Source organism: Canis aureus, chromosome 17, assembly GCF_053574225.1.
Source record: "Canis aureus isolate CA01 chromosome 17, VMU_Caureus_v.1.0, whole genome shotgun sequence".
In the NCBI taxonomy this organism is placed as follows: Eukaryota; Metazoa; Chordata; class Mammalia; order Carnivora; family Canidae; genus Canis; species Canis aureus.
In genome coordinates, this window is record NC_135627.1 from 29968826 (window position 1) to 30113004 (window position 144179).

General features: G+C 37.4%; 1 protein-coding gene and 1 long non-coding RNA gene across 4 annotated transcripts; one reads left to right on the forward strand and one right to left on the reverse strand.

Moving 5' to 3' along the window:
* Positions 1–6823: 6823 nt before the first annotated feature.
* LOC144287874 (uncharacterized) lies at positions 6824–58135 on the reverse strand. Its single transcript, XR_013355681.1, has 4 exons — positions 56676–58135; positions 46512–46661; positions 30512–30664; positions 6824–8727 (listed from the first exon to the last, which is right to left on the reverse strand). It is a non-coding gene; the product is annotated as an uncharacterized LOC144287874 (long non-coding RNA).
* Positions 56748–80197, forward strand: EDNRB (endothelin receptor type B). 3 transcript variants are annotated; one of them, XM_077855278.1, is made up of 8 exons: positions 56748–57105; positions 57920–58455; positions 73134–73246; positions 73382–73586; positions 75186–75335; positions 75734–75867; positions 76432–76540; positions 77505–77641. In XM_077855278.1, the coding sequence occupies exons 2-8, from the start codon at positions 57970–57972 to the stop codon at positions 77547–77549; spliced, it is 1242 nt and encodes a 413-aa protein (XP_077711404.1). In that variant the 5' UTR covers positions 56748–57105; positions 57920–57969; the 3' UTR covers positions 77550–77641. The 3 variants fall into 3 exon arrangements, with proteins under 3 accessions (XP_077711404.1, XP_077711402.1, XP_077711403.1); XM_077855276.1 differs by lacking the exon at positions 77505–77641 and adding an exon at positions 77642–80197 and having other exon boundaries at positions 56759–57105; XM_077855277.1 differs by lacking the exons at positions 56748–57105; positions 77505–77641 and adding an exon at positions 77642–80197 and having other exon boundaries at positions 57826–58455.
* Positions 80198–144179: the final 63982 nt, after the last annotated feature.

Below are 144179 nucleotides of genomic sequence, written 5' to 3' on the forward strand. Positions count from 1 at the left end.
TGTGGGGGCATTGGTCCTCAGGGAAGAAGTTTTGAAGAAGAGAACAGCAAATGTAAAGGCCTGAAGGACCCAAGATGGCACTAGTAGGCCTCTAAACTTTTGGGACTTGGAACCTAATCCCTAACAGGTATACTTCAGAATATTCAATTATATGCTGAGACTGAGACAGCAACGACACATCCTGAAAGAGTCCTAAACATCCTACTCATGAGTGCATGTCCTTCAGCTTTTGTATCCTACAAGTATAACTTTTTTTCATCAGCTTGTCCTCCACTTCCTACTGAAGAGTCTCTAGAATTCCATAAAGTCCACCTTGTAGTTATGTTTGAAGGTCTCCAAGGAGGAATTAAAACTGTTCTTCTAGACTAGTGTTTCTCAATATGGGATAACTTTGTTCCCCAGGAGACATTTGGCTATGTAGATAAAAGACATTTTCGGGCAGCCCCGGTGGCGCAGCAGTTTAGCGCTGCCTGCAGCCTGGGGTGTGATCCTGGAGACCTGGGATCGAGTCCCACATCGGGCTCCCTGCATGGAGCCTGCTTCTCCCTCTGCCTGTGTCTCTGCCTCTCTCTTCACTCTCTCTGAATGAATAAATAAATAAATCTTTAAAAAAAAAAACATTTTCAGTTTTCACACCTAGGAGAGGGATGCTACTTGCTTCTGTTGGGTAGAAGGCAGGGATGCTGCTAAATATTCTTCAAGGCACAGGACATCCTTACCACAAAGAATTATCCAGGATGAAATGTCAATGGATGACTTCTGTCAGCCATCAACAGTATTTCTGGAGTGATCAGACAGTTCTAAACAGGGAACCTCTTCTTACCTGATACTCCATCTATGTGATTGTTTGGAGTTATTCCTAGGACTCCAGGGCTATGGGCTTTCCTCATCCACTCCTGGGTACACTTTAACGGAAAGTTTTAGAAACATGTATCACTGATAGCTTCTGCCATTGAGGTCTTCTGGCTTCTGACTTCCTCCAGTAGAGTCCACAGCCTTTGCCTCCAGAAGAGTTGCTTGACCTCAGTACCTGCCATTCTCATAGGCAGTGTCTCCTAAATATACTTTGTCAAGATATACAATAACCCTCTGAGGACATATATTCTTTAGCAGATTCTAAGTGTTTTATACATATTATTTTATTTATTCCTAGATCAAAATGGTGAGTTGGCCTATTCTACAAAGAAAGCTATTAATACTGAGAGAAGTCAAGTAGATTTCCCAAATTGTACTGCTAAAACCACAACCAAAAACCCAAAACAACAACAACTGGAGCTTAAGGTTAGAATCAGTTCTATCTGACTCCCAAACTGTGCACTCAGTACACTAGGCTGCCTGAACCTCAGACAAGTGAGCAGCCTCCATGGCTGAATGTGGCTTCATCTCATGTCCACAAGACTCTTCTACTGTTCCCTAAACTCTCACGCTAAAAGAGATCCACCTTAACAAAGCAAGAGCAAATAATGTATATCTATAAAAAAAAACAGGGAGAAGTTTTTACTGTAATATTTTAAAAATTTCATTTGAATCATATTTGTTCTTTCCTCCAGGTCCCTTTTTATCCAATTTTCCTTCCACATCCTCAGCTCTATATTTACCTGTATCACAATCTTTATGATTTCTTCTGTTGCTGAGGAATTCAGCTTTCACTCTCAGTTTGCATACTCCAACAAGAAAAAATAGAAAGGAAAAGGGGGGAAAATCAGGAGTTAGTTATTCTTTCCATCTTAAAAAGGATGTCATCTATTGTTTCTTAAGATTGCCTCAGGAGTTTTGTCTCGGAACTTTGATTGAAGTCTTCATTCAAAAATGAATGAAAACTCCTTAATAAGATTGAGGGAATGGGGGAGGTTCTACAGCTAAGAAAATAAAAATTCTCTTTCATTGATAAATATACAATTTAACCAGTCTCTGGATTAGCTTTTAAGATTTGCTCTACCTGAGTGCCAAGAGGCTTAAGTAATAATGGTAGTCATATAACCTACTATCATTATGTGCTAGTCACCAAGTTAATGCATTCATTTAGTAAAAGGGTCAGCAAATTACAGTCCACAGGCCAAATGTGGGTTCATTGCCTGTTTACGTATTATCTACAAGTCATACATAAGAATAGCTTTAAATTCTGTAGATAGTTACTTTTAAATGGTTATGCAGGTGCTTACATAATATCCTCAATTCTCTCTTGGCCTATCCCTGATTTAAATCAATAATTATGTAAAATAGAAACTGTCATTATCCCAATTTTATAGATGAGGATACTGAGGCTTTGGGTGGTTAAGTGATTTCTATAAGGTCACACAGGTGAAAAGTGGCAGACCCAGGATTCCAACTGCATTTTCAATACTCCAAAGCCTTGACTACTAACCACCATACTCCACAGTGTCCCTACTCCAATGGCTAGGAGCCAACAACATATATATTTTTAATAGAATAAAATATAATTTGAAGCAAGAGTTGGTTCTTTCTCCCACCTAACTGGGTATCCTGCAGTGATCCTTGGGCAGTTGCCAAGGAAGTGCTTGTCTGGAGTTGGCCGCAGGACATGCTTGCTGCCTGACTCACTTTGTGTGGCAGGTCACATGCAGCTCTGCACATAGTGGAGATAGGATGCCTTTCTCAGAAAGTGAGGAGAATCAGAGCAGTGCTCCTCATGCCCTGAAATCTTACAAAGTTCTTACTGAAACAGCCCCACTGTCCTCAAAAGATGCAGACATGATTCCATGAGGAGGTGAATAAAGGCAAATCTCATGCTGCATTTCAAATGATTTCTCTCTACCAACTGCTAAAGCATTTGTTTGTTTGTTTGTTTGTTTGTTTGTTTGTTTGTTTGTTTGTTTTAAAACTGGGTATCCTCTCTGCCCTGTGTGGGGGGTAGAGGGCCCTTTCTCCATTCTGTTAAGCAACTGGTCTTCTTCTCACCTCTCACTAGATCCAGGTACAACTAGGTTCCAGGGCTGGGCTGAAATAGCTAAGCTTGGACTGCTTACAACATGCACGTATGTATGTAATCTAGACAAAAATCAGGAGAATGTGATAAATGTACATATAGATTAGAGTACAGAAAGATAGACTCCAATCCTTTTTTGTTCTTGCTTTTCTCCTCTCCCTACAGAGTTGAACAGAACAGTACATACCTATTCACTTTAGAGGAGGCTCATTATGAAATAAGAATTATCTTCAAAGAGTTGTTTGTCCATGGTCACCAGTCTGTTGCCAAGAAGTGATGTAAAGCCCTGCTTTCATTCATGGCTCCAGACTGCCTATGTTCAAACCCCAGCTCTGTGAGCCTTGATGAATAATTCAACCCTCTGTTTCCCTGCATGTAAATTGGGGATAGTAATCCTGCCTGCCTTACTGGTCATTGTGATGATTGTAAATGTAAAGGACTCAGAATCATATATGGCACTAACTATGGCATGAAATGTATGCATGCCCTCAAATGCTTCACAGCTTTGACATTTCAGTACAATGTAAGGCTTTCCCACAGTTTTTGTTTAGTGTTTAATTTCCATTTAGCATTACATCAATTTTATTTTTCTGAGACAGAAAAGTATTCCAGGTTGCTATGAAATATATAATAATGTTCAATACAAGTTCTAAAAGAACATTGCTCCAAAGCAAAAGTGTTTAAAAAGAAGTAAATGTTTAGAAAGCATATTCTGAAAGGGTCAGCTATTATAATGATATAAAGATATGTGTGATGTACTGTAATTTTCCATTTTTGGAAATTTCAAAGCAAATTATAACTTGAAGTGAGCTTGGCAAAGATCCCTCTCCTTTCCTCATACTTTTTTTCAAGTAATTATGGATTCCAAGTTCTTTTCTATTAGTATTAGATGTCTATTAGTATGAGTTCTTTTCTATTAGAAATTTAAAATACCAAGCCATAAAACATAAACAATAAGATCGAGTTTCTTTGTATTCTCTGGACTTTTGCTTTCAAGATGGAGAATAAAAGAAGAGTTATGAGGATAGAAATTCTCTTGCTACTACATGGCTGAGAAAAGCCTAAATGTACTAGACAGATTGGGTGGTCCTGGGAGACACTTACTCTCTGAGTAAGTGTGTTGCTCCTAAAGGGAGCAAGAAAGGAAAGAACAGATGGAAAGAGTTTCTTTTGCCCTTCTGAGCCCCTGTTATTTGCATGTTCTCTCTATAGCCCTTCTCAATTGAATGTTATCAGAATCTTTTTTTTTCTTGTGTACTTCAGCTCTATCTCTTAGCTCCGTCTCATAAGTTACGACCTCAAGGGCTTATACTCTGACATTTAAACTTTTTAAAATATAATTTTTATAGGTCACTCTTACAGATACAATACCTTTCCCAAAGGAACTAATCTCTAATGGTAGAAATCTGGTATGTTGCAGGTGGTGGGAAGGGGCACCCCTTATATCACTGTGATGGCCTCCTGGTCATCTGTGTTGGTGAAGATTGGGCTATTGGCAGGAGGACAAGTAGGAGACCAAAGAAAATAAGAGAAAAATAGAACTCTGTTTTTTGTGTATCATACGTAAAATTTGTTTCTTTCTCCTCAATGGGAGATAGGAAAAGTGGGTGTGCTTCATGCATCCAGTAATTGGGGAGGGGCTAGAGTAGAGAGGGTCTAATTATTATCCAACATGTCTTTAGGTTTATTTTATTGTGAATAACTTTGCCTATATTGTATTTTAAAAAGAAAGAGAAATACCTTTTCTCTCCTTGTTTTTTCTAGATAATGGTCATATAAATTTTAACTTACAATCTATTAAGATTTCATATTTGTTTTTTTATTTAATACAGTCAGATTTTTAAAAACCAAATCTATAACCCATCACTTGCCCTTTCAAGGATTCTGCTTAAGGAAGAATATAAGCCTTAATGTATTTTTAAAACTCTATTATACATTAAAATACAGATTGGGGGGGGAGAATATAAAGCTGAAAGTTTGCCTATAACTAATAGTGTTCAGGGGAAAATAACTTATTTTAAAGCCATTATATTTTGTATACTCTATCCTTATAAATTCTTTACTCACTCAACTTTTCCTTTTAAAAGGAGTTGTGTGAAATAAGAACAGACATACATCTTTTAAAAATATTGTGACATTATGAACCATGGCATCAAATAGCCCTAGCTAAATAGCTTACAACTTGACTCTTTTGAGCAAAATATAGCTTTCAAAACATTTTATTTAGAATCATATTAATTTCATTTCCCTAAAACACAAAAATGTATGTGGTGCTATAAAATATATCACAAGCCTTAATATGAGCTCTGAAAAGATACTACTTTAAGTCAATGTAGCAATCCAGAGCACAGCTGTGGGACTAGCAACAGCTGGCCACAGCTGAAGGATCCAATCCTCCAGGCTCATCCCTGGAAAACTAGGGGAGCAGTCATCAGTCATAGAGAGGTCTCTCAGAACAAGAAAATGCAGACTATGGGGTAACATTCGAGGATGAGGCTTCAGGACCTTTTCAGGTGGGATTGACTTTGGCAAGAGCAAGGAGTGATTCTATAGGTAGAGAGTGATAAAAGGACCTAAGTAACAAAATTGGATTCTAGTTCCCATAAATGGATACTATGTTTCCCAGAATTAGCCCCAAACCTAGTTCCCAGCCCTGAGTTAAAGAGTAGTATTAGGTGACAAGAATGGCCATATGGATCAGACCCTCTGAAATTCTTCCCCAACAAGGTTAAGGTAAGTCAGGAAAAGCTGAATGGAGTTGAGACTGTAACAGGTAGGTGGCCCCAGCTAAGGGGAGATGCAGGTGTAAGCTGCAAAGTTGTGAAGGTCTGACAGCCCAGAAGGGGCTGAAACTGTAATTAGTTTCAATTATCATTAATACTCACTGAGAAATGAGAAAGATGGTGTTGGGTGGAAGTTTTTCAGAATGATAATTGAGAGGGGCACCTGGGCCTTTGGCTCAGGTCTTGATCCCTGCATCCTGGGATGGAGTCCCACATCAGGCTCCCCCAGGGAGCTTGCTTCTCCCTCTGCCTATGTCTCTACCTCTTTCTCTCCATCTCTGTCTCTCACGAATAAATAAAAACTTAAAAAAAAAAAAGAATGAGAATTGAGATAACAATGGAAAAGTGGGGAAAAAAAAGAATGGAAGAGTGGAAAAGGAGATTCTAGGTGGAATTCATGGAAGCAGAATTGGTCCAAATAATGACATGGTTTGGGTGCCATCTCGAGGAATTTAAACTTTGTTCTGTAGGCACTTGCTGGCATTGAGTATTCAAAAAAGGACGAATTTGGCTTAATTTATTTACCTTTTGGAAGGTAAATTACCTTTCTTGCTTTTGGAAGATAACTTTGGAGACAGTGAGATGAGTTTGCCTTGTATGGGAAAAAAAATTATAAGCCTTCAAAACAGGACAGGAGTAGGAAAAATCATTTAAAGAAATGCAGCATGAGGAAAATGTGCACCATCTGGTAAAAGTTTAAATGAGATAAATAAAAAACAGTTAAACATCAGAGAGAAAAATACCTGTCCCCAAATTCTGCTGCTTCGTAGGCTGCCTCAAAATTTCCTGGGTGCTGGGAGGCACAAGCAAGATTCAGATTAGTAGCTCCTAAGAAGATTCTGGGTAAAGATACAGATGTAGTGCAATGATGGGACACCTGCATCCCAATATTTATAGCAGCAATGTCCACAACAGCCAAACTGTGGAAGGAGCCATGATGTCCTTCGACAGATGAATGGATAAAGAAGAATGTATAAAGATTATATACAATGGAATATTACTGAGCCATCAGAAAGGATGAATACCTACCATCCGCTTCGACATGGATGGAACTGGAAAAGTCTTATGCTGAGTGAAATAAATCATATGATGGTTGTCTTTTTCCTATGGATTTATTTTTGAGTGAGAAACAGAATTCATGATTTTAGGGTTTTTCCTAAGAAATACAGAATATTTGTGAGATAAGCATATGGCAAACAATTTGTATCTAGAATATATACAGAAATTTTTAACTCATTAACGGGAAGACACAATATATCAATAAAAAGTGGACAAAAATTGGAAAGAGGTTTTACCAAAGAAGATATACAAGTAACAGGCGAGCATGTGAAAAGATTTTCAGTATCACTTGAGAAGTGCAGAGTAAAACCACAGCGGAATGACATTGCATACCTACTCCAATGGCAAAAATTGAACAGATTGCCAATAACACGTTTTGGTGAGGTTGTGAAGCAACAGGAACCTTCACACACTGCTGGTGGGAATGCAAAATGGTATAACCACTGTGGAAAACAGTTTGGCAATTCCTTCTAAAGATATACTTGTAAGACCCAGGAAACACACTTCTCAGTATTTACACAAGAGAAATGTAAACATGTGCCACTTAAAGACTTGTACATGAACATTCACAGCCCATTTATTCATAATAGAAGACCTCCTTCAAATGCTGACTAGATAGACAAATGATGGGATATCCAGTCAACACCACAGATACATTTCCCAAACAACATGCTATGTGAGAAAAAGCCAGACACAAAAAGATTGTGTGGAGCATGATTCCATTTATCTGAAATTCTGAATGAGGCAAAGCTCTAGTAACAGCATGCAGTTAAGTGATTGCCCAGGGCAGCGCTGACAGAAACTAATGGACTGCAGGGGCCACAGGGGAACTTTTTTGGGGTGAAAGAGTGCTTCTTATTGAAATAAGCCTCCTAGCGATGGTAGGGCAAAGAAAAACTTCTAGGCAGTTTTGTTTTGGTTTGGTTTGGTTCTTGTTGTTTTTTGAAGGCCTCTAAAAACAACATTTATTGTCTTATTAGGGACTAAATGAAGAGACATGTTCCCAAGCTGACCCTTCAGCTTTCCAAAGGCCATATGGTCTCAGCTCATGGTTCAAAAGTACCATGTATCTGGGGCGGGGTAGCGGAGGACAGCATCATTCTGGAAGCCCCCACCACCATAGATCTTCATCCCCGGGGGTGTGTCCAGAGCTGGATGGATCTGGTTAAGAGCCATGGCAGGTAGCTGTCCCAGTGTTCTGTTAGTGCCCTGTTCTCCTGGGACTAACTGACTCTTTCTGGCTCATGGGTGATGGCTCCTAGACAGGCAGGTCTAAGTCTGGTTCCAAAGTGTTCTGGGCTCTAGATGAGGATCTGTGTCGAGGGCAGGTCCGGCTCAGTAGCCCAACAGACTAGAAAGCAGTTCCCGGAGCTTCCCCAGCTTAGGGTAGAAAGGGAGCTGTGAAAGAAACCTGAATAGGAGATGGGAAGGTGACCAAACCAAACCAAACCAAATCAAAACAATCTCTCCACTCTGTCAAGGAGAGGATGTACATGCTCTGAAGTATATCAAATAATCTTATCAGAATTTCCATTATAACCACTACTCTATTTTAGTTAATACTCAGTTCTGCGCAGAACATCAACTCTATCTTTAAAAAGGAATAACTTCTTTTGCTACTCAAAACGTACAGAGGATTTGAAATCTTTCATTCGGAGGGTCGATAGTGGGTCCAGCTTTGTTCACCGCTTGTAAAGAAGAGTTTGGCAGTTTCCAGCTGACAGATGTTTACCTCTTTGTATACCTTGTACATGTTGCCATGACTCGTCAATACCCATCGCACACAAGTGGGAACCACGTTCATTTGCAGAAGCCAAGCTCTGATTGCACAACTGGTAGTGGTAGTTAAGACAAATCTGTCGGATTCCAAAGCCCCTGGAATACTTCCTCAAGGGTGTAGGCATTTTTATTTTTGAAATTTTATTTTTGAAATCCCAGCTATGCAGAGAAAGGGAGAAAAATGAGAGATTACAGTGAATTCTTTAACCTTCCAGCATCTGCTTTCCAGCCTAGCACATCATCGGTGGCTATTTGCTGAAATTGAAAAGGTCAACTTCTGGCAAAACTTCAGCCTTTCTCTACTCTATTGAGATAATATCAGATCCCCAAAAATGGTTTTGTTAATTAAATCTTTAGTAAAACTCTCATTTGAACAAAATTCACATACTTATCAGTCTGTAACCTCTTGTGAAGGGATTTATAAGAAAATCTTGCCCTATAGGTTACCTGGCAAGGGAGAGGGCCCACCCGTGCTCTGCGAACTTTAAAGGTATGGTTATTATTCTTATTTTTTATATGTAGAGTTTAGAAAAGATGCATATATTTAGCAAGAACAAAATATTTGCTCTTTGCTCTAAACAGTTACAGCTTAAACCAGAAAACAAAGTCTATCAGGCCCAAGACATGGCACTCAGGGGAATGGGTAAATGTCAGAGGTGTTGGCCTAATTATTATTTATTTATTTTTCTGGCTTTGCTGTGGGGACTCGGGTCTTGATTCTTCTGAGTTTTGGGATCACAATATTCAGGAAGAGATTCTAGCCCTGGCTCGAATCCTAATCCCTAATTTAGCTCAGGAAACCAATAAACTACGAAAGGACACACCAGGATGTTTGTCTAACCCTCAGCAGGGACTTGAAGGTGAGAATGTTATTCATCCCTGTGTCTCTCCTTCTATCGGAGTTGGGGTTAAATACACCTGACAAGGTGTCCATGTATCTTCAGGAAAGGCCTGTTCTCATTGGGAACAAATATGTTCTCTATTTTAACATAAAAGTGGAAATTATCTGTAAGTCAAGACAAAGAAGTTCGATACTCAGAGAGGCTGGGAGGGAGCTGGAAAGGGTTTTACAAACAAAAGGAAAGAAAGACTTTAAGGAGTCCCAGCAGTTGAAAAATACTTTTCTCTCAGGTCTTTTTTCTCAAGCTGAGGAAAATAAAGTTTAATTTCTATGCCTCCCAGAATTCCAAAAAGAGCACTCAAAATCTTCCTAGCAATGATTCTAGAAGCTATAAAATAGACTTTGCATTAAAGCCCTAAGAAAAGAATAGAGTCTATATTTCAATACTCGACATTAAAAGAGACAATCTTTTTAAAATAAGGAACCACTGACATTTAAGTGTTAGAATAATGTCCTACAAATGTACTCTGAATATCTGAGAGGAGAGATGGTTGGCAAGGCTCCACCTTCCCCTTAAGGCAAAACATATGTGCTTTTAAAATAATCTTGAGTTTTAAGTTTTTTATTTACTTCTACTTTGTCTACATTTTATTTTATGAGTCATTTCACTCCTGCAATATTTTGAAACCCTTCTTTTTAAAACCAGGTGGTCAACTGTTTTGGAATAAAAAATACACAAACTGAAATTTTAAGCTTTAAACCACAAATCTATAAAATTCAGTGATTTTTTTGAAACTCAGAGGGTGTGTCCTTCTATGTTATTCGCTCTTCAAATCCCTAACTTTAGAGAAAGCCTTTATTATGTGATTCTAGGTACTATTCCACACACACAGGCATATACATCTCTAACTTCTATAGATATAAATATAGATACATAGATACATAAATATATAGACATAGACTCCAGCTACTCTTACCTATAATCCAGATTTACTGTGATAAAAGTAGTCTTAGTCAAAAAGAAATTACTCAAGATTATTTCCATTTGCATTACTGATGTGTATCTTTGGTAACTGTAAACAAGAAAGCTAATTTTGGTCAGGTGATTATCAACCCGGTATTAAATCAAAATTGCATATTTGGGAAGGGGGGAGAAATGTTACAAATCATGTTCAAGAACACATGCAATTATAATATGAGCTTTCTATATATGGGCAACCTCTTTATATTTTGACCAAGATTTTGCTTAACAATTTTTTAAAAATATTTTTTACTTATTTTTGTGTCTATTTAAAAAAGAGAATATCTTTTCTATCCAAGATCTCTGTGTATAAAGAAGTCAATAGCTAATTGTTAGTCAATTGCTTAGGAAAGGAAATAAATGCAGCAAAGTAAACACAAAATTCTAATTTTTAATCAGTCGGAGCCATCTTCAAAATGTAGACAGGAATAAACATGTAATTTAAACATACTGGTGCTACAGTGACAAATAAAAAATTTCCAGAGGGCTTGGTCTAACTTTCAGCGTGTGTAGTAATTGCTAGTGGAGGCAAAAATGTTGTTGTGTATTTGATGGAAAAAAAAAAAAAGAAAAATATGTTAATGTCATAATAACAGGAGCTTCTGATCTTTCTCCTTGTGAGAGAAATATCGTGACTTCTCCCTACTACCTTGAGTAATGAGCCAATCCTGGAATGTCGGAGGGTGAATATAGCACAACATGCTAAGGAAATGTGGATGGAGCTGATGTTCTATCAGATGTGCTAAAAATATCTCTGTGCTAGGAATTCCTGTTTTATCAGAAAACACGGGAGCCAGTTTCTTATCCTATGAACACCGGTGTGCTTTGTGGGAAACAACCTACCCTTTTTATATTTAAAGCCTATATTGTGCCTTATCTGGAAATCCCAACAAGAAGTGCTGCTAAATTAAGATATATGTGGCATCTTCTCTCCTTGAATAGAGAAATGGCTAAGATAAAAACAATCTAATATATTTTGAAGAAAACTAAACAGTCACACAGGAAGAGTTTATTTATACTCTCCTGGGGGGTGGGGAAGAGGAAATAATTTCAAAACTTACATATTTTGCAGGAGAAACTGGTCACAAATCTTATCACAGATGATCTGGTAAGGATTCTCTCTTTTTCTTGCACAGAGAAGATTATAATTATGACTTAAGTTGAAAGGAAACCTGAATTTGGGCTGATTAAATAAGATGAACTCTGATAAAAGCTGATCTTATCTGATAAAATGTCTAGGGCAGGAAACTAGTTGCTTTATCAATTCTAAATTATGAGAAAAAGGCCCTCAAACTGCAGACCACAAAATTAAGCCAAACATTTGGCATCTGAGAAGAGAATGTTTTAGACCTAGTCCCAAGGAAGATCAGTCATTACTCATAGGTTTATCAGTGATGAAATTTGATACATTGGAATCTTCCTCCCATTGGTAATATTTAGAGTCAGCATGAATGAACCTTCTGTGCAGAGTTTTCAACTCATAGTGCAATGATATACTCTTTCAAAAGATAGCACAAGGGGATCCCTGGGTGGCGCAGTGGTTTGGCGCCTGCCTTTGGCCCAGGGCGCGATCCTGGAGACCCGGGATCGAGTCCCACGTCGGGCTCCCGGTGCATGGAGCCTGCTTCTCCCTCTGCCTGTGTCTCTGCCTCTCTCTCTCTCTCTATGACTATCATAAATAAAAATTAAAAAAAAAAAAAAGATAGCACAAAACACAGAAAATATATCCTCATTTGTAGGGAAGGTTTTTTTTAATTCTGAAACACAGCTTCTAGTAATATTCTAAGAGATTTACTAAATTTGGTTTCCAAATTGAAAATGGAATTTATTATTAATTATTAATTAATTAAACTTTCAGAAGCTAGATGTAATTATTCTTCATTATAGGTCAATAATTTTGAAATACTAAAGAGCGAAGAATAGTAAAAAGTTTTACCGAATACTGGAAGTTTTAGGCTTTTATTAAAAAAGTACCTACTATTATTAACTCATCAAACCATCATTTAAAGAAAAAAATAAGAAAGTAGGTACAATGAGTATTGATTGTCATTTTGCAAATGAAGAAACTGAGGTAGCCTGCCCAAGGTTGCAGGAAGAGTTCAGTGGCAGTCAAGCTTTGAAACCAGTTTGTCTCTAACATCTATGCTCTCAACCACTGTGCTCCTTTGCTTAAGATCTTTTAAAATATCATTAATTCCACTTTTTTTTCTACTTTAATGCTGAGATCATACACTTGCCGTAAAGCCATAGTCTTCAATCTTTTTCAGAATGTTTCAGTTGACTATATATCCTGTGTTCCTCTTATTTTATGATTCAGGGTGGTTTTTTTAATCAGACATGATAAAAAAATTACATTTTTTTTTACCTTAAGGGAAAACATTATTAAGTGAACTATTGGGATCATGTTGATATTTGCATTATTTTCAATTTTGGGGAATGTGATTATGTTACTATTATAATGGGATGTTGAAGGTTGTATGCTCCAATTGTTGCTCTGAAGAATGAGAAGAAAAGCTCCATTCCTTGCCATTTCTAGTTCCCTAAAAGTTCACTTCTTTCTCTTTATGGTACTCACTCCTGGGTTAGACCAAAGTTTTAAAAAGATTTTTGATTGATTTTAAGTGATTCACAAAGAAGACCCCTCATTTTTCCTATTCCCTGAATAGCTTAAAGACTTCTGGGTGGTGACAAACAGGAAAAATACTGTCTGTGGAACCTTGCCTAGGCTTGCTGATGAGGAGAAAATAAACTCTTACAGCCAAAACTAGTAACTGTGTTTTCTCCAAAAATGGAAGAACTTTGTGCCAACAATTGCAATGGGCTAGTATCTAGCTAGACCACCATGGAAGGTAGACATGGAGTAACAATTTAAATATAGAGACTTGTCATTAAGCATTTTAGGCACTTTCTAATCATTAAATTGAGCATAAATCAGTCATCTAATTTATAGCATAATCCAATAAAAGGCATGCATGTTACTATTGTTCCTTTCTGCTGAAAATTTGAGAGGCGGGAGAGAAGAATGTGTTCGTTCTGTAATGTTATGAATGGGAGAAAGTATTGGAGATAGTTTCCACTTTTAATAGGTAAAAAATTTTTTTGGTGTTTTATTATTTGAATTCAACAGACAATAGCCCTAATAAGCATATAAATAGACAGTGGCCTTTTGAGCATAATAGATGTGACTGGTAGAGGTTTGTTCTCTCTGAAGCTCATCTCCAGCTATTGCAAGACAAGTTTTCCTGCATTCATTTCATTTCATAAATTTGAAAACATCTCGGGATGCCTGGGTGGCTTAGCAGTTAAGAGCCTGCCTTTGGCCCAGGGCGTGATCCTGGAGTCCTGGGATGGAGCCTCACATCAGGCTCCCTGCATGGAGCCTGCTTCTCCCTCTGCCTCTCTCTCTCATTCTCTGTGTGTCTCTCATGAGTAAATAAATAAAAACTTAAAAAAATATAGTCTTTTAAAAAATTTTTTAAAAACACTCTATGGATCCGTAGGCAGTTTCTGATGTTCAATAAAATGAAATTACTTGCAGTTGTTTTGTTGTTGTTGTTTTTTAACAAACATGTTTTAAAATAGGCAAACTTATGTATGTAGAGTTAAAATTCCACACACTTTCAGAAAGTACCATAACCCCAGTTTCTTTCTTTCTTTTTTTTTTTTTTTAAGATTTTATTTATTCATTCATGAGAGACACAGAGAGAGAGAGAGAGAGGCAGAGACACAGGCAGAGGGAGAAGCAGGCTCCACGCGGGGAGCCCGACGTGGGACTCGATCCCGGGTCTCCAGGATCAGGCCGTGGGGGGGGGGGAAGGCAGGCGCTCCACAGTGAGCCACCCAGGCATCCCAATAACCCGTTTCTGAAGATGGTCAGCGTCTGGGAAGAACTCCGCTCGTTTCCCCACAGTCAGCAGGGGAGGCGGGGAGGGGAGGAGGGCAGGTGAGGAGGGCGAGGCTGCTCAGAGTCCAGGGCCACCTCCGGGGGATGCTCAGATGGCACCCGCGGCGCTCAGCCAGGGCCGCAGGCTCCCTCTGCCCGGGCCACCACTTCCCACCTGCCTGGAAGGCCCCCTGGAAGCGGGTCGGTGGGGCGGGGGCGGCCAAGCGGCAGGTGTCCCCGGGGGCTCGGTTCGTGTGGGTTCCCAGGGCTGTGGACCTGTCCCCACGCCCACGGTGTCCTCGTCCCACGGGGCTGTGGCTGCGAACCCCCCAGGGCGTCGCCGGGTGCTCTCCGAGTGGCCGCTGGCGCGGGTGGCCCACACCTGCGGGGCCGGCGAAGGTCCCCCTGCAGAACCGGTGTCAGATCTCCGCCTCCGTCCCTCCGCACGCTGCTCCAGGCAGCGAGGACAGCCAGCTGGGTCCCTCTCCTAACGGTTTCCGTTCCCACCAGATGTTACATTTGTTTCCTATTTTGCCTGTAACATTTAAATTGCTCAGCGGCCTGTGAGCGGGTCCTTGACTCCCAGGTGGAGTCAGAGGCAGGAGGAGAATGCAGGGAGCCACCTGCACTGGGAACTCAGGCCTCGGATGTATGCCCCACTGCCCCACAAAGGCAGCTCTGGAGGGCCTCTGAGAACACAGACAGACGACTGCAGTGCGGTAGCACTTCGCGCTCCCCTAGCCTTTATCTTTGTGCTAAATCAAAAACAATAATAACAATAGTAAATATTGACCTAGGATGGATAATGTGCCAGGCTCATTCTAAAAGTTCTCATTTAATCCATCAGTAACAGGATGAGGTATGCTTTCTTGTGGTACGCATTTTACAGGTAAGAAACTGAGGCACAAAGAGGTCTGTTATTTGCCCCCATCTACTATCAGGAGAGATACTCTTAATCATAGGATTTAGGGATTCTTACTTATATTATAATTCTTTTTTTTAAGATTTATTTATTTATTTATGACAGACATAGAGAGAGAGAGAGAGAGAGAGAGAGGCAGAGACACAGGAGGAGGGAGAAGCAGGCTCCATGCTGGGAGCCCGATGTGGGACTCGATCCCGGGACTCCAGAATCGCGCCCTGGGCCAAAGGCAGGTGCTAAATCGCTGAGCCACCCAGGGATTCCCCTATATTATAATTCTTGATGTGTTTGCTTATCTCCTCCAAGTTAGGAACTCAGAGTCTTGCACACCTGGATAAATACAGTGGATTAGAAAACTTGGTTTTGAAAATGTTATATTTGGAGAAAACAGCACTTATGCAATGTGCATGCTGATATTGGGCAATTGTCTCTTATACTGTCAAAGCAAATGCAGCCTCTTAAGTTTTTTAATAGAGCTTTATTTACTGGGCAAGATACAACACATCCTCTCGTGTAGCACTCCAAATGTCAAGACCTTTTACCAAAAGTCTCCCTTTCCATGTCACAGCTGTCATCATTGTCTCTAGGGCATTTTATCAGAGTAGCATCTTTGAGAAGGCCATACTCTGCTTCACTCCCAAAATCCCATAGGAAAAGTCCATCGTTTTAGTTAGGATGGCGTACAAAAATGCACCTCTCTGAAGTATCCTCAGGCTCCCTCTTTCTCCATTCTTCCCAGTTAAGTTTAAACTCTTTATTGTCTCAACCTCTATGACATTTTATTTAAAGTTCTATTATAGTTTTTTAGTGTAGCATCATAATCTTATGACTTAAATCTTTCTTAAGGATTCACTCTGAGCCAGGCAGTTAGATATACAATGAATGTGAACCAGACAGGTAAACATTCCTGCACTCACCAAGTTTTTTGATATGGGGATCAGACAAGTAATGGACCATATAACACAGTGAGAAATGTGCCGTAATAGAATAAGCACAGAGAGTGACAGCAGTCATTGGGAGGGCCTAGGGAAGAAAGCAACTAGGAAATTCTTATTTGATGAGATTCTTTCTAAATTGAAATTTATCAATGACTAGGATACCATCACATGAAGGGGTTAAGATGTGGAAGCTGGCCCTAAGTGCTGGGTGGAAGGTCAGGGGAACACCATGCTCAATGTCATAGGAGTAGAACATAACATATAGTGAGGAGAGCTGCCCAGTCTGGCAGAAGGTAGAGTATGAAGTGGCATTGCTGGGGGGGGGGGGCAGGGGGAAGAGAGAGAGAGGCTGGAAAGGAAAGCAGGAATCAATCAGATCATGGAGATATTAAACCATCACAGGGAGTTCAGATTTTATCCTCAGGGCAATGAGGAATCAATGAAGGGTTTTAGGTAGTAACAGGATTAAAGCTATATTTTAGAAAAATCATAGTGTAGACTGAAGGTTTGTATCCTCCCAAAATTCATATGCTGAAATCTAACTCCTAATGTGATGGTATTTGGAGGTGGGCCTTTGGGAGGTAGAGCCCTCACGCAGGGGATTAGTGTCCTTATAAAAGAGGTCTCAGAGAGCTCCCTCCCCTTTCTACCATGTGAGGACATAGCAAGAAGACACTGTCTATGAACCAGGAATTGGGCCCTTGTCAGACATCATATCTGTTGATGCCTTGATCTTGGACTTTTCCCGGCTCCAGAACCGTGAGAAATAAATTTCTACTGTTTATAAGTCACTCATTCTCTGGTAATTTGTTTTAGCAGTGCAAGCAGATTAACATGACACTTTCTCTACGATAGTGCAATCAAATTAAAGAGATACTCTGAAGTCAGAGAAATCTGTCATCGAGGGAGTCACTTTGATGGTAACCTGAACTAGGACAATGGGAATATTAATAGAGAGAAAGGGATGCTTCCTAGAAGTATTTAAAAGAATACTTGAGGAAATGGTGATCAATTGTATGTTGGACAACTGGGCTTGTCATTAGATGCCATTAACTAAAGTGGCAGCACAGAGGAGAAGCAAGTTTGTGGGGAGTTCAGAATAGTTGTCTGGCTTAGTGTGAAATATTGGAGATGTCTAGTAACAAGTAAAAGAAAGGGGGAAGGAGGAGAAGGAGAAGTGAAAGAGGAACCTGTTGAATATGCATATCTAGAAGTAAAAAAATAAAGATCTGGGATGTATTTACGGTTTGGGAGTCAACAGCAGAAAAAAATTGGAAGCACAGGAGAAGTCAAGTTGTTTAAGGAAAATGCATAGCATAAGAAAACTAAGATGGCCCAAGAGTCATCACGTCCTACACATCCATTTATTTATGTCACATTTATTGGGCACGGTTACTTGAGTTGCTATGGGAGGAAAAATAATATATTCTATGAAGACCTCCTTTTTACACTCAAGTTTGAAATAAATTATCAATAATGAAACAACAATATAATCAAAAGAAGAAATACAAATATCATTTAGCATTAATAATAAGTGTCAAAGACTGACCAAAGTATGATGCTTAGAGCAGAGATATTAGATATGAGAAACATTTTTGTTCTCCCCAACTCAGAGAGCAAGTACCTTCCCCATTCATTGTTTTCTCCCTTGAAGCTCAGGAGCAGGAGAGGCTTTACCCCATATACAGCACCCTGCTTGCTTACACAGACTTGAAGTTTCCCATGCTGAGTCATCCTGGGAATGTTGCAATGCTCATGGCTTTAGAAGTTCTCAGAAACTAACTTCCGGTTCCTGAAATACACGCAGTTTCTAGCATACAGCCAGATGGAGTGTATGGATTTTCTCTTATTACACCCAGCTCATAACTTCCCTTTTAAATCTTCCAAGTATTTACCCTTTCATCTAACAATTTTTCTTTTCATCTAACCAATTTTATCCCCATGATAAAATCATCTGAGTCATGTTTCTCAAATGTGGCACACACCACAGAAAGCCCCCATGTCCACAGCTTGTCTATTTAAACCCTAAAAGTGTTCAAATCAGTCTTTAATCTGTTTTCATTGATTATCAGCTTTTCTAATTTCTAAATGCACATCACCTTAAGATTAAAAATAGTAAATACCTTATCATTAAGGGTATATAACTAATAAAAAGAAATATAACAAACGCTCTTGTAAATAAAATCATATGTTTGTGCCTTTCCCCCTTATCTTTTGTCATATTGTCTCCACTTTACCAGTTCTGTGTTGGAAAGAAGAAAAATATCAATGCTCAAAATTTGCTGAGTCAGTTTTTCTGCTTCTTTACCACTTTCCTACTGGTGTTTGATTATCACTAGTCACTTGCCTCTCTCTCACTTTCTCAGAAAAGAGTTCCTCCCCACCCATCTTCCCTCAGCTCTCAGCATTCTGTTGCTATCATGACTCTGCTGTTGGAAGTCATCCTGATCCTGTGATCAAAGAAGGAGAGTGAACTCTATCTCTCTCTCAGTCCCTTTCCTTCCTCCTCCTCTCCTCTTCTCCTCCTCCTTTTCTCCTCACCCACTTGGAAAAACAATTGAATAGGAAATTAGAAATACCCAAACAGACAATATTTTCCAAATTTAATGCAAATTACAAAAGATATCTTCCTTTGTTTGCCTTGGGATGCATGGAAGAAATGGATTTTCATGTGAGAAAAGCAAGGGCAGTACAATGGTTTAAGAAAAAAAAATCAAAATGTAGCTGGACTAGGCACTATGCATGCCTTAGTAGGGCTGTAATCTATGGGTCTTGCATTCTTAGTACATTCTAGAACATATTTTAACTTATTCATTATTCCAGAATTTAGTTTCTTGAACTATTCTTCCTGTTTGGCTCCTCATTCCTCATGCCATTTCTCATGAGTCTCCTTACTACAAATGTCATGGCCCAAATTGCCACATGGCTTTCCTATATCTTTTACATCAGCAGATATCCATTCCTTCAGTGAATCGACAAATATTTATCAAGAAGTTATCGTGTTCCAGGCACCGTTTTAAGTCTTAGGCCTACAGATTTGAACAAGACAACTAAGAAACAGTCATATTGATAAACATATAGCATAATAGAAAGTATAAAACTAAAAATAGGGCACCTGGGTGGCCCGGTAGTTGAGCATCTGCATTTTGCTCAGGTCATGATGCCGGGGTCCTGGCATCAAGTGCCACATTGGGCTCCCCCGAGGAGCCTATTTCTCCCTCTGCCTATTACTCTGCCTCTCTGTGGGTTCTAATGAATAAATAAATAAAATCTTAAAAAAAAAAACCCTGAAAATAAATTAATTGGTATAAGGAAACAGAGGACTAAAAGTGTGGAAAGACTATTTTAGAGAGTGTCATAGGGAAGCCCTTCCTAAAGAAAAGACTTGAGAAGGAAGACTCTAGGGGAGAAGGGGGTGGTTCAGCAAGAAGAAGGGCCCATGGAAGGATTAAGTCTGGCACGTTCAAGGATCAGCAAGGAAATCAGTGTGGTTGGAGAGGAGTGGGGAAAGGGTAGGAAAGGAGATTGGAAAGTTCACCGGGACATATCATTTACATCCATTTAGGTAGTGGCAAGGAGCTAGAGATTTCTCTGCAGTTAATATTTGGAAATATATTTAGACTTTATCAGTTACAAGAAGGCATTGAAAAGTCTTAAGCAGGGAAATGACTTGAGCTGACTTAATATTTATTTGGTCTCTCGCTGTGGTATGGAGAATTGACTGCAGGAGCAGCAAGAGTGGAGGAAGACCCTCAGAGCATCCCTGAGTCTCCTGGTCACACAGCCTTGGATGTTTCTCAGATGTGGCTCCAACATTCTCTCTTAACAGCTCACTCTCTGGTCTCTTTAAATGACATCCTCCTGCCTCTCCTCACTTGCCTCCTTAAGCCCAGACCCTGCCATCCTCCTTCACCCTCACCAGGGCACTCCTCAGCTGTTCCCTATTACTGGGGAGCAGTCCACACACCCACTGCCAATTTACACTTATGAGGATACACTCTCTAGCCTCCCTTTTACCCAGAAAATACCACCAGGCCACTAGAATATTCTAGAACCTGTTTATTCCTTATTTTTTAGCAGGCCTAGAATTTCAAGCTCTCTAAGTTTCAAACACTCAAGCTCAACAAGCATGCATAGAAACACAGTTTTGTTTTAGTATGGATTTCAGAAAGTTTTAAATAAAGCAAATATTCTTTCCTAAACTTTTATATCAAATAATCTTAATGAATTGCACAAACTCACTGAAAAACAAAGACATCAGTTCTTGAAAAGTCTTGGAATTTTGCCTTAATCCATAGCTCGGAAAGGCAAGCCGGAATGCTACAGAAACATTCCAAACGATGTTGCACAGGTCAGGGAAAACCACGTTTTTTCAAACATCTTCAAACATCATGTCCCTTATTTATTTACAACGCCAGATATGTGCAGGCTTCTGGTGTTGGTGGAATGCAGCTGACCCCGTAGAAATATTTCTGGCTGCTCAGTTACACTTTGAAGTCGTTAAAATTTTCCAGAGCCAATGCCCCCAAATTTCTGATAACATGAGGTACGTAATGTACAGCAAATACACCAGGTTAAAACAGAGTCAAGTTCTTAGAAACAAGATGGTAGTTTTCAGTTACAAAAGCTACTACTATTATCCTTACTGAATAAAATGAGAGTGGCAGAGGCAGAGGAGGCTTTGAAAGCAGGATAAGATTCCTCATGACTTCCCTTGTGAACGGGGGCCTCAGATCAGCCTGCAGTGGACATCAGAGAGATTCACGTTACCCCAGTGTGATAAATAATGAAACACAATGCATAATTGTCAGCAAATTCTTAGAACCTTCTCAGACCCAAGCTACCATGCAGAATGCATTACCTCAGGCTCTGCAGGGTCACGAGGGAGGTAACCAAGTGTTGAGAGGAGTAAATAGACATTATTGTACCAAACTCCTGTCGTTATAACAACCCTCTAAAAAACTGGAATTCCATTTTGCTCAGCTGCTTTCCCGACTCTGTCGGGAAAGAATAAATGGTCTTTGCAATCCTGAGCATGTAAATTTAGCTTCTAATCTTACTTAGACCATAGACCTGGCTGCTTAACTTGTGAAATAAAGACTTGGTCTCTTATTCTCACTTAACCTGGAAATATTTTCATAATATGGAAAATGCAGGATGAAACGTAATACTTACAAAAGAGAGGCTAATGACACAGGAGGCCCAATTATGTTGTAGTTGTTTAACCAGGAGGGACTCCGGTACCCAGATCAGAAACAGAATTGAGTGCTTCTATTGAGACAGGTGTCAAATTCTCCTACTTCAGAGACCAGGGAGATATCATAACTCTAAAGGTGTCCCAAATTATGGGCAGAAGAGGGAAGTCTGCTTCCTGTTCCTCTTGTCTGTTCAACTTCAAGGGCAGTAAGGGACCTGAAAAAATTAATATCATTTCCCAAAGTGCCCAACTCGTTTTTAGGAGCAGTTCACAATTTTGCCCATCTAGCAGTAGAAAGCAGTTTACATAGCACCAGCTCAGGAGGCAGAAAACGTGAGGAAGGCCTTGATTCACCAATGACCAGCTGACAATGACCAAAAGCCATGGCTAACTGTCCGCTTAAGATCATTCTCTACTTCCCCCATATCTCCCAAAATGAGTTCTCTTTATTTCTTTTATAACAAAGGAACTTACAATTATTTTTATTTCCTTATTTATTTGTCTCTACCTCCAATACATAACTTACACAAAGGCAGAAAGCTGTCTGTCTTGTCCAACTTTCTGTTTCCTAGGCCCTAGCACTTTTATGGTACAAAATAAAAATTTAGTGAATATCTGTTGAATGAATGAGTGAATGAATCTTTGAACTCATTTTTCTCACTTGTGAATCGGGGGAAGTGGAGATACAGTCTACTTCACAGGGTATTTAAAATATCAAATGAAATCATACATCTAAAGCATTTTATGAAGTAAAGGTATAATTATTTTTTTTTAATTTTTTTATTGGAGTTCAATTTCCCAACATATAGCATAACACCCAGTGCTCATCCCGCCAAGTGCCCCCCTCATTGCCCATCACCGTAAAGGTATAATTAAAATGAGCTTCTGTTATTATTAACTTCACATGAACATCTTCTAACTCTGGAGAGAATAGCATTCCTTTCTCTATAACCAATAAACAAATATATTCTTAATGTTGCTTACTGTAACAGAGTTGTCAAACAGAGGTTTCAGGTAAACTAACCTTTAAATTAAAAAAAAAAAGACAATTTTAACAGTGGGCCAATAGTTGGGAGAAAATTGTGTATTATATATTTTATGACTTCATTTGATACAGTATTTGACTTAATAGAGTGCAATACCATTATCAGGCAATCTTTTATCCGAGTTCAGACACAATTCTTGATGAATTGAGGGAATGGACTTGAACTATTTATGGCATATTGACTTTTGTCTCACATTTATATGTAAATTCACTTGGACGCCTTTTTGGTTGGAAAGCAGATGTTAAATTTTAATTCATTATCTCTTTGGAAAGGAGAGACATTTAAAATACAAACCAGTGTTTTTAAGCCACATTTGCTAGTGGATGGACTATTTAAAGACTTCCTAAGAGTCTTGAATAATAAGACATGTCATCTAAAAAAATCTTGTTGTCCCTTTGGGAATTCAAACTATTTAGGGTTACATAATATTACTTCAATACATATGTAGCTGACTGCTAATAAACTGCAAAATGTCACCATTTCAACTAGACATTCTCAGAAGAAAACATAAATATCAGAGATAGAAAAATAATTTTATTGCTGCAACAACCCAGGCCAGATCTACGCTTATCTATGTTGAAAGACCAGTTGCGTAAAGAAGTTCCAAATTTTATTTTTAGGAGACTATGAGAAAAGCATTCAAAAGAACATCCATGGGACATGTCTCCCACGTTTTCATTTAAAATCGGCATTTCACTGCTTAAGAGTTTAGTTATTTTGTGCATTCCGAATAATATTTTGAGAAATACTTGTTAGAACTAGTTGTATTTTGTCATTAAAATTTGGTTTGGGTCAATTCCATTCCATTCAACAGAAACATTTATTCAGCACTTGCTACGTGTTAAGCACTGTTTGAGACACAGGGTAGAGAATAGCACAAGGAAGCTTGCGCTATAGTGGAGAGAAAGATATGCACCTGATATCGGGACACCATAGTTTGTGCAACATTAGAAGGACAGAACACTTTGGGGAAGTGCAGGGAGGAGCACCACTTTAATGCCCTCAAACAGAGCAGATGGAGAAATACTGCCTGGAGCAAATGCACCATCCCTGTGTCCTGGAGGGTGGATTCTTACTGAGCCCTAGATGGTCATTATGATCAAGCAATCCCATTATTTTCCTTAGTAAAGCCTTGCTTTTCTTCTTTCTTTTAAAGATTTTATTTATTTATTTGACAGAGAGTGAGAGAGCACAAGCAGGGGAAGAAGCAGAGGGAGAGGGAGAAGCAAGCTCCCCGCTGAGCAGGGAACCCCAACATGAGGCTTAATCTGAGGACCGTGGGTGGAATCATGACCTGAGCTGAAGGCAGATGCTTAACCAACTAAGCCACCCAGGCAACCTAGCCAAAGCCTTCCTTGATTACATTTTAAAAGCCCACTTTCAATATTAGATATTTGCATTTCCCCTTCTCATGTTTTCCCTGCCTGTGTAATGATTTCAGGCACAACATTCCCAACACACACAAATCAATAATCTATTTCCTCACTGCTCCTATTTTTTACTAAAGGAGTTAAAAGAACAGATGTTTGGTTTGCCCTTGCCTTGCTCTTCTGATTGTTACTTGGGTTGCTGGAACCTCCAAGGACACATTTAAAGGATGCTGGAGTTCTGGACAATAACAGAATTATATTTACTAAACCTCCACCCAGGTCTCTGGTTATTGTTATCTCTGCCTTCTTTCCTCACTTGACTGTTTTCTCCTCCTGTTCTAAGCTTTGATCACTCTGCCTACACACAACTGGAGGATTCTTGGGCATTCTCACCTTCCTCAGCAAGAGTGAGAAACATGAAACATGAAAAAGTCTTTTGAACTCGTTATCATACCTATCTCTAGTGCTTACCTTTCACAAAAACTAAGATCAAAATATTTTTGACTCCTGACACTTTGCACAGCAACAGCTAATAGTGGAATGAGGCTGAGGAATAGTAGCCAGTGAAGTTGTGAAAACTGGCAGTCTAGTGATGACTCCAGGAGGATGGGAAAGAAAATGATAAGCAAACCTTTTTGTGCCTGAGGACATGTGCATTTTTTCCTGAGGGAAAACCCACAGCTCTCATCAGATTCTCAGAGTGGTCTGGGACATGGGAAAATGGCTAAGAATTAGTAGATCAGAAGTCATGATGCTCACATAATTCAGGGCATTTAATCATTTGTATGGTGACGATGAGAACCCATCTTTCATCAAGTCCTCCTTTCTGTCAATACTTCTTTATTTTCTCTTTTGGGTGTTAGTTTTTGCCTCCTCTACTATTCATGAAAGCATCCCAGGAGCCAAAAAGCTAGGAGATCACCAGGCATCTACCTAGGAGCTAGCAAATGTGTATGACTCTCAGGTAATGATGGAGGATGACAGAAAAGAGACTTGACTAGAGAAGGACCTGTGTTATTCATGCTCTTCTTCTTGTCCCTTCATCAGTAATTAGGAGCACCTGCAGAGGATCATGGAGTTCCTCCTCCTCCCCTGAACAAGCTTTGCCTCCACAAATATTGCCTTTTAGCAATAGGCAATGCAGGATGTCTTATAAGTACATATCCTATACTGTATCCCACTCAAAGCACTCAGCTAAGATGGGAACAAAGTAGGAAGATTTTGGAAAATACTCTTGAGCATAAAGCTTCACATGTACATGAAGTTCTTTCATCACAGCACTCATCTCAGGATGGCTTGTTGCTCAAAAGCCTTGCAGAACATCTTCAGATCTTGTTTAGCCTTATAAGTACAAAGCAAAGGTTCTCAATGTTGGTTGTACTTCGGAATCACCTAGGGAGATTTAAAAATTGCTGACCCCAATATTCCAACATGATGATTCTGATTTAATTGGATGAAAGCAATGGTTCTTACTCTAGGTCATACATCAGAATCACTTGTGGCCATTTTTAACTGACCTGTTCCCTAACTCCAGAAATCTGAGTATGAATCTTTGGGAATGAGAGCTACACAACTGTAATTTCCAAAACTTCTCAAGTGATTCTAATATGCAAGAAAGTATTGAGATTCACTACTCTGCATTCACACCTCGCCATTGATTCAAAATACTAATAGCTTGCTCTATTCAAAAAAATGACCACCCATGGATCCTGGCTTTTTCCAAAAACTGAATCTATCTCTCAGAATTTTTTAAAAATTTGTCACAAAACCTAACAATATAGTAAAAACAAAAAAGTAGCCTTTGTGTGAATCCATTCATAAACCTCCTAGATGATTTCTTTTGAGAAGCCAACACTCCATTGGTTGCAAGTAGATGTTCTTGCTCATATGTCCTGTTTTGAGGCCTTTAAAATTACCCAAATGCATGGATTCTGCCAAAATACATAAAAAATTCCATAAAATCTATAATAGAATATGAGTGAACCACCATAGAGCCACATAATAGAATATTTATAGGCTAGTCCATTCAGGATTTCTCACTAATCAATAAAAATAATAGCTAATATTTATTGGACAATTACTATGTGTCCAAGGTTCTCTTAGAACTTTACATCCATTATAACATTTATTTTCACTACTGCCTTCTGGCATAAATAATATTATTATCCCCAAATTACAGGCTTAGAGATTTAAGTAGTACTTTTTCTTGTCAGTTTCATAGAAATTTGATGCCTAAATAAAATTATAAATTACTACTTGGAATTGACTTTAAGAATAAAAAAAAAAAGCCAGAATCATCACCTTTATACCTCTAGGTGTTAAGATTTAACTGCTTACATCTAGTGAATATGTTAAAATACCTGTCGGTTAAATCTATTTTTTGTATCACATAAACCCATTGCCTTCCAAACCTCAAAGCCCATAGTAAGACCTTTCCTTCTAAAAGTATATTTCTTTCTTACTTCTCTCAGTGGGCCCAGGAGAGAACACTTAAGATGCAACTCAAAGGAAATATACGGTAACTCAAAATTTTTACAGAGCAGTAGATTCATGTTTAAAGAAAAAGCACACACATGATCCACTCTGTAGTAACAGAATTCATTGTTTAATGATTTGTCAATATTATATTATTACAATTGAATCCATATTGACTGGAAAAATGTATTCATTCAAATCACAAAGACACTGTTGTAGTAGTCTATAATGGCCCCGCAAAGATGTTCATGTCCCAATCCCAGGTGTGGATGCATATGTAATCTCACCTGGCTGAAGAGACTTTGGAGATGTGATGAAAGTTAAAAACCTCAAGATTACAAATCATCCTGAATTATCTGGGTGGGCATGAGTTCATTAGATGTAGAAGACACAGGTAAGGGGGCTAGAGACATGTGGCTTGAAAAAGATTCTACTCACCTTTGCTGATTTTGAAAATGGAGGAAGGGATAATGACCAAGGAGTGAGGGCAGCTTCTAGAAGCCAGGAAAGGCAACAAGTAATTTTCTTAGAGCCTCCAGAAGGAAACACAGCCCTGCCATCATCTTGATTTGAGTCTGATGAGATCAGTTTTGGACTTCTGATTTACTGCACAATAATAAATGTGTGCTGTGTTAAGCAACCTAAATGTGTGACATTTTGTTCTGGCAGCAGTAAAAAACTAACCCTGATACAGTCCTAGTTCTGCCATCAATTCACCGTTAACTGCTAAAGAAATCTTCAGATTACAATGCCTTCAGCTCTAAGTGGAGATTATGTTACGGTTTTAAGGAATAAATATATCCCTTTATTAGTTTTGATGATTTTTATTAATTATATGCTATTCCTTACATTCAGCTAAAACTATCATCAATCATAACCTCAGTGGTTATATTGTCATTTGCTTAAATTCAGCCACTACTTGAACTCCATTTTTACTGTTATTTCAACAGTCAATTGAATAAATGTTCACCAACGGCCTATACTTGCAAGGCATTTTCATCAGGTATAGAGGAAGATTTCTAACCTGTAATTACTATTCCATAAAATTGTGCTTGTGATTTCAAACAAATGAAACTTAAAGCATTTTCTTGAATTTTTCTAAGTCTTACCTATGTAGTTAGGACTGTTGAAATGGTTAGTAGTTTTTTCATCTCTTGTTTATTTCAAATGAGAATATGCACAATTTGAAACAGATTTTGCAACATTGATAAGTTTTAGAAAATAATATAAATGCAAAAAGATTTTGAAGTAAAAGTTTAATAAAATTTATTGTGACCACTGTTGAATATTAGTGTGGCAAATTGTATGTAAAAATAAGGGGACAGTAGGTGGGGCTATATAGGGGTAGGATTGGTTGCATGTTGATGCTGGGTGATGGATTCACTGGGGTTCATTATAATCTTCTGCTTTTGTGTAGGTGTGAAATTCTCCATAATATGAAACTTTAAAAATACTGCACATTAGGAAGCATGATCATATATTTTTTAGTTAATGCCAATTTAAAGGAAAGTTGAAAACGACTAATTTTTTTCCTATGAATTGATTCTTAAGTCTGCCCTCTCCTTTTTATTTTCCCCATCCCAGCCACAGTAGTTTACAGATTCATTACTTGATCCCTAGATTCCTGTAATCAACTCCTACCTAATAGCCCTTATTTCAACATCTCCCCAAATCATCCCTCTATAAAACCCATTCTATGCTTTATGCTATTCCAACATCCATAAACTTTTCAAGGGCATTCTATATGTAAATTCTTCTGTCTTATTTTTAAAGTTATCCCACCTTTTTGACCCAAACTTTATTTCATTTCTCTCTAACAGATTCTAGAAAGTCTGGTTTCTTTATTCTTCCAGAGATGTCATTCATTCTTGGTATATGTGAACAATCTTCTTCCTCTCTATGTATGCCAATTCTACCAGTCTTTTAAGATTGATTCATTTCCCTGAATAATTATTTTATTTTTGGACACTGAAATAAGAAAATTATGAAATAGATAGATAGATATTTAATATCTAAAAATACACGTATGCATATTTTTTATCTTAATAGGTTTATGATATTTGCTTAATTTGACCAACTTGATAGTGTCAATTACTGAGGAATTGGTCATCTAAAAATGCAAAATGAATGGACCTAATAGAATTCTTTGCTTTTTCAATATACTTTTTGGCATTAAATCTAAACCAAACTTAAAAATTCTATAATTTTGAGGTATTATGTAGAGGTAGTGTTTTACCTTTTGATTGTTTCACAGTATCTCTAAAGATAAACAAACAAATTATAAAGATGAAAAATGTAAGATAGATGTTCTTATTTCTTTCTTTTACAGTTTGGAATCCAGTGACCTTTTGAGATATATTTGCCTGCTGAGAATTAGGGCTGCCTAGAAAGTGGTGAGCTGGCTGACTCCCTAAGCATTTACTCTGGGGCCCTTGTCCCTTGTACAGTGCTTTCCATAAAGCCCTACTTGGGTTAACCTCAAAGGAATGCAGTTTGCCTGGGGCCAAGACCTCTGCAGCACATCCATGAAAATCAGCAATGTAGCTGGGTATACAATATCAATCTACAGAGTAATACAAGGGCCCCTTGATAAGATAAAAAACATCTTAGGTCCAAGGCATCATGAGATTAAGGGTAAAATTGGATTTCTACTTTAAAACGCAATCATATTCTCTAATAGTGTGTCTCTGTCCTCATTAAAGGATTTTGCTTCTTACAGAATATTTGTACTCTAAAAACACTAAATATTATAGTATTTTAATTTATATAAAGCTAAATTGGCTTTTGCATATGGGCTTTACCATTCTTTCGCTTTTCTTGAAGACTTGACTGCTCAAATAGACAGAGACCTAAGGAAATTTGTGAACAACCTTGGAATCTGTGTGTTGGTAGGCTGCTTTGAAAACCTCTATGTAGTCTGGGAATGACTCCCACACACAATTTAATAAGCACCTCCTTCCCATGCCCTTCCCTTTTGTTTGTAAACTCTTCCTTTAGCTTCCCTGACATTACTCTTCTGGTTCTCCTACCACTTTGACTTCAAAATGCTTTCTGCATTCACCCATTCATATGGATTTTTTTAAAGGATTTTATTTATTTATTCATGAGAGACAGAGACAAAGAGAGAGATACAGAGGCAGAGACACAGGCAGAGGGAGAAGCAGGCTCCACGTAGGGAGCCCAATGCGGAACTCGATCCTCAGACTCCAGGATCACACCCCAGGCCAAAGGCAGGGCCCAAACCACTGGGCCACCCAGGGATCTCATGGATTTTTCTTTTAAATCTTTTTTTTATTTTTTTAATTTATTTATGGTAGTCACACAGAGAGAGAGAGAGGCAGAGACACAGGCAGAGGGAGAAGCAGGCTCCATGCACCAGGAGCCCGACGTGGGATTCGATCCCGGGTCTCCAGGATCGCGCCCTGGGCCAAAGGCAGGCGCTAAACCGCTGCGCCACCCAGGGATCCCATGGATTTTTAAAGACTATAGGCCTTGGGGCACCTGGGTGGCTCAGTCAGTTAATCGTCTGACTTGATCTCTGGGTCCTAAGACGGAACCCCACATCAGGGTCTCTGCTCAGCAGAGAATCTGCTTCTCCCTCTCCCTCTGTGCTCTGTTTCTCCAACTCTGGTTGTAGCTCTCTCTCAAGTAAATAAATAAAATTTAAAAATAAATAAATAAAGACTATAATCCTTGACACATACCCAATAAGCTCTCCCACTTTGTTCACTTTTAATTTCTTCTCTACCTGATCCAGCTACCAAGCACCCCATTTCCTCTCAACAAGTTTTCTCCTTTGTCTTGCTACCTGCAGCTTCATACTCAGATAACCCTGAGACACTTTCTCACTTTTACTCTCAATACCAGTTCTTGCTGGTGAGGATGTGGAGCAACAGAAATTCTCATTTACTGCTAGTGAGAATGCAAAATGATACAGCCACTTGAGAAGACAGTTTGACAACTCTTATAAAACTAAACATACTCTTACCGTGTGATCCTGCAATCATCCTCTTTGGTAATTATTCAAATAAATAGAAAAGTTACATCTACACAATAACCTGCACATGCATGTTTATAGCAAATTTATTCATGATTGTCAAAACATAGAAGCAACTAAGATGTCCTTCAATAGGTGAATGGGTAAACAAACTGGTACAATGGATATATTATTCATTGATGAAAAGAAATGAACTACCAAGTTGTTTGCTAAATAAATGAGTGAACAAATGAATACAACCACTTTGTCTTACCTCCAATAGTATATTTTGCAGCTTTGTGAGAACATTTTAAATGATAAAGAAAGCACAATTCCTACTCTTCCACCTGCATTAATTTCATCTCACGAACTATTTGTGGTTTTCTTAGCAGTAAAATGTAGAGTCATGACTGCCACAAATCCTGGGCTAGAATGAAAGAAACCAGAACATCAATATTTGTATAATAAAGATACCAAGTTCTTGTAGACAGGGGAGCAATAGCTATTCAAAATCTTCATTTGAATCTTCATTACACTATACAGTCTTTTTAATTTTTTAATTTTTATTTTTTTGCTTTAAAGATTTTAATTAATTAATTTTTTTAAAGATTTTATTTATCTATTCATGAGAGACAGAGAGAGAGAGAGAGAGGCAGAGACACAGGCAGAGAGAGAAACAGGCTCCACGCAGGAAGCTTGATGTGGGACTCGATCCCAGGACTCCAGGATCACGCCCTGGGTCAAAGGCAGGTGCTTAACCACTAGCCACCCAGGCGTCCCTTAATTTACTTATTTGAGGAGAGAGAAAGAGCAGGAGTTGAGGGAGAGGGAGGGAAAGGGGCAGAGAGGAAGAGGAGTTGAAAGGGGGAGGGACAGAGAGAGGGAGGGGTGGAGAGAGAAGCAGACTCCCCTGCTAAGCAGGGAGTCCAATGCAGGGCTCAATCCTAGGACCCTGAGATCATGACCTGAGTTGAAGGCAGACCCTTAACCAATTGAGCCACCCAGGCACCCCTTTGCAGTCTTGATAAGCTCCTACTTCATTGAGAAAATAGACACCATCTGAAAGATGTGAATTCCTTCAGGTTCCCTCTTCATCTATTATCCATTTGAAAAGCCATCAGGGAAATACAAATCAAAACTACAATGAGATACCACCTCACACCAGTGAGAATGGGGAAAATTAACAAGGCAGGAAACAACAAATGTTGGAGAGGATGCGGAGAAAAGGGAACCCTCTTGCACTGTTGGTGGGAATGTGAACTGGTGCAGCCACTCTGGAAAACTGTATGGAGGTTCCTCAAACAGTTAAAAATATACCTGCCCTACGACCCAGCAATTGCACTGTTGGGGATTTACCCCAAAGATACAAATGCAATGAAACGCCGGGACACCTGCACCCCGATGTTTATAGCAGCAATGGCCACGATAGCCAAACTGTGGAAGGAGCCTCGGTGTCCAACGAAAGATGAATGGATAAAGAAGATGTGGTTTATGTATACAATGGAATATTCCTCAGCCATTAGAAACGACAAATACCCACCATTTGCTTCAACGTGGATGGAACTGGAGGGTATTATGCTGAGTGAAGTAAGTCAGTCGGAGAAGGACAAACATTATATGTTCTCATTCATTTGGGGAATATAAATAATAGTGAAAGGGAATATAAGGGAAGGGAGAAGAAATGTGTGGGAAATATCAGAAAGGGAGACAGAACGTAAAGACTGCTAACTCTGGGAAACGAACTAGGGGTGGTAGAAGGGGAGGAGGGCGGGGGGTGGGAGTGAATGGGTGACGGGCACTGGGTGTTATTCTGTATGTTAGTAAATTGAACACCAATAAAAAATAAATTAAAAAAAAAAAAAAAGAAAAGCTCCTTAAAGACCATGGGCATATGAAGACATAGAGAATTGCAGAAGCAGCAGTTACTGAGCACCTTCTCGGGTATCAAGCACTGCACCATGCAATTACTCCCAAGCTCCAAAAAGAACATGGACCTCAGTAGGGGACCTGGGTGGTTCAGTGGGTTAAGTGTCTGTCTTCAGCTCAGGTCATAATCCTAGCATCCTGGGATTGGATCAAGCCCCACATCAGTCTCCTTTTTCAGCGAGGAACTTGCTTCTCTTTCTTCCTCTGCCTTCTGCTCCCCTGCCTTATGCTCTCCTTCTCTGTCAAATAAATAAATTAAAAAAAAATTTTTTTTAAGAATATGGACCTCAGGAAGGCTACGTGAGTGTTTGACCCAAGTTAAATTCTATTTTTAGAATAGAAATATGAGCCAAATTTCTTGGACTCCCAAGCCCAAGTATGTCATTCTCTTCCCATACCACTGACTCTAGTTTAAAATTTCAGAACCCAAAAGAAATGAAATTTAGTTAAAAGCAAATCTTACTTCCACCTTCCTAGGAGATTTTTATCCAGCATATCAGAGACTTAGGAGAATTAGACTAGTTGATCACTAAGGGTAATATTGACTGTGATTTGCAAAATGCCATTGAGTAATCTAGTTAAGGCTTAGGTATTTTTAGGACAAAAGCAGTTAAATATTCTGTCATAATCAGTAACCATTCCTTTCTAATTGCCATTAAGAAAGTAAAAGGTTCACCAGATATAGGTGACAGACATATGTTTAGAAAGTTTTATAAAACTAAAAATAAATTTGGTTTATCTTAAAAATTTTGAGATGGTTTTCTCCAGATAGGAAATCCAATTAAAAAACCAACCTCTAAAAAACAAAACAAAAATAAAACAAAACAAACAAAAGCCCAACCTCTTTATTCCTAGAGTAATGTAAAGACAGTATTAAACCAATGCAATTATCATTAATGCTATCACCATACATGCGGTCATGATAAAGGGCTCAAATAAATCCCAGTTTCAATACATGTTCTTTAATCTGTCACACTTGGAATTTTTAGCAATGTTGACTTTAATAGAATATCTTTTGATTTAGAAAAGCTTAACATAATTATGTTGAGGCTTTTAAGAATGGTCTTAGATTGCTTTCTCCAACGTGTATCCCCATAGGACTTGTCTGAAATTTTTTTCAAGTAAATGCTCATTTTAAAGAACCATTTCTCACTCTTGCAAGTGTGGAAGTAAATCATTTGTATAAACTTGAAACAGCCTGGTGTGATTTTTATGGAAATAACATTGGCAGTTCAACAATGGAACCCAGGGTGGGAGTACCGGCTGTTATAAATACATTGCTAATAACGTCAGTGCATTTCCCTTGTCTTCCACACAAGTATCTCTGGGGAAATAGAAACTCTGTTACATGCTAACCTGAATTCCTGTCATTGTACTCTACACATCAGTCTCTTGAATCTCAGGCTTGTGGCCTATGGCTGAGGTTATCATCCTAGTGAGCCACACACAGACACTGACACAGAATGGAAATAAATAGAAAGGATTTTTTTTTCTTATATATGAGAGACAAATGATTCATGAGCTCAGCAATAAATCAGAGTGAACCAAAACAACTGAACAGTAGGACAAATCTTAGCTGGAAAAACTGGAAGTTTCCAGGGGAAACAATATTAAATATAAACCCTTTCCTATGTGTTGATAACTACATTGGCTTCAAGTTTCTAAACCATTGAAAGTGATGACAAATCTAGCTTTACAACATGGCAAATGCATCATTTCCTTCCCTTTCCCCTCTACACCACACCCTCCCCCACCCCAGCATTTAAGAGAAAAGGCTGAGGACAGCAAACTCAACAAGATTATGCTCTAAAACTTCAGTCTGGCTTCTCTGAGATTTTTGGCTTTTTCTTCAGAGAACAATTGCTCTGTGGGGAAGCAGGTGTGCGACTTCTCTCTAGGACTTCTGACTTTGCTTTCTGTGATGTTTCTACATGCATACAACAGCTCATCTACTTGTAGCTTTTATTTTGTAATTATCAGTGCTTTGCACATGATTCAGGACTTGTGGCACATAAGCCTCAGAGAAAGACTAGTAATGCTAAATAGTGATAAAGCATGACTATCTAGTTTGATAACTCCAACAATTGTGTCATATCTGAATCTGGTTCTGACACCTGCTTCATCTTTTTTCCTTTGGTTTTTCCATGTCTTGTAGTATTTTTTTGTAAGCTAGATATAATGTATCAGTTAATAGGAACTGAGAGAAATAGGCTTTTAGTGTGAGATTTTCTATTAATCAATTTAGAAGTTGGGCTATATTTAATACTTGCTGTTACCTTAGGTGCCAGAGGCTTCAAATTCTTCTAGTAACCTTGATTTTTCTCTTCTCTCCTGACTTGGACTCCCTTAAGTATTCTTCCTGAAAGGGAGTCTGACTTTTGCAGCTTTCAGTTATAATTCACCGTTATTATAGGGAACTCAGTTTATGTGACTTCTGTTCTAGGGAAGCAGATATTGGCTATGCTTCTCTGGATTTGCCTACCTCTCTAGATTTTGGTGTGACAGTTTGTCCTGTGATTTTAGTTCTCTGGTGGGTTCTAGAACTGTTGTTGACTTTCACTTTCTTTGCCTTTCTCTTTCTGTAAGGAAGGGAGTGATGATTTCCAAGCTCTTCAAAATATTGGAGCTGAAATCATAAGTCCACCATATAGTCCTGGAAACCAGGAAATAGTTTCATTTGTTTGTTTAATTTTGCTTTTAGCCATAGCAAGAAGGATTTATATGTTTTAAAAGCTAAAAATGAAAATCAAGTATATAAAAAAAAGAAAATCAAGTATATAAACACACACACACAAGTCAAAAGCTATGTCTCTGAGATCAAAAGTATCAAGACAGCACCACCATAGCCCCTAGTTGTGATTCAACATCCTTCTAAGACAAAAAGCAATGAGTTCACAGCACCCCTAAAGCATTCACTCAGTCATTCAACAGCTATACCTCCTCCAAAACCTCACACTTGGAAATCTCCCTACCAAACAAAAAATCTTTAAGCCCACCAACACTTCCACTTCTGTACTCCACACAGCTATAGAAAAAGTATTTTACTGCTGGCTTTTTAAATCCACTCCATGGCCAAGTAGACTACATTTGCCTTAGCTTCTGGGGTTGGCTCCCACCCACCTTGCAAACTCTAATACCTAGCTATAGTGAATGATTTGCTGTTCACTGAAATATGCCTTTGCACCTTTATTCATGCAGCTTCTACTGCCTGGAAATTTTTCCCACCCCGCCTTTTGAAATTCTATTCATCTTTCAATCAATAATAACTTTATGAATCTACTCAATTCTGTGAGTTTCTGTCTTTAAACTACACAGCCCTCTATTTATACCTCTACTATGCACTTACCTTACTCTGCCTTTTATTTAAATTTAGGTGCACCAACTTTATCACCTATAGAAAGTGAGTTCTAATTTCTCTTAAGAAGTAGTTTATACACTGTGCTTTATATGTGGTGAAACAAATCATCAGTCTAATGCATAAAGGAAAGATATTAAGTTTGTGGTGAGAACAGTGAGTTGCTAAGACTCATTGAGTTATAGAATTTCACAGTTAGGAATTGCAGCATATCCAAAGCAACATGTTAGAAAAATACACTCAAGGAATGGATTCCACTGATAACCGGTCCTTGTTTTAGATTGGTTCAATATCCAGAGCCAAGAATTCTTCAAGTGATATTTCTCTTGGAGTATTATTGCTCATGCTAAGGTTCATTGGCCATCTTTCTATTCAGTCACACAACCTGGTAAATCTTCTCAAAGTTAACTCTCATAAGATTGGCTTTCAGTATCCAAAATATCAGGGAATTTGAAACTTTTAAGATTTCACTTTGTAATCTGTTTAATTAAGTGTGAAATAAGACAGGTTACTCCCTGAGCACTGTTTAGATTCTGTTACGTGATCATGTAGCCTGAGCTTGACCATCTCCACTGAGTATCAAGGTTTCATTTTCTCAGGTTTTCTGAAATTTCCTGTGTCTCCACTAAATTTGTTTCAATGTAAAAGAAAAGTTATAGAAATTTAGCAAAGTGCTGGTAACTGTCTTTTTAGAAACTTTCTAGAAAGAAAACAAAGGAAAATCTCTAGAAACTTTATAGAAAAATCTACTTGCTTATTTAAAAACAACAAAAAAATATAAATATGTTACTGATTGTTGGAGTCAAGACATAAATAAATAAATAATGAAGCTGGAAAAGTCCATGGAAGAAAAGTTAAGATAATGAAGGGGAAGTTGAGGCTTCTGTGAAGAAAGGCCAAAAATAATTAGATATCATAAATCTGGAATGATAAGAGCTGAGAGGAGGATGAGATAAAAATGCATAAAGTCACTAAGTTATTGAATAGAGCAAACATGGCTGAGTAAATTTTAGAATAATAAACTAAGGAATATCTTTTGAAGTTTCACTGAAGTCAAGAGCAGTACTATTTAAGAAACATTTAAACTGGTAAAATTACCTCAACAGACTCATGAAAAATTAAATAGGCTAAGCAAGAGTTTTAGTAAGGCAATAGTTGAATTCCAAGGATTATAAAGAAATGAAATCCACAAGTATGTAAGAAGCATCCACTATGGAGGTTGTTCCAAATGGATATGTTTTTTTAATGCCATGGTTTTAACAACAATTGAGGCCCTACATAGGCATTTCATCTGATGAAAAATGTATACAATGGAATATTACTCAGCTATTAGAAATGACAAATACCCACCATTTGCTTCAACGTGGATGGAACTGGAGGGTATTATGCTGAGTGAAGTAAGTCAGTCGGAGAAGGACAAACATTATATGTTCTCATTCATTTGGGGAATATAAATAATAGTGAAAGGGAATATAAGGGAAGGGAGAAGAAATGTGTGGGAAATATCAGAAAGGGAGACAGAACGTAAAGACTGCTAACTCTGGGAAACGAACTAGGGGTGGTAGAAGGGGAGGAGGGCGGGGGGTGGGAGTGAATGGGTGACAGGCACTGGGGGTTATTCTGTATGTTAGTAAATTGAACACCAATAAAAAATAAATTAAAAAAAAAGAAAAATTCTAATAGGTTCAAGTCCATATACTAGAGATAATTCAGGTAAATCACTGTTCTCAATTGTCATATACACATAGCAAAATATTGCTGTACAGGACAGAGTATTATACATTTTCAGGCAAGTTAAGTCAAAGAATAGCTTTTGTAAGAGAAAGAGGAGTATTTAATTAGAATGTAATAACTACAATACATAGCAACTGCTTAAATCAGGAATCAACTTCTATTTTAGATTGATGTTGCCTTAAATGGCAAGCTAACAATTTCCATCAACAAAAGAGCTTTTATATGAGCCCTGACAACTTATATCAGGTAGATTTTGCAATGGCATAATACTCCCTCAACTAATATTATCCATTAGCTGAATCTGTTACGAAAAAGTTTGTATGATTTAGAAAACAACTAATGTTGGTTTAATCATAACGTTTCTTAAAATGCCTCCATTCTCAATTTCCTTTCTGAGGAAATTGAAAAAAACTTACTGATATTTTAAGTTTTGTCTGGTTGTTAGATTATACCTGGAACCTAGTGATTAATCAATAAGCATTTCATGAATGCATGAATAAATTAATGAATAAATAGCTGTAGTAATGGTCATTGTCAACATGGTGTACATCTCATAAGAACTTGGATATGTATGTGAGAATAGTAAGTCCAATGTGCTATCGGAATTTAAAAGAATGTCTAGAGAAGAGAGTCACATACCTTTGTCCAGTGATCACAGTGTGCAAATTCTTTTTTTTTTAATTTATTTTTTATTGGTGTTCAATTTACTAACATACAGAATAACCCCCAGTGCCCGTCACCCATTCACTCCCACCCCCCGCCCTTCTCCCCTTCCACCACCCCTAGTTCGTTTCCCAGAGTTAGCAGTCTTTATGTTCTGTCTCCCTTTCTGATATTTCCCACACATTTCTTCTCCCTTCCCTTATATTCCCTTTCACTATTATTTATATTCCCCAAGTGAATGAGAACATATAATGTTTGTCCTTGGAGGGTATTATGCTGAGTGAAGTAAGTCAGTCAGTGAAGGACAGTGTGCAAATTCTTTAGCATTATTATCTCATTTAATTTGCACCTCAATTCTTTACAAATGACATCATGGAGCATCAACAATGCACAAGACACTTTTTATTCATGACCTCATTGATCCTACCAATAAATTTGTGAGGAAGGTATTATTTTCACAAATATATAAATGATAAGACTAAAACTCAGAGAGATCAGAAAATTTGCTGCAGGTCACCCAAGTTAAATGTGCCACGTAGAGGATTCCAACCTAGTTCTCTGTGCCCCAGAATAAATATTCCAGAAGTTAAATTTTGAAGTTCAACCTTTTCATGATACCACAAGTATTTTAAAATCAGTATGTGAGTTGCTAGCATTTTGAAATTGCTACAGAAACAAATATTCCCAAAAAAGGATATTTCAGAGCCTTTAAATAGCCCTGTCATCAACATTTCTTAAATATACATAATGCAGCACAAGAGCAATTTGCATGTTTTAATACTTGGCAAAACATCAAAGTTTGCTTCTTTAATATGATGTATCCTTTAGTTGGTCATGACAGATTTATAACCACTGGATATTTTCCAAAAGTCATTATGCTTCCTGATTTATTCATTTGTTTTAATCTTATAGAGATTTGAATTGAACTCTAAATTTGTATGAACACTGAAGTTGAGATCTGTCTAAAAAAAAGGATTGAAAGAAAAACTGCTTTGGCAAATATCAATCATTGGAAAGAGTCACTTAATAATTTTGGTTTTGATTGTATTCATTGTATTTTCCAATAAGTATGTCAGTGGAAGATGGACAAGGAAGCTGTGAATAGACGTTGACATGCAGTGTCAATATGAACATGATCAAAACATTTGGTTAAGAGCATGGGATTGCAGTCAGATGGATTTGGTCTCAGGTTCTCCATCTGTCACTCACTTGCCCTATGGCCACAGGCATGGACTTACCTTCTCTGAGCATCAATATTTGCATCTTTAATGCTGGGGAAATACCTATCTCCCAGTGTTTTTGAAATAAAATTTTAATAAAGCAATACAGATACAGAAATGAAATGACTAATACATCATTGAAATGCCACTCAATAAATGGAAACTATTTCTACTGTTATTATTTTAAATAATAAACCTTGTTAAATAAGCAACAGAGATTGGTGTTTCTCGTGTCTTTTTCATACATCATACATAGGTATGTCCTGATAAATTGGATCCAGGGAGAGACATGGAAAAGAGGTCAAACTGTCTCTGATATTCACTTTGCTGCAGAGTCATCTGCATTTTTTAGCATCTTTGGTCCCCCACTTCTTGGTTTCATCCCCTCATGTTTGTACCCTCTTCAACGGAAGGTCTATCCTTTCCTGAGACAGACAACATCTAAACTTCAGCACTTCTGTCCCTGCCTTTGGTTCTATTCCTACCCTGTTCTCAACTGGCTCTCCCTTCACATTTTTCTGATAATCTAACTCACCAAGATAGTTATGTCTGTTTTTTAAAATCGGATACTGATACTGTTTTGTCTTATATTTTATAAAAGAACAATTGATTCTTTTAGGACACAGTTGTATAAAAATTAGCTTATAAACTAATACCTCTTATTAGACAGAGCTATTTTTATATGATCCAAGCTACCCTAACCATTATATTTCACTATAGATGACCAGTTTTAGATGTTGATAGGATATTTCACTCCTACTTAATAATAATGTTGAAATTACTTCATTTTATGGAGACATAACTAATAACTCTCTACTTTAAGGATACAGAAACCCCACATGGTTTCTTCCTCTCATTTTTTTTTCCTTCAAGCTCTTAAATACTGAGAAAGCAGCTCTTAGAAATGACAGAGATGATACTGAGAAAGTACTAATGATCAGATATGCAGAAGTGCAAACATATGTCAGCCATTTAAACAACTCAGTCCAAGAAGTAGTCTGAAGGGAGCTTGGTGTTGACTTGCTATAAAGACTTGGGTGGTAAATCCTAATCATGTCATAGATTTAGCACAAAGACGTATTTCAGGGTGAGTTAATAAACAAACATGCTGATGGACAGCAATGACAAGATCATGGTTAAGTCTTATTAATAAGATAGGAATTGGTGGCTAGGTCCCAAATATTTCCTACCTGCTTATTTCTTTAAATATTTGCTTTATAAAAGGATATTCTATATCATTTTGTGTTTTCTCCATTCAATGTTTATATAATTTTATTTCCAATTTTTATAAGCCAAGGACAATTCACTGTTGTATCTGGAAAAATATCTACTTGTATTGTGGATCAAGAAACGATGTGGTGTGTGAGCTGAGAATTCAAAATAAAATTCTAAAATGATAAGAGAAATTCCCATCTGAAAATGACTTACTACAAGTCTTTGTAGGAATTTTTACAAGAATTCCCTCATAGCAGAATTCTTAAAGTCTCCCTTAAAGGCCAGTATCATCCAAATATCATTTATGTCCTACAATGCTGTGGCAGGTTAGGTCACTGTTCCCTCACAACTACCTAAACATAGCCACCCACTCTTCAAGGTGAACCTTTACCAAAGACACCACATTTGTGATTGGACATGTTTTTCTACCAGAGGTAAAGTTGAAAGAGAGAATCTTTAAAATCTAAAAAAACCCCAAAATATTAAAATGTAAGATATAACAAAGATGCTCCCAAATATGAACATAATTAGCATTATGTAAATTGATTATCTCTCAGATAAATTGACTTCCTTATCAGCATATTTTAGTGAGTTATCAGAGAATACACAGAATTCAGTCCTGGAAAGAAGCATCATCTAGCTCAACATGTACCAAAAATCCCACAGCCAACAATAAGAGAGAGAAAAAGCCTTCCCAAACCTATGAAATACATAAGACCTAATGGTTGTGGAGTCTGCAAGCTTCTAACCAAGAGGGAAGTTGTCCAACATAAAATGTTAGCAGAGATATGAAGAAGACACAACCAAGAACACATTTTTTAAAAAATTTTATTTATTTATGATAGTCACAGAGAGAGAGAGAGAGAGAGGCAGAGACACAGTCAGAGGGAGAAGCAGGCTCCATGCACCAGGAGCCCGATGTGGGATTCGATCCCGGGTCTCCAGGATCACGCCCTGGGCCAAAGGCAGGCGCCAAACCGCTGCGCCACCCAGGGATCCCCCAAGAACACATTAATGAGATTGTAGTGTGATCTCCTGAGAAGCCTGGACCATGCCTCTGTCTTCATCTTATTCCTACAAGATAGTTAACAATTGGCTACTGAATACATAGTTAAAACAAGGAGATGAGAAGAAAGGATCTAAGAGAACTTCATCCATTGGCTAGCGCTAGTCAATTGTTGCCCGAGTTCAGAAAACAGAATGATATCAAAAATAAACAAAAACAAAAACTCCTATCTGTGTGTGGTTTTGGAAGCTATAGTAATTAGAGATCTTCATAACTAGGTATGTTGGCTTTATTGGTTTTTTGATTGTGTAAAGTACTTAGGAAAAACCAAACTGGGTTTTCCCGGGTAAGAAATGACTGCCCAAAATGGCAGGTCATGTACTCTAACCTAGAGTAGACAGAGAGAGAAAGATGCAAAAGGAAACAGGTAAAGAAGTAATATCCAATTACAAACAGCTATATTAGTGATTACAGGCCTGACAGACAGTCAAAATAATCTCAAAAGACACCCTAAAGAATAAATAAATGAATGAGCGAAATGAATGCATGAGCTAGACCCAATTCAACAAAAATTTTATTGGGAATTTAAGCCTCAAGGAAAAGAATTATTATATAGAGGACAAATTGCAAAGAAAAAGTGTAGTAAATCATTCCTCTCTCAGATATGAGATGTAATTTAGAAGCTGGTAACCAAGCTATATTTATATGCCATCCCTGTTCAACTGTCCGCTGATCCCCAAAATGAAAAATACATTCATTTTGTAATCCACTAATATTTCTCAGAGAAAAATACATCCTCCCAACCCCCAAAGAAGAGACATACTAATGGCTACTACCTTTAATTTAGGCAATTTATTCACTTAACCAATATTTCCTGAAAGCCAATTAATTATATGGCTGTACTATTCAAAGCACAATAAATACAGTCATGAACAAGAAAGAAAAAGTTCTTATCTGTGTAGGCTTATAGTTTAGTGAAGCGAGATAGACAAATAGAAAAGTATAACTGGACAAGTGTTAGAATAAGGTTTATTAGATAGGTAGGTAGTATAGTTCTTACTCATGGCCTTTGTATCAGTCATAACTATTTGGATTACTGTATTTGCTGAAAGATGCCATGCTGAAACTAATTTTGTAATTTTTTAGCTTTCTACAAAACTGATTTTGTAAAAATACTCCACTATGCCAAACCTAAGGAAAAGGAGGGCTATAGCTAAGTTTCACAAAAGCCAGATGGAGAAACTCAAAGTTAAAAAATCTCTTCTCCACCCCTTTTGGCTAGTTGGTTACATTATCCTAAGTGTGCACTGACTTCTGTCATTTAATGGAGGCCACCAAGATCTCCTGTGAAAAAAATATTTCCCTGATCTACTTAAAATAACCACCACCACAATAAAACAACAACAGCAAAACTATGAGAAGGCATTGGTAGGACAGCTTAAGTCTGGTGCCCCCCCCCCCCCATCAATCAGCAATGGCCACCAAGGTGGGGTCTTACAGTATAAAATGGACATTTGGGGGATCTAACTCTGTATGTTCAAGACAGGTCCCAGAGAGGAAAAAACATGTATGGATCTGAAAGTTTCTTCAAGAATTATAATTATAATACAATTATAATCAGGTTGATTAAAAGTTCTTGTCTTTTTTAAAATATGCCTTGCTATATAAAATTTAAGAACTTCCTCAACACTGTGAGGAGAGTCAGATTTGGGGTCACGACTTTAAAGTCTAATAAAACTAGCCACTTCATCAATGTCTGTATGGTACTTAAAGCTTCATTTTATTTTAGGCTCAATTATGCACGTAAGTATTTTAGATGTCATATTAAAAAAATAGAAATCTGGTTTTACATAATGGCTTTAAGAAAACAGGCCGGAATTAGCCAACAACTATCATGACATTGGGCAGCAACTATTTAGATGCAGCTTGTCAAAAACAGCATCTGGAGACAGAATTTCTGTTTCTCTTTGGCTTGCAAAAATCCTTATTTTTGCTGCTAAATATAGGCCTATGTATAATACACATTTAGAGTTTGGGTCTTTACCTTATAAGGTAAAAGTAGGTGTGGAAGTGTCATAAAATAGATAGTGCTACAAATTCCACTGGCACCAATAACAAGACCCAGCTGTGCATATTAAACTCCTCAAAGACCAAACTTTAGGCACTGCATGTACTTAGCAAAGTCTCATTATTTCTGAGAACAGCTCAGAATTGCTAAAAGCTCTATTTTTGGCACATAACAGATGAATCAATAAATGCTGGATTTTTAGAAATAGCTTTTTGTATGTATTTTTCGAAAGTTAGTAAGTTACAAACTATCAAAATTTCTGACTTCATTTTGGTCTCATATATTCCCTAATGTGGATGGTGTAGGTCCACCATCGTGGAAGTGTCTATCTGAAACCATTTCTCCATCGCAACACTATTGTCTTCCTTAGAGCAAACATCCAAAGGATGAAGAAATCGTTTATACTAATTTGTAGTGTCATGTCACAGACGTTTAATAATATTAAATATAAAATTAAAAAGAAGTTTCCTGGGCAGCCTGGTGGCTCAGCGGTTTAGCGCCACCTTCAGCCTAGGGTGTGATCCTGGAGACCTGGGATCGAGTCCCATGTCAGGCTCCCTGTATGGAGCCTGCTTCTCCCTCTGCCTGTGTCTCTGCCTCTATCTCTCTCTCTGTGTCTCTTGTGAGTAAATAAATAAAATCTTTAAACAAGAAATAAATAAAATAAAATAAAAAGAAATGTCCTGAAGTAAAAATTGGAACTGATACCATTGTGCTCCAGTTATCTGTATATTCCTCTCCAAAGGTAGCTTATTGGGAAACACACTTCGTGTATGGTAGTACATTTTAAGAACTTACTGAATTTAACAAAGCCTCTGAATCTATGTAGCTCCATAACTGAAGCAAAATATGCTATCTACATAACTAATCTTCACTGCTTTCCATTTTCTTGACTGTTTTTCAAGTGGTTATTGTTAAGTTGGTCATAAAGACCTTGGTCACATCTCTGAAGACCAGTGCAACAATCACTGACGTGGTCAGTCTCACATATTTCATGATTATCATATAGTTGTTCATCAAAAGAAGGCAACCCAGCACAACAGCCAATACCAATGATTGCACAGACTTAGCTATCAATCAATTCATAATACAATCAAGTCTATTAGAAGCAAGACCTTCCTAAAAGAGACCCCATCATGCAGTCTAACAAGTGTACCCACCTTAATATTTACCTTCCAGGAACCAGAAAATGTATTAATAAATGTATTAATAAAAATGCTTTCTGGTATTTCTTACACAGTCATTTTATTCTAGGCACCATACTGAATGTTTCACAAACGTCATAGAATTTAAACTTTTCAACGGAGGCACTAGTTGTTTTGTTTTGTTTTGTGTTTTTTTTTTTTTTTTTGAGAGAGAGAATGAGATTGAGAGAAAATGAGACTGCAGTGGTGGGGGAGGGGCAAAGAGAGGAAGAGAATCTTAACCAGGCTCCACGCATTGTGGGACACATAGCATGGAGCCTGAGGTGGGGCTTGATCTCATGAGCTAAGCTGAAGTCAAGAGTCAGACACTTAACCAACTGAGCCACCCAGGAGCTCCAACAGAGGCACTAGTCTTAGAGCATTTTCAGCTGAAAAACTCAGTTGTATTTCAACATGTAGCAGCTTTAAACTTCAGGTGCGGACACTGATGAAAGTCAAAAGGTTAGTGATTAATTTCCTGCCGTTGTCACTAGGCTGCTTATTATGACAGATTTCTGGAAGTGATAGACAATGGAAGTAATCATGCAAAGGTCTAGTTTGTGTGGCATGAGCAAATATAATGTAGGCCTAATACCATGAAGCATTTTGATTATTAGAAATTCTCATAGCATATCAGTGAGAGGACCAAAATATATAGGAAGTCTATCTTCCCCATCACAAGACTCTTATTATTCTTTTTGCCCAAGAGATATATGGAGGTTAAATGATTCACGTGAGGCTTCTCAGCTAAGTAAACAACTAGAATTGGATTCAGGATTCAGAATTGCCAAGGTTTGTGCTCTTTTCTCTTTTCCAGGCCACTTAACTTGAAAAGGGACATACCTCTCTCCAGTTTCTGATCCAGAGGTTTAAAGGAAGGTTGTTATCAGAAAGGCATCAGGAAATTGGCCTGCTGCATATAAATCAGTTTTCAGGGCCTTGACAAATACCTAGCCCACATCAGAACTAAGACAATTGATGTCTCATTGTTCCAAGATAGATAGATCTTAGTCCAAAAGCTTAATAGCCAATACTAGCCACAGAAAGGAAAGTCTATCATAATGTGTTTTTTAAAAAATAAAGGTCAAGGGGCAGCTGGGTAGCTCGGTGGTTGAGGGTCTGCCTTTGGCTCAGGTCGTGATCCTGGGGTCCTGGGATCAAGTCCTACATCAGGCTTCCTGCAGAGGACTGCCTATGTCTCTGCCTCTCTCTCTGTGTCTATCATGAATAAATAAATAAAATCTTTAAAAAAAAATAAAGTTCACTTAGGAGAACAGGAGCTATATTACAAGATCAAGCTAAAGCCAATATAATGCTAAACATCAAAGAATATTCACACATATTTATGGATGGAAAGGTACATCTTACCATGCAATGACCAAACTTTATATGTTTATTTTACCCTCTTCCCCCTACATCATATTTGTGATGGGGAAGATAGACTTCCTATATATTTTGGTCCTCTCACTGATATGCTATGAGAATTTCTAATAATCAAAATGCTTCATGGTATTAGGCCTACATTATATTTGCTCATGCCACACAAACTAGACCTTTACATGATTACTTCCATTGTCTATCACTTCCAGAAATCTGTCATAATAAGCAGCCTAGTGACAACGGCAGGAAATTAATCACTAACCTTTTGACTTTCATCAGTGTCTGCACCTGAAGTTTAAAGCTGCTACATGTTGAAATACAACTGAGTTTTTCAGCTGAAAATGCTTATTGCTGAATCAACTATTATTACTTTGGATCCTACTTTATCATTTGCTAATGGGTTAGGCTCTAAGTAAATTAATGCTTACAGAAATTAATTTAAAATTTGGGGGTAGAAAATGGTTGTTATTGTTCAATTAAGCATTAGAGATATTTTAAGAAATCTTTAGGAAATTATACTTACATAATTTGATGAAAATGTTACTAAGACAATGACATTTTTGCCTTTGCTTCTTATTCCTAGAGCAAATTCAGCTTTTCCCTGGAGTAAAGGTAAGGACAGCATTGTTCTCAGACTTGATTTTCTCTTGACTTCCCAGAAGCTGTGTTATGTCTGGAATTCCAAGGGAAAAAGGGCATTTTTGTTTTTCAGGCAAATTCATTTGCATTTATATACTTCAGATTAAATAACTTAAATATGTGTTCTTAAAGCTTATTTTAAGCCAAACACACTGCTGATGCCTCCAGTGGTAAACATTTTCAGGAAAAAACATTCCCCTTGAAAACAAAGCTCCTTAAAATATCATGTGCTCTAGCTAATTTTACACCAAAAAAAAAAAAACAAAAAAAAAACCACTGTCATGAAAAAAATATATAAAATATTTGGTAACAATACTGAAACCACCCTGTGGTAAACAAAAGGGATGAAACATTTCCTCAGAATATTTTTGTTGATGAAAATATCAACTTTGGTGGTGTTGAGGACCACCAAAGATCAGGTCACTTGGTTCTTGACATAAGATGGTGGTTAACATTATAGCTTTGAAAATATGGCACGTTACAGCAATATATAATATTAAATCCACACATATGGGTATATATTAATAAAAGTGATATCTTATTTACCCTCCAAACTTTTATGAAAGATTAATGTAATTGCTTGTTTACTTGCTTGCATATAAAAGAGTAAATATATCTAAGTAACAATATTGCTTTTTTTGAATAAATACGTGACTTTCTCACAATATATGGATTATTCATCATGAACATTTAGATGGAAGAGTGGATAAGGTGCTAGAAGGAAAGAAATTGTGATAGTCTTAGGATATTATAGCTTTTACTCGGGATGAATTTTATCCAAGGCATCCCAGTGATGATAATCATCACCTAGTTTTCCAACTACCTTAGAATTGGAAAATATCATGAAAACAGTTCCATGAAGTTCCTGATTGTCAAATTTAATAAATGTCAGGACTGGTCTCTTGTCAAATTGTCAAAAAGGGAGAATTTGTCTTAAATTTGCCTTGAACCTCCCGCCCCCTTGGTGGCCCTTGAACTAGTTCCTAGCCACAGACTTCCTCAATCCTCACTCTCTTCTTGTGCAATTTCAGGTCTGTCCAGTTCCCACATCAATCCAGAACAAGGCAGGCTGTAGTACAAGAGTCTAATCCTCAACCTGCCTCAATTTAGAAATTTCTGAACTCACTCCAGCTCCTAGATCAGGGATCTGAGGGCTCAAAGCTCCCCCAGTGATCCTTGACTCTCAGACTTCTACCACCAGGAATGAAGAACCTTTTTCTTTAGAAGATAAAAGACAGATAGATAATAGATAGATATTTATCTTACGTGTGTGAATATATTTTAATTAGCCTGAAGCCATTAAAGTATTAATAAAGCAATGAATTCCCAAGTTCTCAGAGAGGTGGGAAATCCAGAGAAATGAGCTTGTCATTTTGAGATCTCTTTTGTTGCCCCAGGCATTCAATGCTAAATAGAGACAGGCTTTTTTCCAACCTTACGGAGCCAGAAAGACAAAATTTGGAGTCCAGGACACACTATAGGGGGAGTGTTGGTAGATGGCACCATTTGAGGTTGTGACTCAGAGGTGTTCTTTCTTAAGAGTAAGAGTGGGTCAGAAGTAAATGAGCTTCCACATGGGCTCATTTCACTTCAAATCATGTGCCAGCAGCATGCACACAGAACACCAGTGTTCCCCGCCTAAGGAATGTTTTGCTGAAACCCTAGCAAATAATTCCTGCTCATCAGTCTTGGTCCAAGGCTTTTTGATCCCCAGTCCCTGCCTGTGTTTTCCCCTTTGCCAGCCTCAACCCATCCTCTCCCTAGCAGGATGCTTCCAACCTTGGCTAGTGGTTATAGACCAACAATGGCCCAGGATGACTCAGTGAACTTCTCTACCACCCAGTGGGCCACAATCACACCCTGTACCTTGGGGAGGAGCACTCCTTTCTAAATGCTTACTTATGTTTGGTGCTATCTCTCAGTCCTAAGGTATTCTTTAGAGTTCTCTTAATAGTTGCTGAAGGCAGTCTTGAAAATGGCTCTAAATTATCATTTCCTGTCCATACCCTTGTACAATTTCCTCACCTAGAGTGTGAGCTGGACCTAGTGTCTTGCTTTAATAAACAGAACATGGAATAGGTGATGAGATGTCACTCGCAATACTAGCCTACAAAAAGACAGTGAATTTCATATTGGACACTCTCTCACTCTCTTGCTTACTTGCTCTGAGGAAAACCAGGTGCCAGGCTGTGAGCTAGGCTATGGAGGAACCCACATGGCAAAAAACTGATGTCTCTGACTAGTGAGGACCTTGGCCTGACAACAGCCACATGAGTGGACTTGGAAATGGGTTAAGTGGGGCCTGTTATTGAATGAGCTGTAAGTGCCTCCTCCAGTCAAACTTTGAGATGACTATAGTCCAGGTAAAACCTCAGTGTGACCGGAGAAGACTTAGAGCCAGTAACAGACCATCCCCTGATCCCCTTCTACTGTATCCTCCCAGTCTGCTGGTATATGGTCCCTAGCTTCTTATGTATTCTTCTCCAACTCCATTCTCATATCACCTGGCCATTGTCTAGCTGTAGAGTGGAATTAATTTTCCACCCTGCCCCCTACCTAGCAATTCTCTTTACTTTTTCAATAGGAGAAAACCTGCTCTCAAGAAAGGATCCTAAGTATCTTAGTTCCTGAATGTGGAATTCCAGACATCAGGAAACCAGAAGGAAAGGTATGCATTTGGGTGAGAGTGAGGAGCAGTGGTAAATCTTCTCAGAAGTCTTGATATTATCATACCATATTATCAAGTCAATCACAGGCCACACTGCCCAAGGGTAAATCCCTTCCCATTGCAACAAACCAAAAGATTTTCTTCTCTCATGTAAGCTGTGGAAGATCATCAAGTATAGATATTGCAATTTACATTGGAAACTAACTTATTTATTTGTTCATTTGTTTGGCATCAATCCTCTCCATTGTATCAGAATAGGAAATGAGAGGGGAAAAAGAAAACAACAATATCAATCATGATACTTTTAAAGATAGATTTAGTATGTTATTTTATATTTTAACCATTCACATTTTTCTATTCAATGATATTATAAACTATTTTCTGAAAAGAAGTTTACTTTAAAATATAAATATTATAATTGTAAAATGGTACACTGCTATGGAAAACAGTATAACAGTTCCTTAAAAAATTAAAGCTACTATATTATCAAACAATCCCACTTCCAGTGTGTGTATAAGATAATTAAAAGCAGATTCTCAAAGAGATATTTATAGACTCATGTTGGAGCTGCTATAACAAAAATACCATAGATTAGGTAGCTTATAAACAGTAGACATTTATTTCTTACAGTTGTGGAGGCTGTGAAGTCTAAGATCAAAGATTGCAAATTCAATATCTGATAAGAATCCACTACCTGATTCATGAACACTGTCTTCTTGTTGTGTCCTCACTTGGTGAGGTCATTCAAAGGTCTGACCTACAAATACCATCGCATTGGGGATTTGATTTCACCAGGTAAATTTTAGAGATTTTAGATTTAGAGATTTGCTTTAGAAGAATAAACACAAACATCCAGTCTATAACACGTGGTCATTCTATGCATAAGAGCCAAGAGATGGAAGCAACCTAATTAGCCATAGATGGATGAATGGATACACAAAACGTAGCATACACATATATGGTGGAATATACCAAATATTATTCAGCCTTAAAAAAGGAGAAAGTCCTATCACATTCTACAGTATGAATGAACCTCAAGGACATGATGCTAAGTGAAATAAGCCAATGACAAAAAACAAATAGTATCTGTCTCCACTTAAAGGAGATGTGGATCCACTTACAGGAGCTATCTAAAGTAGTCAAATTCACAGAAATAAAGTAGAATGATGATTACTAGGGCCTGCAGGAAGGGGAAAAGAGGAGTTGTTATTTCTTGAGTATAGAGTTTCATCAGCTTTGCAAGATGAACAAGTTATGGTCTATTATACAACAATATGGATCTACTGAACACTACCGAACTGTATACTTACAAGTGACTAAGGTGGTAAACTTTGTGTTTTGCGTTGTTTACCACAACACAAGAAACAAGAAACACAGAAGATGAGTCACTCCCTGAGTTCCCTATTGCTATTCCTGCCTGCTTGCCTGCCTGTCACTTGGTACCCAGTACTTCTGCACTGACCCCTCAAATGCCAGCCTCACATCACCAGTCTGCCCTTGGAGGAAGTGTCTCCTGTGCATTTCATATATGCTTATGTGAACAATTTCATTTGGAAAATCCAGAGTTGATAGAGCCATTACAGAATCTCTGTCTGCATAGGTAGCAACAAATGTTCTTCTAGAAGGCCTGAAGGAGAAGAGGCACTTTCCTGTATATGCATCTCTAAGGGACTTCCTTAGAAACAGCCTGATAAAAACTGGGCACATCTTTGAAAGTCCCTGATGATCCCTTGCTTTGACAAAGAGAAGCCATAACTCTGAGCTACTTATTTTAGATGAGGCTGGAAATCAAAGTATTTGTCTAATGTGCAGTAGAGAAAATATCAGGAATATCATTGTTTCCCTTGACATTTTGGTTCAAGTAGATCTATCTTCCTACAACTAGATCTAAAAAAAATAAAATAAAATAGGAAACTTTTAAAAGATGTAAGCAGATTTTGACTAAAAAGATTCCATTAAAACCCAAAGCTTAACTATTAGCAGAAATTAAATAAAAACTGATGGGGAACCTGAGTGGCTCAGTTGGTTAAGCAGTTAAGTGTCTGCCTTTGGCTCTGGTCCCTGGGCTTCCTGCTCAGTGAGGAGTCTGCTTCTCCCTCTCCCTCTGACTTTCCTCCCTGCTTGTGCTCTCTAGCTCTCAAATAAATAAATAAAATCTTTTAAAAAAAATAACCCACTGATAAAATACAGTTAAAAAAAAAAAAAAAAGAAACCCACTGTGACAATTCTCCCTTTCTGTGCCTTTTAGCATATTCTATGTTATACTGCAAAGAACTTTTCCTTTCTTTAAAGAAGTAGCAACTCTCCTTGATTCAACTGAAGATTGTTAAATCTCCAAGTTTTTCTTCCTCCTCTATATCTAACTTCCTTTGGCTATTTCACATCCTTTTGGACACTCCATTTAAGGCATTAAAAGAGTAATAGTTAAAAAGATGAAAAGTAAAGAAAATAGTTGGAGGTAGACATACCCATAAATTCACTATAAATTATTTCCCATATGAAATCACAGCACCTGAAAGGAGTGCCTTATGATTGATAGAATCATTTTAATAAAAAGCAATCATAATGTTTGATCCATGATTGAATGGCCGGAGAGTAATTTACATAAATATCTAGTGTACGCTGACAAAGCAAGAAAACACAAGTTGGACCGCCTGCTTACATTGGAATTTCTAATACATCTTAAAAGTTGTGCCAAAGAGCTCTTGTGACAGGTTTAAGGAGTTTGCAGACCACGTTACACTAATTTTTTTTTTGCTTTGTTGATGCTAGCATTAAAAAATACATCAAAGAAGGAAATATAAAAATTACTTAAGCCGTAAGCAGGAGAGCAAATTCTTTTATTTAATCTTTAATTAAAGTAGACCATGGCATGAAGTAGCTGAACTATGCTGCTTTCCTCAGACAGAAAAAAAGGAAATGTGACTTCCTGTTTCTCATATTTTCTATAAGCAAAAAAGAACTAATTATTTCATATTTCTAATTACTATAAGTCTATCAAATTTTCATGACTCTGGGAGCATGGACTCGAACGAGGCACCCCCAAGCAATTATTGATAAAGTTTCAAGTCTTAGATTCTTTCATTTATTAAGCACATCTCTAATTTATGAATTATGTTTCAGTTCCAGAAGCTGATAATATGCATGAGACAGGTTGAGAAAGCAGAGATAATATCTTAATAAACATTTTAATAGGAATAGTCACCAAACTGAAACTATTCAAATTTTGCTGCTTTAGAAGAATAAATGTATTTTCAAAAAGCCCCATTCAGTATGGGTACCAGAGGTCTTTACATTTGTCAAAACTCTTTAAACTGTGCACTTACGGCCTATCCATTACACTACCTATAAAATATACCTTAATTTAAAAAGAATTTAAAAAGCACTCTTCACCCTAAGGCCCAAAAAGCTATAGTCAAATAATATAAGGGAAAAAATCCAAGAAATAGAAACACTCAGGCTGTTTGCCACTGATTTGTGCAGTCACTTTAAATCTTCTTTATGCCCTACTTCAACCACTATTTGATCGTTGGTTCTGTTCCTAGGGGAATGTGTGGAGAAGCAATTGAACCAACTCTTTCTGTGTTTTTCACACACCTTGTCCCTCAGCATTCATGATTTAAAGAATGCAAGGTAGATTTCGAAGGATACATTCATATCAAGGGGATTACATGAAAGTATTCGCTTTCTTGTGGCTAAAAGGGCTCTTCTTTGTTCTCTTACCAAGGGAAAAGGTTTGCTTTGGGCAAGCTCCCCATGGCAAACCTCTTTGAGGAATGAATTTTGAAGTGCAATCAACCATGTCTTCATGACCTTCTAGTTAAAACATTTAAAAGGGATATTGGGACATTGTCCTTCACCACCTTTTTTGTCTTTGATGGGCGATTTTCACCAATCTAGGATTTTGATATACTTCCTAGGACACTTGGAAAAGTGTCTTCATGAAAGCAACTTTGTAAAAGATTCCACATTTACTAAGTAAACAACAGGAATCCTTCATAAATGCTAAGTTCAAAATCGATTCAAACCCAAACATTTCCAGGAAAAGATTCTTAAAATTTGATACAGTTTTGGGCTCATATTTACAAATTAAATTTACATAGTGCTTTACTGGTAAATTTACAAATAGCTTATCAAGAAGAGATTTTAAGTCATAAGGTGATAAAACCTTGTATCTGTATAGTATAGCCCAAGGCATGAGTACAGAAAGTGAAAAGAAGTAAAAAAAAAAAAAAAAAAATGCTAGCAATCTAGCATGAGACCTCACTTTGCTGCTGATCCAGCTGCTCTCCCAGTTTCAGTTTGTCCATCAGACTGACAGAGTAGAGGAAGAAGTAACTTTAGATATCATCTAATCCTTTCCCTTCATTTTACAAAAGGGGAAACTGGACTCAATTCCTGTGATTTGATGAAGTTCCTTATGAGGATCAAATAATAAATCTTTAACATGGATACCTTTACATTTTCACTCAAGTTAAACTTCAATTGAATATTATTGATGTCTAAAACACTGCTTTCTCAAAATAAGAGAAAACTCTCTTTAGACTCAATGCAATTAAATTCATCAAAAGCACAGTCTGTGGAACCAGATAGTCTTGGGTTCAAATCCTAGCTCCACAACTAACCAGCCATGTGACAAGTGAATTTCTGAGACTTTGTTTCATGTCTCATAAAATCAGTAAAAACAGTATCTATCTCAAAGACTGCTGAGAGCAGGTAAGTGAGATCCTATGAAATGAGGTGCCTAGTACAGGTAGTAGGCCCCATAATAGGTAGCCAAAATTGTATTTTAAAATCCAGATGAGGAACGTGTATGTTTACTTTAAAAAATATTTGGCTCTGTTCCTGACACATATGACTAGAGTACTAAAATATAACTGAATAACTTACAATGTTATTATCAGACCTATAAAAATTATTTCTTGAGTTCAATGGCATGTATGGTGATGGTACAGAAAGAACCTGTCATTTTGTTCCTGTCCTAAAAAAAAAAAAATCAATTCACATAAGACCAGTAGTGACCCATAAAACCCTCAATGTAAAAAAAAAAAAAAAACCCTCAATGTGATCTAGTGCTCAGTTGTGTTTATTGGTCTTAAAAGAAAAGAGATAGATCTGAGTGAGACTTAGGATACCAGCGTATCTCCTTTGACTACCTTTCATTTTATTGCCTTTCCCAGATGCTATGTTTTTTTTTTTTTGTTTTTTTTTGTTTTGTTTTTTTTTAAGAAATTGAAGGTTTGTGGCAACCCTGCATTAAGCAAATCTATTGGCACCATTTTTCTAATGGTGTTTGCTTACTTCTTGTCTCCCTGTCAATTTTGGCCATTCTCACAATATTTCAAACTTTTTCATTATTATTACATTTGAATTGCTGCAATCTCACAATAAAATTTTATCAAGTGAAGAGTTGTTTCTTATAGACGACCAAAGAAAGTGGCTTCTTGAGAAGGAAACTACTCCTGATGAAGATGCGGTGAAGATTGTTGAAATGATAACAAAGGATTTAGAATATTCCATAAATTTAGTTGACAAAGCAGCAGTATGGCTTAAGAGAATTGACTCCAATTTTGAAGAAAGTTCTACTGTGGGTGAAATGTTATCAAACAGCATCACATGCTATTGAGAAATCATTCATGAAAGGAAGAGTCGATTGATGTGGCAAACTTTATCATTATCTTATTTTTAAAAATTGCCTCAGCCTCCCCAGCTGCTACCCTAATCAGTCTGCAGCTGTCAACATCTATACCAGCAAAAAGATTACTATTTGCTGAACGGTCCAGTGACAACTAGCATTTTTTGCAATAAGATATTTTTAAATTAAGGTATATACATAGTTTCTTTATAAAACACTATTACACACTTAATAGACTACAGTATAGTGTAAATATAATTTTTATATGCACTGGAAAAATAAAAAAATCATTTGATTTACTTTATTGGGGTATTTGCTTTATTGCAGGGGTCTGGAGTTGAACCTGCAACATCTCTGAGGTATGCCTAGGCATCCAAGACTGGGTGCACAAAATGTGGATGCAGGTGGTGGTGAAGATGGGAGAATGAAAGGGACCTCATCTGCTGGGGCTCCATGTATGATGCATGAGGAGAAGTCTTGTATAAGAATGGCAAATCCCAAACAGCAAAATAGTCACACTCCAAATTCATCCATATGATTCCTTATTCAGATAACACTATATATATTTTTACTTAGCTATGAAGCAATTGAATGCTGACCTTATTTTTACCCAGACAGGGAGGATAAGTACCACATCCAAAATGGCCAGATTTGGAATTAGCACTCACAACCCCAGACCACATTTCTCATTCCTTTAGCCTAAACGCTTTCATTATGCTCTTTAGACCATATTTCACATTTAAAGTTCACCTTTTAAAATAGAAATTGACATGCTACTTCCACTTTCCCAGGAAGCATTGCATAGAAGACAAAAATCCAAGATTCTAGTCTCATCTATGCTATTAATTGGCTGTGAAGCCAAGCATGAGCCCCCTCCTCTCCAGGTGATTTGCTATATGGAATGGTTTCTCCTGGGCTGAATGAGGATTTAGTTGAGAGGAGGACAGCAGAGTAATATCCAATGGGCACTGCACAGTCTGAATCTGACCTCTTTTATACAATCTTTGGGTAAAACTGCCAGTCGCCATTGTTTCTACCCCCTAAAATCAAGAATGGATAGGAAGAATTTATTTTATTGATCTGCCTGATAAAGAAATACCACCTTGAATGTGAGTGGCAGCTTTCTGATGTTTCCTATGTCCCCTATAGGGATCAGGTTCCTCAACAGCATAAAAGTCCCTGGGATGGCCTGAGAAAACACTTCAGGACATAGCGGGAAGAAAGGAGAATAGCAGCTACTAGAAGAAATGAAGAACTTATTTTAGTTCTTTCCTAGGGCATTGACAGGGCTTGAGAAGAAAGAATCATGCTCTTCTGGGTTGGGGGCGATGTGGACTTGAAATATGAGGCCAAATCGGAAACAGTAAAGAGCAGAGCACCGAATCAGCCAGGTCCTACACACCACCAAGGACTACTTAATGGAAAGCAAAGCGTCCGTATTTAAAATCCAGGTTAGGGCAGCTCCGCTGGCTCAGCGGTTTAGCGCCACCTGCAGCCCGGGGTGTGATCCTGGAGACCCGGGATCGAGTCCCACGTCGGGCTCCCTGCATGGAGCCTGCTTCTCACTCTGCCTGTGTCTCTGCCTCTCTCTCTCTCTCTCTCTCTAATAAATAAATAAATAAATAATAAATAATAAATAAATAAATCTTAAAAAAAATAAAGTCTAGGTTAATTGGCTAAATACAGGGTTAGTTGGCTAAATACAGGGTTAATCCCAGCGCGTCTCCCGGTGCGTGAAAACTTGCCCGTGGTTTAGGCTGGTCCTTTGAAGAACTCAGAACTCCGGCACCCAGCAGGCTCAGGGGACGCTCCCCGGCCGGGGACTGTCCTCTCCAGCGGGCAGCGACTGGTGATGCTGTCCAGGCATGAGCCCAAGGGGAAAGGTTGCAGAGCAGTCGGAAGGCGCGGGAGGAGTCTGGCGCTGATTGATGGGGAAGGGACGAATGAATAAAAGTATTTGTCTAGGAACAGCAGAGACCCCGACCGAGCAAGCTGCGGAGGCCACTCGGCCTGGCATTCCCTGGGCGTTTCGTCAGAGCCAGACCCGCCAGCCGCTGCAAGGGAGGCGTGCTCGCCCCGGGAGCCGGGGCTGGAGGCGAGCCGAGAGCTGAGCTTCCCGGGGAAGGAGGCAGGTCCCGGCTCATCGCTTTGCGCCTGGTGCTTCCCGCTCGCGAGGTAAACGCTCTGGTTTGGTGTTGAGTTAAAATCAGTGATTGAACCCCGTCCTGGAGCTTCAGCTTGGGTTAGCAGTTTGGGGATATATATTTTTAAGTCTAGTTAAAAAAAAAAAAAAAAAGACGTAGAGAATCCAATGAACTAAAATGAGGTTGGAGTAAAGAAAGAGAGCGCAGGGGAGCTGGAAGCCACTTAGAGACAGACGCTTCCGAGTCAATGCTGACGCTCCCCCCAGGTCGGACGAGTGGGGAAGTCGAGTCCGAGTCAGCCCGCGCGCTCCGGCGGCGCCCGGGCGATCCAAGGGCGCGCGGCTGGGGAGGGAGGAGCGGCTTTCACTCGCCGGGAGGAGCGGCGGCCAGACACCGGGAATCCGCCTTCCCCGCGGGGAGCAGAATGAAGGGCCTGGCACCTGCCCTTGGCCTCCAGGTGCCTTGATTCCCCAGTTCCCACGCGACCTGAGCCAGAACGTGCGTGCTCCCCGGCGGCGCACCAACACCACGGGACTCAGAGCTCTGCCTCGGACACCCATCCTACTCTCCCTTCCAGAATGCCCCGCCCACTGCGAGTCACTAATCCCCCGGGGGGGGGGGGGGGGGGACGCAAGGGAGAAAAAGCCCAGGGAAAGCCGGATCGGGAAGGACAGTGGACGGGCACAGCAGGGTCACGCGCGCCAGCCCAGCCCCGGCGCGCAGACTGAGGTCCATTCGTCCGCGGGTAGTAGCGGCGCGGCTGCGCCCTGCGCGAGCGGTTTGCAGGGGCGTGGCTGGGGGAGCTGACCTGAGCCTCCTGTCTTTCTTCCCTTGCTGGTCTCCAGACTCCAAGCCGCAGAGCGGCCACCCGACGGCCACCGGAGCAGGCGGCAGCATGAAGCCTCTGCTAAGCTGGTGCCGACGCGCGCTGGTGGCGCTGATCCTCGCCTGCAGTGGGGCGGGGGTCCAGGGAGAAGAGAGAGGATTCCCGCCGGCCAGGGCCACTGTGCCACTTTGGGGGCCCGGAGAGATCACGACGCCTCCCACTGAGGCTTCCTGGTCCAAGGGTCCCAACGCCAGCGTGCCGTGGTCTTCTGCACCTCCGCAGATGCCTAAGGGAGGGAGAACAGCCGGAGGCCCGCCACGCACCCTCACCCCTCCCCCCTGCGAAAAATCCATCGAGATCAAGGAGACTTTCAAGTATATCAACACGGTGGTGTCCTGTCTAGTGTTCGTGCTGGGCATCATCGGAAACTCCACACTGCTGAGAATCATTTACAAGAACAAGTGCATGCGAAACGGCCCTAATATCTTGATAGCCAGCCTGGCTCTGGGAGACCTGCTGCACATCATCATTGACATCCCCATCACTGTCTACAAGGTAAAGGGCTCCTATTGACGGGAGGGTGCCTAGTTAGGAGGAGGGAAGTGGGAGAGCCTTTGGGGGATCTTCTTACTCAAGAAGATCCATCGCCTCCTAAAATCAGTGAACATTGGACATAAATTCCCTACTGGTCTTCAGTAACCTTAGGCTAAACCTGGAACAAGTGTAGTCCCCAGACCAGCAGGATCAGCATCGCTTGGGAACTTGTTAGAAATGATATTTTATGGTCCCACCTCTGACCTACTGATTCAGGAACTCTAGAATGGAGTGCAGTAGCTTATATTTTAACAAGCCCATCATGGGATGGCAAAGCTTGAGAACTACTGGTCCTGAAGTATCTAGTCCCTACCATACTAGTCCCCAGCTCACTGGGTCCATTCTCTCTGCAAAAATGTGGTCCGTGAATTGGCAGGATTGGTATCATCAGAGAGCCTGTTAGAACTGCAAGTGCAGCCTGAGCTTACAGAAGCAGAATCTGCATCTTAAGATACCCAGGTGATTCACATGCACATTAACCTTGGGGAGCATTTTTGTGGAGAGTCCTGAAAGTAGAGGGGCTGGAATGGGTTTTTAGGAAACAAATGGGCTATAAGAAATAGATACAGACTAGTGAGTACCCCAACACAGTTCATCTGCTATGAATGACTCTAATGTACCTACTCTTTATTGCATGTTTACAGTTGGCCAACCTCTGAAATGGATGCATTACTTCCCTTTACTGCTTTTGACAATCCGCAAGTAGATATTTCTCCGTTTTACAGAAGATTGATAAGATGTTCAAGGTCTCACAGTTAGTAAGAGATGGAAGTGGGAATCAGGCCCAAATCTGTCAGGTGCAGGTTGCAAGTTGTACCCCCATGGATTACCTTGTGAGCAAATCAAAGATCTCTGGATTCGAAGTCTCTAAGGATTTCGGTAGCTAACATTATTTTGATTATCATGGCATCGGAGGAAACAGGCATGGAGAGTGAGGGCAGGACATAAACCCCCACGCTCTTTGACTCCAGGTTGCTTTGGAACTCTAGACACATCCCAACATCTCTGGGCCTCAGTTTCCTCAACCTTACAATGAGGTGGCTAGTGTCCGCTTAATGGGGTTTTATGTTGCTAAGAAAAATAGCCTAAGTGAAAGAGCCAGAGATTTTTAAAGGCCCGTGGAAATTATGTAAAGCTCTGCTTACCCATCATGATCAGCAATAGAAAGTCACACAGAAGAACAGAACCAAAGTGGAAAGGAATGGGAATGGGCTTTGAAAATTTGCCTAAAACTAGTCCAGGGCCCACTACAAAGGGAAAACATGTCATGGAGGGTTAGAAAAACATTGTAGGGGGTGTTTTGATCTTTGTGGCAGAAGGAGTCACCGTAACACATACCCTTAAATCTTAATCCAAATAGCCATTCTTTAGGGGAATTTTCACAATTTCTGAAGTTTGAAATAGGATTCAGATTAAGGCTCTAGAAGGAAACACTCCCACAAATGGGGAATAAAGAGAAGAAATCCTAAAATCCTGCAGGGCAACTGGTTCTTATGAAGTCTGAGTGTTTCCTGGGAGAGCCACAGTCTGCAATAGGTACTTTAAATGCAGTCACACTTCTTTTAGAGCCAGAAGTGAGGCACTAACTTCTTTAAGAGTCCCACAGACCAAGTCTTACCATTCCAATTTGGCAAAGGATTTCAATTCATCCAAACTAACTCCAGAAACTTAGAGTATAAGGTGTTGAGAAATTTTTAAATAAGTGAAATCAGAGCCTTCTGAAAAGGGAGATTACAATCTAGGTTTGCTAGACTTGCAGAGAATTTTGTGAAAGGTCTCTTTGGGGAGGTCTTAAAAAACCCAGCATGTCCAGCTCAACAAGGGACCTTCCTAAGTCAGCCAGCAGCTGAAGTGGATGGAAGGTGGGGTTGAGGGCATTACCCTTCAGATGGGTTGCCTCTAGGCCAGACGAAAGCTCTTCCAGGACCACCTTACTTTCTCTGGCCAGATGATTACACTCGATCAACCAGAGAAAATCTGGCTCTCCAGGGGGCACACAGCTTTTACTTTCATTTCAATTTTCTTTATGATATCCCTAGGAAATTACATCACTTTGCCTGAAGCCATTCAGTCTATTAAAGCTGTATTTTTACCTCTCAAGTAAACAGACTAATGAGTCATTACAAATCAGGCCATCTAGTCCTCTATGTGGATTATAAACAAATCCATCTCAAAAAGTAAGGTCCCATTGCCAGGTTTGCCAACATGGAATCCTACATGGGGGCTTTTGGTTTATTTTCATAGCGTGCATAAGCATGTGTCACTTGCAGGATAAAATAATAATAATGGACGCCATCCATTATACACAGGTCCTTGGTTTATTTCACTAAATCACTGCAAGAAACCCTATGGAGGAGATATTGTTGTCATCCTTGTGTTATGAGAAAGCTACATGTTGGAGAGGTGAAGAAGTAATTTGCCCAATGTCACACCACCGAATAGCAATGAAATTAGGGCTCGAATGCATCCACCTGGCCCTAGAACCTGCAGTACCCTCGGCCCCTCTGCACTGAGTGAGCTCACACCTAGCACGCTTTTCTGTTGCATGGAGCACTGTTAGAACATTGAGTGCACTGTCAGAACTACATGATAAACTAACACACGATAGGATATACTTGGCAAATGTTTTCAGTCCTAATTTGAGTCATCTGAAGATTTCTATCTCCTGAAATCCCCTTCAGATGTTCTACAATATATAATATGGATAATATCACTGTTTGTTATTCTAGAGGCTTTATTTACCAAAACAGCCCACTCAGACTAGTTAAGAGTCACTTATTCCCTTAAATAATTGTGATAACATACAAGTAAGTCTTTAAAAATGCATTTAGAATTTCAGCATAGTCAGATATTATATTTAATGCGAAGTAATTTAAGTGAATGATGAGTGCCATTTTTTAAAGATTTTATTTATTTATTTATGAGAGAGAGAGAGAGAGAGGCAGAGACACAGGCAGAGAGAGAAGCAGGCTCCATGCAGGGACCCCGATGCTGGGCTCCATCCTGGGTCTCCAGGATCAGGCCCTGGACTGAAGGTGGCACTAAACTGCTGAGCCACCTGGGCTGCCCTATGAGTACCATTTCAATTTATCCTAAAGTGGGAGATTTGAATCTCTAAACTAGTGATTTCTGATTTTGTTTTTGCGGGGTATTACAATTCTCTTTTAAAATCCAGTTAGTTATATTTATTACATAATATGGCACATTAATTTTCTATGTCTATAATATGGCACATTAATTTTCTATGTCTATAAATAAAACAAATTTTCATTCTTATTTATACACACCACATACATAAAACATCCACAATTTCTGGGGGGTTCATAGAACCCACCCCAGCCCATCTGTTGGCATACCCAAGGGACCAGAAACATCAACGTGAGTCTGTTACATTAATCTGGAGTTCAGTAAACCCAGTGTTCAAAAAAGTTGGAAAAGCTCAAAATGTCACAGTCCTTGATACTACCTTAGAACAGAACAGAACTTCATAGGGAGATGCTACTGTGAGATGCCGACAAACCTCAGCATAAAGATCTGTTCTACCTTAATTCCCTCAAGGAACTGGGTTTCTGGAAAGTTCCAGCTAAAGTCAATCCTCTCACCAGGTCTCTTGTGTCAGATAGGAAATCCTATGACAAAGGCCAGAGAGGTATTGTAGGACACCCAGCAATGGAAAGCTGTTGAAGTGCTTCACATATTCACCTAAATATGCTGAAAAGAAGAGTCTGGCTTACCCTTCTCAGCAGCACAGGCTAGGGCTGTAACATGCTACGTTTCATAAGGCCATCCAGATGAAAATGAAAAATGCAGTCATCCAAAGAGAATATCTTAAAGTATATATGTATATTTATATATGTGTGTGAACACATATATGTGAACATATATACATATATAAATGGACAGGTGAATAGTATTTGACACAATGCCTAGAACATAGTAAGCAAAGAATAAATGTTATTAGAATGTGTGTGTGTGTGTGTGTGTGTGTGTGTAAAGAAGAATGAAAATTTGGGGTTTGTTTTTTTTCAGTTTTTGCCATTATAAACATGGCTACAAAGAATATATTCATACTAATGGCTTTGCACATATGTGTGACTATATCTGAAGGGTACATTTCTAAACTAGAACTACTTAATCAAAGGATATATGCATTTGTGATTTTGATAGATATTTCTATATTGTGTCCCAAAGTTATTATTGTACTCTTAGTTTAAATCACTATTTTATGTAATATCTCCATACAGATACACTTGTGTTAATGTCTGTCTAATATACATAGGGCTCACCATGCCAACATTAATTCACATGATCTATATACATACCTGAACCAAAAGCCATTATTTATAAGTATCTGATGTGAGAAAGAATCTCTTCTTATTCATGAGCTAATTGTGCCCTACCTGTATAGATTGCAATGAATGGGGTAACTACCTACATGTCTATTGCCTATGAGAACCTATCTGACTACTACATATGACTGACTAATAGCACTGATATCAAAATCGTCAAAGCTGTGTGAAAAGCAAAAAAGTTGAGTCTACTTCTGGATGCAGAAAGATTTTATGTTGTTATTGGTTGGCTGGTTGGTTAGCTGGTTTGGCTTGGTTTGGTTTAGCAGTGATATCTAACAAAGCTTTGTTGCAATTTGAAATTAAAATTTACTTCTTTTAACTTCTCGAGCAATTAAAAATTCTTAGGCAAATAATAAGTTCTTAAATTATCTCTAGATTTCATTTAACAATTTCACTCTGTGCTATATTTGCATGGATAACTGAGTTAATACAGTTAATTCTCAAACATAACTTCCTTCATGTAAGCAAATTGCATTTGCAAATAAACCTGCTTATGAACCATAGGAACATTAGTTTGATAAGGATCCACGTATAATCAGATGTCCAGTGGTGGTGGAGTGTCACTGGATGACTTTGCTATTAAGATTCTGTAGGCTACTGTTAGAGGCAAAGAGCCTGTCTTCCTAGCGCTAAGAGGCAAAATTGCTGATCTTTAATGTTTAACTAGGTAAAGTAGGGTACACCTAACATTTAAATGCTGGCCCATAAAAATGTGGAATTGCTTCACTGAATCCACAAATAGGTTTTGAGTGAAGTCACCTTGTCAGGTATCAGATACTTTTTCTGCTTGTGACACACTGTATTCCTGAACAAATTTACTTTTCTCACTTCTAGTCTTAGACCACCTCTAGTAGTTAACAAGTTTGTGTGTAATTGACTAGTTTCATAGTTAGATGTCAAAGTCAATAAAACATGGTCAAATTTAACTTTTGGAATTACAATTTTCTGGCCAGTAAATGGACATTTATGCACATAGAGCAATACAAGAAGTAAAAGTATTTTTGGATGGGGAGTCTAATTTCTTCCAAGATAAAAACACTCTTCCCATCTCCAGTAAAGTAACTGAGATATTTTACTGAAATTTTAGTAATATTTAAAGATGTTCTAGTAACACAAGTTCTTTGAAACCAAAACAGAACCTAGGTACTTTAAGATTCATTTACTTAAAGCAGAAAAATTTTAAGGGGCCCCAATTAAACACATTTAAAGTATTCACTTTTAAAAATATTAATAAAGAGTTAGACTATTAGCTCTGAATGACCTAGAATCAGCTAGCAGATAAAACTAATAACCCAACATTCCACCTAACATAGTGCCTGCAAAACATAGTCCCCAACAAACAGATACTTGTTGACAAAAGATTTTATACATAAAATGTAAGGACAGTGGACTTTTCTAATTATAGTTTTTATAACTGTTCAGATGAAAAAAGGAGGAAGTTTGCTTCTCTTCTTATATGAGGACATTCATTAGTCATACTTAAATAATAGGTCAGTAGCATAATTCACATAACCCAGAAACTCAAGATTCATATTCCCAATTCATTGTTCCACACATGGATTCCTGTGACAAAATGGCTGTCATACTCTTGGCCTTGGGCAATGAAAGTTCCCTAAGTTAACTCTCTTCTTATATTTGCCTTTGATCTGCCACTTGGTCACTCAATAAATCCAAGCCTCTTAAAATATCAAGGCAATGTTTCTTTCAATATGGGAAGGCTTCTCTATCAAAGGCTTTATATCTTTTCTTTGCTCACTTTAAATGAGTCGGTCAAGATTGAAGACATTTGCATAGCTATACAAGAGGATGACAGAGCCAAAACCCTGTTGCAAGGCCCAGAAGACGTGTTCTTTATTTCTCAAAGAAAAACCTTATAAGGTTATCTCTGTGTGGCTAATATGCTATAGTTGATTATTTTTAGAGAAACATGCCAAATGCTAATAAATGATTAAGTGCTTTAAAAGGTGTTGACAGATAAAGCCTGAGATGAAATAAGATTCAAAATGTAATTTATGATGTGAAACATTCTCTTTCAAGACTTTGCAGAGTTAAGACAAGGTTGGTTATGCTTGGGAAATAGCCGAGTGTGGTGTATTGAGTATAACTTAGCCAACAACTTCTCTCATTTTAGACTTCTGTTCTTCCCAGTCATTTATTTTAGAGATTGATTATTTCTCTTTCCCTACGGACCCTCTGGTGAAAATGTAAATGGACAAGAACACAGCCGAAGTGTGGTGGTAGAAGAGAGAGAAAAAGGCTCATGCTTGAATCAGAAATTTATTAACAAAGTGGACTGACACATTTCTCAGCAGTTCTCTGTCCCGAAGACTCACAGCTACACTCCTGCCTCCTGCCTTGCATCCATCCTTTCTCTACTTCTTTCCTCATTAGTTCCATTGTAGTTTCCAGAAGGGGTGAAAACTATTCTCTGGATGTTTACATTGTACGTATATCTTCTTCCCCCTCACTCAGTATTTTCAAATTATTTTAGATTCCATAGTAATCAAATGTCTTCTCATTGTAGCTTACCAGTGTCCCCTAAGATAGTGTCTGGGTAGAATTAGATTTATATAAGACGTGAAATGATTTACTAAGGTTTGTGGACTTCACAAAGTCTCTTTTGGAGCCATGAGACCAAGTTGTAATTTTTGTTTCTTCAGGTGTCACAGTGATCTTAGAAGATACAGTTCAGAGAAGTAAATCTACTAATATGCTACGTTTGGAAAGAGTATTTCTTAATGCTCTTTGTTGAATTCTTCAGAATATGTAATGTGTCAGTGAGTTTTTAAGCACAAACTGTGTGTAGTTTTCATGTTCAGATAATAGGTGAGTAGCATCTATATATTGACCTGTTCCAGACTTGGAAATAGATTTCATTGTAACACTAATAGGAAAATATATTTAAGGTGCATTTAACTTTCTCCCAAGACATTTATTTTTTTTTTCTTGCTTCATTTGGAGATTTTGTTTCAAGAAACTTAATACATCTTCATGGAGTCATCATTCTATTTCAGCAAGTCATAGCAGTGTTTCCAGAACATGGAAAACCCTCTGTTTTGCGGGTGCACATGCAACAGATTGCTAGAGACAGAGCTTCTGTCTTACATGGGGCAGCGTTCACATTGTAGTCTGGTTAAGTGTCACCCCTGGGGAATTCTGACCCACATATTTCTAAACCACATGAACTATTAGTAATTAAATGCATCTTGATGGATGCAGGATGGAACTTATAATTGATATTTGTCCCTAAGGGCAAATTGTTAATTTTTTGACAATGTATGTCAAAAAAATATTTTCTATGTACGTTATCAGCAGCTTATTTTAAATTCTGTCTCTTTATGTGATTAAAAAAAGAAATAGGAATCCTTGAATGAGGGTACTCTGTCTTTAAAATGCCAGTTCAAATGCAGAAAAACTTATCTGCTACAGGAAACAGAGATAACCCAGAAGAATATACCTTTTCCCAAAGTTATGAAATCCAACTGCTCCATTCTTACCTCTTTTGACTCTCACTGCAAAAACATCTCTATAATACCAGTTGTTTGAAAGAAATGTTCACAGTTCATCACAGCAATCTGGCAAAGTAACCTCAGTTATTTTTGTTAATATGCTTCTCATTCTGCTTCTGAAACGATCATCTCCTACACCATCTCCACTCTTAGGGCATCCTTCTCCACCAAATTTACAGCTAAAGCTCCTCATAGGATCCCACAAGATAGTGAGAAACAGTTGGTTCTGTTTTATGCCTGTCATTTCCCTGGCAGCTTTGAGTAGGAGAGGATAGAGAGGAATTATTGCTTTTCACCTTTTCTACCCTGCTCGGAAGGCAGAACTCCAAAAAGAGAAGAATGAACCATCACCATCAACCCTTCAGGGCCCTGGTTTCGTGTGTCAGGAAGACCTGATCTGGAAGGAGGAAGGAAGAGCATGGACTAGACGATACAAAAAAAAAAAAAAAGTGCATAGCCATCTTAGTTTTCCAAAGAACTTGTTTCAAATATGAGAACTGAAAGTTCATGACAAAAATTTTATCACAAGATTTCTCCCTTACGATCACATCCATTCTTCTCATCCCTCCACACATTCATTCACTGTTAATCAGCAAGCTTTTAGTGAGTGATCACTGCATGCCAGGCACTATGCTGGACATTATAAATATTGTAGAATATTTTAAAACAAACAGTTAAAGCTCAGTATATACTCTTAATTTAAAAAATAGCAAAAGAAAATAGCATATGTGCTTAATGAGGCAATTGAATACTTGTTAATGCAAGACGGTTAATTTTTTTTTTAAGACGGTTAAATTTTTAATTTCCTAACTTTATGGGGCTTGATTCCTTTGGGCATTAACAGTGGTATGTACTAACAGGATTTTTTTCCATTTAATTTCTCAAGAATGTAATTTTTAATTAAAAAGAGAAATGAGAAATGTAAATCCCCCAGTTGGAGAGATTTTGTAGGACTCGATAATACTTACAAAGAAATAATATTTATTTCCTGTTCACATGATTTATCCTTTTAAAAACTGAGGAAAAAACTATAATATAAAAATCATTTTTAAATGTAACATAAAAATAATGTATTTGGATCCTATTGCCTTTTTTCTTTCTCAAACACCTATTTCCAACGTAAAGTTATGACGTCATGGTCATCCCTGAGTAGAAACCTTATAATCAGTATGATCACATCTTTTTTCAATCTAGTTGAAAGTAAGTCTAGTTGACTTACTCGTGTTTAGTCATTCAAAAGAAATGTTCTAGGGAAGAACAGTAGGGGAAAGGGATCAGCACTAGCATGGGTTCTCATTTGTCAAATGGACACCACATTGCTGTAGGACAAAACAATAACAAAAGCTCTTCGTTGGATGAGCCATCGCAATGTGCAAACCAGTAACAGTTACTGAGGTTATTTTCTAACTGGCTCACATTTAATAAATGGTAGGTAATATATATTCAAACAATTTTAAGCAGGATCTAAAAATTTAATTCATATGACATCTCATCTAGAAACAGTACAGAACTCTAACAATGACTTTGCAGTTAGAGAGATTTGTTTAATTGCATGCTTGATTTCTCTTCGGTATTCAGATCTTGCCCTTAGGTTATCTAATAATGGGATACAATCCAAAGGAAAAAAAACTAAACATAAGGAATAAATAAGAATGTGTTATTGCTGGGTTTAAAGTGAGAATTGCTTCCTCTTGCAATAAAGGGCATCAATTTCGACTACAAAGAGGAAAGCTATCTTATTGGACTTCAACTTAGATGTTGGATGTCATGATTTTTGCCAACAAAGAGTGAAATAATTAATTGCTAGTTATCATAAAATCTCTAAGAACATTCTTTCATCAAAATGTAAAGAAGGCATCTTGGTTGAGAGTGATTTTTGTTTTTAAACATAAGTTGGTTTTCCCTCACCACCACTAAGGTTTTTGTTTATCTGTTAAACAAAGAGTTGATGTCTTTGCATTTTAAATAAACTCCCAGCACTAAATTGTGGGAGACTTCCTGGAAGTTGTTAAGACGAGAAGAGCAAGGGTAGTGGGCCTGTTTCTGTGGCTGGGTGTCTGGCTTCTCAGCGTCTCCACAAAGCCTTCTAATTGAAGAGAGGCAGAGGTTACCAAAGTCACCCTTTTCATTACAAAATAATAGAAGTGGCAGCTGGTACTTTGTCCCTCATCTTTTGCGGCCTCTCAGGACCAACAAATTTAAGGTCTGAACTGAAACCCTGAAAAGCTGAAAGCTGATGAAGGTTAATACTCCCTACTTTGCAATTCCTTTTGCCTTGGAAGCGTAGATTAGAAATTGTAATCCCTCACTTATGATTAGATTTTTTACTATCTCTGTGTTGAACTTGAAGAGAATGGTTACAATTTTCAGTTTGTGTTTCCCTGTCCCCTGTGATAACTTGGGTCAGAGGTTGGGCTGCAGGCCTCCCAATGGTATGAAGAGCAGTCATCCAATTTCTAGGCTGAGCCAAAAACAATAGTAACCTCAAAACAGGCCCTGGTTTAGTGCAGAGCCCATTTCCATTGGCCAGACTTCTTTTCCTTCTGTGACCTGGACACTCATTTATCCTGATTCATCCAATGGATGTACCTGTGCGAAACTAATATTTGCATTTGGGGATATAGTTTGAGATAGTAAGATATTTGAAAATATCCTGTTTTTTTGGATAGTACTCTAATACAATAGCTAGGTGATTAGGAGAAATTTTATTCTACATCAAGATATTTTACCACTGTTTGACACATAGCTATGGGTTTATTAATACTAATGTTGATTTCATGCCAAACCATTTTTTTTCTATGGTCAGTTTCTCCTAAACACTATATAGACTCTAGAATCAGACCATGGGGGTTCAAATGTGGATCTGTTCCTTAAGTGAGTAATAAACCAAGGTACAAGGACAAGGAGCCATATGAGTAAAAAACCAAGTAAACCAAGGCCAACCAAGTATATTACTTGTCTAATGAGGAAAAGCAAATAACCTTGAAACTTAGTGGCTTGAAACAATCAGCATTAATTATCTCATATTTTGTTTGTGGTCTAGAATTCAGGAACCAGAGTGGGTAGTTCTGGCTCAGATGCTCTCTCTTTCAGGATGCAGTCAAGATATTTCCCAAGGGCTACAATTTTCTGAAGATTTGCCTAAAGCTGGAGGATTTTCTCATTCATACACCTGGGACATTGGTGACAGTCATTTCCAAGAGGGCTCAGTTCCTCACCGTGGTGGCTTATCCGTAGAGATGCTTGAGTGCCTCCCAACATGGCAGCTGGTCTCCCTGAGAATAAGTGACCACCAGGCAGCAAGGAGAAAGGAACATGCCTTTTGTGAACTAGTCTCAGACATCACACCTCAGCCCTTTCACCATATTCTGTTCACTAAAAGCAAATTATTAAAGCCAACCCACATCCAAGAAAAGGGAAATGAGGCTTCACTTTTTGAAAGGAGGAGTAGGAAAGAATTGTGGATGTATTGAAAACCAACATCTCATGTTAATAGACTTTTAAGTGCCTCAGGTGCCTAAGTGCCTCTTATCTATAAAATGGGCATCAGTAATACTATCTCATAGGATTTCTTTGGAGATTTCATGGGTATTGTATGTGTAAAGTCCTTAGAGTAATGCCTAACCCATCATAAGTGCCAGAGACATGTTAGTTTTGTTTTGTTGTTGTTGTTGTTGTTGTTGTTTTTTCCCAATCCATCTAAGGACGATCAGAATTATTAGAAAGAATATTGTCTGGATAATTTAGAACAAGCTGGTCTGATAGAGTCCTTGGAACTGGTTGGAATCTTTTTATTCTTATGTTTCCAAGGGCAACTGGCAGTTGTTTTAAAGTATCTAGAGTTCACAGTTGGTTCAGATCTGAGGTATCCTGAGTCTTCCCCATTTCAGTAAATGCCTCCACCATTCACATGACAAACCTCTTAAGAGTTGCCTGACTCCACATATCTTATATCCAACCCATAACAAGTCCTTCTGGCTCTACTTTCAAAATGTATTTCATCTACAACCCATTCTATTCGGCCCCGGGTCACCACAGGATCGAACTTACCACAATCTCTCATCAAAGTTTCCTTTCCTGACCCCACACTCTATTCTCCATCGAGCAGCCACAGTGATCTTTTTAAAAACAAAAATAAGACCATGCCATTTCCCTGTTTAAAAAGTTGCAATTTCCTCAGAAAATTATTCCACCTCCTCCCTCTAAAACTTCATCTCCTAGACACTTGGCCTGGATCACTCCATTATAGCCTTGATAGTTTGTTCATGTCCTTTCAGCTCACTAAGCTTATTTATTTATTTTTACCCCAGGATCTTTGTACTTGCTCTTTCCTCTGCGTAGAATGCTCTTTACATAGTTCACTTTCTTATTATAGTCAGGTCCCTTACTCACATATTGCCTCTTCAGAAAGACCTCGTTAAGAAGCCTATCAAGAAATTATTCCAATCCCCCATACTCTCTTCGTATGATGACAATACCTGTGTGACACCATATTAAATATTTATGTTTTTTTTAAATCTATTTCCTTCCCTAGACTGTAAGCTTTATGAGAGCAGGAAGTTTTCCTTTTTCGTTGATATGCACCCTGTACTCAGAATGGTGTCTGGCACATATTGAATGCTCAATAAATGCTAACTGGATGAATGAATGAGAATTTTGAGTCAACTGATAAATACAGAAGTCACAAGCAGAGACTAATCTGACTCACAGATATATTTTTGTTACTATAGTATTATATGACTGTATTTTTAAAAAATATGAATTAATTGACACCTTTTATAATTATGAGGTTTTATATAAAAATTCCAAATTTTTTAACTAAAATCAAGAGTTTTTTTTTTTTATTTGGGATTTCTTGTTAAAAATCATGTCAAGGTTTTTCGCAGCTTATCCTTTTAGATGGCATTTGTACTACACCCTGCCACTCTCTATTATCTGACCAACACCAATGACATTCCTATACCTGACTTTCTTTACCCCTCAGCGGGGCCCTGTAGATTTCCAGGACCCTAGATTAAGAATATCTATGGTAAGTTTGCCAATATCGTCCTACATATAAATGTAACTTTTTATGTCTAACTTAGAAATGGAATGGGTCTCATATTGGAGGACCAAATCATATTCATACTAGATACACATTTCAGCCTTTGGTGCTATTATAAAACAATCAGTTTATACTCCGTAAAGAACCCTCACTAGTGAAAGGACGGAAAGACTCAATTGTGTTTCAAAATAGTTTTCACTTTTGGAAGATTATTCTTTAAAACATTCTTTAAAAACATCAATTCGAAATATTTTTATTTTCAAAACCTCGTGAAAACTCGATCCAGATGTTTACCTAAAGTGATTCATTAACCAGTGGAAGGCACACCCAGTTGTCCTAAGAAAGAAAATAACTGAGTTTAACAATAGATGGTTGCATAGTCTGAAGTCAGATGAAGAGAAATAAATGCATAATAGCAAGAACTCTGCCTTTTTGTTCATTGTAGAAGCAGTACCCATATATTTTAGGGGTTTGAATATTAAACATCTGCTACATAGCAGGAACTGTATAGGGCAGTTGCACGTCTCTAGGGATTCCAGAAAGCAAAAACCAAACAGAACAAACAAGTAAACATTGTAGTACATGCAATAACTGGTGATAAGTGCTATAGATTAAAAGGAAAATGGAGTAGAGTAGGGTAAGAGAGATGGGAACCTGGCTGGCTACTGCACTAATAATGTGGTTAAAGTAGGTCATGTTGAAAAGATTAGCTGTGAGCAAAACCTGAAAGAGGTAGGGGAGTTTGTGAAGTGGATATGTGGGGAAAGAGCCTTCCAAGATAAGGAGACATCTCGAGGAAAGCCCTGAGACAGGAGTGTGTCTGGTGCGTTCAAGGAGCAGTGAGTATTCCCACTGAGTTACTGGGCAGATGAGTTGACTACAGTAAAGAATAAGTATACAAATGCACACCTTTTCCCTATAGAAGCAGTCTAGTCTCCCCAACTGAGGAATGCTTATCATCTTTTTAATTATCGTCTATGGTTTAGTTTGGCCATGACCTGAGCATGTGAAACTCCACAACAATATAAGACATGTTTGCAGGGCAGCAGGTTCAGTTTTCTTTTTTTTTTCCTAAGATTTTGTTTATTCATTCATGAGAGACACACAGAAAGAGAGGCAGAGACATAGGCAGAGAGAGAAGCAGGCTCCCTGTAGGGAGCCCGATGTTGGACTCGATTCTGGGACCCCGGAATCGTGCCCTGAGCGCAAGGCAGACTCTCAACCACTGAGCCACCCAGGCGTCCCCAGATTCAATTTTTTTTTTAATTTATTTATTCATAGAGACAGAGAGAGGGGCAGAGACACAGGCAGAAGGAGAAGCAGGCTCCACGCAACAAGCCCGACGCGGGACTCGATCCCGGGTCTCCAGGATCACACCCCGGGCTGCAGGCGGCGCTAAACCGCTGCGCCACCGGGGCTGCCCCAGATTCAATTTTTTAAGGAGAACTTACAAGACTAGCCTCAGATGGCCCCATGGTGGAGATCCTGATCCTAAGCTGCTGTGTATGCATAACAAATTCTCATGAACTGGCTGTGCTTTCATTATTCCCAACCACTCTCCCAATCCATATATCGAACACCGGTGCTTTTCAAAGGAGTAGTCCATGAGGAAAAGAATAAGAAATTATTATTGCTTATCTTACTCCATATGTTAATTACTGTCCACTAAGTAATGCAGTTCAGAGGGCACTGTGTGAATATCTCCCTAACACACCTCATGTCTTCTCAATGCAGCTGCTTGCTGAGGACTGGCCCTTTGGAGTTGAGATGTGTAAGCTGGTGCCTTTCATACAGAAGGCCTCCGTGGGAATCACTGTGTTGAGTCTATGCGCTCTAAGTATCGACAGGTAAGAGCGTAAATTTAAGCCAGGTATATCCTGAACACTATACTAGTGATTGCTATGTTACATAGAAAATAAACCATGTAATTCAGTAAAAGCAGGCTCTGCCAGCTTGACAGATAATTCTATTTTGTTCTTCAGATATCGAGCCGTTGCCTCTTGGAGTCGAATTAAAGGAATTGGGGTTCCAAAATGGACAGCAGTAGAAATTGTTTTAATTTGGGTGGTCTCCGTGGTTCTGGCTGTCCCTGAGGCCGTGGGTTTTGATATGATAACCATTGACTACAAAGGACGTTACCTGCGAATCTGCTTGCTTCATCCTACCCAGAAAACAGCCTTCATGCAGGTGAATTTTACCATTTTCTTTCCTTTCTGTTCTTGCCTTATAAATATTTAGCTACTTTCCCCCTGATCCTCTCTTCTTGGGAAGCTATTGATTTATGACTGTCCTTGGCATAAATCAAGAGTGTAAGCCCCAGGACTGTGGGGCTTACGGTGACTAACGACCCACACTGCAGGAAGCTAGGTCACTACTTCTGCAAGAATTCCCTGGTGCTCAGGGATACAGATAAACCAAGTTCACATGAGAGAATCGATCTGAATTTATACCTTTCCTACTCAACTCCCCCAGAAGGACTGACAACTACCACATATTCTGCATAAGACAACACAGCAGTCATCAGAGGGAGTAGGATGGTTCAGTGAATGATCAGGTAGAAGATGCCCTGATGTGGATGGATTCTGAATGGCAAGCCTGTCTTCTCTCTAAAGGGAAAGCTGTCATTACAAAGAATTTTCCATCTTGGCCATTTATTCAATAATATTGAATCAGGAAATGAGGGTGGGGGAATGGCAATGCTGGTATTTGGAGACAGATCTTAATTTAAGTATAAAAGACTCTTCCCAACAGAATGGGTCAAGAGGATTTAATGCACTTGGTCCAGGTGTTGCCGAGGATTATTTTCTATTTTACATATGAGAAAACCATATAGAACTTTAGGGATTGCATATATCACGGTAATGAAAAGAATAAAGAGGGACGTGAATGTGAAATTGAGAATGAGGTTGCTGACTTCTTGTTTCTTATTAGTTAAAAGGAAAAGGTACTGCATAGATTACAAAAATTGTGCCCCGATACAGATATATCTGGAGCAACAGTTTAAAAACAAAAAAGAACAGAAATAGAGTAAGAGAAAAGACATAAGTCATAAGCAGCTTTGATTTTCCGATCGATAAATTTGATATTTTTAAAGATTTTATTTATTTATTTATTTATTTATTTATTTATTTATTTATTTGAGGGGGTATGGGTGGGAGAGAGAATGAGCAGCAGGGAGGGCCAGAGGGAAAAGCAGACTCCCTGCTGAGCGGGGAGCCTAATGCAGAACTTCATCCCAGGACCCCAGGATCATGACCTGAGCCAAAGGCAGACACAACTAACTGAGCCACCCAGGGGCCCTCAATAAGTTAGATTTTTACATTTCTTAGCAAAATGATTTATAAAGACATTTCCACATCAATTTTTTCTGGAAAACAGACTTGTTAAACAGTGAAAGCTTCCTTAAATACTAGGATGTCTTTACATATTCAGATGTGGTATTTCAAATGAAGACTACCTTAAAGATCATTTGTTTATGTAAAGGCAAAAATATTTGGGAAACCCAATATTTTTAATTTTGCCCAACTGCTTAAATTTTTTGTGCATAATTACAACATATTGCCTTAGAGAATTGAAATGCTCTTGAGGGGAAGTTTGTTTCTTTTAGTATAAGTATTTAATTACTTCAGTAGAAGTGGCCTGAAAGATTCTATATAGTGTTTGTGAAATGGATCTACTTTAGAAGATAATTATTCCTTGATGAGTATTTTTTTTACTTTTGCATTTAGTATATAGATTTTTTTTCTACAGGGAAATGTTAATCTTATAATACTCTCTTTTCCATAGTTTTACAAGACAGCTAAAGATTGGTGGCTATTTAGTTTCTATTTCTGCTTGCCATTGGCCATCACTGCCTTTTTTTATACCCTGATGACCTGTGAAATGTTGAGAAAGAAGAGTGGCATGCAGATTGCTTTAAATGACCACTTAAAGCAGGTAAGAGAACAGAAGTATGTGCTGACTCATGATTACAGTGATGATTATGAATAAAAAAATTATTATGATGATAAATTATCATACACTAGAGCATATTTCCTTTTTCTTGCTTCTGGTATTTTTGAATAGACAAAGAATATTTTTTTTATATCATCAAGCTAGAGATATTCTATTCTACATAATCTAAAAGGGTCTAGAAAAAGCCATTACTTTAAAAATGAATTTGTAGTTATTTTAGTTCTAATTCATATTAACTATTCAATTTAAAGGTCAGTGTTCTGGATTTTTACAAATACCACTGACTTTTTGTAAACAATATTAAGTGTTCTATTTGGGAAGAGAGAACATTGTGATTATCTGAACCATCTATTTAATTTCTGACTATGGTTTTATTTCAGAGACGGGAAGTTGCCAAAACAGTCTTTTGCCTGGTCCTTGTCTTTGCCCTGTGCTGGCTTCCCCTTCACCTCAGCAGGATTTTGAAGCTCACTATTTATGATCAGAATGATCCCAATAGATGTGAACTTTTGAGGTAAGAAAGGTAAAAGAGAGTTTTGTAGGTAACTGCCATTCAGAAGTTTTTTTCATTGATCCCTTTCATAGGCAGAGAGAGAGTAGCATTTTGCTAGTCTTTAGGGAGCAAGGAGTCAAGATTCTCATTTTTTATCTTCACCCCTATTGTAGAGAAAGGAATAAAGGCGACTTATGAGAACACTGGGAATGGAGAGCCAGAGCTGTCAAAATGTTGAGTGGGTACCACAATTGGAAATATCAGCTCCAATTCTCCTTTGCACCTCACAAAGTCTTTTCTCAGCCAGCCCCAGCACTTCCAGATGAGATTTTATTGTAAAAGAGAGAATTGGGCATGGGCAGAAGGGCATGATGACAGAGAGAGAGAGAGAGACAGAGACAGAGACAGAGAGAGAGACAGAGAGGGGGAAAGAGAGAGAGAGGTCATCATTAGCAAAGACCAGTGATAAAGTCAAAAATTATGGATATGGGTAATTTTTTTCTTCACAAAAACTCAAAAGTTTGCGAGAATACATACTTAAAGCAATGTATTGTTCACAGACATATTTTGGGTGGTTTTTTGCAGCTTTTTGTTGGTGTTGGATTATATCGGCATCAATATGGCCTCCCTGAATTCCTGCATTAATCCTATAGCTCTGTATTTGGTGAGCAAAAGATTCAAAAACTGCTTTAAGGTAGGAGTATTTCAAAATAAAAAGCTCTTTTTGGCCTAGCATCAAATATAACCTTTCCAAACTATTCATATTTCTATTTAAAGACATTTCGTAAATTGTTTTATAGTTTTCCCTTGCATTACACCACGGATGAATTTTTTAAATATGATTTCTGCTCATAAATTACTATACTTAATTTCTGCCTGTAAATCCTCATCAACTACTCTCTACTGCCTCAACCAATCAATTGTATTCATAGGAATGCTCAGAAAATTAACAAAAGGTACATGCATTGATGTTTGACAGATATCAGATGATAAAATAAGAGCTAATGTCTTAAATTCCTTGTCCACTCATAAACTCATGGATTGCAGGGCAGAAGAGAACGGTCATCAAGATCAACTCCCTCATTTTATAGAACAGAAAACAATGCACCTCTCACTTTCTTATACATATAGATTCTTAGAAAGCAAACAGTATGAACAAAGCTTTGGGTTTTAAAAAATCCAAGAAAAAGAAATTGGATGAAGGAAACAGACATTTCTATATTTTGTAAGCTTACTGTGTGACAATAACAAAAAGGCACATGAGCATAACATGTGGCTGACAAGAGCCGGCAATGTAATATCATTGACGTGGGAAGATGTTTATGACACTGTCAAGTGAGAAACAGCAGACTATGGAATAGTACGTATAGTACAGTTCTATTAAAATAAATTGTACATGCACTTCTATAAACATGCATATATACAGTCATGCGTATGTGTGTGTATAATATTTCTATTTGCATAGGGAAAATGTCTTGATTTATGTATTTATCAAATATTATGAGATTTTCTCAAGTAATCAAGAGTAAATATCAAGAATTGAGTGGTTTTCTTTAAATTTAATGACAAGATGAATTTTAATGATATACATTTTTTCTCTGTATTTGCTTGTTTAAAAAATTATCATATACAACTTATGTAATTATATATCGTTAAAGGGAAAAATAAGAGAGCATGGAAAGAAAGTGGCCGAGAACTCCTGATCATGCCAAGAAAGTCAGAACCCTAGAGCGTAGCAACAGTCATCACAGTGTAACTGATGTGAATGTGTAACAAGTTATTTTGCTTTGTACAGTCATGCTTATGCTGCTGGTGCCAGTCATTTGAAGAAAAACAGTCCTTAGAGGAAAAGCAGTCATGCTTAAAGTTCAAAGCTAATGATCACGGATATGACAACTTCCGTTCCAGTAATAAATACAGCTCATCTTAAAAGAAAGAATATCCACTTAATTCCATTTTCTTTTTTCTGGAGAGAAGTCATTAAAAGAATGAGGCATTTGCCAAAACGAAACAACTGTGTGCTCACAAAAAACAATGTAAAAATGTAAGAGTGATTATTTTCTTAATACTCAGTGACACATGACATTCTGTGAGCTGTTTACAGGACGAGAAGAAAAGCAGTGATAATTAAGAAAGCCTCATCATGAAAGCACTTAATTTTTTATAATCAGCACTTCAGTGTAGCTCTTGAAAACTTCCAGTACATTCATACACCACTTACATTTAAGCTGAGCTCACTCTGAATTCCTATTAAAGAGATTTATTTTTTAAATTAATGTGAATCTGATATAAAGGAAAATTGTGTCACTGTAAAATGGAATTTTTAAATAAAGTTTAAATTACTCAATTTAATTTTCTTTTAAATCTTTCAAAAGAACTTTCTTATTCATGGTGTCACACCATTGGTTGGAGTATAATGTGAAAGCAGTTTAGCTGGTGTATTTTTGTGACATTACAAACATATTTAAGGGACCAGGAGGTAGGATCAGAAAGAGAGATTGAGGTTTTTGAAAACCATTAACCTTTCTTCCTTCAGATAAGATCAAATGTCACAAAGGGAAGGAGAGAGCAGACACTATCCCAAAAGACCGCTTTGAAATCTCCCATTCATGTATGTACTCAGCAAAGAAAGCGTTACCTACAATTTTTTTAGGATTATTAAAACATTCTTCTTCTTTCCCTATTGTAGTTCAAACACTATTTGTTTAGTTTTGTTCTCTGTAAATACTTAGCTACAACATACGATGTGCAGTTGATTAAACAAAGGGCTGGCCCCAGCGTTCATACCTTTAGGATGGAGAGATGCCAGCAATGCCATCAGGGACAGGATGTGTTGTGCCTGAAGCCATGACCATGTGGCCCAGGAGAAAGCAGCCTCCTCTCCCACAGGCAGTGGTTCAAATGGTCTCTGGCATAGGTATAATATGATAATTACAGTACTAGTTTTTAAAATCACCCAGATTAATCAATTTAATAGCTACCTGTAAAGCTTATTACTAATTTTTGTATTATTTTGTAAATAACTGATTAAAAAAAAAACAACAGTTCTCAATGTGGTGCTTTTTTGCCACGTACAGCCAAAACTGCTTTTTGGGACTGTAAGAACTCTTTGTGCATTCTTGCCTAATTCTTTCATCCCCACAGCAAAGTGCCTTAAGTTAACTTGGGATGATATGTGTGTGAAAATATGTCCCAGAGAGAACGGAAGAGAGAGGAAATGAGGTGGGGTGGGAGGAAACCCGTGGGGACACAGTCCCATTCTTAGCCTGACGTTCGTCATTGCCCTGTCACATCAATGCAAAAGGTCCTGATTCTGTTCCAGCAAAACACAGTGCAATGTTCTCAGAGTGACTTCAGGAATAAATTGGGCCCAAGAGCTTTAACTCTGTCTTAAAATATAACAGAGTTTCTACTTTTTTTTTCCTTTAAGTAACCCTGGGCCACATGTTGGAAATGAGCTAGCAGTGTCATTCTCTGCCAGCATCTAATGTGATAATACAATAAACCAAAACCCAACAATGTGGCCACAAAGAAAGGACAATAATTGATTCACATGCGACATCGATTCTATTTACAGATCACTCATGGTCTTATTAGTTTCTTCCCAATCATTTTTACAGATACTTGTCAACGCAAAAGACATTTCAGGCTTTGGATTTTAAATAAACTTTGGGAGACTAATATCTTCACAGTTTGTTAATATATTTTTTGTCCTACTTGAGTTTTAGCTCTTTTTTATTACCATGTACTAAGTTTTGGTTCTTCCTCTTCATATATGTTCCAGGACCCTGTCCTTCTCCATATTACACTGTGGTCTATAATCATCTTGCCAAATTTTGAAACTGCACACAAAGAGTATATATGTGTACTATTTATAATGAAATTGCATTCCATAGCTTTCCTGAAAATGTTTGATTTCAAAATTTTAACATACTGATAAAAGTTACTAAGAAACAAACATGATTTCCTGACATAATTAAAACTGATATGGCCAAAGGGATATAGTTGATAGCAAAACTTGGGTATACTGTAGTGTACTTTATAAAATTGTAATATAAGCATGTAAAATAATTATATATTTTGTTTTTCTGAAGTCACTTCAAGTGGCAACTACTGTAGTTGCTGATTCCTTATTATGTAAACAAAATCAATAAAATCTTAAATTGTTTTAAAAAAAGACCAACTTATTTTTTACTGTACAATGATTTATTAAGTACTAATTGATTAAATGTTTAAAGGTAATACAAATGTTATAGGTAGACATTATTTATGTTAAGCATTACAATAACCAAGGAAGTGTAAAAGTTGTTACATTAAAATGCCAGGTTTCTGGTCTTCAGGCTTCATTGTCCTTATTGTTCTTGTTGTGTTTTATTGTTGTGAGTAACCAGATATACAAATAGACATTCAATTTTGCAAGATTGATTATCTGGATGATAGTTTCCAATGGTCTCTCCTGTCTACCTATCTTTGCATTTCACTGGTTAATCATTATTGTACCAAAGGTCAAAGGTGAAAAGTTGAAATGAGAGTTTGGGATTACTCACTTCATCTCACAAGCTTTTTTTTGAGTGTTTGCTATGTGCAAGGTAGGACAAAATTAATAAAATACAAGTTTCCTATTTGATAGGAGACAAAATAATAACAAAATGTTAATACAAAGCAAAATGAAACGAGCACCAAATAACCATATACTGACTACTCTCAAGGTTCATGTGTTATGTTTCTGAGTACATAATCCCTTTCTTTTTCTGACACAAATAGCAAAAAATTAGCATTTACTCTTTTCTCATATAATATATTAAACCCAGTCTAATGTTCCAGAGGTTTCTATGAGTGACCACTCACCTTTGCTGGATTTCGGCTGCCTTATATCAGCTGCACATTTGAGATATAGGAGTTCAGAATTTCAGGGGCTCTTTGAAAAGTACAGGAAGGGTCAGCATAGGCAGTACCCTCTGCAGGCCACTGACAAGATCCTCTCTTCTCTTCAACAGTTAGTTGTCAAGTCACAATAATAATAATGCACACACATTTCATTATCATAAAAGTAGGCAGAATAAATATAATTTAGATTCTGGGAAGAAAACCAAATTTTGTGGTGGTCCTAAGAAGGAAATGTCCAGAAATTCAAATAACACAGAGGCCAAGCTTATGAAGAGCAATGATTCTGGATGACTTGCTTTTAGCCATTGGCCTCAAAGTGACAACATGAAATAATCAACAGAATGAATGAATATACCCAAACTGGGAAATCCCACTGGACACTTCCAGGATTCAATGTTCACATGAGCACAAGGAATAACCCCATCAGGAAGGCAGCGTGTGTAATGGAAAATAAATCAAAAAAGAAAAAAAAAGAAAGAAAGAAGGAAAGAAAAGAAGAAAGAAAGAAAGAAAGAAAGAAAGAAAGAAAGAAGGAAGGAAGGAAGGAAGGAAGGAAGGAAGGAAGGAAGGAAGGAGAAAGAGAGAAAGAGAAAGAAAGAAGAAAGAAAGAAAGAAAGAAAGAAAGAAAGAAAGAAAGAAAGAAAGAAAGAAAGAAAAGAAAAGAAAAAGAAGAAAGGAAGAAAGATTAGGATATCCTTGATTATTTGGGTGATATAATCAACCTCAAACAAGTCAGTGAACATCTCAGAGCCTCAATATAATTATCTCAGGTTAAAATTACTATAATTACTACATAATATTACAAAGATATTAATATCCCTAGCTTAATTCTTATATCAAATCAACAAATTTCTAGTGTACTTATCAGAGTACCCTCTAAAATACAGGCATATACAAATGAAGAAGACATAATCCCTGCCTTCTAGAAATCTGATGGGTGAAATAGACAAATAAACAAAGCAGCCAATACGTTATAGGTACTGGTATAGAGACATATATGGTAAGAATTAGGGAACTAGAGAAGTTGGTACTTGAGTTGGACCTTAAAGGAAGTTTGCCAAGCAAAGAGTCCATGGCACAGCTGGTCAAATAAATGGCTACTGTGTGGGAGAACGGAAAGGGGTGGACCAGTATGGCCAATTCAGGCAAAGGGCTTGACCCCAGCATGCTGAGGGAAGGCTGTGAGATGTGGGGCTGAGAGGTAGGCAGGTTGGAGGCGGGGGTCGTTGAGGGGGTGGGCTTGTGTTCCACGCAGTAGAGTTCGTCCTTTCCCATGGCCAGTGTTTCTCAAATGTCTGAGAGCTACACACCACAGGGTCATCTAGAATATCTGTTTACAACACAGATTCCTGGCCTCCAGCTCTGATTCATATAATCAGAGCCTCTAGGGTGGGGCCCAGAAGTATTTAATTTAACAAAGATTTCAAGTAGCTCTTATGGATTTAAAACTGGGGAAGCCCTGCAGCATAGATATTTGCAAAGCACTGAGCATTTTTTTTAATTTTTATTTATTTATGATAATCACACACACAGAGAGAGAGAGAGAGAGAGAGAGAGGCAGAGACATAGGCAGAGGGAGGAGGGAGAAGCAGGCTCCATGCACCAGGAGCCCGACGTGGGATTTGAACCCAGGTCTCCAGGATCGAGCCCTGGGCCAAAGGCAGGCGCTAAACCACTGCGCCACCCAGAGATCCCAGCACAGAGCATTTTAAACAAGGAGTAACAAGATGAGTTCTGTTTTCATAAGACCCTACTTTGCAAGCCGCATAGAGCATGGATGAGATGACTACAAGGCAGAAAGCAGCAAGACAGAATAAACAGTTCCTGCAACTGACAGGTCAAAGAGCTGAGGGTCTGAGAGAGAGTCTTGTAGGGATGCTAGAAACTGGGCCGGTCAGCTGAAAAGATAGTCATCATGACCAGATTGTTGTGAAAGTAAAGCTCAATTTAGAGGTTTCTGGCTGGAGCCCATTCACTTAGATCAGAGATCAGCAAGCTATGGCCCAAGGGTCAAATCCAGCCACTGGCCTGACTTTGTAAATAAAGTTTTATTGAAACACAGTCACACCAATTTGTTTGGACCCATTTGTTGGACTAGAGTTGCCTTTCACAACAGCACAACTGAGTAGTTGTAGCAGAAACCTGTAGCCCACTAAGGCTAAAATATTTACTTTCTGGCCTTAACAGAAAAATGTGCTGACCCTTGACTTAGATAAATAATAATAAGGGAAAAGAGGGGCAGCAATTGAACTGGAGAGAAGGAAAGTGTTCTGAGGATGGAATGAATTCTGTTTGGGATATAATGAGCTTAAAGGTATCATGAGCATCCATGGAGATGCTTAGGCGATCTATGTGGATTAAGGACAAAAAAAGTGCTTAGAGTGGTTTCAAGATTCTAATTAAAGAAGGGGATGAATGAAATGCTCAAGGAAAAACAGAAAAGGTAGGGAGAAAAGGAAAGAAGAGATAGAGAATAAAACAACAGCAGTCATGAAGGCAAGAGGAGTGGGCAGAGACAAGGAATTCATAAGAGGCTGCAGCAATCAAGGAGGACAAGGGCCACAGAAGTCAGGGAGAGGCCAAGAAAAACCAAGGATGGGTGTGAATCAGAGCAACAGGAGAATGAAAAGTGGCTTTTGAAATTGGCAGTTCCAGACATATGGGGGACCTCCTCCCAAGCAGCCAGTGTGCATGTGCGGGATGTACGGTGACAATGTATCTATATCTCCTCAGCTCCCATTCACTCAGTACTACCTATTTTCTACATAGATTGTAGATCATGCCACTTCAGTAGTAGAGAAGGGTAAAGCTTTTGGCTGAAGATGATGTCTGAAATATATAAACTTTTTTCCTCATCCTTCTTCCAAAACTCCATTAAAATGAAAAAAAACAAAAACAAAAACAAAAACAAAAACAAAACAAAACAAAACAAAACAAAAATAAAAAGGTATAAACCCACAAGGCCAGAGATTTCCAAGGGCAGACACCTTCTGACCAGAAATGTTAACAAAACCCATGTATGATAAACACCTGAGGATAAAGGACAACTTACTCAGATTTCATTGCTCTTTACTAAATGTCTGCCAGGGAGGCAAGAGTGACTGGATCATAGCATTGAAGTGAAGATCTGCCTCATAGATGGTGAGAGCTTAGCCCCCATTCCACACCAGGCACCCAGAAGAGCAACCAGCAGCCTTAGGCATCCCAGGCAAAAGATTGAAGATTCTCTTCTAAGCAAATAATCAGATCAAGAAGAAAATACCTATAGATACCAATATTAGGGTGAGGAACCCACATGGGTTGTATGCTTGCTCCATTCTACCCACATAAACAGAATTTCCATTGGCCTCTCAGTGCCACACTCTTAAATATGGATGAGCAGGCCAAGGCCAAGGCTAGTAGACATTTTAGGAAAACTTCTGAGGTGAAATACAGAACCTAAAACAAGCAGACAAACAAAAATGTGGGGGGAAGACTGAGGAAACAGAAAAAATGCGGGGAGTCCAAATAAAATTCAAAAAAACAAAAATTAATCTTCCCAGAGCAATAAGAAACAAGAAGCAAAATCAGAATGCTATATAAACAAAAGAACATTCAAAGATTGAGAAAGTGCTCTTGGAAATTGAAAATAGGTTAGCAGAAATAAAATGCAATACAAGAATTTTGAAGGTGAAGTTGAGGAAAGTAGAATGTAAAGCTACACTACCAAAGAACGTTTATGTAAACTAAGGAAGGAAATTTAAAAATCCAGGAAACAGGTGAATCCAGAACAGGAAAAACTCAAAAAATGATTCCCAAAGTAATGGAAGGGAGGGGTGGATTATGTTCAACCCACCCATGCATAGTGCACTCAGTCTAGTTAAGAGCTAAAGAGCAAAGAAAGTATATCTCCAAGAAAAAAAACAGAATAGATTGACCGTTGTATTTCACCATATTTATGAGTTTGTAGTTCCAGGAAAGCATCTAAGGATAAATAAATGAATAAAATTCCATAGGAAAGAAGCTAAGAAAAAGTAATTAGGCAATTATTAATCCCTTCCTCCCAAATTTTTTCTTGTAGAGAAAAATATATATAAAATCATAGATACATGCCTTGGATATAAGCAAATTATCTTTGCCAAAATAAACATTCAAGTTTGTTTTAACCAAGATTGTGACATAAATAAATTGGAAGAAAAGGAGGAAGGAAAGTAATACATTATGTTTATGATACAAGAAAGCTAAATCATAGTTTTTGATGATAAAAATCTAATCTTCATTTTGGAAAACAATTCAGAGCCATCTAGGGAAGTTGATGATATGCTAGCCTAGTACCAAAATTTCTGCCTGTGGAGAAACTGCTATAGGACCAGTAAATAGATACCAGAATATTCATAGAAGTATTGTTTCCACACACAAAAAAAATAGAAAAACACAAACTCCACCAGTGATCATTTAAAAAGCCAAATTTGGGGATATATTCATAAAAAAAATGGCATGCTCTACAACAGACTTCTCAACCTCATTGCTATTGGCATTTCAGGCCAGAAAGTTCTTTACTATAATTATTTCTTAATGTTATATCTTATGCCCTTTTCTGTATATATGTTATATTTCACAATTTAAAAAACAAAGAGAAAAAGGAGCCTATAGATAACATCCAATTGAAAAATCAAGAAATGGGTGCCTGGGTGACTCAGGTGTTTAAGCCTCTGCCTTCAGCTCAAATCATGTTTCCAGGGTCCTGGGGTCAAGCCCCAATAGGGCTCTCTGCTCAGTGGAGAGCCTGCTTCTCCCTCTCCCTCTGCCCTCCTCCTCATCTGTACTCTCTCTCACTTGCTCTTCCTCAAATTAAATAAATGAAATCTTAAAAATAAAAGAAAGAAAAATCAATAAACAGCAGTAAAACTATGTTATTAAGGAATGTAAAGAGGAAACTATGAAAATATAGAAAAAGTAAGAAACAACTGGGAAAAAATGAGAAAGAAGTTATTTTAGGGGTGTAGAATTCATGAGAGCAAAGGAGTGGAGGTAGGGGCAGGAAGCTACTATTATCCATTGTAAGCATTTTTACAGTAAATTAGATAGATACATTAGTTTAATAAATATAAAAATTAGTCTTAAAAACTGGAATAGCAGTACAGTGAAGTAAGTGGACACATTTCTGAATCATAAGCTCTGTAGTCACGCTAGCTAGCCTTTTTTATATTTATTAATCACAATGATGTTTATTGTATGCTGACTATCTGGATTCTTTGGGGCTGGCAGAAGTATAAACAGGTTATTTTACTGATCAGGCAATATAGAAGCATTTATGTGGATAAAGATCTATTAAGCAAATAAATCCCAAAGGAGATTTTAAAACTACAATGTATTCAATATGATAAGCAGGCAAATTCAAATGCCTTCCTAAGTTAATTCTTGCAAGTTTAAACTTTTAGCAAACCAAAAGAAACAGGGTAGAAGGAAATGATGGTGGGTAGTTGAAAGTGAATTTTATTTCAGTACATTATAGGTGGTACTATAAAAACTATTTTTTCAAGAGGTTGAGATATAGTATAACCAACAATCCATAGATAAGCATAATCCTGGTGCTTTTTCAGACTAGGAAGGTCTTAATTTGATTGCTTAAATTGACACTGAGTCCAGTATGGAAATGCATTATCTCAGTACTTATATAAAAGATGGTGGAGAAACCCAAGTAATAAATCTGAAATAAGAACTGCTATTAATCTATTTCTGTCACCAGACCAAAAATCAATCACACAACATGGAGTTTGGTTAAGAACTTTGATAGGAAAGTGCAGAGAAGCCCAGAATCAATGGTACTTAAGAATGGCTTCCTAGGGTGTGACATGTAAGCTGAAGTCTGAGAGTGAGTGGGAGTTGGCCAGAAGAGGACAAGAACTAGGAAATTTCTTCCAGGAGAGAGGACAACATGCACATAGCCTAGAGATGAGAGAGGACATGACTTCCGAAAATGTGTGTGTGTACCTGTAGTGTGTGTGTGTGTGTGTGTGTGTAGCATCAGAGAGGCACGGAGAAAATAACAGGTGAGTAAAAAACAAACAAACAAAGAAAGCCAGTTCAAAAAGAAGTTTATACAGCAAAGTAAGAGGTTCAGATTTGACCTGGGTAGTGACCGGGAGACACTTTTAATCCAGGGATGTATATTTAGAAAGATCACCATGGATGCACTGTGGACAATGGAGGAGAGCATAGGTGAAGTTCCAGAAAACAGTTAAAAGGCCATAGGTGATTTATGTAAGAAATATTCTACCCTAGACTAGGGTAATTGTCCTGGAAAGATGTAGCTGGACTACAGAGCTATATAGAGGGCAAATAAACTGGACCTAGTGATGCACCAAAGGGCGAGGAGACAGTCGGTATTGCATGTGATGCCATTCATAAGGACAACCCAGCCTGGGTTTTTTTCTTTCTCCAATTTTTTTTTTAAATTCCAGTTAGTTAACATATGGTATAATATCAGTTCAGGTGTAGCATTTACTGGTTCATCACTTAACATACAACACCCAGTGACCATCACAATGAATGCCCTCTTTAATACCCACCACCTATTTAGCCCATCCTCTGCTTACCACCCCTCCAGACCCTTAACCATAGAGAACAAACTGAGAGTTAAAGGAGGGGAGCCTGGGATGCCTGGGTGCCTCAGGGGTTGAGTGTCTGCCTTCAGCTCAGGGTGTGATTCCAGAGTGCTGGGATCGAGTCCCACATCAGGCTCCCTGCGTGGAGCCTGGTTCTCCCTCTGCCTATGTCTCTGCCTCTCTCTGTGTGTCCCTCATGAATAAATAAATAAAATCTTTTTTAAAAAGGAGGGCAGCCTGTAATTATTTTAAAGGATGTGCATGTGTGCATGCACATGTGTGCCAGAAATGAAGAGAGAAAAAGCATTTACATGAATTTGACTTGGCACTTCTTAGCCTTGAAGGGCTTGTAAAACATTATTCTTTTTTCTTTCTTTTTTTTATACACAAGAATCTTGAGAGAGTTTACATTAATGATGGAGGCAAACTGCTAGAGAGGAAGAGGCCAGAGATACAGAAGAAGGGAGATATTTGAGAGAAGAAAATTCTGAGAAAGTGTGAAGATATGGAATCATAAAAGGAGAGTTTGAGTTTAGACAGAAGAGAAGAGCCAGACAGACATATGAGGAGAAGGAGGATAGAGACAACTCAATTAATTTTGGTTCAAATTTCTGTTTTCTTATCTTGTGGTTTCTAAAAAGTTGTTATTAAGATAAATATAATCATATATTTACAAAATGTACTTTGGAAAACTGAAATACATTATATTTAATTTGTTAGTTATGCAGAATCACTTCCTTATACATAATAAACCATGTTAAAGACGACAAGGAGTTTGTTGCAATTATTATAAGAAAGAATTACCTAATCCCTTTCTATAAATATTGAGTGGCAGCTTGAGTTTAAATTGTAAATTCCTTGGAAGTTTGTGATTATGCTTCTGCCTCTTTTGTAACCTCACCAGTCACTTATATGTAGATTTAAGTTTTTGTATGAGATGACTTGGATAAGCAGGCAAACTCAACAAACTCAGCAACTCATGACAAATTTTAAATTCTGGGTCACATAACATAATTAATATTAATAAGTGGATTTTCCATTAAGCATTCCAGATACATCAGGAGCTGAGTAGCTTTAAAATGCTTTGAAGAGGGATAGTCTACATTTATTTTAAAGAGGAAATTGATTTTGACTGTCATAAAATTACTCCATGTTCAAATATGTTGAGTCTTAAGAAAGTAGGACAGAGGTTATCTTCCATGACCTTCCTTCCTATTTAATTCCTCAACTTAATATAAATGGTCTTCCAGCCTTACTGTTCCACTGGAACACCTGTGTCAAGATCACCTAGAACTCAGTGTTGTCAAACTCAATAGGCATTACTCTGTCCTCAAGACCTCTAATGAGCAATCAACGAGACTGGCATCTTCCCCTCCTTTAAACACTCTTCCAGTGACTCCTGTGCCCCATGTCCCAGTTTTCATTCTGTTTCATTCTTAGGTTCCTCTGACTCCTGACCCAGCCTCTTTCGTGCTTGTGGAACCTCAGTCTCTGGCAGGTTCTTTTCTCTCCCTCCTTCTCTTGGTAGCTGATTAAATTCATTCCCACCACACTGAAGCAGCTGCTAACTTCCACATTTATATCATTAACCTACCCCCCTTCTGTTCCACATTTCTTTTTACCACAGCATATTTGACATTTCTGTGTGAGTATCCCATGAACATAGGAAGCCTGACATATCTAAAATAAAACTCTTCATTTTCTCATCACATCTGCTTTCTATCCCTTGTTATGCAAAGTATACTATCAGTTACCCAGTAATTCAAGGAACATTGACTCCTTCCTTTTCCTCACTTCTTACAGCCAATGCAACAGGAAGTTCTATCTCTGGATTCTACTCCAACGTTTCTCTCAAATCCATGTACTTTTCTCCCTCCCTTGCTTCTGCCTGGTGGGGTGGGGCAGCGGTGGGGAGAGACTGTCATCATCTGGATATTGGATCTGTCTATTGATTGGTCTCTCCACTTCCATATTTGTAAAATTGTAATATTTTATATGTATATTGAATCATGACACTACCTACTTTAACCCCTCAATAAACTCTCCTTACACTTGAAATGAAATACAAAGTCTTTTTTTTTTTAAGATTTTATTTATTTATTCATGAGAGATACAAAGAGAGGCAGAGACATAGGCAGAAGGATAAGCAGGCTCCATGAAGGGAGCCCGATGTGGGACTCGATCCTGGACTCTGGGATCATGCCCTGAGCCGAAGGCAGACACTCAACCCGAGTCATCCAGGTGTCCCAGAAGTCCAAAGTCTTTAACAGGAGCTATAATATCTGCATGATGTAGACTTCTCCTATCTTTCCAACCACTTTCTTGGGTCACTCCTCCTTTTGGTCTGCATCCTCTAGGCACAGCAGTTTTCCTCTGGGTACTCAAAGCCAACCAGTTTCCTGCCTCAGGGCCTCTGTACCTACAAAGAGGTTAGAAGACTTTTTCCTTGCCATTTTCTGCCACTTTTGGCATAGCAAGCTCCTTCTTTCGCTTTCAGGTCTCAATTTTAATGCTACTCCCTCTAAAGTTAATGCCCAGTCTAGAGGAGACATTTAAGCTGAGACTGGAAAGAAAGTACTCTCGTATTAGACTCTCTGAGATCTTTGTGTGCTTCCTTCACAGCTCTTATCACAATTTGTGATTTCTTTATTCTTGATTTGCTTGCTTGATTTGGGGGTGGAAGGCTCTCCCAGGCAAAACTCTTTAAGGGCAGGATCCTCACCTATCTTATTCACCATTGCATGCTTAGCGTGTGTGGACAAGTAATATATATTGAATGAGTGAAACATCTATAAGAAATATTCTCTAAAATAATTTTAAGACGATTGTTTATTCAGCCTTAAATATCCTCTTGTTCTGAAAAAATAACCCAACTACCTGAAATCTTCCAAAAAAACAATTTTTTCCTCTAACAAATTGCTTGGTTTTATAATTCTTTCCTGAATTGATGGCTCTTCTTTTATCCATTGACTATAGTCAGTGAGAGCAATGACTACTATTCTAGTAGTGTACTTTTTCATTTTACCTCAAGCCTGGAGCCTATTCTGAACTTAGCGACATAGGAAAACACCACATCTTACTTGTCATAAATAGAGCAACATGACCTGAACTCAGATCACTTGCATGAATAGATGGCCTTTCCTTTATGGAAAAGGAAAGTGATTGATATTATAATGAAATAAGACTTTTCTATTTTCTTCTGTAAAACATTGTTTGCCACTACCCAGACAGATATCTTGTGTAACAGGCATGTATGTACCCCAACAAAACATTTTAAGCTTGCCTTTACCAAGAAAAACATGAGCCAAGAAATTACTTTATAGAAAAGCATTAGTTTGTTTCCAAGACTATTGCTTGAGAAATTATTGTTTTAATGTCAACTTTAAATTTTTACTCTGATGTAAACCAGTGTCAATAGGTCCAGGCGTGGCAAATAGAATAATAAATTCAGATAAACCCCAATATATCCAAAACAAATTATAGGCTATTCAGCTCACAATAGCAATTGGGAATAAATAAATCAGGCTAGTGTCAATCCCAAGAACCCATTACTGTGTTATGATAATTTTCCTCTAATATGGGCCACTTAAGGACAAGCCTGCTTCTCTTATCCCTAATGTACACCCCAAACTGCAGAATCTCTTCAAAAGCACTTCCATGAAATTATTAGCCACAACCTCCAACTCTATTACTTAGAAAAGTCATGAATTAGTCAAAAGGATTTCGAGTTCATCTCTTTCCAAATACTGTGATTCCTAAGAAATCAACTGTGCCAGAAATAGGGGTAAGCAGTAAGACCATATATAGTATCAATCTAAAAGTGGAAACCAAAATTAGGTAGTGCATGTTTTTCTTCCTCTTTAGATATTGGTAATAAACATGTGGTGTGCAAATGGAGTTGATAAAAAGTGAATGTGAAGAGGGGTGCCTGGATGGCTCAGTTGGTTGAGTGTCTGCCTTTGGCTCAGGTCATGATCCCAGGGTCCTGGGATTTAGTTCAGTGTTGGACTCCCTGCACAGTAGGAAATCTGTTTCTCCTTCTTCTCTGCTTCCCTCCTGCCCTGATTCATACTCACTCTCTCTCTCTCTCTCTGAAATAAATAAATAAAATATTTTTTAAAAGTTGATGTGAAGAAATATGTCCTGTTCATCCTATGTGCAAATATTAATAAGTTGGTCTCAAAAAGCTATTAACTACCACCTCCAGCCAGGGCCTGCACATAATCATGACTTTTAAACTATGGTACTTGTAACCTGAGCACTGAGAGGATTTTTTTTAAAGATTTTATTTATTTATTAATGAAAGACATACAGAGAGAGGGAGAGGCAGAGACACAGGCAGAGGAAGAAACAGGCTCCATGCATGGAGCCCGATGTGGGACTCGATCCCGGGTCTCCAGGATCAGGCCCTGGGCTGAAGGCGGCGCTAAACCGCTGAGCCACCCAGGGCTGCCCCGAGAGGAATATTTTTAACCACCTATCCCATCCTGCTTCTACCTTACTACACACATACGTACACATACACATGTGCATACACATACATGCACACTTATTCATGTAGGAATGCACATACCACACACTCACATACAGACTCCCTGACCTCCAACTCCTTGAAGCATTTTTAAAACCCAGCCCTGGATGAGAAAACACTGCTCCCCTCAGTAGCTGCCTCCTTTGTCCTGCAGCCTGTAACATGTAAATCTGATTTTCTGGAGAAGACAAACCGTTGAAAATCTTGTAAAGCCCTCAGTGTTTGATAAGCAGTGAATCTTTTCTTCATTCCATTCATTCAAAGTAAGGCCTTTCCTTCTGATATAATCTCTGAATTTCAGAATTAAACTTGCATAAGAACTTCTTTAGCTCCAAATACTATCAGCATGAGATGCCTGAGTAGCTCAGCGGTTGAGCATCTGCCTTCAGCCCAGGGCGTGATCCTGGAGTCCTGGGATCGAGTCCCGTATAGGGTTCCCTACATGGAACCTGCTTCTCCCTCTGTCTGTGTCTCTGCCTTTCTCTCTGTGTGTGTCTATCATGAATAAATAAATAAAATCTTTTAAAAAATACTATCAGCAACCTCACACTAACCTGGATTGATGTTATTTAAAATTCTAATTGCCTACTCTTCAACGGGTGTCTCATTTGACACACCATGCAGTGCTGTATGCCCTGGAGTCCCTAAATCACTTCAGCCCAACAGTGTCTGTAGAAAGAAGGGCCATTTCAGCTTCACTTTGTAACTTGAATACCTTGTCCTTTAATGTTAGTGTCACTAGAAACCATAATTTTTTGGTAAAAGAACAAGTAAAGATTGTTTACTTTAACTTCTAAACTAAAAGTTAGACTAAAGCAAAGAACTTACATAGAAACTCTGAAATCCTGTATTGAATTGTAAATATCCTAATGAACCCACAATATATTTCCTCTTAAAATATGTATTTTCTAGTTTTTTTCTATTACAAAGCCCTAGAAAAAAATCACCAAATACGGTTGCAAGATGTACTATCACAAGTGTCCAGATTATAGTTTCTAAATAATATTAACCACAGGAAAGATTTCTCATTGTAGAAATGAATGACTATAGCACTGAAGTAGAATATGTATAATGTGGGTCTGGTACTTCTTATAATAGCAGAGGGCAAGGAAATTATCAAAGACTTAGGAGCCAGCCTGAAGGGGTTCCCCCTAACCAAAGAAGCGTCATTTGAATAATCAAGAAAATAATGACTACAATGGGTTACATCACATCAAATATATTAAAAATCAATATATTCAAAATAATGCAATAAACAAAAACATCAATGGTTCTATTGCACTTTATACATATTTCTATTATATCATCACATAATTGCCTATGTTTGTGGCCCCTGACTAAATGAGGAGCTCCGGATATGGAAATACCATGTTGCATCCATTACTGCATCACTGAAGGAAGGTAAAGAACCACTGCCCTGTAGAGGATGTACTCTACATCTCCATCACTAAATCCACTCTTATCAAGGTCACTTGTGGCTACCATGTGGTTAAATCTAATAGTCAGTTCTGCCTTTTCTAAATCTAGCGGCCGTATTTGACACAGATGATCAATCATTCTTTCTTTCCTGAAACACTATCTTCCCTTGGTTTTTAAGATATTACTCGCTTTTCCCCTCTCAGTTCTCTTTATTCTTCATTTTTTAAAACTAAACATTGGAGCAGTCCAGGGTTCAGTGCTCAGACTGCTTATCTCTGCTCTCTACACTCACTCCTTAAGTAATCCCACCTCGCCTCCTGGCTTTACATTTTCTCTATATGCTGATGACTCCTAAAGTTACATTGCTTGTCTCAACTTCCTGTATGGACTTCAGATTTGTATAGCCAAATGTTGCTTGATAAATCCACTTGGATATTTACTGGGTGCCTTCATATTAACATGAACAAAACTAAAGTCCTGATATTGCCAACTCTCTCTCTCTCTCCTGTATAATCAACATCTAGCCAATTAGCAAATTCTATTGAAATTACCTTCAAGAAACATCTAGAATCTGACCACTTCTCTCCATATCCAACACTTAGTTTCATGGTCTAAACCATTTTCATTTCCCCCGCCTCCCACCCCCGCATCACTGCAGTAACCTGTCTGCTTCTGTCCTTATTTCCCCAAAACCATTTCCTGGGATAAATCAGATCATTATTCTCTGCTGAGACCTTTGACCCCAACCCCAAAAGTTTTCTAATTCACAATTGAGAAGAAAAACCCTCTCCTTAGAAAAGCTGTAATTTTTCTATAACCCCCAGTATTTCACTAAATAGTGAATAAAGAAGAAAAACACTTTTTATATAGAATAACTATAATTTTTGCTCTCCAGTACTACACTAAAAACACTTTTGTTTAGGTGACCCATGGCCACCATATTGTAAAATCTGTGTCAATTTTCTGTCCTACAGACACTACATCTTGCTACTGACACATTCTCAACTCCTTCCTCTTACCTCTCACTCATTGTACAGTAGCCACATTGACTTCCTTACTCTTCTTTGAACATGCCCTTAATGCTCTTTCCCAGGGCCTGTGTATATAATCTCTCTGACTCGGTGTTCTTTTTCACATCCTTGAGGCATCTACTTAGATGTTAACTTTTCCAGACCACCCTATGTAATATAGTAACTGTCCCTTACCTGGTATTTCCACTTTCCCTGTTTTAGTTTGGGCTGCTATAATAAAAATACTGTAGATTGTGTAGCTTATGAAAAGCAGAAATTTATTTCTCAGTGTTTGGTGAGAGTCCTCTTCCTAGTTAATAGATGGCTATCTTCTCACTGTCTCCTCACATGGCAAAAGGGGTGAGGGAGTTCTCTGGACTTCTTTTAAAAAGGCACTGATCTCTGGCATAAGGGCTCCACCTTCATGAACTAATTGCCTTCCAAAGGCCTTACCTCCAAATACCATTATTTGGAGATTGTTTAAATGCATGAATTTTCATGGAACACAAACATTCAATCTATGTCACCTCCTTTTTCTGCTTTATTTTTCTCCATAACAGTGCTTATCACATCTGCCACTATAGATTTTATTGTTTTGTTGTCTATCTTCTTCAACTAGAATCTCTGCTCTATAAGAGCAGGGACTAGGAATCTTTGCTTTACTACTATAATTCTAACACCTACAACAGTGTCTAAAATATGGTGGACATGTAACAAATATTAGCTAAGTCAATCCATCCACTCACCAAGTATTTATGGTGTACCTTTTGGGTTCCAGGCCAATTATTGAGTGTTGTTGGCCAGGATCATGCAACTGGTTGCCCAAAGAGCCAGAATGAAAGCTCAGGACTCTGAATCCTTGTCCTGTGCTCTCTCCAGTAGGTATACAGTCACCTGCTTTGGGATTGCTGTTTCTGGGAATTATTTAGATGAATTAACATATTTTTTTACAACATGTGTACCTAAAAAGACATGAGGTAACATCTACATGGTATGTCATATTCTTCTAGATTCTTTAAATTAAAAATCAAGAAGGCAACAACTATATTATAGTGAAAACAATTCTACATTTCAAAGTGCATCAAAGAACTGCAAAGTGATGAAAGCGAACTTCACTCCTTGCATTTTAGATATTGGACTATGGATAGTTGACCAGGTCCCTTTGAAAGGTATGAGAAAGTAACAACTCAGAGACAAGAAACAAGGTATTTTTTCCTGGTAATTTTTTCAGTTGAGCAAGTAAACATGTGTAAAGATACCTCCTTAATATTCCATAATTTCAACTCTAAAACTGCCTACTGAAAAAAACAAAGATATCTTTTTATGGTAGTCTAAGCCATGGGATAACTTAGATCCAAGAAGTTAGTTACCTCAGTAATAAGCAACATAACTTAAGGGTATAATAATAAGCTCTACCTAAATTAGTCTTTTCTGTGAGTAATTAAAAAAACTCATGACAGGGATCCCTGGGTGGCGCAGCAGTTTGGCGCCTGCCTTTGGCCCAGGGTGTGATCCTGGAGACCCAGGATCAAATCCCACGTCGGGCTCCCGGTGCATGGAGCCAGCTTCTCCCTCTGCCTGTGTCTCTGCCTCTCTCTCTCTCTCTCTCTCTCTCTCTGTGTGTGTGTGTGTGTGTGTGTGACTATCATAAATAAATAAAAATTAAAAAAAAAACTCATGACATCTTTATGAGGTATGCAAGTTAAGAAAAGGTTATTATTCCAAATTCATAAAGAAAGAAACAGAGACACACACATTTTATATATATATTTTTGGATAAAATATACCTTTTATTGAACCCTCAAAATACTATTCGAATTCCCTTCTCCTTCTAGGTACCTGCCAAACTTAGAGGCATAAGAGATGAGAGTGGGAATACAGAAGACAATAAAGAGAATTCAGATCCCTTCTCTAGAATTTAGCTTAGTCTTCCTTTCTCTTAAAAAGAAAATAGAAATGTAAGTTTGGGTTAAAATGCCATTCTAATATTTTTTGAACTTTAGCACACTATAAATAATCAAACTGCACTAATGGGAAGCATGGCTAAGTTCTCTCTTGAGACTAAAAGATTTGCCTAAGATAATTTTCCAACACATGCAAAATCTTCTGTTTAATCATGTTTTCTGTCTTTTTTTCCTGATCTCAACATCTTTCCATTTAATCATAACCATTTGCCCATAAGGGATCACAAATCACCTCTTATTCCTACTTTAGCTGTGATATTATCAGACACTCTGGGTTCCCAAATAATGTTCCTAGGGTAGCTGAATGTCAACAGACAGAGATGATTTCATCACATAAATAAGGGAGAGTCATCACAATTATAAAAATCTGAATTTATTAACAAAGGCTAGACCTTTCCCAATTAAATCCCACTAGAGTCTTCTTCCAAGACAATTTCCCTACATAAAAGAAATCTCATATCAATTAAATAGACTTCCCAGTACCTGGTTCAGTAGTGGATGTGCTCTAGTTTGGTGAATTAACGAAACTAGTTTGGTGAATTTATGCAAGTCCACTCATGAGAATGATGTGTTATGAGTGGTTCCTCTCAAGAGGTTTTATTACAAAAACTGTAAGCATTTCCATTTTAACCCTTTAAGTTAAGTTGGGTAAAAATCTCTCAATCTTTTATGGAACAATTTTTGCCTTACAAAATACTCTGGATTATTAGTAGAATTATATATTTGAATTTTATGCAAAATATTAGTAAGTTATTTTGAGCTTATTTTTAGTTATTTTGAGCTTTGTTTTGAGCTCCCCTAATGCCAGCTGTTTGCTTACAGTGGTAAAATCCACACAACACAACAGAAGAAAACTTTTCCTAAAATTGGAAATCTTGTATACTGATAGATTCCTAGTTGTTGAGTGGGGATTTTACAGATGATACAGCCAATGATTTCCTTACTGTGGATTTCTAGGGATCACTAATGGCACTAAACTAAGAGAAAGCAAAACTTTAGCAAGAGTGTGTCTTCTCACCCCATTTCTAACAGAGCAAGTGTTCTTATTTCTGATTAACATAACTAGGTAAGAAAGTTCTTCAACAACAAAAGTATGGAATCCTCTAATTATTTTACCATTTTTATTGTACAAATAAGGCAACTAAATCCCAGAACCCACTCAAGGGTCCAGTAAGTAGTGATCCACATTCTGACCCCTAATTTCAACTTCATTATACAAACTTCTTTCCCCATTAACAAATCCATTTTGAAGTACAGATAATCTCATCTAAGTCTACCATCTATCACTCCTAAGTACTTCTGTTACATGCTGCCAATTAACTAAGGACAACAAAGCAAAAATAATTAATTCTCAGATATTTACCACCATTGCATTATTTGTCAAAGGTGAAGTTTGAAATAAGCACTTATTGGGGCCCTGGGTAGCTCAGTCAGTTAAACATCAGCCTTTAGCTCAAGTCATGATCCAGCATTTTTGGATTGACCCCCATATGTCCATATGTTGGGTTCCTTGGCTCAGTGGGGAGCCTGTTTCTCCCTCTCCCCCTGCTCCTGCTCTCTCTCGCCATCTCTCTCAAATAAATAAATAAAATCTTTTTTTTTTTAAAGAAGCACTTATTTTCCCTCTATCATATGACCTTTTCATGACCTTCTGGTTAGACCATGGAATCAATAGGGAAATGTCCCTCACATATTCTGGGACCCTGCCAGGATAGTGTACAGGTGCAAGCCCATTTCCCAGAACAAAAGGCTTTCCTTGGGGTTGGTGAACAAGCTCCAAGACAGAAGGTAATATTCTCATCTCAGGGACTAGAACTGACTTCTAGAGTAAATATATATTACAAACATACTATCAAATCAATACTAAGAAGTAAATGTTGACACACAGTACTAGAATGGATATAATCAAAAAGATAAACAATTACAAGTGCTGGTGAAGATATAGAAAAATTAGAACTCTCACACACTGGTGCTGAGAATGTAAAATGGTGCAGCCACTTTGGAAAATACTTCCACAATGTCTCAAAATGTTGTACATAAATGTATTATATGACTACATAATTCCACTCCTAGGTACACATCCCAAAAAATGAACACATATGTTCACATAACGATTTGTATACAAACGTTCATAGCTGCCTTATTCATAATGTCCTTACACTGGAAATAACCCAAATATCCTCCAACTGATGAGTAAATAAACAAAATGTGGTATATCCATACAATGGAATTCTATTCATCAATCCAAAGGGAACAAAGTACTGACATATGCTATGCTATGGATGAACCTCAAAAACATTATGCTAAGTCAAAGCTAGTTACAAAATCCAGATCTAAAGGCTACATGTTGTATAATTTCATTTATATGAAATGTCCAGAAAAGGCAAATCTATACAGACAAAAATAAATTAATGATTGTCTAGGACTGGGGTTTGAAAAGAAAACTGATGACAAGTGGCCTCAGGAATCTCTCTGGGATCGTGAGAATGTTCTAAAAATGGATTGTGGCAACAGTTGCAAAATTCTATAAATTTACTTTAAAAATCATTAAATCGTCTATTTAAATCATATAAAATTTATGCTACATAAATTATATCTCTGTACAGTTGTTTTTAAAGAAAAAAGTAGACATTTATAGGAAATTAGTGAAGTCTGTAGAGAGATATAGCCTGTAGAAATGCATACAGACTTTTTGAACCAGAGTCTGAAGTAATTTCGATGCCTTCGATGATCTTCTCTTTATTGTGCACCTTGCAGAACTCTTGTGTGTATAAATGGGAATTTGGTCCTGCCAGAAATTGGCTTTTCTAGTCCAGAGTTTCTTTAATAGTGGCACATTTTCTCACACACCTGCTGTTTCCTGTATACAATACTGGACACAGATGTCACATAGTTTCTCTGTTTTTTAAATGCTATCTTGACCTAGTTTTGAGTTCTGACTCAAATCAGCTCCTCTTCTTGAATAGCTGATTAAGTTCATACTCCAACTACAATCCTTGTTGTTCTCCCAGACTCTGGGCTCCTATAAGAGCCCTAATTACCCCATGTCCAGGTAGGTACCCACCAACTAGGAACAACCCCTATAATCCTGGATCTGAAACCATTCAAATCAGCCAATCCACAGGGAGCCCAGAAACCTAAATAATCCCACCCCAAGGCCACAATAAACTCCCCTCTATAGCTCCACCTAGCTGGTACCCTGTTCCCAGGTGCAACCACTAGTACAGCCCTGCCTAGCAGCCTTCTCTCCTTTGGAACTGTAAGGAATAGAATTTTGCCTTTCATCTAAGTGTCAGTGTGTCGTGTTCTGCCATCAAAAGGATCTTTAGGTCTTGAAACAACAGAACAAATGCTTAATGGTTTACTGGGGAAGGAGATATCTAAATGGAACCATGTATCAATAGGACTTTTGAGCACTCTCTCCCCAAAACTTCTTATTTGCTAACCACTTCATGAGGTCAATCTCACTAGCCTTGAATATTTATCTGCCTTTGATTTTCCCTGAAAATTTTGAAGGTCAATGTAGCTAAAAGTTCTAACATATTTTTTAATTGTTTTCTTAATCTATTTTTTATTGCTTTCTTACTCTAAAATAGAAAGGTAATCACTGAATTGATTTTGACAAAAAGCTTAGCATGCATTCATTGATTTTCTTAAAAATGTAGTACCCACTTTCCCAGGGTTTTTGTTTTATTCTATGAGACATTGATAAAATATCACTGATATTAAGGCAGTCCAGTTTAACTCCTGTCGCTTACAACTGGAAAAAATAGCATTATCATTTTCATAAAATTTATTTTTTTAAGATTTTATTTTTTTATTCATGAGAGACACAGAGAGAGAGGCAGAGACAGGCAGAGGGAGAAGCAGGCTCCTCCCAGGGAGCCTAATGTGGAACTCAATCCCGAGCTCCAGGATCACACCCTGAGCTGAAGGCAGACACTCAGCCACTGAGCCACCCAGGCATCCCTATCATACTTATAAAATTTAAAACTGAGTTATAGACAAGGATTGACAAACATCATTGACTTCCTTCATGACAGACTGGTACATCTGCTAGTTAGAGGGACTTTGGATAATTTAAAATATTCCTCAACTTTCTTCTTTCTTTCTTTCAAGGAGCTGAATGTTATGGTTACAGGGTACTGGTTGAGCAAGTAGCATTTAGTGGTTCCAGATTTTCTTTGGTAAACTCTTACATGCAAGAAATCAGCAGTGTGACGTACTTAAACAGAGAGGAATGCATTGTTTACTCTTTTCAAGTTTGTCTGGGAGATAACATCACTCTCCTTTTTCAAAGCTAGCTCTTCAGAGTGCTTGCTGTCACAGGAGATGGAACAGATGCAGCATATAGACAACAAGATGTCTCTCAAAAGTTTGTCTCTTCATCCACTGATAATGATTTCCAATCTCCCCCAATGGATTTGGAGCTGTTCTTAACCACTTTCAGACTAGCTATCCAAACATTCACTGTGACTCCAGGAGTTGTGGGTTGAGATTGGATAGAAAGCCTTTTAAATAGCAAAGATGCAGTAGAAATTAAAGACATTAAAACCCATTCAGATGAGAATTGGACTTACAGAGATTTATTTCCTCCACCATGCAAAATTCATTTGTGTTGCCACAAATAGGAATCATATGCATTGTTTTGGACTTCTGAAGACCCATTTAATTAAGTCATTAAATAAAGGATTTGAGAGAAAAATGCCTATGGAGATAACTGGAGAAGTAAAATATCCCCTTTAGTAATCTACAAAGTGCTAGATATTTTTATGCTGGCATCATACTTTGGGTGCAGTATTGTCTCCACAAATTCATTGCAATAATGTACCACAGTCAGATGGAAAGAATATAATAATTAGCATAGATGGGTTAATTGAATTTCCTTGTGACGCGAGAGCAAGTTTTGAAATACAATGGCCCTGCCCAGCCTGGTTATCCTAAAAACTTCTTTGAGGACAGCAAACATTAAAGGACCTTATTCATGTTTATACTCATTTATTTGTACAAACACTAGAGCTTTACTATGACTTGGCCAGTTATAGTAAAAAATTTGGTGTGACCCAGCTATGCCTTGACATAGATCCTGAAAAAATCATGGATATTCTACTCACACCAACTGCATCTCTACATGAGATATAAGGCAGTCCACAACAAAGAAAGTAAATTTTAAAAGGTAATAATTTAGAAGTAAGAATATATAAAAGAAAAAATCTGTAGAATATGAACAAAAAATCTAGATCTATATCTTTTCAATGAATGGGAATAGTTGATTAGAAACTAGTTAAAATGCTGATTCTAAAAAAATGCTGATTTATCATTTTTCAATATCAGGGAGCAAAAAAATTTTATCGGGGATGAAAGTCTTCCTGGATCCTAAATTATAGGACGTTTTTCATATGGAGCATATTTAGGAGACATTGATTAACATAGGGAACAAACAATCTACAAGTGAGCACACAATGGAGGCTCATATATAAATTTTGTATATGGGCCCTTAAGATTATGACTCTTCAATATTTGTAAAAGAACAATTCCCACAAAGAACTATCAGTACTCTTAATAAAAAGAGAGACAAACAGGGCAACTGTCCACATATAGCCTCCTTAAAAAAAGAGAGAGAGACATATGTAAATTCACATGGAAATGTCTTAAAATCATATTTTCAAAAAAAATTTTAAGTATTTTGACTAGTGAAAAATTTTACATGAACTACTTTTACAACATCATAACTTTAAGTCCATCCTTTACCCAGTGATTAATGGAAATTTGTCATTTGCAATGAGAAATATCGGTGTCACTGGTTTAAAGATTCATATTCTATTACTTAGTAAAATTATACTGTTATAGCAATCTCATTCAAAGAAATAACATTGTAACCTGTTTAACTGATCTTTATCAAAATAAAATATAAAAAGAAGAATAGCAGAAAAATCCATCAACAGTCAGATGCTCATGGCAGTGCGTCAGTGAGCAACATTGCTGAAAATGAGGTAAAATACAAGTTGCCTTTTGAGATCCCCTTCACTATAAAATGATTTTTATCTTTTTCCTTTCAAGTTTCACTATATTCTGATTTTGGATGAAATTAATGGAGTTATATGTTTAGTATTGAGAAAGCCACACTTTAAGCTTTAGGCTATAGAAGTTCATATTTTGTCTAGCCACCATAAGCATACTTGAGCCAAAATAATTTACCTGTTTCATTTCAGACATTCAGTTCAATCCCCTCTTATAACAGGATATTATTCAGATTCTTTTGAGCCAACACAGAAAAGCTCAGTGAAAATCAGAATTCATCTCCACGGCATTTTGTGGACTTTAATTTCCTTTCTATTCAATTTCAGACAAATTATAAAACTTTAATCCAGCTTATGTAACTATTTTCATTTTTAAAACATGTTTTTAACCTCTTTATTATTAGACTCTTGATTGCAAATATGAGTAGGAAAATGTAACTTGAATACTTATATATGTATGTATATTTAATATATATTCAATATGTATACCTCTACAAATGTATGTATTATACATGAACGTTATGTGCTTATGACAGATGTTTGTGTAATTCATATACTGATGGCCATAGGCAACTAAAACGCAAACTGGTTAGAATCACAGGACTCAAATCACTACTCCTGAGGGTAGTCTCCAGCTATGTCAGTGTTCTTAATGGACCATGTCAAGCATGAGTTCAAGTACTCAAGAAGGGCAAAACTGCTCCATTGTAGGTTCTACTTCTACCCAAATATAGCAGAAATGAGAGATTCTCCTATGGGTTAGAACTACAGGATTAAATCTGGGGTCCACTCAATGCAGCACTCTTTTAAGTCTACACAGAACACCTGCTCTACCAAAATCAAAAAGAGAATTGAATTTTATCAAGTGTCTTAAAAAGGCTCCATATATCTGAGAGTTGAGAAAAAATCTAAGAGACAGCTAATTCTGATATCACTTAACTCTTTCAAGTTCTTCCTTATTCTCCCTTGCCTTGGACACCATGCTCTGGTTGCCTACTCACTATTGACTTGCTTTCATTTCATTCAATGAATTCCCAGGCATCCAGTCCTCCTCGGATGCACCACAGATACTGTTAGTCCCTCTACCCGATGATTAAGAAAAAATATCACTTCCCACAAATACCAGTCTAATTTTAACTTTTCCCTAGTCCTCCTCCTTGCACATGCACGTGTGTGTGCACACGTGCACACATGCACCCTTTTCCCTTCGAGTGATTTAAACTGAGATAATGGAGAGTTTGGTGGAATCCTGGAAGAACAGTCTCTCAGGATTAACTCCATCTACTGCTTCCCGTGGTAGTTCTGGTCAACAGGTCAACAGCTACTGCCCTCGCAGTTTAGCACCAGGGCTTGGTGATTTCTCCCTCTTCCCAGCTGTTCTTAGGAAGACAGTGCTTCAGCAGCTGTCTCCCTGCAGCAGTTCTTGCCAACACACAGGTTTTGTGTGTGTGCCTTGCTTGTTAAGCTATCTTTTGAGTTGATTCGTCAAGTACCATGTCAACACTACCATTACTGGGAACTCAAAGTCCAGTATCCATTCCAGTGGGAATTACAGTGGCACACATCTCTTTTAGAGAAAGGAACTATTTCAGATACAACTAATCAGAGTTCTCATAGCAATCACTTCCCAAAATTTCCAGAAAAATTCCACTGACGGCAGAAGAGAGAGGATGTGTGACCTCTGAGGTTTTGAGGCTTAACATGAAGTTGCGCAGATTTATGAAATTTTGAAAGTATAAATTTCTTTGATGTCTCATATTCTAGCCTAAAAGTCCATGGGATTTTTGAAACTTATTTCATAACACATTTATGTTTTTTTTTTAATGAAAAATGCTTCTCACCCCATCCCAACTCAATCTTCTAGTAAAACTGATACTTCAGAAATAAACATTCATTTTATTGCCTTGCCTACCTAGGAAAACTTTGTATTCCACTCCAGGGAGGAGGAGGAGATGGAGGAGGAAGATATTTACGATGACCACAGAAATAGCTAGTTTTTATTGAGAGATCACTGTGTGTCGGGAATTGTGCAGTGCTTGGGCAAGCATTATCTCATTTAATTATTACAACTTTACCAGTTAGAGCAGTTATCCTCATTTTGTAAATAAGTTAGATGAGGTACAAAGGAGTTAAATAGCCACTTACAAACTTTAAGCTAGAAAGATATGAGCTCCCACAGTGATAGAAATTATTGATTTTTTTCTTATTCTTCAATAGGAAGAGGGACTAACAGCTGATTACCATGAATCCCAGTGGGGCCAGGTACCCAAATATTCAAGGATGACTGAAACCAATTAACAGAGACAACCCAATAGTAACAAGGCAACCAATGTTACCAAAAAGACTACTTAGGGACAGAACTTAAGGACCTAAATAATGCCAAAATAAACTTGTCTGTTGGAATATTTTTCAACACTCACATATTTTGAACCTTTATCAAGTGCCGATTAGAAATTATTTCATGAATGAATTCTCTTGCTGGTAGCTATAGAGCTGTTGGCTACAACAAGAGCCAGATACTCGGAGGCACATGTAATGGTAAGGTTTCATGTTATACTTCTGGATGGCCACTCAGCTCACTTTTGCTTATGTCCTAAGGCGGGACCCAGGTCCCTTCAGATCCCACCCCTCTTATGTACCAGAGGTAGCATTTTCCTTGAAGTGTTCCATTACTTTCACCAGCCCACCCTTCCTACCTCCCAAAGGCAATGGATTAACTTCAAATAACTAAGGAACTTAGCCAAAGCTGCAATCTCTTCATGGAACACTGAGGTATTTGTGCACATCAGGTCTCAGGAATATTTGTGGGCAGTCTATGACTCCCCGAACTAGATAAGCAACATAATTCTAAGGGGATAGCTGGGTAATATCTAAATTAGGTTAATAATAAAAGACCTTCTCTCAGGTCTCCTTGCTTCTTTAGCTAGCCAAGACTTTCTTTATGGACCCATTTTAGGGATATATCCTCTGTACTATAACAGCTCTCTACAACAATTATTCACTTAAGCTGCATGCTAGTGTCTTTTGTGGGCCCTAAGTCACTACTCAAGACCTTACATGAGGATCAATCCAGGAAAATTCAATTTTAAGTTCTATTCCAGAAATATGTAATCTCTAAATAAGAGTTTTGTACACTTCATCTACAAAGTGAAAGCCTTGTAACATGTTTCCCCTTTGAATTTGCTGCCAGGAACTTTGAATTCAATTTATAGATTTAATAAGGTAATATGTTTATTTCAGGTGCTTGGTAGCATCTATTTGATATTGCAATTTGCTTAAGCACTTCTCAAGCCTAGCTACACATTAGAATCTTCTGTTTCAAAAATACTGTATGTCCAGGACAGAGTCCAACCCAGATCTAAGGGTGAGAGTCAAGTACTAGAATTCTCCCTGAGGTGATTCACATGGAGAGGGAGAGTTTAGGACCATTTCTAGATGTTTTAAATTTGTTGGGGCTCTTTTTGTTTTAATTCCAATTGTCTTACTTGTAAACTCAATTATTTACCCTACCTTAAGTTCTTTTGAAAGAAAAGAATCATCATACATAAATATATAAACCATTAATTTTACCATACTGAAAAGGTCTGCAGCTAACCAGTCTCTCAACCTTGGCTGTCCATTGGTATCACTTAGGAAGCTGCTAGAAATCCTGGTGCCCAGACTATAAGCCAAACCAATAAAATCACACTCTTTGACAATGGTACTGAGTCACTGATCATTTTTAAAACTCCTCAGGTGATTCCACTGTGCATCAAATTTGAAAATAACAGATCCATACTCTCTCTTCACCCTTATCTGTGTCTTAAGACATGTTATGTTCATGGACAAAATTACTAAACAAATCAGGGTTATGTTTTGCTTCCAACCTCAGCTTTTTTGGCCTGCCTCTTTCCCAGCCACCTGGCATCTATAATACATTTCTTGACTCACTCAAAGTCCATTCCTCAGGGGCACTTGCCTACCTCACCTTGGACCTCCTTCCTTCTCGTTGAGTGTATTTCTAACAGAAACCGTGCCTTGAGTCTGTCAAGAGCCAACTAGCTCAGAGCAGAGATGCCCACATACAGAAAAACCCTGCTTATTCTAATAAATAAAAATGACAAAGCATTCCATCTTCCTCTTCTTTTCAATTTCCTTTTATTTTTTCCACACTGTAACCCCTCCTGAAACCTTCCGGGAGAGGTTCTCAGACATGTTTTCTAGCTAACTGAGCTTTAACTGGCAGATCAGTTTTGTTATTTAATTCATTTGTTGGCTTCTTTACTCAAAATTTCTAATTTATTCATATTCTAATTTGAATATCAAATTCATATTAAGAGTAGCCAATACTATTTGACATTCCAAAACTAGTATTGACCCAATTGTATAAGATTTATTTTAAATATGTAACTACTGCAAGACATCTATCTTCAAACTCTACCATATCCCTTTGCAGTTATTTGTCATGGCTTTAGAGAAATGGGGCACAGATTAGTGTTTGCCTAGGAAGAAGAAGGTGGTGGAAACAAAACACTGAATAGGTCTATAAAAGAGCAATAGGGAAGATCTCTTTGTTGATGGTAATATTCTGTACCTTGATTTTATCAAGGTCAATATCTGGTTGAAACGTACTGCAGTTTTGCAAGACATTATCACTGGGAGAAACTGGGTAAAGGGTACACAAGTTCTTTCCATATTATTTCTCACAAATGCAAGTAAATTTATAATTATCTCAAACTTAAAATTTTAAAAAAAGTCATTCACATGACTTACAATTCTCACAGACTCACACCAGCTTACCCCTAACTTCATCTGGGCTTCTGTTTTCCTTCACTTTCAATGCACACAATGTCTTCAAAGACACCATTCTGTCTCAAAGACATTGCACACATTTCCTTCTGTCCCAAATAGGAGCACAAAGGCTCTACCCTCCCTGACTGTCATGTTATCATTCAGATCTCCTCTCCAATGTCATTTACTCAAAGAAGTGAGTCATTTCCCCATACCATGGCAACTAAGTCAAAATGTTTGCCAGCATTAAATACACAGGGCCTTGAGCTACCCTTCTCAAGACAGCAGAGAGCCTGGTGTGGGGTCCAGAACGTCAATGGAGGCATATGACTCTCTCAAAACAAATTCTAGTCCTCATATCTTAGCCATTAATATGAATATATATAATTATTATATATATTATATATATACACTTTATACACACACACACACACACATATCCTCCCACCCACCCCCACTGCTGCTCCTTTTTTCCTCTCCTCTCCTTTTGATACTACAACTACATGTATGTCGGTATTCTTAATAGAGTCTCATATTTCTCTGAGACCTCATTCATCTTTCTTTGTTTTTTAGAATCTATATTCTTCAGATTGCATAATCTCTATTGATCTTTCTTCAAATTAGCTATTCTTCTTTCTGTCACTTCTAATCTACTGTTAAACCACTATGATGAAGTTTTCATTTCAGTTATTATACTTTTCAACTTGGCTATTTCTACTTGGTCCTTCTTTTAAGTAATAATTTCTATCTCTATGTGTTCTCTGTTTGAATAGGAGCCATAGTCATCATATCTTTCTTCATGTCTTTAAACATGGTTTCCTTTTGTTCTTGGGCCACTGATATAATGGCTACGTGAAGTTTTTGACTCTTAAGTCCAACATCTGTGCCTCTCATTGTCAATGTCTGTTGCCTGCCTTTTTCCCTGTGTATGGACATTTTAGATAATATCCGGTAGGCATTTTAGATCATCATCATAATAATTATAACAAATGTAGGCACTGATCTCCCCCACAGAGTATGATTGCTGTTGTTTGCTTATTTATTTGTTTAATGATGTGACCGTACTACTTTAGTGGAGTCTCTTTTCCTGACAGTCGGAAGCCTCTGATGTTGAGCCTCAGAGGGCAAGGCCCTGGGCATGGCATAGCCAACCTGGGATGATAGTAGTTTTAGCTGGGCTCTTTTTGACTGTCTTTTTCCCTGATCTCTTTGTTAAATTGTCTGCCTCTGTGAGTATCACAACCATCTGTTAGCTCCACTAATTGCTGACTGATTGTGCTGTTGTTCAGACTATGCCTTGGGCATAAATTGCTCCATAGCCTGATCCAATTAAATTTAGGCCCCTTTGCAAAGATAGTTTTTGAGGCTAGACTTTGAGGTTTCTTCAGGCCTCAAGAGAGTTCTTTTTATCTTTCTCTTTCTCTGATTCTCTCTGATAAGGAAGCTACATTCCCCACATTCTGTCAGAAATAAATCATTTCTTTTAGGAAGATTGTCAGTGCCTTGTTTACCATTCTGCTTCTTCATCCTAGGCAAAATCTTTGAGCCACTGCCCCAGATCTGGGAGTCAGAATAGTCCTGCTACTCTCAGAGTGACATCTCTGCTTTATGATCAGCAGAGCAGAGAAAACCTGTAGCCTCTAGTCTTCTCAGCTTCTGATTCCTGGTGAGTCTTCAACCCTACGAGCAAGTCAAGGCTAGAGTGATGATAGCCCCTGTGTCCTCAGTTTGTCATGCCTAGTGTAGAACCTCCACCCCTAGAGGAGGTTGAGTGGAGGAAGGTGAGCCTCCAACCTCTCAGCCACACCCACCTAAAATTTCTCCCTCTGCAGTACAAAACTGGGGGGAATGAAAAGGCTAATGATCTCTCTCTCTTGGGGGAGATACTTAAGCCCTTGACTGGAAGTTATGGGGACAGAAGAAGCCCTGTGTTTTGGCCACACCCATCCAGAGTGGAGCTCCTGTCATGAGCTAAAGGGGAAGGAAAAGAGGGAACAAGTCATAGCTAAGGGCCACAGATTTTTACTGTTTTTACTCAGATCGTAGAGTTTTTTTTTTTTTTTTTTAAAGATTTTATTTATTTATTCATGATAGTCACAGAGAGAGAGAGGCAGAGACACAGGCAGAGGGAGAAGCAGGCTCCATGCACCGGAGCCCGATGTGGGATTTGATCCCGGGTCTCCAGGATCGCGCCCTGGGTCAAAGGCAGGCGCCAAACCGCTGCGCCACCCAGGGATCCCGATCGTAGAGTTTCTTAAATAAACCTTTCTTCATTTTCTGTATGACTTTAGATGATTTCCAAACTTTCTTTTTTTTTCTTTGAAAAATTGGTTTTTCTAACAAGTTTCACCAGTTATAGTAGTATTACAGGGAAACGGACCTATGAAGCACTTCATACTGCCATTCTGGAAGCAATTCCCTCTAGGACAATCTTGATTCATTAGAGAGGTTCTGGAGTGATTCTTAGAAGAGAAAATCTGAGGTTCTTGATCCTTTTCTTCCATGAAGTTTCACAGACTGGTCTGAAAATTCCCAACACTGATACTATAACACCAAGCATATGAAGAGAAATGGCCTTTGTGAAGCTAAAAGTAAGTAAATTTTTCTATCCTTCCCACAGGAGAGTAAGTATCTGTTTTCATTATAGCTATATGACCAAAAATTTATATTTTCCCTATAACAAAGAAACTTAAGAAGTAATTTGAAATTTTCAGGGGCAGCCCCGGTGGTGCAGCGGTTTAGTGCTGCCTGCATCCTGGGGTGTGATCCTGGGGACCCGGGATCGAGTCCCACGTCAGGCTTCCTGTATCGGGCCCGTTTCTCCCTCTGCCTCTCTCTCTCTCTCTGTGTCTCTATGAATAAATAAACAAAATCTTTAAAAAAAAAAAGAAATTTTCACTAGTCACAAAACTGGCAGTCAATAATTCAACTGAAATATTTCTTGCTTAATTTTTTTTCATATTCTTCATTATTAGTCATGCAACTGTATTAGACCTAGTACATCAGTTTCATATGCCTTCCCACCTAGAGTGTCAGCTCCATAGGTGTAGGAACCACTTTGTCTCTAACACCTGTCATAAAATATTATAAATATAGTATATGCCCAATAAATATTAATTGAATGAACAGACATTGGTAGTGTGAATTGGTATTAGGACACTGACAAACTTGAATATTTGGGGAGAAATTGACAATCCTCTTACTGAACATTCAGTTTGAAAGTAGCTTAAAGATTGGGCCATCCCTAGGAATCTACAATGGAGTCTGTCTTGTTACATCCCTATTTTTATGCTATCTTTCCCCTCCATTCTCCTCTCTCTTTCAAGTAAAATAAGTCTACAATTAATATTAAAATTAGTCTAAAAAAACAATATTCCATAACAGAAGCCTAAGAAGACAACAAAAACACTTATCCATTTGCCTTGATAATATTATAGATTAATTGCACAATGTACAATTGTACAATTAACAATTTCTTTCATCATACGCTTTCTTTTTTATTTTATTTTTATTTTATTTTTTTTTTGCTTTCTTTTTTAAATAAAAAATTTTCAATTAAATAAATTTACACATAACATTGTATAAGTTTATGGTGTGCAGCATGCTATTTTGACATATTTATATATAATAATATGATAACCCATGTAGCAATATTTATCACATTATATAATCATAGTACAATATTATTGTCCATATTCATTCAATAGTACATTAGATCTCTCTAGCTTTTTTACTACTCATTTCATGTTTGTACCTTTAAATACCATCATTCTTATTCTTTTATCTCTCATCCCCTAGTAATCACCATTTTACTCTGTTTTTTACAGGCTTAACTTTTTTAGATTCCACATGTAAATTATATAGTGCTTGTCTTTCTCTAACATCTCATTTAGCACAGTGTTCTCAAGGTCTATCTGTGTTGTTGTAGATAGGCCTGAATAACATTGTCCTGGCTGAATAATCCATTGTGTATATGTACCACATCGTTTTTTACCCATTTATTTATCCATTGAAGGACATCTAGGTTACTTTCATATCTTGGCAATTATGAATAATGCCATAATAAACATATACCATATGATCCAGCATTCCACTTCTGGTTATATACTCAAGGGAAATGAATACAGGAACTCAATGAGATATGTGCACTTTCATGTTTATTGTGGCATTATTCTCATTCTATAGGTTGTCTTTTCATTTGTTAATTTTTTTTTTTAATGTGCAGAAGATGTTGAGTTTGATATAGGGTCATTTGTTGATTTTTATTTTGGTTTTCTGTGCTTTTGGCTTATGCCCAAAAATATTGTCAAGACCCATATTGATGAGTTTGTTCCCTACATTTTCTTCCAGAAGTTTTAGGACATCTGATCTTAATATTTAAGTCTTTGACACATGTTTGAGTTAATTTTAATGAGTGGCCCAATTTCATCGTTTTGCATTTTCCTTAGTTCTCCAGTTTTCCAAGTACCATTTCTTGAAGAGACTATCCACTCCCCATTGGGTATTCATGGCTCCCTTGTCAAATATTAGTTGATTGTATATGCCAGGATTTAATTCTGGGATCTCAATTTTGTTCCAATGGTTATTTGTATGCATTTTTGTATCAATACCATACTGTTTTTATTACTATGTCCTTTGAAAATTTATTTTATACTATGGCTAGTACTAGTGCAGTTTGAAATCCAGAAGCATGGTCCTTCTGCCTATATTCTTTTTTCTCAGGATTGCCTTAGCTACTAAATTCACTTACCTCTAAAAATTTTGATAATCATCAGTTAAAAAAGAAAGTAAAGATCTAGATTTCTATGCTAGCTACTTAATAAAACAAAAGGATTGAAAACTTTCAAGCTAAATTGTAAAAAGGAGGAAAAAGAGACAGAGATCACAAGACAGACACACCAACTCTGGAATTCCTAGTGCAATGCTCAGAATAACATCTAAAGTATCCCAATGGGGGGGATCCCGGGGTGGCTCAGCGGTTTAGTGCCTGCCTCCGGTCCAGGGCATGATCCTGGAGTCCCGGGATTGAGTTGCACATCCGTCTCCCTGCATGGAGCCTGCTTCTGCCTCTCTCTCTCTCTCTCTCTCTGTCTTTCATTAATAAATAATAAAATATTTAAAAAATAAAATAAAATAAAGTATCCCAATGGAACCTCTTTCCAAAGGACTACAAATCCTGTTTCAATTCTCTGAGATATTTTATGTTTTGATTTCTACTCTGATACCAAAGCTATCTACATGAAACTGAAATCAATTATGGTAGCTTCAGTCAAATGCATGGATGCTTACGATAGAACTAGATGAGGCATATCCATATACAAAAGACTTGCCCAAAAGCCAATTCTAAACTTACAGAAGCATTAATAAAAACACCAATTTATCTTAACATTTAACAAGAAAACATGAATTTTAAAAACATGTGGGGCACCTGAATGGCTGAGTTGGTTAAATATCTGACTTTTGATCTCGACTCAAGGCTTGATCTCAGTGTTGTGAGTTCAAGCCCCATGTTGGGTTCCAAACTGGGCATGGAATCTATTTAGAAAATTATCAAATAAAAATACATAAAGAAGCTTGTTGTCTATAAAGATTTTTGGTGTGAGCAAGGTATGAGGAAAGTGACATCTCTATTTTAGAAGTACCACAAATTACAGACAAACTATAAATTACTTCCAAGGAAAATAACTAGCAAAATGATTCTACTTTATAAAAGTCTCCATTTTATCTTTTCAGGATTATTCTGGCATTTAAGAAGTCCAAATTTTTACTGCTTCCATTTCTTCCAGCTCTGAAATACTAAACAATATTTTCTAAATTGCCCCTTCCAATAAATTTTGTTTATTTATAATCTGAGATAATCAACAAATGGCCAAAAAAAAAAAAAAACTGTTACTGAAGATTACATTATAAAAACTTGCTGTAGAGAACCTAAATTATCTGTCATCACATAGCATACTGTTTACATCAAAATGACTTTATAATTAAACTATCTGTTCTAATGAGACTTTACTGTTCCAGTAAATTCTTGCCCAGAAACAAGGAGTTGCAAATAACTTAATTGTTTTTTGGAGGAACTTTCCAAAAATCCATTTGTTCCACTAACAGGCTACTCAACCAACACTTTTCAGAGTAAATACCCCTTCTCAGGACATAGGATTGCTTCATGAAGCTCATCAATCAACTGTTTATTTCTCAAAACTTACTTTCTGATCTTCACCTAACTGTGTCCACTGATTCTGAGCAATTTTGTTACAAACTTCTCAATTTCAGTCAGCCCCCTAGTCCACAGTGATAGATGTACCTTAAACCAATACCCTCAAAATCTTATAAATATACCACCTATCCTTCCTCTCCAGAGAAGGTACAAAGAATCTCAAGGTAGGAGTCTCTCTTACTGAGGTAATAACTTGGCTTTGCTTTATGAACAAGTTATTTTGCTTGTCTTTTTTGGGATTAATGGAATCATTCATTGGCACACTGTAAACTTTAAATAACCCTCCTTTACATTATGTAACCAATGCTATTAATTATGTCTGTTATTCTCATCTATATACTACATTTATAATTATAACTCCTTAGTAAATTATTCATTGGATTAAGTAGATAAATTTAACTTAAAATTTAAGATAAAATTTAACTTAAAAAAGTGCTGCATGAAACCTTCATCTAGGTAGTTTTTACAGGACATAAATTATGTCATCATAAAGCCATTGAAGGCTTTTCATGGTTTCAGCATTGGGTTGTTCTATTTAGTATTCTAACCTCTATTATCACCATATTAAGAAATCTGCAACACCTCTAGCTTGATTAACTTATCATAGTGAGCAATATCCCTGTGCTTTCAGAAAGTATACAGGGCATTGGACTCACCCCATAAGTCACAGCTTAAAAAAAATTTATACACTTTCTGACATAATATAAATAGAGGAAGTCTTTTGTCTTCTGAAACTGAATGCCAAAGACTTAACTAGATATGTCTATTCTGCAAGGTTGCTTTTTCATTTAACTTTATTCTGTAATCACCTTGATTTCTACTAAGGCACTCCTGGGATATATCTTATTAACTGGTGTTAAAACATTACAACATTAATTTATGTATTTGTATATGGAAGACAGATACAACAGTTCCTTTTCTTGGATCTAGAGTTTGAGAAACTAATGAATAACTCCTCTTTTCTCATCCATGCTCTAAACCATTTGAGTGATAGATGCAAGCAATAGAACTCAAAATATCAGCTTTATTACTGATAACACTTTCGGAAAACCGAGCCTTAAGTCTGTTAGTCCGGTAGACTTCACTGGCAATGCAGATTAATGGCAGCCCTCTCAATTTTAGTGTTTATCCCTATGAAATCTCTAAAATGAAAGCAACTAATCCTAAAGCATACCAGGAAAAAGGGATTGAGCTATGTGCCTTCTGAATTTTGTCCAATTTTTTCTTTCAGTCCTTCCAATTAGAAAAGTACATCATCTCCCTTAGTGAGCACTGAATAAAGGAGTGAAGAAGACAGGAGGATTTATTCCCAATGGAAAACCTTCCTATGCAAACACAAAACTGAGGAGAAAGGCGTTTGTCCATAAGCACACAAAAGCTAGATATTATGATTGGAGAGGTAACAATAGGTAAGTTCTACTTGTTATTCTACAAACTATTTCCCCTACTGTGGGGGAGATGCCTCAGATGGCCATCATCACTCATAGATGTAAAAGAAGTTGATGTATCTCTAGAAATGTCTTGTTCACTAAGAAGTATATGTTAAATTATATTTTTTAAGAGGATAAAATCAGGCAGCCCAGGTAGCTAAGCGGTTTAGCGCCACCTTTGGCCCAGGGCATGATCCTGGAGACCCAGGATAGAGTCCCACGTTGGGTTCCCTGCATGGAGCCTGCTTCTCCCTCTGCCTGTGTCTGCCTCTCTCTCTCTCTCTGTCTGTGTCTCTCATGAATGAATAAGTAAATAAATCTTTTAAAAAAATGTTGAAGAATTTATTTAATTCAATAATAAATGAGAGAACCAGTAAGATGTTACAACCAGTTAAAAAAAAGAATTCAAAAAATATGTACATATATATAGACAATCGGAAATGCTGAAACAAATGCTGAAACGAATGAACAGATTCAAAATTGATTAATATCCTCCACAGGAAAATAACAAATTTCATTTCCATTGATAAAATGCATTTACATTTCTATAGACAAAAGTTAGTTCCATCAGTATACAATTTAGATTGCAAATTAGCTTAAAGACAACAAAAGGCATAGATAATACAGGAGAGTGCACAGACAGGACACCCAGCAGGTTATTTGTACCAGCAGGTTGAATGTACATTTGTACATTCCAAAGCCTTCCACAATATTCTTTGACATATCCTATTAATGGAAAAAAAACTAATAAACTATTATCTTTTAATCTACAGTATCACATTAGGATATACTACTTCACAGTAAAAAATACAAGATGTGCAAAAACTAAATATGTGAACTTTCATCTTATTTTTATAAATCACCATGATCTCCATGTCTCCTCTAGACTCAGGTTGTTAGTGTTCATCCTTACAAGTATTAGCTAAGTGTATTTTCTGGGCTCATGGGAGGGGGCGGAAGCTAAATGTGAGATTCCTATCTCTTATCTTTCCCAAAACAATTCTAGGACAGATTATCTGGCTCTTCTCTGCTCTCTGCTCTCTTCCAAAGATAGTCCTGAACCCATTAACTTTGTTTTCTGATTCCTCTAGGACTTTGCTCTGGATACCCAAAACCAGACTTTCAGAACTCAAAAACTTTGGGTCTATCAAAAAGCCAGTTATTGCAAATCAAAAGCCTTGGCATTCAAAATTGTTTTCTTTGCTTTTAGTTCAAATCACTATTTTAAAACTGAAGTGATGAATCTCACCTATTACTTTTTTCTTGTCATCTCTGCTGCAATATTTGCAATACACCCCAAGGTAATGGATGCCTCTGTCAGAAAAGGAAGATATTTATGTACATCGAAGTATAAGACCTTATCCTAAGTGCAACGTTGGATCTAAATGATGTATTCTACTTGAACGTCTGCAGAAAATTATTATTTTATGGATGACATAAAATCTAAGCCAAAAGTATTTAGGACATGGCCAACAAATGTATAAGATATTAAAACAACTACAGAGGGAATAAACACATTGCTATAATTTAAAAAAAAACTGAAATAAAATTTCTGCACTAGTTAATTCTTGTGATGTGTCTGATGTAGACAAATTAGGTCTGCTAACATAAAAGGGAAGTTTTATAGATTCAGGTAGATGTCAGCTATAGTAGCCTCCTACATTGTCCTCAGACAAGAAAATCATTTTTAATCCCATTCTGAAAACATTCTTTCCAGGCTAGGCTTCGAGTTTTTGTTTTTTGTTTTTTGTTTTTTTCTTTTTAAATGGTTTACGATTGGAAACACTACTTGAATTAACTGTGCTGCTGTTAGAAGACCTGACTGATCCATAGTATCACCTAGCAGCTGTTACTCACAATGTAACTGCTGTGATTTACAAAAACTTCTCAGATTTCAAATTGCCATCATATCTAAGGCAGTTTGGGCAGAAGAGTTAAGGTAAAACAGGAAGATGGAGTTTACAGTTTGAAGGAAGCAACAGCTGTTGACTATCGGGGAAGAGAATTGAGGACAAAACACAAACTTCTGTTGGTCTGCATGCAAGCAGAGATAAATGGCTCAGTGAAATGACTCACTTTATTTTCAAGTAAACTTTGTAGCTGTTTTTCCTCTACTACTGTGTTAAATATTTAAATTTACCTTTAATTATAGCCAAAGACTAGACATCAAAATTTAAACTCTCAAACCGCTGCAGAGAAGACATTAAATGCTTACTTCCAAAAATTACTATGTTAATTGCTTTAGTAAGACATAGATCTGGCAAAAGAACTGCATAGATCAAATCATCTAATTATTCTAGACAAGCTATAAATGAGTTTTAATGCATCGTGTAGATAAAGATCTGTAGTCTGAACAAAAAAGAACAGAAAAATGACATCACTCCAGATATGAGGTAAAGAGATTCCAACCATGGAATTGTATATCTTCTAACTAGTCAATTAATATTTATCATTGAGTTAATATAAAATGAAGTCTAAGCACACCAAAGCATCAGTGTAAACGTCCCATCCAGTTCTAATCTTGAACCTAGCAGATGCCGCTAAAATAAACAATGATAGCAGTGACAGGCCTTTCTGTGTGTAACATGACTCTTTCCATTTCACCATCCAAACTGGTTATAGGAATTCTTCCTGGTGGGAACCAAGCCCCACACCACACCCCCTACTCATTCATTCTATCCATGCTCAGCAATGTGTCAGGCTCCTCGGACAGGAAGTCTGTCTCTATCCTCATCCCTAATTGTTTCCTCTTAGAAAACTTCCAGCTTCAAAGGCACTGATGAGAGGAGGCCCAACACCAAATGCTCTCCCCAAAAGCAGCAACCACACCTAAGTGTTCTGCCTTGGGGGACAGCCATCTGGCCCCCTGGGTGTCAGCTGTTGGTTGAGCCCTGCTCTGCAGTCCCGTTCTATCCCGTAAGCACCCCAGGCTCAGTGTCTAATGCCGGTGAGCTTGTCAAGGGCCTACAGAAATGTGTGAGATCTGAAAAATATTATGAGCTCCAAAATACAAAGATGAAGTAATAAATGTTTAAGTTAATGCTTCTGTCTATTAAATTTCTATTGTGATTCAATAGCATTAATTGTTGAAGTAAATTGAAGTGTATAAAGACATCATAGTTGCAAAGAGCTGCAGGTTAGGAGCTTGAGCTTCACTGCTTCATGGAGCTCTCTGACAATTGACAGTGATTGCCAGGAAATACCAACCAATCATAAATTAAATGTGTAATTTTGGAGCCAAGTAATTTTAAAGTCTATAAAAATGTTTACAACAAAAATAACTCTGCTGATGTAGGAAATGAATGCATTGAAATGCGTTTGCAATGACACAGCAAGGTGACTCCAAGAGTAGAATGCTTACGAACCACGAAGATCTGCTTGTTCAGCCTTGTAGGCTTTAGGAAGACAAGACAACACAGCTCCTGCCCACCAAACTGCTGCCAAGTCTCATAAAACAGCATAAAGGACACATGAAAGGATTCATGGCAGAAGTAAGTGCAGTTCCTGTGTCTGTGCTTGAGAACAAGGCATGTAGGTATGCATGCGCGCGCACCCACCCACCCACACACACACACACACACACACACACTGGTGGGTAATACGAACATTATCCTCAAGTGACATCAAGACTGAGCTATCAATCCCAATTTTGAAAAACTGCAATTTCAGCATAGTGAGGGAATATTAAGTTGATGTGAGTGTGAGTCAAGAATGATAAGGATGCAGGAAAGAGAGCAGTTCTTACCCTGAAACACACAGATAATGACAATTCTGCACTCTTTCAGCAGTTAATATGTATTGAGTATCTACAACGGACAACTTGTAGAGGGTAAGCTTACCAGACTCTGGGAATACCTACTTGACACTCTCCTCTGATTTTGAAAACAGTCCTATGAAATTCAGAGAATAAAGCTAATAGATCTGCCGATTTCTCTTTCAAATATGGTATTCACAAAGCCACTGATTGGTAACTTGCTCTGTAAAGATTGCAAGCATAGATAAGATCAGCTGTGAATTGTGGCCAAGCTCTAGTTCTTTCTCCCCGTTCAGAAAAACAAGAGAAAGCTAGTGAGTAGTACTGCATTAATAATTCTTAATTGTTAATAATTTCCAAACATCTGTATTGAGTTCGTATTAGCAATACCAGGCACTAGAACACTTTTTTTTCCCTCGGATCTCAATTCCAAGAATGATAACTGGTAGGTCAAAAAGGAATTTTGACAGATTATGAAACTAAGAGATGGAGGATGTGGACTTGTCCAGTCCCTAGGATTGATAGCCAGCTGATTCTTAAAGTGTTCCTAAGGCCTAAGCAATACTCATCACCCATAGGCAACATGGAGGGAAACAAAAGTTTCATTGAGAGCATGAGAAAGTCAGAGAAAAAGGCAAGAAAATAAATAGGGAAACGAAAGGAAGAGAAAAAAGAACAAAAGAGAGAGGGGGGAAGGAAAGAGACAATAAATAAAGGGATGCAGATGCTGGAGCATTTCTGAGAACGGATGGCTCTGGAGTTGACTACTCCTCATCATTTCTGTTTCTTCCCTCCACTGCTAATGATGTATTCTATAACTTCTGGCAAGAAGTCATAGATGCTCCTTCCCCCTTTAAGTTCTTACAGATGGTATGAGGATAAACATGTTAATATGTATATAAATGAACTTCATTCCTGCTTTCAAACCAAAAGCCTGGGGCACCTGGGTGACTTAGTGGTTGCGCGTCTGCCTTTGGTTCAGGTCGTGATCCCGGGATCCTAGGATCAAGTCCCACATCGGGATCCCTGCAGGGATCCTGCTTTTCCTTCTGCTTATACCTGTGTCTGTGTCTATGTCTCTCTCATCGTGTCTCTCATGAATAAATAAACAATATCTTTAAATAATAATAATAAACCTAAAGCCTCTTTGTCTTCCATCTTTCTCTTTCTGTTTATTTAAAAGATGGATAAAAATATGTATCATCTTTGGTTCTTGGGAATGAGTGACATTTGATACTGTGAGTCGTATCTTTGAGCCCAGCAATCGTCATCGGTAGTGTGGTTAGTGTGTTTTTATAGAGCGATCCTTGGCAGTCATAAAGCAAATGCATTGCTAGGTTACAACAATAGGTACATCAGTCCCCTGAATAAATTAGTATTAGATTCAGTATTCTAGTTGGGAACGAACTATCAAGATATTTACTGTATTTTGACTGACAAAAGGAAGGGAGATTCCATCCAGTTCTATTTTTCAATGTCCCAATGTTGTTTTGAGATTGCAAAAAGACATGCTTATTATCATAATGACTTTACTAGCCTTCTAAAAGTAGTTTATGATTAACAAGAAAGAATGTTATTTAGGATAAAACATTAATAATATATTCTTTGAGGAAACAGATCCAAAAAAAGCCAATAAGTCTTGTCAAAACTAATTGTTTGTAGGCAAAACATCAAACCCAGTCGCAAAAATGAACTCCACAAATGAGTTTGCATTTGTTCCTGAGCCACTGGAGCCCGAAAGGATCATTGCATTACTCTGTTGGCAGATACATCCAAAGAACTGGCCATGTTGTGTCTTGTCATCACAATGCTTCTTTCTGTTAAATGGTTTAAAATGTTTGACAAGCGCGCTACAAAACTAGCCAAGGAAATGCTTCCCTTACAGGGATTAGATTTTGAAGCCGACCACTAACACTGGCCTTTGTCAGTGACTCAGCCCACATTAGTGAAAGAAAGCTTCTTACAGACAGACTTGCTCTTAAGGAGCCTGTAAAGGGAACACTGAGTGCTTTGTTATTGCTTCTTCACACGTTATTAATGGGGTTTAACTGAGGCAAAGGGGTCCTTCCTTGTCTCTAGCAATTTGCCTTTTTTTAAAACAATTATTTCCTATCTTTATCATATTAAGACAGTCATCTAATCAGATTGCAATGAGACTTGATTCTTAATTAAATGGAAAGATGCTATCTAACAAAATGGTCTTTTTCTCAAATGTGTACAACCTACCAAAAAGCCTTTGGCCAACTTGCTGCCAGAAAAAGAAATATGCAAAGACACAGAAAATGGAGTTTTGGCTTTAGATGAATATTTCTCTACATAATAGGGCAATGACACTAGAATGAATTCTTAGACCAACTCTCCTTTTCACTGAGTATTTATTACCATCAGGTAGCCTGACTCTTTCACTTGGTTTGCAATTTGCTTTCATGGAGTCTTGTTTTTAATTAAAAATTAACTCTATCATCCCTATTATCATTTGTTCATGCTCTCAGATCTCATCATCCTATTTCATTCTCTGACTCGTTTTCCAAAAACCACTGATGACACAAAGAAACCTCAATAGCTCATCATCATCCTCAAAAACCCTTCTCCCTTGAGAGTGGCACAACTACATCTAAGTTGGAAGTTAGTTACTTGTCCTAACATATTTTTCCTTACATTCAAATATAGAGACAAAGTAACATAGCACAGTTTACCTTCTCTAAATTACATGCTCTGTTATTGTTCCTTAATCCAATCTAAAGGCATATTGTGTAGCCAATACTAAGTAGGTTAAGTAGACATAAAATAACTAAATGATGGCCACAACATCCAAACCCTCGGGGGTTTGGAGGCTTAGTACTAGACCTCTTACCTGACAAAATGACACAATTATGATTTACAGATCATTGTTTATTGAAAAACTCATTTGATGTAAGAAATATATGTACACATAGAAACACATTGTACTTTAGCTTAATATTGTTATACATTCGTTTTCTAGTCTCCTGTTGAAGAACCAAAGTCTTGTGAATTTTTGAATTTGGGTGTGCTAATTGGACCTATTTTCTACAAAACTACCATAAACACTTAACTATGAATTTCAGGGTTTATTTTTTAAAATCTTTTAAGTGAAACTAGAATTTACCAGTGCATACAAAGAGCAAATTTAATACAGAATTATACTTTTTCATTTTCCCCCAATACTTTACAAATATTTCATCGACCTTTAATTCAATATAATTTTTAAAATCCCTCTCTTTTGTGATATCTTCCCAATATTCTACATTTATTTTCCACAGAAAATTTTTCTTTTCACATTTCATCAAGTTAAATGTTTAATTAAATTATCTAACAACAATAACAAATAATCTGGAATAAACAGTTTAAAGAACTTGCACAACTGACTCTTGCTACCATATAATTCAAATGGTGGGAAACAAAATGGGTATATAGCAGAGAGTATCCTGTTCCCTGTGAGTGCTTAACATGCCGTGAGCAATGGTCAACCTATTTATAGAGGTAATAGAGAAAGGCAGCTGAACCACAAAGTCATGTAAATGGAAGTCAGTTAAGCAGTTATGGCACTTTTAATGCATTGCACAAGATATCAGAGCACAGTCCAAAAATGGCTATTTTCAGTTAAGACTGCAGATCGAAAGTCATTATTTTCTGAGAAGAATGCTTCAAATGCTCTTCTGCTCCCACAGCAAGCAGAATTCTCACTGAGAAATAGGTAAGAAAAGACAAAGCCACAGGACAAAGACATCTGGGTGTGAGTGGAGAACAAGGTGTCACAGCAGTGAGCAGCCATTTCTGGTATCCAGAATCTTCCAACTAGATTGCTGTAGAGCACACTGGAGACAAGAAATCATGATCCTTGGAAATCAGCTGTTATTTGACTTACTTTAAGAAGGTTTTGCACAATTGGGATACTTGTGATACCAAAGATGGAAAGAAGCAGCAGCATATAAAAAGAACTGTACAACACAACCAAATGAGATTTATCTCAAGTGTCTGAGGTTGGCTTAAAACCAGAAAGTCAATTAATGTAATATGCCATATTGATAAAATAAAGGATAAAATTGTATTTGACAAATTCCAACATTTATTCATGTTAGAAGCTCAAAAGAAGGGGCACTTGGTGGCTCAATTGGTTGAGTGGCTGACTCTTGGTTTCGGCTCAGGTATTGATCTCAGGGTCCTGTGATGGAGTCCCTCTTTGGGCTTCATGCTCAGCAGGGAGTCTGCTTATGGATTCTCTCTCTTCTCTGCCTCAGCCCCTCCCACCACTTGTGCTCTCCTGCTCTCTCTCTCTCTCTCAAATCAATCAATCAATCAATAAATAAGTCTTTAAAAAAAAAAGCTCTAAAAAAAAAAAGCTCTTAACACACAAGAAGGAAGCAGAAAGGATCTTCCTTAACCTGGTAAAAAGGCATCTTAAAAAAAACAAATTACTGGCTAAAGAGAAGATTGGAAAGAAGGCAAAATGTCCACTTTTACCATTCTCATTCAATGTTATACTGGGTTCTAGCCGCTACAATCAAGTAAAAAAAAAAAATAAAGGTATTCATATTAGAAAGAAATAAGTAAAACTTTTTATTGAAGATGACACCATCCTGAATGTACAAAGTTATATATTTATATACACATGTATATATATGTATATATATATACATACATACACACACACCCCAAACAACTAGAACTTATAAGCAAATATAGGAAATTCACAAGTTAAAAGTTCATCTGACACAAGTCAATTGTATTTTTATGCACTAGAAAGAAACAATCAAAAATAAAACTGAAAAAAAATAAATAAATAAAACTGAGAATTTCATAAGCAGGAGAATCAAAGGATAAAATACTTAAAAATATATCTAATAGAAAAGTGTAAGAGATATGCCCTAAACTAAAAAAACATTACTGAAAAAAATTTTAAAGATCTAAATTAAAATATATTTCATGTTCATGAACTGAATGATTTAATATTGTTAAATTATAATTCTTCCCAAATTAATCTATAGATTCAATGTCATCTTGCTCAAAATCCCATTAGTATTCTTTTTGCATAAGTTGATAAACTGATCCTAATATACATATGGCGATGTAAAGGTCCAAAAATAGTCAAAACTATTTTGCAAAAGAAGAAAAACATTAGAAAAAAATTGGGAATATCCCATTTTAAAGCTCACTATAAGGTTAAAGTAGTAAAAGAATATTTTTTGGCATAAGAATAGTACAAAAATAAATCTTAATATTTATGGTTAATTTACTTTCAGTAAAGATGCCAACACAATTCATTGAGGGAAAGGACACTAGTTTCAACAAATGCTGCTAAGACCAAAAAATATATATATATATATATATATATATACATACATATATATTTAAAAAAGGAAAGAAAAGAAAGAAAAAAGCATTTAGATTTTTATTTCACACCATAACATAAAAACCCAAAATAGACTGTAAACCCAAGTGTAAAAACTAAAGCTATATAATTCCTAGATAGAAGGAGACTTTCTATACAAGAAAAATCTAGACTTATTGTGGTGACCATTTTGCAATATACACAAAAATCGGGTCATGTTGTACATCTGATACTAACATAATGTTATATGTCAGTTATATCTCAATGAAAAAAAAGAAAAGTATAGTGATATTAGAATATATAAAAACTTCTTATATATGACACAAAAGGAAAGATCTATTTAAAAATTGATAAATTCAACTTTATCTAAGTTAAAATCTTTCTGCTCTCCAAAAAATACTGTTAAGAAACTGATAAGCCATAGAAAATATTTAGAAATCATCCATCTTATAGGACTTATATGCAGAATATATAAAGAACACTTACAATTCAATAACTAAAAGATGGACAACCCAATTAAAAATGGACAATTTTTTGAATATTTCACCAAAAGAAAGACAAACCAAAAGATAATAAATATACGAAAAAACACCATTCAATACTATTAGTCTTTAGAGAAATGTAAGTTAAAACCACAATGAGATACAATTTTGCACAGAATGGCTATAATAAGAAAGGCAAAATAACATTTGGTAGCAAGAACACAGAAAAATTATAACCTTCAGACATTGCTGCTGAGTACATAAAATGATGCAGGCACTTTGGAAAACAATTTGACAGTTTCTTTTTTTTTTTTTTTAATGGATTTTATTTATTTATTTGAGAGAGAGGGAGACAGCACCAGAGCACAAGTGGTGAGGGGGGCTGGGGGCAGAGGGAGGGAGAGAAGCAGATTTCCTGATGAGCAGGGTGCCCAACATGGGGCTCAATCTGAGATCATGGCCTAAACCAAAAGCAGGTGCTTAACCTACTGAGCCACTCAGGCGACCCCAATGTGACAGTTTCTTAAAAAGTTAAACACAAACTTACCATGCAACCTAGTAATTCTCAAGAGAAATCTACATGCATGTCCACATAAAACATATACATTCACAGCAGCCTATTAATAATATTCCCAAATTGGAAACAGCATCAAATGGTGAATAGATTTTTTTAAATGCAGTATATGATATAATGGAATAGAAAGAAACAACCTGGGGATCCCTGGGTGGCTCAGCGGTTTGGCGCCTGCCTTTGGTCCAGGGCATGATCCTGGAGTCCCGGGATGGAGTCCTGCGTCAGGCTCCTTGAATGGAGCCTGCTTCTCCCCCTGCCTGTGTCTCTGCCTCTCTCTCTCTCTCTCTCTCTCTCTCTCTCTCTCTGTGTGTGTGTTTCTCTCTCTGTATCTCACATTAATAAATAAATAAAATCTTTAAGAAAAAAGAAACAACCTACTGATACCTGCCATGACATAATTGAACTTCAAAAATATTAAGCTAAGTAAAAGAAGCCAGACACAGAAGACTACATATTAAATGATTCAATTTATACAAACTTTAGGAAAATATAACTCCAGAGAGACAGAAAGCAGATCAACATTTATCTGGGCTGGGAATACAAGTTAGAATCGACTGCAAACAGACCAAAGAAAACTGTCCCAAAACTACATTGAGGTGATTGTTGCACAACTCTCTAAATTTCTGAAAAATTAGAATTGTACACCTAGGAAGAATTTTATGGTGTAAATTATACCTCCATGAAGCCATTTAAAAATAACTCATCTTTATTGAGCACTTACTAAGTGTCAAGCACTGTGTTGATTACTTTGCATCAATTATCCTATTTGATCTTCCCCAAAACATTATGAATGTACAATGTTTATACATTATGGGTGTATAAATTAAACATTCACAACATCTTGGAGAAGATGAAATAAATAATTTATTAACACCCCATTTGTGGATAAAGAAACCAAATCAGATAGGACTTAAATTATTTGCCCAACAGCATAAGGTAAGTAACTAGTGGAGCCAGGACCCAGGCAGCCTGACTTCAGATTCCCATCTGTAAGCAGTGCACATATGCTGTCTCCCAATAAAATAGCCAGCCTGATTACTTCGTTTGAATTGTTTAGATTAATGCGAACTAGAGCATTTTCTAAACTCCCCTATATTCCTGATAATATAAGGTTTCTAATATCTCATATACTTAACTGTATGAAATGGCTAATAGTATGATCTCAAAAATAGCAATCTCATATGGTTGAATCTAATCTAATTTTTTTTAAGTTTCTGAAACAAGAGCCCACGGTTATGTATGTGCTATCTTAGATTCTAAAACTTTCCCATAAACAGATTTGTGCATTATCTTCCTATTAGTACCAATTCCATTAAAGCCGTTAGGCTTTTTACACAATGACTGCAAATGATACGATCTATTAGAATCTGTTAGCCCACAGTCCTGCCAGTGTAATCTGCTATTTTTCATGTCTTGGCTACTTCTTTTCTGATTTCTTCATTAATATTCCTGAAGACATCTACTTTGGCTTGTTTTATTCCATTCATCAAAATGGATGGGTGATTCCTAACTAGAAGTGACAAAGACCACAACATTGAGAGTCTACAGTGTTAATGACATATTATTCGATCACCATTGCTTCTTGAAAATATTGGATATTACCTTCCAATATTTGGATATTGGATATACCTAAGTACAAAGCTATACATGTATTCTGTTAGCTCTGGATCTGTTTTTGTGAACTTCTAGATACATGGTAAGTAAACAAACCTATTTTGTTATGCTTTTCCATGGATGCATAGAGAAGTATTGTCTTGTGTTCCATTATTGATAAACAGTTCAAAATCCTTTCCTAAATAATAAAAAAGATAAATTTTTCTCTCAAATATTTTCACATTTTTAGAACAAGCTTTTCGAACTTCATTTCACATTCCCATATTTCCCAAAACACCTAAGTATATACAAAATTAAAAATCCACTTTAAAAATACACCATTTTTTGGTATTTGTTTATACCAACATGACACAATAGATAAGAAGACTCAATATCTGTCCAGTCAGGACTGGCATCCTCTTTGCACCACCACTCACTTCTAGCTCAAAGTGGAGACTCTTTAAAGAGATGGTCTAGGTTTATTTTTCTCTTTTTGGGAAATCTTCCTAAATTCACCCCCATTGCCCTGTAGAACAGCTTAGCTTCACCTTGATTTGTTTCCAGTCCACCTTTTCCTCCCTGTCTTCCTCCCAAGGTTGGAGGTTTACTCTAGACTTGTGTTGTGCAATACTGTAGCCACTAGCCACATGTGGCAATTGAGTATTTGTTATGCTGCTAGTCCAGATTGATACATACTGTCAGTGTAAACTACACAGTCTCAAATATTAGTATGAAAAATAATGTAAAATATTTTATTCATAGCCTTTATGCTGGTAACTTGTTGAAATAGTAATGTTTGGGATAATTTGGGTTAAATTACATATTATTAAAATTAATTTTGCCTGCTTTTTTTTAACTTTTTTGAATGTGACTCCTAGAAAGTTTTGCAAGATACCTATTCCACAAAAGAATAGAACTAGGCAGACAAAATATGCTTATGGCAAATGAAAACCTCTTTAAACAGTGAAATTTCAGAAAACAGCCTTTCTGAGAGTCCTCAGTAATATGAAAAAAAATTGTTAAAAGGGAAGCATATCATTAGATTCTTTTAAAGAGCCTAACTTCTTTTAAAATATAAATCCAGGGGTGAAAAATAATAACCAAACAGCAAATCCTTGAAGAAGGAGATGTAATCTTATTTTGTCTTCTCAACAACCTCACAGAGTGATAGTTTTATCACTTCTAGTTTACAGGGGAGCAAAATGAGTTTTCATTTGCTAAGTTATTTAGTTACTAGTAGATAGTCCAGAGGAGATGAATACTAACTTTGATTCCAGAGCCCATAGTTCAAACACTATAATGTAAGTACACCAAAAATCGATCAAGATGAACTCAAATAGCTGAAGAAGAGAAAGGAATTTAATTTGATTGTGTCCAGGAATCTGGTTTTAGTCTAGGTGTTTTCTATTTATTGGCTCTCTGATACCTAAAAAAGAATCTTTGAGGGTGACATTATTATTCTCATTTTACAGACAAGGAAATTGAGGCTCAGAGAGTTTGAATAACTAGTAAAGAGTAAGTGGTACAAAATCTGAATCAGGTCTGTCTGGATCCAAGCACACTACAGTGAACTCTGACGTACTGTCACCAAGAAAACTTTTCCCTAACAGGTGGGAGGACTGGGGGACCAGGGCAGAGACCACAAATGGGGATGGCATAAAACAGTCATCTTCTCTTTTTATTTCTTACATAACTGAATCTTAAAAAGCAGAATATATTTTCCAATAAAAGTAGATACAGGAAATAAGTGACCTCTGAGATGAGGGTCTGTGAGTTCCATGAAAAGCAATTGCAAGGTAAATAATATTCTTTTTCTCAAAAGACTGCAGTAGAACAATCTAAGTCAAAATGCTTTTATTTATTAAATAATCACAGAGGGTTAATGAAGTACTTGTCACTGGCCAGTAAGATTTCAAAGAAAAGTAAGACATGATTCCTGTCTTCTTAAAATCTCAAAATATGGCAGTCAAGCAGAGGATACAGTGGTATGGGATGAGTGTAACATTTGCAGACATTTATAGTGCAAGGTAGCTCAGGGAAAGTTCTTGAGAGGAGGACAGGGATAAGTGGAGCTCTCCAAGGACAGAAGCATCAAAACTGGGGGGAAATTAACTGTGATCCGGTTGGAGGACTGTAAGCAGTTGGAATGGTGTGATCATAGTGTATAAGGGAGGAAATGACAGAGCTAAGGTAAGAGGGCCCGAAATAGGATTGGATGGGAGGCCTTTCACGTTATCACATTATGAAAAAAAGAAAAAGAGAAAGAAAGAAAGAAAGAAAGAAAGAAAGAAAGAAAGAAAGAAAGAAAGAAAGAAAGAAGAAAGAAAGAAAGAAGAAGAAGAAGAAGAAGAAGAAGAAGAAGAAGAAGAAGAAGAAGAAGAAGAAGAAGAAGAAAGAAAGAAAGAAAGAAAGAAAGAAAGAAAGAAAGAAAGAAAGAAAGAGAAAGAAAGAAAGAAAGAAAGAAAGAAAGAAAGAAAGAAAGAAAGAAAGAAAGGATTTTTAAATGTGTTCTGCCAATGATTTAATTTTAAGCAGATTAATATTGAAGTTTCCTATAAGTCCTGAAAAACTTGACAGAAAGAAAAAAAAGTCACAGTAAGTTTTCTCCTTAGACTTGGGGAAGAGATTGATCATACTTGAACCTCAATTGACAGCATGCCTTCTACCTTGGTGTCTATGTTTATGTGCCTACAGAGTGCTTCCACATTTAATCTTGTACACAGATGTCAATAACAACTGATTAGTTGATTATTAGTTACTTATTGAGAAAAATATCTTACTGGGTATCTTTCTAGTTGTCCACACTTGGGATCCTTATACGAGTGGGTGCTTAACTGAAGGAAAGATACCAGCTCTGTAGATAAGTTTGAATGGCTTCAGATGTCAAAGCCCAATGCAGATTTTTAATCTGGTACGTACAAAATGAAGTAAAAGAATGTCTTGCAATTGTAATTGTTATTTTATTATATTATTATTATTATCATAATGATTTGGTTTTCCCTTGGTTTAACCAAACTTGTGCATTATACTTTATTTAAGTCATCATCCCTTCATTAACTGATAGGTCGTAGGAGAAAAAAAGGCCAGGCAGATAGTGTCTGATTTTCCTCTCCTTTGTATCTTCACATAGCAGGTGCTCACTGAATATTTATTGAATAAATAAATAAAGCTCAATCCAGGTCTTCTAAAACCACATATTGAGAAGTTTTAGGATGTTTGTGTACTGGGAGTACAAACATGAATAAGACATACTCCCTGTCCCATGTTTTAAATTATTATCAGGCATAAATGCTTACTGTCATACTAACCTGGTAAATGCAACAAGAATACCAGGGGAACATAATTTGGCCACTTAGCTCTGGGCATAAAAAGATCCGAAAAGATTCCTGATCAGGTGAAGCATCAGCTAAGTCTTAAAGAAAGGGTCAGAGTTAGAAGAGCAACAATAAGAAGGTGAGGGCAGCTGCAAGGGGGATATATGTCTTACCGTTAGTCATTTCTTGTAACATTCCAGGGACAAAGATTTAATATAAATTCACTTGGGGGATGATGCATATTTGCCCACCAAGGCCTGGAGACCATCCCATTCATTCCTCAGTTATCCGCACCCACCTGGACACCTCCGGGGAGTTTTAAGGAATCATAAAGAAACTGCTCAAGTTGATGAGATTTCGTATGAAAGTTAAACTCCTGCAAAACAAGCAAGGCCACTGGCCTGGAAAAGGCCTTTCTTCTCTGTGTACTCTTCCTCCACAACTCCTATAGAAGACAGAGCTCCTTTGGATCAAAGAATCAAAGAATCCTGGAACATCCGAGAAAAGAGTTCCTTTTGTTTTTGTTCAAAACAGTTCCGGTAAACCAGCCCTAGGCTGCAAATCTCCAAGTCATAAATAATTGCTGCGGTGTGCAGTGAAATGCTAGTGCCTGGGGCAGTCACTAATGTCAGAGCAAGGGGAAGACCGAAGTCTACAAAAGTGTGATGATAAACTTGTCTACAGATCCAAAAAGTTTGTTGTGGATATTTTACTGTGAGCAGAGGGTTCACCCAGGGAAAAGGGCTAGGGTGTGGGGGTCAGATCCAAGTGGGTTGAATCCCATCTCTCCTGCTAATAATTATGTGGCCTTGAGCAAACACTCAACCTCCTCGCACTTTAGAGTCCACATCAACAAGACAGGAATAATGGAAGTTGTTCTGAAAATTAGTAAAAGCATATTTTAATCTTCCAACACAGTGCCTAGCACAAAAAAAGGTGCTTAATAATTGATGACACTTAGAATCATTGCATCTCCATCCTACTTCTAGTTGTTCGGTGTACGTAGCTTTGGAGGAAGATAGTAGACCCAGAATCTTCCCCTATTGCCTTCACAAACACAGGCTCACCGTCCTAGGCCAGACCTCTGCTGCTGTGCTAATCATTACTTAACAAAGATGCAGCTATCTATTATAGAATATTCTCTCACACTCCTGCATAACCCATCCTCATCCCTCAAACCCTTAGACTCACAGCACTCGCCTCGCTTGTTTGATTAGCTGTGAAGTCCATCTGTCCCTGAGAAAGTCTCTTCTCCCTGCCCCCAACTGGCCACATTATGGCTTAAGGTTTCACCATCAGATCTACTAACAGATTGATAGGAATTCAGTTAATTAGAATAAAATTTGTTTTTAAAAATTAATTATTAAATTAAATAGAAAAAGACCATTGCAACCAAAAGTTGGTTTTTAAATATTTTAAAATATTTAAAAGTTGGTTTTAAATATTTTGTTTAGTTTCATGTTTGCTTTCATTGAATATAGAATTAATAGTCAAAGCACCTGCAAAGAAAAAAAATGCGTTGAGAAGAAGACTGGGCACATACTAGACTATATATTAAAACAGATCTCAAGTCTTTTTATGGAAAAGTAACTTCAATATTTACTTCAGTCCATTTTTTGCCCATTAAATATTTCTGAGTTTCTAAAGTGACTTGCACTAAGGAATATATACATATATATACAGATACATATATATATGTATTTATATATTCCTTAAATATATATATATATATATATATATATATATATATATATATATATATATATTTGTCTTTAGGTGATATTTTTCTGTAGCTTGACACATCACACAGAATTTCTTTCCACACTATTAAATATCTCTATGAACTAATCAAAAACAAACAAACAAACAACTGTAAAATAAATGTTTGAGATTTTTTTCCGCTCTATTACACATCTGGAAAATTTTAAACTTGTTTTCTTTTAATCAATTAGAAACAAATATGGAAAGAAGAGAAAGCATATTTGTATTATATTTGTGAAATATAAAAGAAAGAGTTTATTTTATTTATCTATAATGTTGTAATAAACTAAGTTAGATAATACAGATTAAAAATCATGTTAGGTTTATCTGAGTCAGTTGTCTACACTGATGAAATTCAACAGTTGGTTGTCAGATGAGGACATTACTTTGTATATTAAAAGCATCCCTGGTGGCTCCGCGGTTTAGCGCCGCCTTCAGCCCAGCGTGTGATCCTGGAGATCCGGGATCAGGTCCTATGACAGGCTCCCTGCATGGAGCCTGCTTCTCCCTCTGCCTGTGTCTCTGCCTCTCTCTCAGTGTCTCTCATGAATAGATGAATAAAATCTTAAAAAAAAAAAAAAAAAGTATGAGTAATTTTAAAAAAAAAATTTAAAAGCAGTCTAAACACCGTGTTTAGTAATTTAAACATTCACTGCTAGTGTAAGATACACACCTTGTTCTTAAGCTTAAAACACTGCACCAGAGGTTTACTTTGCAAAACAAAGGATTTTCTAAAGATTACATTTCTTGTCCTTTGGACATTCCATCATGTCATGGATTGTGGAAGAACAGGCTAGCTGCTCTGCAAAGCTTCATGCCCTCTTTCCTTAGTGGGGAGCAGTTGTTGGGAAGTGGCTGTCCTGCCAGAGATCACAGTCCCTACTCCCCTCCTCCTACATCTACACATGTGACTGACTGACTTGCCGCAGTGATGTATGTCACTGCTCTGCTCAGGTGATTAAGAAATGTGTGTGACTTTTCCTGCTCTCTTTCTCTGGTAGATGTCAACATGCAAGACCTGGGAAGCCATGTGTTGAAGATGCCACTTGGACCCCAATTGAATGGGGCAAGGCACCCCACCTTCCCACCAGGAACATTGGCAGTGGAGTGTTATGTGAACAAAAAGAAATAATGTATCCTGTGAAATGACTAAAATTTTGGGATTTGTATCTGATAGCAGCTAGCATTACCATAACCAATACATTAGAGATATGTTATAATTATTCAAAGAGAGAAATTGATCTATAAAACAAATTATACAGTATACTTCTATTAAAAAAAAAAGACTTTATTTATTCAAGAGAGACAGAGAGAGAGAGAGAGAGAGGCAGAGACACAGGCAGAGGGAGAAGTAGGCTCCATGCAGGGAGCCCGACATGGGACTTGATCCTGGATCTCCAGGATCAGGCCCTGGGCTGAAGGCAGCACTAAACCACTGAGCCACCCAGGCTGCTCCTTAATGATATAGTATACTTATGATAGAAGTCAAAACAGATAGAGAAAGAGGATCACTATCAATATTAGAGAACAATATCAAAGAGGTCAGCTGGAACCTCAGGAAAGCTTCTCATTGTGTGGTGATTTAGTAGATTCATCATGATACAGGTAGGTTCTGGCCCTTTGTATTGTGGGCATAAAATAAACTTTGCTCAAGTAACCAAATACACATTATTCAAGCTCATAAGAGATGCATGTATAAGCCTGAATGCCAGTATACTCATTTACTATGACACCTATAACCTATAAATAACTAATATCATCTTGGGTACTCAGGGTAACTACTCCTAGAGACTAACTACTCCTAGAGACATATTCATTAATCCTAGCTTTTTAGTTCTTCCCTCCCCCCCCACCCAGATTCAATGCAGACCGCAATCCTCTTAGCATAACCATTTTTAAAAATATTTTATTTATTTATTTATTTATTTATTTATTTATTTATGAGAGAGAGAGAAGGAGTACAGAGGGAGAAGAAGAAGCAGCCTCCTCAATAAGCAGGGAGCCTGAGACAGGGCTTGATCCCAGAACCCTGAGATCATGACCCTAGCTGAAGGCAGATACTTAACCAAGTGAGCCACCCAGGCACCCCAACATAATACTTTAGCCAAGGTACAGCACAAATGAGTAGATAAATGTTACATCGTTCTCTCCCTACAAGTACATCTGAGTCACTTAGTAGACTCTAGGAAGGAATTTGTGTGGAGACCATTTCTTAAGGTAGATTGTTCCAAATGACTACGTGACTCTGCTTTATGTATTTCCTACTTTTATTCTAAATGATTGACCTCATCCTTCATTTTGGGAACCACATTGTGCTAAAAAGAGATACACAAGACCTAACATCATAGAAGACAAGAAGTGGGAATGAAGAAAGAGAATTGAGCAATTAGGTAGTGAGAGATGAAGATCCCTGAAGAGAAATGTACACATTAAGGCAGCCACAAAACTTGAGATGATTGGGTTGTTTACAGCATCACTGTGCTTATGCATGTGATCTGTAAATACATTGCTACATCATCCTGCATTCCTGAATTAAATGGATGTAGATTTAGAATGTAATTTATAAAACACATCAGAGTGAAAATTCAAGTAAAAAATGTCTTATCAAAAGCTAAAATTTACTGAGCCAGGGGATTCAAAGGCCACGTTTAAGTAAACATATTTTTCAGGATAGAAAAAAGAGGAACATTTAACATGAAAAAAAAAGTGCCTTTTAATATTAAGTGCAGGTGATTCCAAGAGAATAGAGTATATCTACTGAAAAGATCCAAGTGTGCTTGACCTCACTAGAGCATAAGAAATATCCTACTACAAATCAAAGGTTGTAATATGTTTTAAATTTTGTGTTTTCAGGAAAATTCTGTTCAGGACTCTCTTCTAATACACCATGCCATAAAAATAACTTCTCTATGATTATATGTCATTTTATTCATCTGGTCTACCAAATAAGATGATAGATAGATGATAGATAGATAGATAGATAGATAGATAGATAGATAGATGATATAGAGATATATATAATTGCATCTTATTCTTCTTTTACCCCTTGTAGCCTAGTCTCCAGAATAGAGACAAGAATGGTGAACAAGAAAATCTACTAGAATATTAGAATTTCTATTAACTTACTTAATCTCATTCTTCAACTTATTAAATATGTTTTATAACATAACATAATGTTTTATTTATAAAATAGCTATTTTGGGAGTGCATGCACAAAACTTCCTCATTAATAGTGATGTAGGACTAAAAATTGTATGGACCACTGTCTATGGAAACTAGCTTAAGAAGAAAAAAAGAAAAAAAATTATTAAAATAATGTGCTGACTGGGCTGTTGCCATGCCGATGGTATAGCTGCAGAGAAATTGAAATGGATGCCCTTGAGATTGAATTCATTCTTTCATTCAGCAATTATGCATTGAGTACCAACCATATGCCAGAGGCTGTGTGGGGTAGCAGCCACCAGAGAAGTGATTGGGTTGTTAAAAATAGAGTGAAGTGACAGTAAATCCATGACCATTTCCCCCACATGGGATTGTCCTTCTCTTTCCTGAATAGTGCTTTGATCCCTTATCTTCAGGTAAGGACATCCCTAGAGGAACCCCACCATCCCTATATGGCCAAGAAACTGTGATCTACACTGTGGTCACTTAGTGAATACTTATTCACATTCACAGTGGGATTGTTAACACAAAGAAAAAAAAACATAAATTAATTCAATGATTCCAGTGTTGCTCAGGATTGTCAAGTGCATACACTTTTCAATTATATGGGCCAAGATCCCAGGGGAGTAAATATGATCCATATACTAGTTGTCGTAGGTGGTAAGGAATAATTTCTCACGATATTCTTACAACTTCCAAAACAGATACCTGGGGAGCTCTGGATGCTGCATTCACATGTAACCACATAATTAAATAGATTAAAATAAACAGAGCAAGATTGTGATGCAAGACCAAAATTACAGTGATCCCTGACTTCAGTACACATAAGGGGAAAGTTATAATTGACAAATTACAAACATAAGGCATTCATATGATTTGAAATAATATGCAGCAAAAAAGGAAATATCTGACACATGTTTGTTTTTCTTTTTCTATTTTTTTCTTCTTCAAGAACATTCACATGGCTTGCTTAGTCACGTGGCTTTCTGTCTTGCATACATCTGGCCAAATATGTCTTAATGTTGTAACGCATGTTGCAACTCTCAAAGCAATGTTTCTCCAAAATTCTACCCTCTTTTAAACGAAAATGACTTTCTTTCTCCATATTAAAATTAAGAGCCAAAGAAACAGTTGGGAGTATTATAATGGGCACCAGCATTTCCTACGTCAGTTAAGTAAGGAACCTCAGCAAAATTTACCTCTTCTTCAAAAGACTCAGAGTACTCAGGGGAAGTCTATTTATGTATGAGATCACAACAGTAAAATATGTTGTCGATTTGATTACTTTAGTAGATGGAAAGTAAGAGCCAGTCAGCCAGTGGAGTCCGCTCCACTCACTCCAGATATCTGATAGATGAGGACTCACAGCAGAAGATTATGGCCTGCCTGTCCTGGTTCACTAAATCTGCCATTAATAGTTTCTGCCATGAATCCCTAGAAAAAGAGATGGAGAATTTTGAAAGTCACTGTGTCTTTCCTCATTGTGTCTGACGTCAATTTTCAATGAATTCTTCTTTGCCCAATAGTGTTAGGCTATTTGTTCCCTAGAAGAAGTAGGATCCGATCTGATTTTGATTTCTGTGTTAATATTCAGAGATATCAAAATCATCTTATTTGTAAAATAACTAAGAATGGCCTACTGAAAGTAAAAGAATGCATTTATAAAAACATAAACCTATTTTTCAAAGTATAAGCATAAATTTCAACATACTGATGTGTGTGTGTATAAGACAGTGAATGTGTGTGATGGAAATAACAGATCCCATGCCCAACGTTATTTAGTCTTAAACTCTCAGCCACAAATAAAACACTCTAGTAGTATAGCAACATAGTCTGGAAGAAAGAAGTGGAAGCAAGCCAACTTAGGAACTGATTGAGCATTCAGCAGAGAATTTTCTTGGCTCTGTCAAAAGGCTCTGTCAGTGCATTTAGCTATCTGGACAAAAAGTTTGTTGAAATCACACAAAGGATTTTCCCAATTCAAATGCTGCCGATGAAATTATATTCACATAGAAGCACACCAGATCCTCAAAGGCCATGTCTATTCATTTTATGACTTTAACTTGCAAGTGGAGTAAAAAACTGATATAAAACAAGCATAAAGAAATCTCTTTAAGAATGGAATTCCTATTTTTGCTTTACATATTAACTTCAAGGCCTACATTCAGAAAGAGGGCAAGTGCTAGGTCAGATAGAAAGAGGAGATGTGAGCAGGTTATTTTGCCCCAATTTTAAGAATAGCATCATTTGTATCAGACCTAAAAAGCCTCATTATGTGGAAAGTGGGCAAACACTTGTGGGTTCGAATGGTGGTAAAGGGAAGGGCAGTGTAGCAGAACAGTCTGAAAACTTACATTCACGCCAGCCACATACCAAGATGTGGATAAGGCCTGAGAAGTAAACAAAATGACTTCACTAATTTAATGGCTCCCTGATAAAAACTTCGTCACTTTCTTCGGTCACTGGGGACAACAGCTCCAACCAGTATCAACTCAACAGTAAGGGGGGTGGGGGGGAGTAACTATTCAGATTGCCTCCACGAGGTAAGTGTGAATTCTGTGATCTTCCTGCCAAGACTCTGTGCTCACCCTGTCTTGGAATCACATAGGGTTCTGATGGGAAAGAACTTGGTAACATTTAAGAGTGAATTTCTCTCCAGACTCCTCAGAGGCACAGGGTTGACAGACGGGTGAAGTAACAAACAAGTTGCAGGGTCCCCAGGCTGACCACTGGATCCAGGACCAGGGCACAGCTCTTAATTTTTTAAAAACCACTTTATTGAGATATAATGAACATAGAAAAAGTTGATACTTAATGCATACAATTTGATGAGTTTAGAGGTACATAAACAGTGTGAAACCATCACCATAATCAAAGCCATAAACATTATCACCTCCTAAAGTTTTCTCCCACTCCCTTTGTTTGATTTTTTTTTAATTTTGTGGTAAGAGCACTGAACATAAGATTTACCCTCTTAGCAAATTTTCAGGACTATAGTAGGTATTATTAATTGTAGGCCCTGTGTTGTATAGTGAATCTCCAGAACTTATTCGTCTTTTGTAAGTGAAATTTTGTACACTTTGACACCTTCCCATTTTCTCCTCCCATCCATCAGTGGCAATCACCATTCTACTTCTGGTTCTATGAGATCGACTACTTTAGATCCTTCATTAAAGTGGGATCATGTTATATTTGCCTTTCTGTGTCGGGCTTATTTCACTTAGCATAATGACGTCTAGTCCCTGATGATACTGCAAATGGCAAATTTCCTTCTTTTTAAAGGCTGAATAATATTCTACTATATGAATATATCATATTTTCTTTATGCATTCGCTCACCAATGGACATTTGGATTGTTCCCATTACTTGGCTATTGTAAATAATGCTGCAGTGAACACAGGAGAACAATTGCTCTTTGAGATCCTGTTTTTCATTCTTTTGAATATATACCCAGAAATAGGATTGCTAGATCAAATGGAAATCCTATTTTTAATTTTTGGAGGAACCTCTGTACTGTCCTCCACAGCGGCTATACCAATTTGCATCCCCACCAACAGTGCACAAGGTTTCCTTTTCCTGTACATCCTGACCAATACTTACATCTTTTTTATATATATAATAGACATTCTAACAAGCGTGAGGCTATATTTCATGTTGGTTTTGATTTGCATTTCCCTGATGATTAGTGATGTTGAGCACCATTTCACAAATCTGTTGGCTACTTGTATGTTTTCTTTGGAAAAATATCCAGTCAGTTCCTCTGCCCATTTTTTAATCAAATTGTGTTTGTTTGTTTTGCTATTTTGTATGAGTTCTTTATATATTTAGATATTAACCCCTTATCAAATATATGATTTGCAAATATTTTCTCCCATTCCACAGGTTGCCTTTTCATTTTATTTGTTTTTTTGGCAGAAGCTTCTTAATTCAATATAGTCAAAGCTTGTTTATTTTTGCTTTTTCTGTCTTTGCTTTTGGTGTCAGATACAAAAAAAACCATTGCCGAGACCAACGTCAAGTGATAATTTGACCCCCACATACACTGTTTCTTCCAAGAGTTTTATGACTTTGTGTCTTCCTCTCAAGTCTTTAATCTATTGTGAGTTAATTTTTGTGTGCGGTGTAAGATAGTGGTCCAATTTTTTTCTTTTGCATCTGGCTCTCCAGCTTCTCCAACACCATTTGTTGTACAGACAGTCCTTTTCTCATTGTATAATCCTGGCTCCTTTGTTGTAAATTCATTAACCATATAGGCATGGACTTATTTCTGGGCTCTATCCTGTTCTATCTATGTGTCTCTTTTTATGTCAATATCATACTAGTTTGATTACTATAGCTTTGTGATACAGTTTCAGATCAAGTGGTGAGATGCTTCCATATTGTTTTTCTTTCTAAAGATTGCTTTGGCTATTTGGAGTATTTTGTGGTTCTATAAAAATTTTCTTTTTTCAACTTCTGTGGAAAATGCCTTTGGAATTTTGATAGGAATTACACTGGATCTGTAGATGGCTCTGGATATTATGCACATTTTAGCAATATTAATTCTTCTAACCCATGAATGAACATCTTTCTACTTATTCACGTCTTCTTCAATTTCTTTTAATAATGTCTCAATTTCCTGTGTATAAATCTTTAACCTCCTTGGTTAAATTTATTCCTAGGTATTTTGTTCTTCTTGATACTACACTCACTATCAGAAAAATAAATAAAGGAAATGTCATCATTTTTCTAATAGTGCAATATTAGTGTGTAGAAACTCAACAGACTGTTGTACATTGATTTGCTGTATTGTAACTTTACTGATCATTTGTTAGTTCTGATAGTCCTTTGCAAAAGGCTTTCGGGTTTTCCATGTATAATATCATGTCACCTGAAAATAGTGACAGTTTTTCTTCCCCCTTTACAATTTGGATGCTCTTTCGTTCTTTCACCTAAGACTTCTATGTTGCATAGAAGTGGCTAGACTGTGGGCATCATTGTCTTGTTCCTGATCTTAGAGAAAAAGTCACTGAGTGTGGTAGCTGTAAGCTTATCATATAACATGTTAACGTATATTCCCTTTATACTCACCTTATCATGGTTAAGGTATGTTCCCTCAATGACCACTTTGTTGAGAATTATTATCACAAATAGATGTTGAATTTTGTCAAATGCTTTTCCTAAATCTATTGAGATAATATATGATTTTTATCTTTCATTCTGTTGATATGTCGAACCATCCTTGTATCCCTGGAATAAATCGCACTTGATCATGGTGAATGATCCTATCTATGTACTATTGAATTGAGTTTGCTAATATTTTGTTGAGGATATTTACATCCATATTCATCAATCACATTGACCTGTCTTTTACTTTCTTATAGTATCCTTGTCTGATTTTGGTGTCAGGGCAATGCTGGCCTTGAAAAATTCGTTCAGAGGGCTTTCCTCCTTTTTTAATTTCTTAAAAGATTTTCAGAAGGATTAGTATTAACTTTTCTTTAAATATTTGGTGAGGAGGTGCCTCGCTGGCTCAGTCAGTAGAATATGTGACTCCTGATCTTGAGGTTGTAAATTTGAGCCCCATACTGAGCGTAGAGATTAGTTAAAAATAAAATCTTTTTAAAAGTAAAATCAAAATATATACTTGGTATAATTCACTGATGAAGACATCTGGTCTTGGGCTTTTTGTTCTTTGGGAGTTTTTTCTTTACTGATTCCAATTACCTTGTTCTTTATTTGTTTAGGCTTCCTATTTCTTCTTGATTCAGTATTGCTAAGTTGTATGTTTCCAGGAATTTATCCATTTCTTCCAGGCTGTCCAATTTGTTGGTGTATAATTATTCATAATAGTCCTTTATTATCATTTTTATATCTAGAGCATCAGTTTAATGTCCTTCTTATTTGAGTCTTCTTTTGCTCTTTTTTTTTAGTCCAGGGATATGTTAGTTCTATCTTTAAAAAAAAAAAAAAAAACTCTCAGTTTTGTAGATTTTTTTTCTATTTTCTACTTCATTTATTACTAATCTTTATTATTTCCTTCCTTCTGCTAAAGCTGGATTGTTTGCTCTTCTTTTTCTAATTCTTTGAGGTATAGTTAGATTGTTTATTTGAGATCTCTTCTTTAATGTAGGTGTTGTTGCTGTAAAATCCCTCTTAGTTCTGCTTTTGTTCCCTCCTCTAAGTTTTAGTATGTTGTGTTTTTCTTGTCCACCCCTCCAGCCAGTAGACATTCTTTCCACAACATGCATGACCAATGGTTATCCAGCCTCCACCTGGGTATCTCCAGAGACAGAGGATCACTTTCTCATGTAGCAGCCCATTCTAGAGTAGCGACTCTCTAGTTGAAAGTATTTTCAGATACTGGAAAAAATCTACAACCTTGGAACTTTCTCCTGTAGCCTAAACCAGATTTTATGAGCCAAGCAAAAGGATAAGCAATGCAAAACCATCATGGAGATGACTTCTTTAGTGTGTGTATTTAATACACTCAGGCAGAGCATATCTCTTCTGCACTTTCATGAAGTTCAGTGTGTTAGGAAAACTTTAAGCCACAAATCATAGAAAATTCAATTAACAGTGGCAAAAAAAAAAAAATAACAACGGCAACAAACCAAACCTCAATTAACAATAACATAAACCATAAACATATTTTTTTATTTTCTTTTTAAGTGGTTTGGAAATAAGCAGTCCCTAGAAGGATGCAGTGATTTAATGATATTACTAGGGATTTGTGTTCCTTTGCTCTGCCACTTTCAGGATCTCAGCAGTGTTCCTCCTTACCTGATCAGTAATACCATGCTCTGTCTAGAGAACTACTGGTTTAACAAAAATGGGGAGACCAAAAAAGGAAAAATCTCAAAGTATCTCAAATACTGTACAGGTGAAAGAGTGCTCTAAGTTATGAAACTAAACACTGAACTCCTTGGTAGATATATCTCTTTAGACAAAATACAATTATTCAGCTAAGTTGCTCAATCACAGTTGCCCTGTAATGGATCATTCAATACATCTCTAACTCTGACTTTAAATACTTCTGGGTATAACACAGCTCTCTATGAAGATTATCCTATAGGGAAAGAAGGCAGTTAATGGACCAGAAAACTGTATATTCCAATGTGATAAATATAAATAAATAAACGAACAATGGTAACTTTGAAGCTACATAGACTTCAATTCATATCTTGGAATCTGCTGTATATGAGCTGTGTGAATATGGATGTTTTATTCAATATTTTTAAACTTCAATTTCTTCATCAATAAAATGGGGATATTCATATGTAAGAGAAATTATGTAAAAGTTCAAATAGCAAGAATTTACTAGGCAGTTTAGGAAGGAAAGACTAATATATTTTTTCCATTATTTAGTTGATAATCTAACTTATATATGAGTATCATATGGGATTGATAAGGAAAGGTAAGTCAGTCAAAAATTGCCTTTGAGGGGATAAGGAAGATATCTGTGATGAGCACTGGGTGATGTATGGAAGTGTTGAATTACTATTTGTACACTTGAAACTAATATTACACTGTATGTTAACTAACTGGAATTTAAATAAAAACCTTAAAAAATTATCGCTAAGATCAGACAAATGTTTGTTTGGAACATAGGAGCTACCCTTAAGGTCTTGTGCCCAATGAATAAACGACTCCAAGATTCTCTGCTCAAGTAGCCATACGCATCTCAAATGAGAGCTCCAGACTGAAAATTCTAGACATCGCATCCACTAGTTTTAACAAGTGTTTCATTGTTCTTGCACAAAGAGTGACATCAACCAGGTCTCTGCCTTCCAGCAGTTCTCCTCGGAGATGATCAACAAAGACAGACCCATAGAGGCATGGAGACAGCAAAATAAAACCAAGATGCAAGCAGCTGTAACAAGATTTAAATTTAAATAGACTATTCTTCCTCCCCCCATTGGAATCTCATTTTGCCTTTATGGCAGAGTACAGATTAAAAGTCCAGTCCTCTTCCTGCATTTTGTTACTGATTATGGTCACAGAAAAACAAATTCTTTTAAAAATCCCTGAATGTGATCAACATGACTCAAGCATATGGGAGCTATTTTTAAGTATGACAGAGCACAAAATATTTTTCCTTAAGCTAAAGAACTTTACCAAACATCATTTCCAGGTTAAAACAACATACATTTTGATTGAAGCTGCAAAGAGCATATTTTGTTTGCAATCTGGCTGGCAGGAGGTAGACGCAAACTGCCCATCTTTGGGAAGAAAAGTAGGATGAACTCTTTATTCAGCCTGGACCACTTCTGCAAACAGCTATCAACCAGGAAATAGGTACGTTCACAGTTTACTAGGGAACTGGAATTACTGGGGCCTAACAAAGTTCCTAAAAAGAAAGTACTTTTTAAATAAAGGAAATGATAATTAATAGGAATTAAAAGTATTTACGTAGAGGAGTGATTAATTCCAAAATCAAAATGACTTTTTAGCATGAATTCAATATTTTACTAGTTAAAACAGAGTAGCATTTTTCTCAAATGCTTTCTCTCCATAAATGGAACAGTAGTAAATGGCATTACAAAGAGAGACTAGAAAGATTATTGTGGGATCTAAGCCTTATGAAATAGCACGTACTGTTGCACACAATAGTGGTTCATTATGCCTAAAAAAAGTATCCTTTGTAAATTATGACCAGGACTAAAGCATCAAGATTTCACCACTGACTCCTCAATTTAAGCTACTGTGTATTTGAAACTACACCTGGGCCTATGGCTGTCCATTTTCTTGAAGAGTTAACATTCAGCAAATATCGACAGATCTATCAGCCTGTGTGGGTTTCATCTTCTTCATCTACTCACAGAAAATATTAGTGCAGGTCCATTCCAAGATTCAAGGTTCTTATAATTAAAAGGAAGATGAACAAACTCTCAGATAAAATCAGGAGGTTTCAGGTAATTCACAAAAAGAGTTTTTATTTGACTTGCACACAACAAACATCTGAAACAATTGTTCTCTATTTCTAAAAACAGTATTTACTGTCTTTAGAAACATCTAACTAGAATGCTGAAAAATGTGAATATAGCTAGAGCAAGAGGCTCCTCTGATTTAGAAAACTGTCACTTGATAATGCACGTTCATTTGTCTATCCTCTCCTGATTCATTTAAATATTCAGTCTATCTTCACCCACCTCCCTGAAACAATGCAAGTTGGTGAGGTGATTTTTAAATTTAAATAAAAAGTGAGTGAGCTAGCCACACATATCCTCTTGTTTCCATTTATGAGATGCACTTGCTTAATAAAGTAGAAATGCTAGAAGGGATGACAAGTTCAAACTGCATGGCAATTTGGCCAAATCTCAACTTCAAGGGGAAGGTGTGAAAAGGTGATGAATGAATAAACTGGATGGGCAATTTGGGGTGAGTGCTTTGGGGACACCATCTGCTAAACACAGAAACCTATAGAAACATTGCTCCTGTGGAGAATGAAGAAGGGTAACTGTGGAGAAGAATTAAGAATTGTAGATGAGTCCACTGGATGGAGACAGTTAACAGAGGGAATACACTGAAG

What these genes read in the sequence shown, in the direction of transcription:
- EDNRB (XM_077855276.1), top strand. Translation starts at nt 57,970, where the DNA reads ATGAAGCCTCTGCTAAGCTGGTGCCGACGCGCGCTGGTGGCGCTGATC. An exon ending in TCCCCATCACTGTCTACAAG is followed by an intron (nt 58,456 to 73,133) that starts GTAAAGGGCTCC and finishes TTCTCAATGCAG; the next exon opens with CTGCTTGCTGAGGACTGGCC. An exon ending in AGAAAACAGCCTTCATGCAG is followed by an intron (nt 73,587 to 75,185) that starts GTGAATTTTACC and finishes TCTTTTCCATAG; the next exon opens with TTTTACAAGACAGCTAAAGA.